This window comes from Medicago truncatula, chromosome 1 (assembly GCF_003473485.1).
Source record: "Medicago truncatula cultivar Jemalong A17 chromosome 1, MtrunA17r5.0-ANR, whole genome shotgun sequence".
Classification (NCBI taxonomy): domain Eukaryota; kingdom Viridiplantae; phylum Streptophyta; class Magnoliopsida; order Fabales; family Fabaceae; genus Medicago; species Medicago truncatula.
Genome location: NC_053042.1, coordinates 52,442,419 through 52,563,164, shown reverse-complemented (window position 1 = coordinate 52,563,164; position 120,746 = coordinate 52,442,419). Strand labels below are relative to the sequence as shown.

The following is a 120,746-nucleotide window of genomic DNA, read 5'->3' as shown; positions in this document are numbered from 1 at the left end:
ATTCAAAGCTTATGAAAGTGGAAGAAAATATTCAGCATCTCAATGGGATGTGTATGTTTCTTATCAGAGCCCATATCGGCTAGCGTTTACTTCAGAGCCCATATCGGAATTTGAAGCTTTGGGAGAATGGAGACGGTCACGCTCATCTATCATAGAGCATCCACATTTCTTCAACAATCGCAATGTCCAAAATATGTGAAATGTTGTAGCCCCACAACCGCAACCAGATTTGACAAAATGGGCAGGACCTCCTCTTGAAAAATTAAAATGTAACATCAATGTAGCTTTTATGAATAACAAAGTGGGTATCAGTATCTGTCTTAGCGACCATCATGAGAATTTTATTAAAGCTAAAACTACAAGGTATGCTCCTGTGTTATTAGTCAAGGAAGGTGAAGCAAATGGTTTATTGCAAGCTATCAAATGGACTTCAAAGTTGGGTTTGAATAATGTTATTTTTGAATTAGATGCAAAATTAGTGGTCGATTCTTTTAATAAACCTTAGTTTGGTTTCATTGTAATAGATTGTATGTCCAAACTCGTCAGCAGAGTTTTCTAGGAGATAAGCTAATGTAGTGTCCCATAAGCTAACTAGGGAGGCTACATATATGGCTAATCCTCAAGTGTCTATTCTCTAACTATGAAACTTAATTACTACCAAAAACTTATCTGCAATATTCCTAAACAGCTCCAAGTCTCTAATCCGGACAGCATTTGTAAGTTCAAAGTAAGGCCTCAACACTGTCTCCATTTCGTATTGCATAAAGACAATTCCAGTTCCGGTATTTCTGCCAACCGCAAACACACTATGATAGTCTACTTGTTACATTGAATTCGAAAACCCTGAGTTGCACTAGAGTTTTACGAGCAGCCTGCAGGATAAACTCTAATGCATCAGTATACTCCACTTGAATTGTCCGAATTTTTCTGAGGTAGAAGAAATAAGGACTGAACTGGTTTGAATAAGCTTCAAATAGTGGAGCCAAACTTCTCTGCTTGGTCATACAGGTTGTAGTGAAGATAGTTGCAAAGTAACAAATTAAGAAGGGTTTACTGACAGAACTCGTCATGGAGCAGGCACTGTGGCAATCCGGTGCATTGCAAAGAGGTTGCTCTGAACTTCAGCGAGATCGCCAGTAAGTTCATGGCTATACGAATAGATTTTTTTTTGTCCAGATGCAGTAACATCAACAGTTCTTCTGTTCACGTTCTTCAGCCAAGCAAAACTAGCCGAGGGACAAGCTTTGGCCCCATTTGGTAAATCATATCTACTGGCATTTCTTAATAATTTTGCAATGAGAAAAATGAATGCTTGTGATACACTCATTGCCAAGTAGTTTATAGTTCTTACATTTTTGTTCAATAATTATCAAAGTATTTTCGAAGTACCAACTTTATGTTCTTATTATTCGAGCTAAGATCACTAGTGACTAGCCCTATAGAAAAAGGGGTTGAAGTAAACTCAGTGAATGCAATTATCCTTAGTATTTAAGCATATATTATGTTGTAACAGAAATCAAAATGACTGCACATTTCAACAACATCATAGTACCTATGCTTCTCATTCCCCTCGTTTTATCTACATTCCAGATGACACCATAGATAGGAAATTCATATGTATGTCAGCTTCAATTAAGAATATTGGAATCTAATCAATGAAGTTTGTATTGAAGTAATGAGAAAACTGTTGAGTAAATACATGCATGTTCAAGTGCTAAACTAAGATGAGTTAATTGGGGTTCGGTAACGTCCTATTGTTCCCTAAGCAGCCTATAACATCCCATTGTTACCTAGCAAAAAAACCTTAAACAGATAAAAAAAAAAAAGTCGTGGTTGTCAAAAACATAAAGAGTAATTAAATGCAGCAAAGAAATGAGCACTGTCGATCAAATTAATTAACATGTAACTATAGTTCATCTGCAACTTTGATTTTTTGAATATGCTGCATAAGAGAAACAAATAAATAAGAGTATGAAATTGGAAATTAAGTGTTTTATTTCGTACATCAACATTTTTGGTGTCCAAAGATAACTAAATGATCATCACTGCCAACAAAGGATATGTATAACTTGGATAGTTTGCTATAAAACTATTGATTCCAAGTTGCTTGTTGAGTATAATTTTTGCCACTAATGTAGGCCACATGACCAAAATAAAAAGATATAATACAAATCTATGTCAGATAAATGATAAGAAGGCAAGACGTACTTACTAATACTTTCTACAACGAAATAATTGTGTGTACTATTGTAGTGTTGAGGACAAAGAAAAAGGATTTGATAGAATATTTTAGAAGAATAAAGGGGAAGATATCATTCAATCTGCAAACTTGAGAGAAGGAAGAAGAATTTTAATGTGGTGCAAAATAGTAACTAGAGAGCAGCAATTAGCAATTTCTTAAATATGTGTTTGAGAAATAGAATCTGAAATGTTTCGAAGCATATGAAAGTGGAAGAAGATACCAAGCATTTCAACGAGTGTGCGTGGATCAGGGTGCATTGTGAAATAGGCAGTTGATTATTAAGGCACATGAAGAAGAATGGTTGAGTTTAATGTGTGTGTATGTTCTGACCAGAGCCCACATCGGTTGGCTCTTAATTCTTAAATGAAAGTAGACCGCTCAAGCTATATATATATATATATATATTCATTGTGCTTTACTTGTAATATAATTTACGAATTAAGGAAAGGAAAATGTTAATTTATGCCGCAAGCATAAAGGTAATATATTAGTTTTATTTTAAAATAAAACTTCCTTTTATAGACATTTCTCTTTATCTATCTGCATATATTAACAAGTTCCTATTAAACTAATTTAATATACAGTTTTAGATATAGCAATGGGTATCTAAAAAATATATATTCGAGCTCGTATTTTCGTGGGTCTACTCATGCTTTATAGACACCTAAGTGCACATATACATACCTGTGCTTTAATTATGAAAAGACAATAAAAAAGTTATAACTAAAAAGTAGAAATCACAACTTGAGGTGTGGGTTGCTAAAAGAAACCTTTATGGGTTGCTTCTAGCAAAACTCTTTATTATATTATATAAATATTATATGTGGGTTGTGGAACTATGTAGTATAGTGTCTTTACATGCACCCATACTCATTTAAATTTACAGGTAACTACCCGAACCCAAACCCATACCTATTAAAGCGGGATTCTACATACCCATTATGGGTATTTTTTGCAAGTGCCCATCGAACATGGGTCCAATTGTCATCCCTATCATATTCACATGGATTGTGCGGCGTTCAGTTTGGTTGAACTAAATCTTTTGATATGCTAAGACATACTTTTTTTTTTTGGAAATGCGAGTGTCATGTATTCACTGTATTAGAAATGATTTAAATAGCTAGACCAAAGAAAAAAGATTTAAATAGGCCATGTTAATAAATAGTAAGCAATATCTTTGACTCTTGTATTAGAAAAATAGTTTGATGATATGACAAGAACCAGAATGAGTAACATTTTTGTCAAAGAACATACACATTCATTTACAATAGAATCGAACAACTCAATGCTAATCTTAGTTCTTCATACATCTTAACTGTTTTCAAGATTCACGTGACAACAATTTTACCTTTCGTGAACAACATTTAAATGAATTGACAATTATCTTTACTCTTTATTTATAGTTTGTAAAAATCATTTGATTCTTCTTAATCATTTCATAATGAGTAAAGGAATTCTTGTCATACGCTCATGGGCAAGTGTTTTACAGTTCTTATATTTTTGTTCAAAAACCATCAAGTAGCATCCAAGTATCAATTTTGTGTTCTTATTATATTCATGCTAACCTCAAGCAAGAGGGGATTGATGATGAAAATAGTAAAGTTACATCAACTACATGCTCAACATATTACCAAACCAAATATAAAACTTCTAATTGGCTTAACGCACATTACAATACTCTCCAAAGGAGTCAGAAGACCAACACTAATGCTATATGCATAATGCCAAAATTTACAAAGAAATTATGTTTATCCCTTCATTTTGCGGTTCAATTTATCACGGTTGCTAGAAGTCTTCTTGGATGGGAGATAGACTGAGCATGTCACATTATCTTGAAGATTTATCTTTCACCATGCCTAGTTTGAATTTGATACATGCATCTATTATGTAGGAAACAATGTCACTCATCAAAATTTTATTTTCAAAAGTGCACCTAGTAATTCCTTCTTTGGTTTACCCACTCTTCTCTTTTGGTTGGTTGCTATCTCATCTTTTGCTGTTTGCATGTTAAAAAACAATTTAGTAGAAAATTGATTGAAAAACATAAGTATTGAATTGGCACTAACACGATAAATTATCATTTTTCAACTGTCTTAGAAACGATGATAATACGTCTGAATGTCTTCAATATGTATTCTATGCACATTATGATACTAACGCGACTTAACAGAAAATAGATTGACAAATATTAAGTGTTCAATTGGCACTAACAAGATATATCGTTATTTTTCTTGTATGAGGCATACCGTCCTTTATTTGACACTAATTAATTAAGATGATATTGGCACACCCTACACATTGAGAGTTAAGACCTGAAATCTCAATATTAAATCCTTCATTGGTATATAATCCCACCTAAATTCCAATTCTAGCAAAAAAATCTCGAACAAATAAAGAAAATGGGTGTCGAAAATTTAACGAGTAATTAAATAATATCAAGTATCTTATTCACCACCAATGTAGGCCACATGATCAAAAGACATGATATGATACAAATCCATGTCAATACAATTTGGTAAGGAATTTAAATGAAAATGAAAGGATCGTGATAAGAAACCAAGTAGTACTTACTAATAATTCTTACAAAGATATGATTGTTTGTACAACTGCTGACAATGGAAAAAAAAAGTGATTTGATAGAATAATTTAGAAGAATAAAGAGGTAGATATCATGCATGCTGAGAAAGAGGGAGGCTTTGTTATGCAAACATGAGAAAGAAGAAGAATTTTAAGTATGATGTAAAATAAGAACATGAAAGCAACAATTAGCAAGTGAAGAAATAAGTTCTTTTATTTCTCCATTTGTCCTTTGTTAGCAACTTTCTACTAAAAAATACAGAAGTTTTTATTCAGAGAAATGATATTTATACAACCACTTTGTGACAACTTTTGAGAACTTTCTCTCTCATACTCACATTATCCTCTTATTCTCTCTCTTCATTTTTCTCTCTCCAATGTTTTTATCCAATGAAAAGAGAGAGAAAAAAGTTGTCACCAAAAGTTGTATGAAATGGTTGTTCAAATATCACTACTCTTTTATTTAACATGATAAATCTTGAGTTGATTATGTATGAAGAATGATATATTGACATCCAATTTTCAATAACTTGTTGGGACAACCTTTTTCCTCTATTCTTATTGGACAATGACAATAGAGAGAGAGAGAGAGAGAGAGAGAGAGAGAGAGAGAGAGAGAGAGGAAGAGAAAATAAAAATATAATGAGAGTATGAAAGAGAGTTGTCTCTATAAGTTGTTGAAAATTGGATGTCAAAATATCATTCTTCATTATGTATATTTGCTTTTTTATAAGAGCAATGATATTTGAACAACCATTTGATACAACCTATTTGACAACCTTCCTTTTCTCTCTTTTCATTGGTCAAAAACAATGGAGAGAGAAAAAGGAAGAAAGAGAGTAAAAATATGATGTGAGTATGAGAGAGAAGGTTGTCTAAAAGTTGTCATAAAGTGGTTGTACAAATATCATTTCTCTTTTTATAATAAGAGGGTTGGTTTTGAGGTGTTGGTATGACTTTAGGGTAACTTTGATTTTTAGATAAAAAGAAAGAGAAATGTTGACGAGTGTTCCTTGGGTACTCTTTAAGCATCAAAAGTGGTAAGATTTTATGAAAGTTTATGCATTTATTACATTGGAAATTGAAGTCTTTAATTTTTTGTGAAAAATAATTTATTTATTAGAAATGTTTAAATAGTGCTCCGGTGCACTCGTTAATAAGACCCAAAAAGAAATTATGTTTGAAAATTAAGTGTATTTTTGTTATGAGAAATGATATTTGTACAACCATTTTTTGACAACTTTCTCTCTCACACCCACATTATGTTTTGAGAAATGATATTTGTACAACTATTCGTGACAACTTTTTGGACAACTTTCTCCTCATACTCACATGATGTTCTTTTCCTCTCTCTTCATTTTTCTCTCTCCATTGTTTTTGACTAATAAGGAAGGAGAAAAACAAGGTTGTCATGAAAGTTGTCTTGAAATAGATGTACATATATCACTACTCCTTATGTTTTTACTTTTTTTTTTTTGTAAAATTATAGTTGTCAATCAAATTATTGTTCAAATAACACTCACTGCTCTTTTGTTATTTTTGATAGTCGAACAAAAAGTTGTTCCTTGGTTTAGTATGAGATTTTTTTTTTTTTTTCAGTTTATAAATCAATAAGACACAAGAAAGTTTTTCGGTACAATCCAATTTTAGCATATAAAGCGCACCATTAATGTGTGTTCCTCTCAAGTTCGTATGTTTGATTTTTCCGGTGTCCATTTATGTGGTTTATTCGATACCGAGTGTTTAAATAAGTGCACCCCACACACAATGAGATTAGATTGGTTCTTCGTATTGAGAAATTCTTGTGTAGGAACGAACCTAACATATCATTCTTACAAACAACAAATTAAAACATTGCACGTCATTGTTTTATTTTAAAATAATTTAAGAAATGAAAAATAACTGCTCCTCCTCTCTCTCAACTATTATTTGCAGTTAATATTCACCACCACCAATCATGGTTAAAAGAAAAAAAAAATGATGTGTCATGTTTTAATTTGTTATTTGTAAGAATGATAGTTAGGTTCGTTCCTACACAAGAATTTCTCCTTCGTATTATAGTCTGTTCCACTTTTGGCCTCCAATTTTCTCAATTATGCAATTTTATCCTTTTTTTTTAAGCAATTTTGTCCCTAATACTCTCTCTCTCTCTCTCTCTCTCTCTCTCTCTCTCTCTCTCACGTATCAACCGATCAAATCCCAATACAAAAGTTAAGACAAAAATTAAAAGGAACGAGCAAAGGAGTATATATAAGAAAGCCGCACAGTTCTAGCTGGATTAATGGGGAGTTCGCTCAGCTTCTCTTTTTTCTCTCAAATCCTATCTTTTTATTATTTTTATTTTTATTTTGAGATCTAATTTATAAACTCCATTGATGCATTTTTATATTGATTGTATAATTTTAAAATTGAATTTGTTGTTGCTTTAACTGGAAAAAAAAATGAAGAGACGAAGGATAAAGGCTCTCTCTCTTGAATATATTTTCTCTTTTGGGTGGAATTTAACTTGGGAAATGAGACTTTTTTCCCACCATGGGAAAGTCTTTTTTTTACCATTAGATTGAGTAGTACCACCATTGTTATTATAGTCTATCCACACTATATTTTCTGGTGAGATGGAGGATGATTAGCAATGTGAAAAGACTATTATACCCCTCTCTTCTCTCTTTCACGTCCTCCTCGTCTTCTTCTCATTCTTCAAACCCCAACTATCACTAACTACACAACCTCTGGGGAAATTGAAACAAAAGAAAATTGATTCACCACCATCTAATCCATCTTCTTCTTTCTATTCCTCTTTCCACCTCCACATCAAAACCTTCATCAGATTTCTGGAAAATTAAATTCTCCCTTCTCTGAGATTGATTTCTAGAAAGTCACAACAACATCAACAAATCTTCTCATTCAATTTCCATCTAAAATATGGATTCTTCTTGTTCGTTCACAACAACAGAGCTTCTCGTTCATAAATTCGCTCCTCCTCCTCCGACGTTGTTTCATCCTCCTCTGCCAGAGCAAGAAACCAAACCTCCTTTTACGGCACCGGCGAGAGAAAGAATAGCAGTCTACGTCATCATCTAACCAATTTTGCATCAGATCCAAACGAGCCTTGTTCAACGCCGGTTTATGAATTTTATTGAAAAATTTGAGGATCTTGATGAATCTGAAGAGATTGGATCTTTTTTCTTTTTTGTTCTTTTCTGAAATTGAAAAAGGAATGCGTGGAATATTTGTGTATGGTTTTTCTGAATTAAAAAATGGAGTAATAAATAAGATGACATGTTTATTGTTGTTTTGAAGAAAGAATAAGAGGTTCTAACGAGGGAAAGAAGAGAAGGAGTAAGGAAGAAGAAAGATGAATAGTGGGTGAAAGAGGCATGTGAGAGAAAGTGGTTGGGGAAGATAGTATGATAAAAATCTAGTGTTGAGAGACTATTGTAATAGTGTGTTCTTTGTATGATCCAATGATTAGAAAAGATTTTCCCATGGTGGAAAAGAAGTCTCCTTTCCCAAGTTAAATGTCACCTCTCTTTTGATAACATGACGGTTGAAGCCAAAAAAGAAGCGGAGTTGAAATATCAATATAATTGATTTTTTTATTGGTTAAATAAAAAGAAGACATTACTTATATATAAAAAAATCCATCACACAAGCCATATTTGTCAAAGCATCTGAACTGTAATTAACGTTAAGCTAGTATAATTGTGTACATTATTGCATCACCAAGTGCCTTAATTTATTAATATTCTTTAGATTGTGGCATCAAGGCCTTTGTTCTTTTCAATTGCATTCCACAACCATTAGGCAATGTTTAATAACAATGACATTTCAATACAGGAACAAGGAACATATCAATTAGAAAAGAAAAAAATATTGCTGACAAAACAGACTTAATTCATGTTAATTTTAAGCTATCTGCTTAGATTCAACATTTTGTTCAGAATCATAATAGCAGTGAAAATAAAAGGTAGTAGAGGAGTGAAGAGTACACACACATCCATTGTTTAAAACGAGGTATTAAAATAGTAATACTGTCACAAAGAACCAATACACCTCTTCCAAATTCATAGGAACTAGGAAGCAATAATTAGCAATGTCCAAAATATATATGTTTCTGCTTGCTTTAAGATATATAACATTATGCATTTCAATGAGATGGGTGGTTCAGGGAGGCATTGTGAATACATTCTTGATTGTTGAGGCACTTGAAGGATCTTTCTCTTCTTATGTGAATCTAGTATTTAGAATCACGTTGAAACTCTTTTCAAACTCATGATGAGAGTGACACTACTATCTGTAGCTTAAATGTTAATGAACAATGGAAGTGAAATAACCGTGTTTTCATAGTTTGAAGTTGGTTTCATTTTCTTTGTGTGTGCAACAGAGTAAAGACAGTCCATTTGGAGTAAAAGCTTTGAGACGGAGGAGTGACGGACACATGCTACAAGTACTTGGAATTGGACTCAATGAAAGGAAACTATGTGTGAGAGAGAAAATCGTAGAATGCTAACTACTCGTTTAGGCACAATAAGTTAACCTCTTTGATGCATTAACCGTGATTGTGAAATGTGTGTATGTTCTGACTAGAGCCCACATCGGCTAGCTCTTAGATGAAAGTGTACCGCTCAAGCTATAAATTAAAAAGACTTCTACTTCATCAAGTATTCATTGGCCTTTCTGTACAAAAGGAAGATGTTGACAAATGCATTAAGTTTGTGAAAAAATTTAAACAAGTTTTTTAAAATAAAACTTCTTATTATGGAAATTCTTTACATGAACTTCATGCATTTGCTAACAAATTCCTATTTAACTAGTTTAATATATGGCAAAGTCTATGGTACATCCAATAAATTTGGGTGTATCGGTATTCCAAGTCGTAAAATTAATAATAAATGAGTTGTTTTTTTGAAGAAAAATAATTATTTTCTATCATTAACAACTAAGATAATTAAATTTTATTTACCAAAAGCTTCGACGAAATAAAAATTAAATTTTTAAGAATTTTTATTACTCATAACAATGAATATTGATTATTTTTTATGACAAAATGTAAATTTTTTAATATGATCCTTATAAAGAATGAAATGATGGTTTTTTTTATGAAATGATGTTTTCTAAAATATAAATATTGACAAATACCTTTTTATTTCATTAAAGTGATTGTTAATTTATATATTTTGTAAAACAAGAGTACCGGTACACTCAAAATTGTGAGTGTATCATAGAAGTTCCCTTAATATATTGGTAATGAGACAACAGTCAAGTTTAAAACTTTACTGATCTTTATTTAACCTTGTGTACTCAAAAAAAAAAAAAAAAACAAATAGAAATTGTATTAATCAAATTGAGTAACATATTTGTCAAAGAACATACCTTAATTCACATTAGGATTGAACAACTCAATATTAACCTTTGTTCCTCAAATGAATTCGATATCAATATTTTAGGGATGTCCTACACATGCCCGTATTTTCTCTTCACCCGCTCAGGTAAGTGACGACACACCTTCCCTCAACTGCACATAATCCATCCGGAGTACTAACATATCTCTTCGAATCGTTGGACCATCCTATGCATGTCATACATGTCGAATATCATATCATCCGCTTCCAGACGATCAAGGATCAGTCGGTACGGCAGCGTTGTAGCGTAACCCTTCCTAGGAACGTACAGTAGCGAATGGCAAGTCTGGGGTATATTGTGGATTATAAATATATCCATTGAGTTTTGTCACATGTGTGAGCTCATGCCTGAAAAACAAACATAGTTATATACTAACATTTTATTAGAAGAAATATAAATTTAGATACACAAACATAATACATATTATTACCTGCAGTAAGGTCATGTATCCCCCCAATGATCTTTTCGCGACGTTAGTAATATCGTTAAGATTGCGATAAAGGAAAGCCAACACCTTGCCCACCCCATGATCACTGACCCATTATGCTCAAGTCCAGCATCGTCTCAAGGTATATCACCTCGATTTTCATGTTGCTCTTATTAGTGAACAACGTACATCCTAGCAGATCCAATAAGAAACTCCTCACGCACCACAACCGACAGTTATCTCCCTCCACCAATTCCTCCCTCGTAGTTGGATTTGCCAATTTAGCAGTTCTAGATAGGTGATCCGCATAAACTTGCCCAGACCAAACATAAGTGATATTAGCACCATACTCTTTTGAACACTCTTTGACAGCAACAACCTCTGTAACTCCCAGTAACACAGTTATAAGTTGAACTCCCTTCTTCTAGGAGATCTTTTATCATGACTCAGCATCCTCCCTTCAATGGGGATGTGTAGTAGACACAAATCATCCAATGTGACGGTCATCTCTCCTACTAGTAAATGGAAGCTATAGTCTCCTCATGCCACCTCTTAGACAACGCAATAACCATAACATGACTCACTATGGAACCTCGTCCTTAGTGATGGAAAAAGACATAAGCATGAATGAGACCCCAAAACCAATTCATTTTTTGTGTTGGACGTGTAAGAGTACACAGTCCAACCATTAGGTCCCAAATAACTTACATTTTTAAGATTTGAAATCTCTCAAATTTATTATAGTTAAATAAAACATAATTGGTAAAAAAAAACTTAAAAACCGACTTATTACTATTAATTAATTTAAAGGATCTAAGCAGTAAAAAAAAAAACTTAAAATGTCAATTTGTTACAATTAAATAAATTACATGAGCTCTGATATAATTTATTTAGCAAATATGTTCGAGCTGTCTGATTATTGAGCAACTATCAAGATGCAAAACTGTATGTTTTCTTACAGCAGGAAATCCGAATTCGGACACACCAATACAGGATAGGAATAGGGTGCACGGTACACCATAGAACAGACAATAACCCCAGGACCAACAACAACCGTGCGATCATCAAACTCATCTCTCGTTCATTCATTGATGTTAAACAAACAGTAATCACGTTACAAAATTCAACTGACACCGTTCTCATCCATCTTCATCGAAACTCGAAACTCGAAACCCTAACCAGCTCCTTCTCACTCGCTGCTTCTGCATCTTCAGATCCGTAATTACTTCTTTTCACTTTTTCTTTCTAATTCTTCATTTTGATTTCAATTTTCATTTACATGCTTCGCGCGACTCTAATTTATGAGTTTCAATTTTTATGCAAAATTTGTGATCATTAGTTCGATTTTGTTTACCCTTTTTGAAAGCCGAAGATTTGAGTAATAATTGCTGTATGTTAACTAGGATTGAGTTGTTTTGGTTTATAATTTCAAGGGTTTGGACAAATTGCTATTGTTATTTAGTACAAAATGTTGTCAAATAATTGCTATTAGTGCGCTGTAGCACTATTGCATAGTGGAGTTTTAACTACATGCTATTTTCAACTATAGGTGCGCTGTAGCACCTGTAGTAGAAAAAATGGTGGAAAATAATAGACTTAGGTAGCTTGGAAGACCTAGAAAAACTAGAATGAAAACTATCAAGAAAGATTTAGAGGTTAATGAATTAGATCCAGATATGGTTTATGATAGAATATTATGGTGTAATTTGATCCATGTAGCCAACCCCACTCAGTGAGTGTGATAAGAGGCTTGTTTGTTAGTTGGTTGGCTATTTTCTGCTATCCATGATTTACAACTGTGTTTGGGAGTTTGGAAGGGAAGGGAAGGGATTTGGAGGGAGGAGGGGAAAATAGAGAGAAATCTTCTTATACTTTATTTGAGAGTGTTTTTGTAGAGAATAATAAATGAATGCTTATGATTACTATATTTTTCATTTTGAGAGTAGAGTAGTATAACAACATAGATTGGATTTGAAGAACTTATGTAAGCCCTCCAAAATCCTCCCCCAATACAGTTTTTTAAATCCTTCATTTTGGGGAGATTTTGTATTATGAAGAAAAATAGCTGAAAAAACAGACCCATAGGTAGATGAAAACACACACGATTGTACAACGTCTGCTTTGAATGAGTAAAGAAGTGATGTAACTAATTGGTACATAATAAGAGACAATGTAATCACAAACACAAATGTAAGTACGAGTTAGGAGTAGTATAGAGAGTAGAGACATATTTTCCACCTTCCACCAAGCATATTGTTATGACTTGTCATTTAGTTGAATTTGTAAGAGTGATCAAATGTGTTTGGGAAATGCAAAAAATAAATACTTTCTAAATTCTAACTAACTTTTTGTCCATATTTGCAGCATCGACAAGAAACACACTGGGACCAGGGACACTTAATGATAGGATTTGCAACTTCTGCATAAGCTTTTTTTAATAGAATGGATCAAGTGCCTGAGGCTGATGTGTCTAAACCACCTCCTGTGAAAGTCCCATCTATGACACCTCCTTCTAAAGAGGATGATGGTCAAACTTCTGCTTCTATAGCCTCTGGACAAGATAATTCTGCCCGTGAAGCACCATCTAAGCTATCTCCCACAGGCATATCTTCTTGGGCCAAAAATTTAAAAATTTCTCAGCCATTTTCTGGCTCCCAAGATGACTCATCAAGTGGAAATGCTGGGAAATCAGCTTTTGCCCGCATTACAAGTAATTTGGGAATGCGATTGTCTCCAAAATCTCCTGTGGCAGATGACAATTCCAATGAACTAGCAGCACAATCTAATCTGTTTGGAACTATCACAAAAGGCCTCGTTGACTCTTCAAAGAATGCGGTGAAAGCTGTGCAGGTTAAAGCTCGACATGTTGTTTCTCAAAATAAACGCAGATACCAGGTGTTGTTATTGTTCAAATGGATTTACTTTGTGTATTTTATTTGGAAAGTTGATAGTGTCTTACTCTTACACATCTGAACAATTTATTGTTTCTTCTATGGATTTTTGCTCTAATCCTTGGTTCCCTGTTGCCTTTCCCTTTTTGTATACTAATTTAAATTAAAGCTTGTCTTTAGAGCCTATTTATGGATAACTTTTGTAGTGTAATACTTCAGGCTATGGTTTGCCCAACTTTATATCTCATTCTCGTCTCGTTAAAAGTTTTGCCAAACATATTTTATTAATTACAAGCTCTTGTAGAAAAAAGTAGTGTTATAACGAAGAAGAATAAAATAAAGTAGAAGTAAGTATTAGCTGCTGTTGAAATTTATGCGGAACTTTTGCCATCATTAGAATCCTTTTTATCTAACTAAGCTGTACTTTTTTCACCCGGCTCTTTAGATCATCCAATCTCATAGTTGGCAATGAATTTATAAATCCCTGAATTTTATAAACATTTGCCTGCTTCGTTTTTGTATTAAAAATGCCATGCTAGATTTGATGTTCTGATTGATGAACATTCTATCTGCAGCAGTTGAGTATAGCTCTTAGAGATTTAGGACATAATTATTGTAGCTCTTAGAGATTTAGGACATAGTTATTGTCATGACTTAGAGAGTATTGCTAACGACACTCATTTTAACACACTCCTAACACTCACTCGCTTATTGGGTGAAATACAGGGTCACACCACTTTGAGAATGGATCCCGCATAAATTGGTGGGACCCATGTGTATTTCACCCAATAAGAGGGTGAGTGTTAGAAAGAGTGTGTTAAAACGACTGTTGCTAGCATAATTCCGTGACTAATGAATTGCTATAGATATAGTTTTTTTCCTTCATATTTCTTCGTTTCACAGTCACATTTTCTCCCCTTAGGAATTTTTTAGCTAATATGTACTGTTTCCACTTTTATAACCTCTTTTTTCAGGAAGGTGGTTTTGATTTAGATATGACATATATCACAGAAAACATTATTGCAATGGGGTTCCCTGCTGGTGATATGAGCTCTGGTTTTTTTGGTTATGTTGAAGTGAGTTAGTAGATTTTCGAAGCACTTTGTTTTGCTGGTTGTTTTCATAAAAAACATTCGTGTTCTGACTTTCTAGTTTCTTTTTATGCAATGCAGGGATTTTATAGAAATCATATGGAAGAAGTGATTCAATTTTTTGAGACTCACCATAAGGTAGAAAGCATGCTCTGAGATGTCATGTTACAAGTGAATGCTGTTTATGGGCATAAAATCTCCCCCTTTGCTTGGCATATTCTGCCACAGATTCTGAATTTCTGATGTATACAGCAAATTTTTCTACTACTATTCATGTTTCAATTTCTTCATCCCTCCCTTTATGTTAGGTATATACTTAGTTATGAAAAACAAAAGGAAATGTTGAATTGCTGAACATGTTTTCTTGAGCTATTTTCATTGTGTTATATGAGAACCTGCTTCATATTTTTGTTATCCTACCACTGTGCTTGCATGTTTTGTAGTTTGGTGAAGGGGGTTGAATTGTATGGGAGGCATGCCTTAAACCTTGAAGCTTGACGGGTCTTTGCCATTGCCATTTTCTCGTCAAATTTTGCATTTGACTTGTTTTATTTATATGCAGAATAAATACAAAGTATATAATCTTTGTTTGGAGCGGCTGTATGATGCATCATTGTTTGAGGGGAAGGTGATGTCTAATTTCCCTAAGTCTTGGAGAGAACAATTGTGCTAGAACCATTTAACCCTGTTGTAAATTTCTTTGTAACCACTTTAAGAATCATTGATGTAAAATTCTTTTTTAATTAAAATGGATATATTACTTTAGTTTTTAACCTTCAATTTTATAAATCTTATTCAGATTATGTATTTTTAAATTAACTATCATTCATACCATCTGTCCGTAGTCTTGTTCAAGATGCTAGACAGCCTTTATTACTCCTGTCATGTTTCTGTTTAACTTGAATTTTATGTTCTTATCCCGTGTTATATTTCATCTGAAATATTAAATTCCTTCTTTAGGTGGCTAGCTTCCCATTTGATGACCATAATTGTCCACCAATTCAACTGATCATATCATTTTGTCAAAGTGCTTACTCATGGTTGAAAGAAGACATTGAGAATGTGGTGGTTGTCCACTGTAAGGCTGGAATGGCCAGGACGGGGTTGATGATTTCCAGTCTTCTACTATTCTTAAAGGTTAATAATTTCTAAGCAGTTTCTTGAAAATTTGAGGAGTGTGCTTGATAGTTTTCCTCTCTGTCTTGTTGTGTTGCTTAGTTGTTTTAGATTTTGATTAAATGTACTGCAGTTCTTCCCAACTGCTGAGGAGTCGATGGATTACTATAATCAGAAAAGATGTGTTGATGGAAAAGGACTTGTTCTGCCTAGTCAGATTGTAAGTTCAGCTTTGCAACGTGTTATTAGTACAAAATTGGATTATGGAGTTTTTACTTGCACACTATCTTATTGTCATATGTTTTACTTTTTTTTCCCCTTCTTTCTATAGAGGTATGTCAAGTATTTTGAGCGGATCTTGACTTACTTTAATGGTGAATGCCCACCTCCCCGCAGGTATGTACCAGTGAAAACATTGCTTTGATATTTATATGTTTTCATGTGCCTGACATCATATTTTGTGCAGGTGCATGCTTAGGGGATTCCGGCTTCACAGATGTCCTTACTGGATCAGGCCCTCTATAACCGTCTCAGATCATAGTGGTATGCCTTAAAATTCTTGTACTAAATATTTCCCTTTTGTTTTTGTCCATGACCAGTCTGTTAGTATGTTTATAATGTCATGTCATTGTTATTTTCAGTTCTACCGTCTAATTTGTTTTATTCCTTGTGTCTGCTAAAATTTACTTAAAATGTTTTTTTCTCTTTCTCTAGACAATTCATTTGTCCTCATTTCTATTGTGGTCTGTTTTATATGGTGTTAAGTTATATGGTTTGTACATAATATTTTTAACCCACTAGATATGATATAAAACTTGGTGTATTTGTCTTGCTCTGTTATGTTCACTGGTTATTAATAGGAGATAAAAGTTCTGAGTGATCTAGAGATTAATGAGTTGGATAGAAATATGGTATATTTGATAGAGCATTATGACGTCGTTTGATTCATGTCGCCGACCCCACTTAGTGGGATAAGACTTCGTTTTTTTTGTTGTAGAGTCCCGAGTGATAGGAAACAGGGAGAATTACATATATAACATTTGTGCTGGACTGTTATGTTACTGGTTATTAGTAATTTAGCGGTGATAAACTGATGCAAATTTTGTACATGATTATATCATGTTGATGTCAAGAATTGACTCACAGCTGACCCCTTTTGAAAGGGTGGAGTGTGAGATATTATTCCGTTATTGACTCTGCTCAATTTGCTATTGACTATGTTTTCTAATGTGTAGGTGTGCTGTTCTCAACCAAAAAGCATCCAAGGACCAAGGATCTTTTGGTGCGTTAATAATATGCCGTCAGTTTATCAAATATTGATTAAATTGTTGTGCCAAAGCTGTGCCTTTTTTTTTTCTTTCTGTTTTTCCTTTTTTAATGTGTGGGGATTTGTCTTTGATATGGTCTGTCTCATTATTTGCAGTCAGAAGATTTTTGGTTTGCTGCCCCAAAGAAGGGAGTGATGGTCTTTGCTTTGCCGGGAGAACCTGGTCTCACAGAGTTGGCAGGGGACTTCAAAATCCATTTTCATGATCGTCAAGGAGATTTTTACTGGTGATTAATTCTCTTCATCAATCTTCAATTGCTTCTGCTGTCTATCTTGCGTTGAACTGAAATATCTCTATTTTCTCTTTTAGTTGGTTGAACACAACTATGACAGAAAACAGGAAAATTTTAAATACCAGTGATCTTGATGGCTTTGACAAGGTAAGCTGTTGTGGTTCTTCAATGATACTCTCTTTAATACCTCAGTTATATCCCTGGGTGCTGGTGCTGTGGTGACTATCTAGCCTTGAATCCTTAGGGACTGTGTTCAAATCCTCTTGGGAATCGTTTGCATGGCCTAAGTGCCTCTCCTTCGCCCTATTAATAAAAATTTGTCTGCCACCCCGGTTAAAGTAGAAATTTGGTGATCTTATCGGCAATATTTAAGATTGAGAGAATGATCTGGCTTTTGTTGTATGCTGTCTTTCTATTTTTGTCATCCAAAATAACCTGGGTCTTCTTCTAATTAAAGTATTTTTCATTGGAATGGTTTCTAGCAGAGAAAATTGCCTTCTCCAGGGTTCCAGGTTGAGGTTGTGCTGGTGGATCATAATGGCGATGTTGTAACTTCCAAACATGAAGTCACAAAGAAATCAGATGAGAGTTCGAGTGCCAGTCCTGCCCCAGTTGAGGCGAGCACCCCCGCACCAAATGCAGACAAAGAGTCGGGGGATGGAGATCATGACAAAGATGATGTATTTTCTGATGGTGAGGCCGAGCATCCTGCTTCTTCAAGAAGCAAGCAAACAAAAGCACCTTCTGAAGCAGTTGACACAGTTGCAAGTAACACCAAAGAGTCTGAGGCAAACAAAATATCAAATCAAATAACAAATATAACGCATGCAACAGAACAAGTTTCTTTGGGTAGCAAGATCTCTATGCCAAGTCATAGTACTGGCGAGCCAAAAAGTGATACGGGTGGAAGAACAGCGTCCAGTCTTGATGTGCCCAGCTCAGAAAGTGAGTTTAAGGCCATGGCTGCAGATGCTTCTGTGTTTACATTCGGAGATGATGAAGATTACGAAAGTGATTGAGGTTCAACAGGGTTACATAATGCTATCTTTACACTTACAGATTTGTACATAATATTGCTTGCAACTTTGTATTCAACAATATCATGTTCATCCAATTGTTTGTTTGTTTGTTGTGATGATAAATCTGGTGACCGTCACTTACAATGCACTAATTGATAATAAGAATGTGCTGACTTTTCGGTATTGATTAGCCATGTAATGTTCCATTGTTTTAACTAACCATCAAACTAATACTTCAAACAAATGAAAGCAGGAAACTGTATATAGTTGATTTGTGGCAGTACTGCGGCAAATGATCACAAATTGAATGGATGATTATTCACTCATCTGAAAATTAGGTAGATCATTCATCATACCATTTCTTGCTCATTTTTTCAGGGCACCCTCAATTTCCCTTTTTGTATCGGATGGGATGGTTATTCACTGACTCATAGACCCATAATATCATGGTAACACTGTACAAAGATGGACCTATTTTATTATTCTGTCAAAATTTAAAAATAATTACATTGAAATTAAAATATTAAACATGTTTGCACTGGGACAGAGAATGAGATAGAAAGGTGATAGTATGATTCAAACAAATTTAAAAATAAATCTATTTCGTTATTAATGCTTTTTTATTGTTTGAACCCATACAAAATATGAATTCAAGTTATATTGTTTCTACAAGCACACTTCGAGTTATGGAGCAGTTCCAAAATGGCAGCATAATCTGTGGGGAAATAGAACTGAAAAATGTCTTCTGGAGTGCTCTTTTTGAACCATACATTTGTGTTTGAGCAATGTTATATGAACAACCATTTCTTGTGACAACCTTTTGGACAACTAAATTATACAAAGAAATTTAGATAGTGACACAAAAATCAAAGCAATAGAGAGAGGAAGTAAAATGATAATGTGAGTATGAGAGAGAAAGTTGTCACAAAAGTTGTCAAAAAGTGGTTGTTCAAATATCATTTCTCTTTTGTGTTTTTATACTAAAACCTGCGGTGGCTAACTCAACTTTATAAATCCGACTTGTGACATTAAACGTGTCTACCACTTATATACACATTTTTAAACCACGTCGCATTTATACATCGTTGGTCCCTAGAGTGATGCCGCCACAAATTTGGACTACACTTAAAGATTCCACATCTTTGTGTGGTTTATCTTCTTCAAGGGTGATTGTTTCTGATCAGGTTTTAATTCAAAAACATCGCTCATGAGTTGGAGATTTTGTAGCAGTGTGTTTGGAAGGAAAATTAGCATAGAGACATTGAGTCTTGGGTTTATAATGATGAGGAAGAGAGAGCGTCAACTATTAGTTAATCAGTTATTTGAAGAACCACTCTAAAGTTAGGGAAGATCCCTTCATTGAGGTGGTGTCCAAGGTCACGAAAGAATATACATAAGGGTTTTCAAGCTTATAATACACGCTTTAGAGGTAGGTTATCATATTGTTTCAAGAACTTTCTTTGAGTTACATTTCTTTTCTTGCTATTTCTTTTCCCGTTTGTTTGTTGCTTTTAATTTCTTGTTAACTTCTTTTTGTGGGTATGTCATTTGTCCCCCGATTTTTTTTTTTAGTTTTTATCGCTTGAGAAAGTTTTGGTTTGATACTCTATCTTTTTTTTGTGTTTGTTTCCTTTTATTTATATATTTTAAGGGTCATGCATTTGGTTCACCATTGGCACCTCATTTGCTGTAAAAATAATAATCATAACCTAATAAAAGTAAAAAGTAAAGCCTAAAAAGTTACTATGTGCACGCCATTGACTCAAAGGGAAATGTACCCTTAACAAAGGCGATATTGTCTATGTTGGTTGGGTTAAATAGTGGTAGCTAGTGGAACTGGTGCATCTTCAGTCTTTGCTTGCACACCTTTTCAGTGTTTGGTGCCTCCCTTTCCTTTACATCAGCGGAGTACTGAAGTCCAAATCTGAAGAAAAAATCAAAATTTCATTTGTTCTTTTGTTCTGAATATTTTAAAATTTTAACCTTGTAGTCATAATTTTACAAATAATTGTTCAGTCAAGCACTTATTTTTAACTGTGTTATTTTACAGAATTGTGCAAAATATTTTATTAAGAAAGAAAAGTTATGTCATATACTAATTGCTAATAATATCAAACTTATAGAACTGACATGAATAAATACTAATACATCAGCAGATCAGCTAAAGTATGCTTAAATGATCTGAAAATTTCACTCTCTATAAAACATGTGCAAAATAAGTACGTTAGCTTTTTTATATTTACGCAATAAGTGCGTTAGTTAAAGTGTGTACACCTTTATCTGAAAATGCACCCTCTATAAGCACCTTTAGCTGAAATTTCAAATGAGATGAATATGAATTAATCAAATCAAACTGCATTTTAAAACTAAATGATTGTGTTAATCATTAATTATTATTTTTATATAAAGACACTCACAAATTCACTAACATTAAGAAGGCAAGTTTATGTGCTCGTTAGTTATAGTATAATACACTTTTGATATACGCTCCTGTTTCTGTATTCTCTGCTTGCTTGTTAGAGACTAATGATTATAGTTTTAAGGTTAAAATATGTTTTTGGTCCTTGCAAATATAACGAATTTAGATTTTAGTTTCTGGTAATTTTTTTTTTTTTAAATCAATCCCTGCAAAAAATTTTGTTTTTTAAAAAGGTCCTTAGGCCCACTTTCTTGCTTATGTATCTTATTTTTGCATAGGTGTCACTTGCTGACTGTTTAATTGTGCACATGTGGCACTCACGTGTAACTGATTTCATTTTAATTATTTAAAATAAATTTTTAAAAAACAAAAAACATATTTTTGAAATAAAAATAAAAAATTGAAAAAAAAATGAAATTAATAAAAAAAACTGGAAATTAATTTTCGATATAAAAAAATTGAAAAAAAAATGAAATTAATAAAAAAAAAAGTTTATTTTTTTAAATAAAAAATATGGAACTTAATTTTCAAAATTAAAACAAAAAAAATAGAAAATAATTTTCAAAAATTAGAAAAACAAATTCAAAAAAAAAAAAAAAAAATTTTTCAGTTTTTTTTCAAACTTAAACAGGTTTCTTTATATTTTCCTGGAAATTAATTATTGTAAAATAAAAAAATAAAAAGTTAGATAACATTTTGCTTTCAAAATTAAAAAAATCGAAAAAAAAAATTCCCGAAAATTAGAAAGACAAAAAAGGTTTTTTCATTTTTTTCGAAATAAAAAATATTTTTAAAAAAAGGGAAATTAATTTTTGAAAATCAAAATTAATTTTTTTTTGAAAAATTTAAAGTAGTTATTTTTAAAATTTTGGAAAAATTAATTTCCGTATTTTTAAATGTTTTATTTTAATTTCAAAAATATATTTTTTATTTTAAAAAAAGTTTATTAAATAATTACCACGTGGCTGCCAAATGTACAAACTTACACAGTCAGTGAATGGCATGTAGTCATAAATGTGCCAAATCATCAATAAAGTGGGGCCAAGGACTATTTTAAAAAACAAAAAAATTTGCATGGATGAATTTAAATTTTTTTTTACCAAAGATCAAAACCTAAACTCACCATATTTGCAAGGATTAAAAACATATTTTAGCATAGTTTTAAATTATCAATATTCGATCTGCAGACAATGGCCAGGAATCATAAATATCAATATCAGACTGAGACGTGCTTATTCAAAAATAGAAAATATCAGACGTGCCAATTTCCATGTGCACATTCTCTTAAATATAAATATATATCATCATTTTTGTACACAAAAGAATAATGAACTCCTTTTTAGGAACAGATGCTGCTAAATCATTAAAAGGTTAACCAACCATTCAGTAATGGACGTACTTCTTCTTTAACCATAGAAGTGTGAGTCAAAAAAACTATAGAAGCGTTTTCTTTTAGGTGATGACATTTACAAAAAAAGTTACTATGTTTTATTTTTGGCAAAAAAATATAACCAAACTATTTTAACTATAACAAATTAACAAATTTGATGCCCTGAGAACAAGAAAATTGTTTTTCCTACATAAAATTTTGCTAAAAACATATGAAAATGACATCCAATACCCCAAGTGTAGTTAACTATAATTCGATGCATAATTTTCTCTTTTGGAACGAACGATAGTTAAGTACCGTTTAGGTATTTTGGTCATTTTCATGTATGTGATAGCAAATCATTTAGTGCAAACAACATTTTTCTTAGAACAAATTGGTCGATTGGGCAGGTGTTGCTTCCAGTAATTGCTGATAGCCCAACCCATGAAGCTGAAAAAATAGTGAAATTCGAATAAAGAAACAAATTAATACTTGAATGTTGTTGAGTAACTGTAATTTAATCTTAATGATAGTAAAATCATCTGAAGCATCTATTTTAATAGTCAACTTTTTTAAAGAAACTTTGTCAAAATAAAAATAAAAATCGTGAATATGTTAAAAAAATGAATGAATATCTACTGCTATGGAAGGGGTACCTATTTTTGGCATGACATTTGGGTTGGGGAAATTCCTTTGAAAATTAAATTTCCCCGCCTTTTTGATTTGTAACAAGGAGAGTTTGGTGGAGGAGATGAGGAGGGTTTTGGGGGCGGTTGATGGGAGGGATAAGTTGTGGCGCCGTCGTTTGTTGGCGTGGGAGGAGGAGAGTGTGAGGGAGTGCTTATTGTTACTTCATAACATTGTTTTACGGAACATGTCGAAGTACTTGGAGGTGGCTGTTAGACCCTACTCACGGTAGTGCGGGGGGGCCTATAGCTTTCTTACTGCATCGGCCGAATTGGTGGATAGGTCCCAAGTTGTTGACGTGTGGTATAAGAACAGCCCCTCTAAGGTGTCTGTGTTCGTTTGGCTCCGCAACAGACTTCCAACTAAGGATAATTTAGTGCGGCGGAGGATTCTTTCTCTTGAAGACGCGGCTTGTGTGTTTGGTTGTGGGAGTCAAGAAACGGCAAAGCACTTATTTTTGGGATATGATGTTTTCGCATCCCTCTGGTCTCTGGTTTGGCTCTGGTTGGGTATATCTCCGGTTTCCCCCGGTGATCTTCATCAACATTTCACCCAATTTATTAATATGCCTGGTTTGCCTAGATTTACGCATATGTTTTTCAGGATTATTTGGTTTTACCTTTGTGTGGATTCTTTGGAAGGAAAGGAACGCCCGTGTGTTTAAAAATACGACGTCGCCACCCTCCACGCTCATTGAAAGGGTTAAACTGACATCTTTTTCTTGGTTAAAGTCAGAACAAACAACTTTTACATACAACTATTATGACTGGTGGAATCATACGCTCCTCTGTATAGGCGTCCACTTGTAATCTTTTGTTTGTTTTGTTGCTTAGTTGGTGCTCTGTTTTGTTTAGCACTTTAGTGTTTGTAAATACTCTTGTGTAGTCTCCCTTTTGCACGTCTTGTGCGGGATAAACTACAGCTGTTAATATATATCATTTTTGTTTGTTAAATTTTTTTTATCTATTGTTATGGGTAACCAGGAATTAAGTTTAACGTAGACAAAGTTTAAATGTATAATTTAGTAAACACGCATCATATATAAGAAATGATAAGATATATCTAAAGTTAATATTGCATTATTGTGTGAGTGTAAAAAGAACTAACATTTATGTTTGAAGTTATACTCGTCATTGTTTCAAAGTGTTAAAATCATTAATTAATATGAGGTAAAATTTTCAGCAATCTCATATTTAATACTACCTCCGTCCCTAATTATAGGGCCCTTTTGAAAAAATAACAGGAATTAAGATAGTTGATATTTGTATTAAATATGTTTGTAATTAATATTGTTTTTACAATTTTATCCTTTAAGAGAGAAATGGTTTACGTTTTCAACATATTATTTATTATTGATTGAAGAAAAAGATGTATAATTAATAGGGGCATGTATGTAAAGAAAGAATTAATGTAGTTGGAAATAGCAAATGAGTCTTATAAAAAGGGACTAATTTTTTTTCTTCTCAAAAGGGTTTTATAATTATGGACGGAGGTAGTATAAACAATCATGTAATTTAAAACAAAAAAAAATCATATATGGTTATTGTTGACACCAGAACAATCAAGGCAAGTCGTTACACTCAATCTATCAATAAATAAGATTTTGGTTACCGGTCTAAACTAATTTTTAACATCATCCACATATATTGGACAACATCTAAAAACACGTTGAACTCGTAGTATTACAACTCATATTCCAATTTAGTCTTTTCTTGAAAAGAAAAATATGAAGTGTAATAGTAGAAACTTAAGTGTTTAAGGTCCAATATAGGTTTCTAATAAATTAATCCTTGTGCTTGTGTTATATTTTCCTTAGTTAAAAGCCCTTTAATCATAGAAACTTGTTTGTTTAAGACCCGATATATTGAGTAAAAAACTATTACATAATATTATATAAAGTTCACGCACACAAAATATGTGTGCATAACTTGTTACAAAATATACGTGCATAACTCTTTCATACAGTAGTATATATTTATTTTAATATACAATTTGTTAAAACACAGTCTCATAAATGCAATTTCACATTCTTTTTAACAAATACAAATCAGATTTTAAAACTAAAATATCATAATGTTTTGTAACTAAAAATAATAATACATCATATAAGATAAACCATTGAGTTTTTAATTGTTTGGATATTTTTTTTTTTAAATACAAAACTTTAGCACTAAAAATATTGGAAATTTTATTTTGAATAATTGGGTAAAGCTTTTTGAGTATAAATAAAAAAAAAAAAAGAAATGAATGAAATTGAAGATTGAAAGGTAGTCTCCTATAAGAGGGGTTATTTTCATGTGTCCAACTTGGTGTGCGTGCCGTTAGATTTTTATGCCATTCTGCCCGCCAACACCGAAAGCGCAAACAGCTCAAAATATATAAACAATTTAGAAAAGAAGACCATACTATATATATCAGAAATTATCTAAAAAAAGACTATCGGTGAAAAACGAGTTTTAAATATCAGACTTCTAATGGCTATTATGATATCATTTATTTTCATGTGTATTTTTAAAAGGGAAATGATAGATCCAGTGACAAAATTTATCAAAAAATTTTTAAAACAATGTATTTGTTAACATTTTTTCTTAATTATACATCATTATCTTCTTTGATTTTTTCTAAATAACAAATTTAATTGATTAAAACATTTTTTTGATAAATTCTTAATAAAAACTCTCTAGATAAATAACAATGCTCTTTTTAAAATGCGTCTATTTGTAAAAAGTGAAAAATCAAAGAGATAGAATAATAAATGTACGTATTAGATAATGTGCATGCATTGAAGAAATATATGCACTAATAAAGGACATTTTGGATCCTCTCGATCTATTGACTCTGGATCATCTTCTTATCTTATTTTTTTCTCTCTTTTGATATTCTCTTTGAAATGTAGGGTTGCAGATGGAGGAGAATAGAGAATGAGTAAAAAGAAAAAGAAAATCCGGATGCAATAAAAAATAGTCTATTTAATTTGTAATATTTTTTTACGAAATATAAATCAAACAAAATTGATGAATGTCAAAAAAAAAAAAAAAGTAGATTCTATTTGATTCAATTGAGTTGATATTTTAAAAAACTTGATAACTCATTTAAAAATCTAAAATATTAATTTTTTTCACTTTGATTTAGAATTTGAATGATCAATTTTAAATGATTTGAAACCTACACCAGAAGTAGACATATTATTAAAAAAACTAAATCAATTTAATTGATTTGAATTAAATATTTGTCAATACTTAGATCCCCTAAATACTACAAAAAATACTGATATATTTTTTTAAGGAAAAAAAGATTTATATTTATTATAAGGGTTTTGTTAACCAGTATTCTGGACACCAGTTAAATGAACAAATATAATAATATTTACATGAAAAGTTGTATAATGCATTAAAAGATTAAAAAATTTCTTTTTTTTATTTTCATTTTCTTCTTGTTAACATTTCCTTTATTATAATATTAATATTTGATATTCATATAAATATATAAAAAGACAAGCGTGACAGCCACTCAGCTGAAAATCATCACTCTCTTCTGCTACTACTACCTCTCCCTATATACTCTCTACTCTTTCTAGTTTCTATTACTTTTCTTTCTTTCTTTCTTTCTTTCTTTCTCTGTTTTCACTCTCTCTCTTCTTCATTTCTTCACATTTTCACACACACAGAGAAGACTGAACAAAGAGGAAAAGAGAGAGCGATGGATGTGAGACTCTTGAGTACTCTTTCCTTCTTTTTATAATGAACAAAGGACCACAATCCCTCTTCTTCACTGAAGAAGATGGCTATCCATCATCATCACCAACAACACACTTCTTCTCTTTTTGATGCTCTTTACTGTCATGAAGAAAAATGGGAAGACGATGATAATGATGATGAAGGAGAAGTTGTTGATGAAGAAGGAGAACAAAGTTATGTCACAACAACAAACAATGATATATTGGACTCTACTTCCCTTTTACCTCTGCTTTTATTAGAACAGAACTTGTTCAATAAAGATGAAGAACTCAACACTCTTTTCTCCAAAGAAAAGATTCAACAAGAAACTTATTATGACGATCTGAAAAATGTGATGAACTTTGACTCACTCACTCAACCTCGTCGTGAAGCTGTTGAATGGATGCTTAAAGTCAATGCTCATTATGGTTTCTCTGCTCTCACTGCAACACTTGCTGTTAATTATCTTGATAGGTTTCTTCTAAGCTTCCATTTTCAAAAGGAGAAGCCATGGATGATTCAGCTTGTTGCTGTTACTTGCATCTCTTTAGCTGCTAAAGTTGAAGAAACTCAAGTTCCTCTTCTCTTAGACCTTCAAGTATGTTATGTTCTAAACTCTAAACATTCTCTCAAGTTCTGTTTTTCCTTTTTCTTATGTTTGTTTTTGTTAAGGTGCAAGATACTAAATATGTGTTTGAGGCAAAGACTATTCAGAGAATGGAGCTTTTGATTCTGTCAACACTGAAATGGAAGATGCATCCAGTGACAACACACTCTTTTTTAGATCACATTATAAGAAGGCTTGGATTGAAAACTAATCTTCATTGGGAGTTTCTTAGGCGCTGTGAGAATCTTCTTCTATCTGTACTTTTAGGTAAGCACCAACATTTTTTCTAGTACTCTTTCAGTTGCACAACATTATTAGTATTATTGACTACTTATTCAAAAACTTTTATCTTTTGCACAAGTACAAAAAAGAATATAAAATAAATAATAAATAAAGACAAAATGTTGATTTTCTTATGATTTGTTATATGCATGTTTATTATAGATTCAAGATTTGTTGGTTGTGTTCCTTCTGTGTTGGCCACTGCTACAATGTTGCATGTTATAGACCAGATTGAACAGAGTGATGATAATGATGTGGATTACAAAAATCAGCTTCTTAATGTTCTCAAAATCAGCAAGGTCAGTAGTAGTAGCTGGATATATGTTCATGTCTTATGTTTTTGTTTAATTAATCAATAATAATTTATTTGTGTTTAATTTAATACAAGTACTTTAATTTAATAGAACTACTCAATGGGACCATATGTATATTGTGTATGAGCATCTTAGATTTGAAATGAATAAATAAATAAATGCTGACAATAACATTATTTAATGAACATGATAATAAGCACATGATTTTTGTTTACAGGAGAAAGTTGATGAATGTTATAATGCGATTCTTCATCTTACAAATACAAATAATTATGGTTATAATAAACGAAAGTATGAAGAAATCCCTGGTAGTCCAAGTGGCGTAATTGATGCTGTTTTTAGTTCTGATGGTTCTAACGATTCGTGGACAGTGGGAGCATCATCATATTCAACCTCAGAGCCTGTGTTTAAGAAGACCAAGAATCAAGGACAAAATATGAATTTGTCACCGATTAACAGGGTCATTGTCGGAATTCTTGCCACTGCAACCTCTCCTTAAAATCCTCTATGCATTATTTTCTATGTCCTTTTTAAAAAAAAAATAACCATATAAAAAATTACCCCCCAAAAAGATCTATATTTATTTACTATGGTTATGTTCATGTTGCTACTTTAGTAGTCTCTTTCTTTCTATCTCTTCATTTCCAACAATGTCCAGAATTCATTTTACATGAATCTCTTGAAGATGATGATGATAGAGGATAAAAGGAATGGTTAATTTCTGAGGAGAGGACAAAGTTGGCAATGAAGATTATTATTACTACGAGCAAAAAAGAACCCTATGATATCTGTTTCATTTGAAGGCACTGTTTTTTTATTTTATTGAATGGTTCTCTTCTAGACCATACCAAATTTGGACATATTTATATGATATTTCTATAATAAATTGGTAATAATTTTTGGTCATATATATGTGTATGTATATATGCTTTTTATTTGTTTGTTTGAAATATTTGGATGGATGGTGGTGGGAAACTGTTAACATAGAGATGTGCGACCCAACCAAATGGTCCACTCAAAATCTCTTTACCAAGTACTAGTAGTATTATTTTATTAATCTAGTAAGACATGAAGAAATAAAGAAATGTTTTTTGGGGTGATTAAGAAGAAGGATTTGTTTTGTTTGCATGTGAAAGGAGAAGTAGTTTGTCGGGCAGTGAGTTGTTGTTGATTGGGGGAATGAGTCTTGTCTTTTTATTTTGACCTCGTAACAAGGGAAAACACTTTGGTCTTATAGAAATGACTCTAATCCTATTCCTCTCCTTCCATAAACCTAACCACTGACCTATTCACTGAAAACACCAGCTATGTTTTACCTCTATCACTGAGCCACATTCATTACTCCTACACCATGCTTTGTACGGCATATATAGTATACTCCTAGTTAAAAAGTACCACTACTTAATTCTAGTATAATTGCAGCATATAGTTAGTTGGTCATTATCAGAAGATTAGAGTTGGACAACACTAATTAAATAAATACTACTAGTTACTATAGTGCGTTAAACCTTTTTAGTTGGAACCTTCAAAATTGAGTGGTTTGTTAGTAGGAGTACTATTGTGCAATGTACTTGTTAGTTGTTACCACTTTCTTTCGACAAAATGTTACTCCCTCCATTCAATGTACATTTTTAATCTTTATACTATATCAGTAGAAAAATGAGCATGATATGTGAATAATACACGTATAGTTAAATTAGATCGCTCGTTTTAAGACGGAGAAAGCAGTATGGTGGTACATATCGTCAACGATCAATGTACAACATATGAGCTTTATAGTGTAATTTGTATTTAGCAACTGTTATGTTAATGCAATTCGAATTTAACTGTTAAACTTAGCCACCATTTCATTGAAAGCATTTAAATATTAAGATCGATGTACTAAAATATGAGCATAATGTAAAGATGGAGGGAGTATATATAATTTAGTTTTGCTGGTTTCCAAGCATTTATTAGTTGAATTATAGTAAGTCTTAATGCACAACAACTTAGCGGTCAAGAGAAGGTGACAATTGAATAATCATGGTTAATAGTGTTGCTAATGACAAGTTGAGGACATATCGAAGAACAAGGAAAAACAATTTTACAAAAAATTCAAAGTAATAGTGGGATACATAACATCAACTTTTGAATGCTTATGCAATGCATCCAATATTGCTTTGGAGTACTTGTTAGTTGGATTAGACTAACTATGATTAATTGCACACTCTTTTTAAAGAAACAAGAAAGTTAGCATACCCCATGTGGAGATAACATTCCGTAGTCTTTCCCTTTCTCCAAATTGTGTATAGATTTGTTTTTCTTTTTGTTTTTCCTTCCTATCCCTTTTTCTTTTATGGTGCAAAGATTCATCATGATCATCATTCTAGTGGATTCACTATAGTGCATGCTTCACCTTTTGGTTGTTTAGTTTACTTTGCTTTTTTTTTTTGGTCTTTGTTCTTGTGTGAAAAAATAAAAAATAAAGTTCATTCTACTTTTTTCACGTGTATATACAATTTCTATAAAGATATTGTAATCTAAAACTCATTTTGTATGTGAGCAAAATGGATTAAGAGTTATCTTAGTTTGGTATTTTAGGATTAAAATAGTTTTTCTTGGAGAAGTTAGAAGTTATAAAGTATAAGAATGCCTTATTTGTTTGTTTTTATTAAGTGAAGTGCGGGTAGTAATACAATAAATGAAGAAAACAACAAAAGGAGTAAGTAGAATCAAAATGCTTTTGGTTTTGCGGTGTCTTTGACAAATTACCCATCTAATCATAAATTATGATATACTTGCATAAAGGCAAGGGATTTTATTATGGGGGACAAAATCTGATTTTGTAGGAAGATTGTCCTTGGTTCTATTAATATTTTTCTCCACTTTAAGTTTGGCACATTATATAGATAGTACCATATGGATTATGACTTCATGAGTTAGACAGAGAAAAACTCTAGAGAGAAAATTGTTTTTGCAAAAGGAAACAATTTATTAAGGAGGACCAAAGTTTATATGTAGATTAGTAATGTATGCCCCCACACCAATAATTGTAGAATAATATGATGCATTGGGGGCTTAGCTTGAAGATTTTAAATTTTCTTTTTGACCTAGTCCTGTCCACTATTTTAAATTAGTTTTAATGAATTTACATTAATATAATAAATTAAGACTAAAACCCCCAGTGTAATTTTCCTATGGTCTTTTTCTTGCTTACAGCTGTAAAGTCTAAAAGAACAATAAAAAGAGGACCATATATGTTTGTGGACCCCTGCCTCTCATTTCACTGTCTCTCTATTTCTCCATCTCTCTCATTTTTAGCATTAGAATTGACAAAGATTTATGTAGTAGAGTAGTAAATGGAAACAAGCTGCACAATAATCCATGGTTTCTTCTCATCATCACAACAAAACATACAATAAAAAAGCCTCTTCATAGCTACAGCCGTATCTACCACTGGAAAGGTGAAGCTGGTGACAATTGTGGATGCAAACCATCCCAAAATGCTAAAATCATCAAATTTATCTTCGAACGTCAATGATCTCTTATGTGTCTTACTAACGAGTATTCTAAGAATATTGTTTAAGAAATTCAATAGTAGAAACTTTATCTAAAAAATATAAATTTTTATTTTTATCTCATAAATCTTGATTCAACTAATAAAAATACTAAAATTGTTAGATCGAACGTTCATTAACATTCTTCATCTCTTATTGCTACGGACACTACTCAAGCAAAAGTAAAAATATCATAAAAACAAAAATCAAAAATCAAATCTAGCATATGTTTGGGAGAGGGGCATGTATGCCTTTTACCCGTGATTTATAGATCTACCAATTGTAGTTTCCAACTCAAGGAGCATTTGTCATAGCCATTAGCCAACGTCTAAACAAACACACTACTACTACATTGATTAGATGAATAATCACATTCGGATTAAAGGATTAAGATGTAGAGATATATTGAAGCGTCTAAAGATCAAAAACCATAATTACGATAGATTAGCAAAATATAATAATTTTGTTTTAATTCCAAACACAAAAATCATACTATTTCTTAACTAAGTATTTAGACTCGATTAAGTTTTTATTCCTTAGATTTTATTTTGGTTCCATCATCTTTCTCATTTCATCATCAACTCGCATTTTCGAAAGACGAGCGACACCACTCTAGAATCCCTACAAACCCGTCAATTAAGAAAAAAATTATTAACTTAGACATGTGTTTTTGAATAAAATTGATCTTGTCTCTAATATTGGTTTTAATTTTAAGCATGGACATAACATTTTTTTTCTAAAGAAATTGTTTTAGCCTTAAACTTTAAATTCACTTTTAAGGAAGTATATTAAACATAAAATAACTTTCAACTAAAATAAATTTTAAAATTATTTATTCAAAATTAATTTTTCGTCACTGTCAAATCAAATACATTTGCCTCAAAATGCAATTTTAACTTCCAAGTTTGGTTTTCACCTTACTTTTTATGTAGACCAATTTTAATATAAATCACTACAATTTAACTACTTAATTTTCACCATACTCAATTTTGGTAAATGAATTAATTTTCGTGGTGGTAGAACCAAACAGAAACAAAATTACTTGCGACACTAAATTTTTCTATTTGTGTATTGTGTTGGCCAAAATCTAAACATAAAATTGATGTCTTTTGGTTTTAGGTTAGTTTATGCGGAGACAAACCACAAAATTTTGCTTCTCGAGACAATGTTTAAACGCAGCATCACCCTTTCATTTTGTGAAACCAAACAACTTCTAGGTGTTAATATAATTAAGTTTCAAAACTTGTGTTTTTCAACCAAGGTAGATATGAAGCATGGAAGAATTATACCGTTCCAAGACAGACAATTAGGAAAGGCATAGTTAATCCACTCTATAATAAGGTAGTAATATGTCACATCACTTTTGCCTTTTATGTTCAAAATCAACTAAAAAGAATGAGGTCAAAATTTTTAAGTAATTAAATTCTTCAACAGTTTGAAGATAATTTAGAAATTCATGTCTTCACCTACTTCACACTTGAAATCCTTTCCCCCCATCTTTTTGTCATTAGTAATCGTTTCTTCATGAGTCAGCTTCCAAATCATTTGTGTTTAATTTCGCAGTATTAAAAATTAACCAAAATTATTTAATTTTATTTAAAATTATTTGAATATAAAATAATTTATTTTTTAATCTATTGATGATAATTGATTATGATTATTAACTCTTATCACCAAGTTAACATGTCACACAATTTAGGGCCCGTTTGTCTTTATGTAACATGAGATTATTTTAAGGCAATATGTAAATTTTTAATTGATTTTCATGGATGATGATTCCGTAAGGAAATATTTTGATAAATAGACTAGATTAATTGATATTTTCTAATTTAAATTACTGGCTCACTCATTCTTTAATTGCAAAATCATTTTTGTTTGGTCCAAAACTGAATCTAATTAAGACACTAATGGACCAAGTCGTTGCATTGTTTGAAGTTAATTAATCAAGTATCACGGATTACATTAGATAATTTACAAACTTCAACATCAATAGTGTAAGGAAAAAAAGGAACATGTTGTAAACCACCGTGGTGTTCTTATGGTTATTACTTAGAGGAGGTCAAATAAGCCATTTTATTTTATATATTTGATAACAAAAAGTTTGAAAAAGAAATAATGTTCCTTCCAATTGACATAATGATATTTTTTTCAAGTTGATGTAAGCTGCTTCAAACATAGAGACATATTTATACCCAACTACATTCAAAACTAAGTTGTTGATGTATGCATATTAAACTCTTTGAAGGAACTATCCAAGATTGATATGGTCCCAAATACCAATGGGTTTCAAGTAAATTGATGCAACACTGTTCTCAATGGCCCCAATGAATCAGAAATGAAGGCCCCAAAAACTGTCAAGTAGCATTTCCACAACTAATGCGTGAACCAAATTATTATTTATATGACAATGTTTTTTTCTATTTAATTTGTTACAGTTCATATTTTCTACTAACAATGGGCATCCAATGTGTTGCTACGAATCGGTCTTATTCTTAAATGGCCACCATCTACACAGGCAGGGACAAAAATGCCAACACTAGAAACACAATTAGATTTGGCTATGTTGTACGAGAAAACTCATGACAAACGTACATTTATAAATGTGTACAAACACTATCTTCCATTTAAAAATGAACACTATATGAACTTGGATCCAAAGTGCAAGATTTCTAACCACCATAAGTTTTGAACTAATTCTTATCTACATAGGCATGCTTCTTTAACAAATATTAGGGTAAAAAACTCATGAACTTTTGCTTAATTCATGAAATTTAAATCGGTCAATTTTGAGGGTGACCCATCTGATCAGTTGATTTTTTAGGTTGGATAGAGGGTGGCATTTCACATGGGAAAGTTGGATTCAATGATTAGATTAAGTGAAGAACATATTCTTAACATGCTCTCTCAACATTAGATTTTTCTTCACACTATCTTCCAACAATTTAAAAATTTTGAAAATTAATTTTCATAAATTAAAAAAATCGACTTTTTTTTTTAAATTCTGTAATTCATTTATTGAATGTTAGAATTACAGAAATTAAAAAAAATTCTAACATTCAATAAATGAATTACAGAAATTAAAAAAAAAAATATCTGAATTTTTTTATATTTCTGAAAATTAATTTTCAGAATTTTTAAATTGTTGGTAGTTAGTGTGAAGAAAAATCTAGTGTTGAGAGAACATGTTAAGAATATGTTATTCACTTAATATAATCATTGAATCCAACTTTCCTATGGTGTGAAAAGATTAACCTTTCCCATGTGAACACACATCTGGATTGAGCTCCTTAATTATATAGGATAAAAAATTGCATCAACTTGTCCGGCCAGTTTAGGCTTGGGCCATTTTGAAATACTTGGGTGCCATAGTTTTTTGGTGCCATTGGTGACATAGGTTCATTTTAGATGAAAGAGAATGATTAAAATAAATTATTTAGATGAGAGAGAATGAATTGTTAAGAGAGAGATAGATACAAAGTTACCTATGACATCAAAAAACTATGGCACCCAAGTGCTGCCCCATTTTTTATGCAAATGTTATGTTATGTTATTTTATTTTTTTTGCTTGGTAGAAACATGGGTCTAGCCTAAACTAGTGTGTTCAGTTAGGTTAGACACTGAAATATTGATACAATAGAAATATCAATCGATTGAGTGCATTTTGTTTCTTCACGAATTTGGTTCATTATTTTTGGTCATCATGAGCAACATTGATTTAAGAGCTATGTGAAACCACTTATATTATACAGACTATGGAAAAATCTAGAAATTTTAATAAGTTAGGTAAGGCCATATTAGGAAAAAAATAAGTTATTTTTATCAATGTAAATAATTATAACACTTGTTTATATAAAATTACTTTTTTTGGTTTCTTAATCAATGCTTTTAGGATATTCATTAGTATTATTCTTAATTTTATAGTTTGTTATTATAACGTTATAATGGACTAAATGGAGACGGTTATACCATATAAGTGGTGTCACATTGCATAAATGTGTAAGTATACAATAACAGTATGTGCCATATAGAGCGCTCTTTAGATTTGAAATGTAAAATCACGCATGTAGTTTCTATGCATTGTCTCTGCAAGGAAATTCAAGTTTTTAAATTAATCTAACAGTGAAATTACAGAAATTTATTTATTTGAAACAAAAGCAATTAGATTATACGGGCTCTGTCTAAACATGCTTGCAATTTATGGGTTGACCAATGTGCATGGGACTCAGCCATGATAGCATCCTCGATTTCATTGGTTCTCCATGTTCATGCAGCAGTTATACCTTCTAAAACTACCTCACCAAGTCCCCAAATTCCTTCTTCTGAAAGGTTAGTTAGTGTCACTGTATTCACCTTTTGTAACAGTTTGGGGGAGGAGGGTTCCACTTTTGTTTATGGATTAGGGTTCTTTTTAACTTCAGGTTTATGATTTTGGTTGTTTTTCTCAGCTTTTATCTCAATATCCAGCATATCCTCAAAATATTGATCTCATCGAAGACTTTCTTATTTATGGCAAACCAAATACCGCATGTTTTATGAGATTTTGGGGCTCTAGGACAAATATACAATCTGAACCCTAACTAATATGTATATTAAAAATTTGAATTCTCAAAATATGAAAATAATTTGTTTGAAAATGATATATTTTGTTCATGGATAGCAAATCGAAAAAATTCTTCAAATCCTATATAATATATCATTTTGGTGTCTCCATACAAAACACTACACTACTCTTTCAATGACAATTAAAAAAAGAAATTGATAAATGGTTAAGTTGGATTCCATCATTTTTTAGATTTATTGAATAATTGATTAATTTGGTCTTATATCATAGATCAAATACACCAATTATTTAATTAACGTAAAAAGCTATTTTTGGCTTATAATAGTGGTTAGAGAGAGTAACGGTTTTTATCTGATGCCAAGCATTTTTATTTTTTTTTTCATATTAAGATCTACGCCAAATGAACTTAACACAAGTTGTTTTATGATAGATGTTATTAACTACATCCGGTCTTAAATATAAATAAATAAATAATAATAATAGTTTATTAAGGGCCTCCGGTCTTCATATTAAGTTTATTAAAATCTCGGGTCTTAAATATTCAATAAATCTCAAGAAGAAAAAAAGTTCTTATTAAGAAATGTTAATAGTACCCTTTTAACACTTTAAATAATAACTTTTTAGGAAAAATTTTGAGCTCAAAACATTAAAAATTAAAAAATTTAATTTTTAAAAAAATATTTTTTTAAAGAGTATCATTAAAACACTCTTTAACAAGATCTTTTTGTATATCTTTGATCCAGGTAGTAACCTTGTTAAAATTTTAAAATATTATCATCCAATTTCTAATATTATATTTCTATATTTAGTTTTATAACGTGTGTTATAACAAGGACACACCTTAACATTTCTCAAATAAAATCAATTCATTCAAAAAAAATCCATTTTGTGACTGTATTTTTTTTTCTTTACCATAAAATTTTCTAGATGTTAATAGAGTAAAATATTTATGTTTACTATTAATATTACTTACACATGAATATGAGGTAAGCGGACAACAAGTTGCGCTGCTAGACTTTTTTGGATTGCAAAATCAATCCTCGTAAACATAATATTCATAGATTTAGGAGACATAACATTATTATGCATAACTCTTTAGACTCTATGTAGAAGGTCAACTGCCTTGTATTCAGACCTAGGAAACAAAAGTGTTAAAAACAAATTGTATAAAAACATGTATTTATAATTATTATCTTGTGTTGTTTATTGTACGACTGTTTGCATATAATTGGACCACTTAAACCCATCACTACTTCTACCTTTTTGTTTTGGTATTCAATGCCACATTTGTCCTACTCTTTCTCGCTTATAAGCGTTTTCTTTTCTATATAAGACATTACGTGTATTTGGTGGGGTATTGGTGTCCTATCAAGGCACCATGAACTTAAGCCATCCTACTAGTTAAACATGAGGTTTAAATATTACTACGGTACTAACTTCAAATCAAAGCAAGCACTTAACTCAATTTATTGATGCTCTATGCCGTTAATAACATGAGTAGCAACTATTTATGTTTTTTTTTTATTATAGTTAAAAAATAATAGGAAGGGAAAAAGAAAAAGAAAGAATAAAATCATAATACGAATATATGAGATAGGGTTTTTCAAAAGTTGTTCAATGATGTTGAAATATCATTTCTCTAATAATATCTACCGGCCATAAAATAATTGTATGCTTATTGGAGGATGAAAAAATAGATACCTATTAGTTATCGGTAACTATACAAAGATCTTGTCTCTTTTCGGCAACTAACAGATTCTACGATTAAAATAAAAAAAGTAGATAAAAGTTGGTCACATTATCTCAAATTCATGTGATTTTTGCTCTTTTCAATTTCTTTTTATTTATTTTCTAAATACATATATTAAAATACATCTTAGTAGACATATTTCAGCACTATTTTTACTTTACTACCATTTGAGTCATTAATAAATATATACTTTTATTAAAAATTATAGATAAATAACGTGTACATGTGATATTTATTTAAGAACTATTTTTAGTTTACTACTATTGTGGATGCTTTTAGAGTATATATTAACATGACCATTTCATTTTAGTTAAAACTTATGCTTCAATCAATATATTTGAATAGGGAAATGAAATTTATACAACTATTTTAAGATAACTTTTAATACAACTTTTTTCTTCTCTCTTCTTTTGGGACAAAAACAATAGAGAAAGAGTAAAAATATAAGAGTATGAAAGAGAGAGTTATCTAAAAAATTATCGTAAAATGATTGTACAAATATTATTTTTAATTGGAATAAAAATGAGTTATACTATAAATTGTAAAGTAAATACTACGTGTCAAGTCAAATACTACAAATTTTAACTTTATTTTCGAATCAAATCTAAAGACAAATTCATTTTGAAAAAAATGCCACTCAAATGTATTAAAAATTAATTTTATGTTTTTGAAATTACTATTTATTATATCCTAAGGGAAACCAAACACCCACTGATTAAATCACCTTCCCTCTCTTATAACAGGGAAAAATTTATTGTTAAGCAAGCAAGGTCCCTTTGGAGGTGTCTATAGTATCCTTTTACCAAGTCAGAAGAAAGGGACAAGTGAAGTTTTTGATTTTTTCTTTTTGATATATATGATATGATAGTTTTGATGTATTAAAGGGTTAGCATTAAAGCATAGTATTTTGTTGTGTCCCAAGTCTGTGAAACTTAGCTGCCATGCTGCAAGGCTTATCAGACAAAGATTTGGGTATCTTTTGACAGGTAAGAGTAAGAGTGACCCTAGCTATAGTAATATGATCATAAATGGATTTTCAAAGGATCTTAAATTTTAGTAAAACACTCTCAATAGTTGAGGAATAAATCACAATCATCCTAAAAATCACCTTATTTGTAATTATCACCTTAAGTTCCTGTTTGGGGTGTACAAAGCGACAAACAAGCATAGAACATGAACAAATAAATGAAACAAAAGAATGCATGTGTTTATGTTGTGTTGTGTTATGTACGCATATCGTGAAAAGTCAAATTCTACGGTAGTTAGTAACTAGACATAAGGTTGTTTCTATTCGGACAAATGAAGAAAACAATAAATCATAAATGCTACTACAGTAAGTTGCACAGATAACCAACCAATTCATCTTGTTTTGTGTATACTATAGTATTAGTACCGTGCAATGTTGTTCATCTTCGGGTCTCAAAACTCAACTGACCATGTTTATCTATCGATTGAATTAATCATGTTAAAAATAGCGCTAGTTGATAAGTAGTATATATTATATTAATCGATAAAAATTTATTGAAGAGCGTCGAAAGTGACAATGGGCTAAATATCCATGACTCACCCATATCACTGGTTTGATCCACATCAGATGCCGTTTTCCTATGTGATAGCACTTGTTAGGAAGTTTGGAGAGCGTCGAAATCGGCAATGGACTAAACATCCACAACCACCAAATGACTTACACACAACATATCCACCCAAAACATTAAAACAATAGATATATAAGTTTTTCTGTCTTATATATCCAATGTTTTCTCTATTTTTAGTAAGTGTGAGACTTTAATCACTCACACTTGAAATCCAACAATAATGGATACATTAACAGAATAAATTTATATTGTTTGACTTTGACCGAATTAGTGGTTAAAATAACCTATAAATATGGATTAAATGGTTTCATTGATATTTAAACAATGGTAAAACTTGAGAGAAAATATAATACTACAACGAATAAGAGTATATTATTGAATTATTTTTGTAAATATTACATTAGTATTCTAATCAGAGTAGTAATTTGAGACATATAAATATTGCAAAGAGAACGAGATGAAGTAAGTAAGTTATAAGTTACCAGTTTATCGAAAAATGGTGCTTCATAAGTTTATAAAAATAAGATAAGATATAGGCTATATTAAGAAAATGTCCTTTACCAAATAGGCATTTTTTATTAGTCACATATACACGTATAAAGTAGTTTATAAGTTACTAGTTCTACAAAGTAGTTTATTTTACTTGTCAAACATACCCTAATTTAAAGTCGTGTTACAGGAGCTTAGATTCCCTCTTAAAAAATGAACTTATAAGAAGAAGGTGTCCATACATATATACATCGATTAACTCATAAACATGGGTTAATTACTTGATATGTCAATACAACTTCAATATCACCCTCATACCTACTTATTTAAATCTTATGTTTCGCTCGGTTAATCATTTTCGCTTATTAATAACTATATATGAGTCATACTCACCAAATAGTTTTTGTAATTGCATATGTCATGTCATTTAAATTAACAAACTTATAAAATAATTTTGATGAAATAGTTCTTAAATTTGACCAACTCAAAAAGACAGATGCAAATGAGAAATTTTAATTTTAGGAATCCAATTTAAATTTTATTAATTGCATGCTTAAATCGACTTAGACTTATAATTTTATAAATTGAATTGTCGATACATCTCAATATAATCTTCTTCATCATTTAAAACATGTTTGAAATCACGTCAGTACCATAATTTTATTAAAATTCTGTAGTTTTTGTTAAAATCACAATGACACATTGTAATTTTATCAAACGCAACATCAATCCAACTATATATGCTTATACTGAAGTAGTTCTTGCTGGTTGGTATAGTATAAGGCAAAGAGCAAATTGACATATAACTAACCTAATATTTTGTGCATGCATATGGACTTTACTTTAGCATGTCTAGCAAAAAAAACTGGTTTACTCATCATTTAAGTCTTGAATGTTCTAAAAAAATCCAATCAATGTAATCATGAATAGCAGTTATTTATATGTTCAGAAAAGAAGAATGTGATTCAGATATTGGTCCAAGAAATTGGAGCTTAAAGCTTGTCACTTCATAAAATCGTCTGCTGGTCGTATCACATGGCAGATATCATCAAAACAATGTATAAGAACCCGTGACTCTTTTCATGGTACATTTTTAGCTCTTATGCATCACGTTATGTCAGTATATAAATCACAATAAATGGGTAAATGAGTGCACAAAATTGAAAGTAAAAGGATTTGATGATTTTGGTTCAATTTTTATTTTTCATTCCACCTTGGAATAACAAGATTTTATGATCGGTGAATGATGACCCCAAAAGTGACTGCAACAAAATATTAGAAACAGATAAGTTAATCCTGAACAGTACTAGATCACTCCCACTTCACTGCCAGAAATGTGTTACTAATATAGAATGTTCATTAGAATTTAGTACTCAACTTGTTTTATTTTTCTCTGTCATTTTGTATAATTAATCCTTTACTTCGGTTCAAAGCATGAATATGACCTTACTTGTCAATAATGAAGTTATCTAAGCAGAATCTCCTATTAATTAATAAGAGGTCTTAATTGCTCCAATTGACACAACTCTAAATTTAAAACTAACTTGTTTTGCATTGATTTCAATTTTCAACAAGCCATACTTTTCCATTACTTCAGCTCTCATTTCAATATTTATAATTCACAATGTATACCTATTGCCCATGCACCATAACCCAAGGCAATGCATTCAAAAGATTTCCAAGAGACCATGTTCTAAAGTAATTTTATACCCCATCTATCTTATAATAACTATCACATTTGTATAACAAATTTGTCTAAAAATAATTGTCATTTTAAATTTTTAACACATTAGTTTTTGTTTTTTTTTAATTATACCCTATATTCAATGGTTTAATTGTACTTTTAATTCCTCTATTGGTTTAGTTGTACTCATGAACATAGTCCCCACATTTTAAAATCGATTTTTCGGATTCTCAATTATCATTTTTGTTGCAATTGTGGTCTCGACCTAGATTGTTGACTCCTAAAGTAGTAATTTTTGGCCTTAAGATCACATAGACTAACAGAGGGATTCAACTAAAAAGTGTGAAACAAAGACAAACTATTTTGAAATATTAATAAAGTCGAAAACGAGTTTGAAAGCGGCTTATAAAGAAAGAGATCAACATGATAGTTTACTCCATTTTGGTCCCTAAAAAAGTAGAGTTCAAATTAGTCCAAAGAAAAATAGTCCTTTACAAAATGAAATTGGACTAATGCAATGCCTAAACCAATATCCTTCATCGAACCGGTTATCATTTCTAATAACAAAATGTCTTTAAAATGTTGATCTAAGGTTTAATCTTGAAAGGAAGAAGTAACCATAGTTTCTTAGGATTATTAAACAAACCAACATTTTAGAAATGACAAACATGTTATCGTTTTAAAAATGTCTGTAAACAAGTTAGCATGATCCTTATATAAAAACATGTTTTCTAAATCTTTTAAGTTCATCCATGTATACATTTTCGGATTGACAATGAGTTTGATCAATAACAAAGTGCAATCATGATTTAGTCAAAAATTATGTGCATGTTTAAATGAGAGGTGAGATCGAAAAATTACAAGGAGCCACCGTGATTTTGTGAAGCTATAAAGTTTAGCTTTTGCTAAAATCATAGTGGCTTGTCGTGATTTTATCAATATCACCCCTTATCCAAACATGCACGGCATTTTAGAACTACAACAAAATCAGTGTCAACATGACTTCATAAAAAATCCATGTGTATCCAAACATGCATGTAGATGAATATTATGGGTGATATAGAATTATCTTGGTTTTGGGTCACAACAAAATATGCAGATGACAAAAAGGAGTTATATCTTGATGTAGGTGTTTTTGTTGTTTGGACTTATTTCTCTGATACTTTATGTTGTTTGGTCAAGGCTTTTCTATCATTATTGCTATCCCTCCTCCTCTAAAAGATCTGACATCGCTGATCAAAGGATGAAGAGGGCGTGAACGGATTTATGATTAAGTTGAACTTTATATTGGGAGCATTGATAGTGGAATCTTAAAACAATAAGGTGCAAGCATCAATCAATGCATGCATCATAGTTGACAAGGACATAGTGTGGCTTGGTGTGGATATCAGAGCGTAACTTTAGGCATGCAAACGCATACCAAAAAGAAACGACATGCATGCACCAATTACAGCAACAATTGTTCAAGCAATCAGGCACCGTTAAGTGCTTGGATTCATGTGAATCATAGACAACGTACTGCAGCCTTTGTTGCCACTAGTAGTACTGAGCACCAAACCAGCCATAGACCCAAACGTGTAGTTGTTTGCGCAATACCTTTATTTATTTTATTTTTTTAATTCTGATTAAGGTGGGGTTTAGCATGGGAAAGGGGAATTGTTTTCCACCATGGGAAAGTTTTTTTTAACGGTTAGATTAAGGAGTAGCACATATTTTATGATGGTCTGTTCACACCATATATTTTCCACACATCATCTTCAACATGCAAATCTGCAATTCATCCAACATGAGACTGAACCCATAGTGTTGTTCTTAAAAAAATCCAGAAAACTAAAATTAAAGGACAATCCAAATTCAATCTTCATGTGTTGCAAACTCAAATTAGTAAACTGCAAAATCCCTAACAAGCAAAAATAGCTTTCTTCATCAACCCTTTTCTTCCCAATCTGAAATATATCAAATTCGTGATGATATGATGAGCTGAAATTTATAAGAAATTTACTCATTGATTGGTTGAATACAATGAATTTAATTATTGCATAATCGTAGAAATAAAAATAAAATATCAGTCATGAACTTGTTGTCAGGATGGTGAACAAGTAAGAATAAGGACACCCTTGATTTTCTTTTTCTTGATTTATTGGTTATTGTGTCATTTGAGATGTTGTTGATGATGATTATGATGATAGCACTCATGTTGTTCTTGTTGTGGTTTCATGTTGTTGTTCTTCATTGAAAGTGAGTGTAAAATTCCAAAACCGTGGGTTGAAGACAATGGTGAAAGGGAAAGAAAAAAGTAATCTAGTGTTCAGAGTGCATGATAATAATATGTTCTTTACTTAATCTAACTGTTAAAAAAAACTTTCTTATGGTGGAAAACAATTTTTCTTTCCCATGCTAAACCCCACCCTGATTAATTAAAGCTGTTTTTATAAAAGTATGGGTAAAATAATTGACATATACCATACTCTTATCTTTTTCAAAATGAAGGAGCATATGTTTGGTTTCGCGCTCAATTTCCAGTGTTTCCAGTACAGTTCTGCACTGGAATTTGTGAAGCAACATTTTGGCACATCAACATTGTTGCGGGGTGCCACCACCAAATCAAACATACGCGGATTGTTTGTTTGCATTGTTGTTCACAGCAGAATTTTGTGAAATTCGATGCAAAGATAGAGTTTACAAAATTCCGTAGGAAATTGCAATGCAAACATTGCCTTATTGGAGTGTTTATGCATATTTAATTTTTTTTTTTTGACCCAACATATTTAATGTTTCTAATAAGTGTAAGGTAAACATTTGCCACTAAAGTTAAAGTGCGATATTGTTACTATCTAGCTCCATAAGGACACCATTGCGGCTATTTATTTGGTTCAACAAGCAAAATAAAACTATATTCAAAGTAGTGCTGATAGATTGCTTCATCTCTCTACCTCCTGCTCTAGACATACATACATCAATGATGATCCACTCCTCCCATGGATTCTGAGACAGCACTGCTTCCTGCAGCAATTTCAAATTCTGTAAGTGAATGATTCAGTGAAAAGAATCAGATAGCACATACCCTTTAAAGACCAGCAATTTAAAAATAAAAATAAAAATGCAACAGGAAACAGGAAACTCAAGTTTGTGTACCTCAAAATCACACATACCCTAATACTTGATTAGAATGCATCTTATTGGTGATCCCTCAGCACCAGCCAACCGAAGAGGTAAGCAATGGACTGAATATAATCCTGGTGGGATATCATCAAGTTTCAGGCTTTCAACGAGAATGCTTTCCTGAAGTATTTGGAGTAGTTAGTTCATGTCATGTTGATTCTGGCACTTATTCAAGCAACAAAATAAGCATATTTTGACATTCAACCTTCAATTATCCAAAGGAACAAAAGACATCACTAGCAGGCTCGTTTAAAATTGCACATATTTACCAACAAATTCGAAAATATCTTTCAAGCTATTAAGTTTAATATTTTATCAGAATAACAGACACCAAATCAACCAAGCACTGAGATTTGATGTGGATCAAGACTGCAGCAATCAAAACATCAATGAACTGGTATCTCAGTTTCAACAACTATCAAAACAGTTCAAGTAGTATGCTGTCAACTTACCATTTTGACAATTGGATATGATAGTACAAGTGTGTGTTGAGCGTGACAAAGAGAGAGCTAGTATCTACAAAGTGTATGTTTGGTTGTGCGGAAACAAAAATTGATTTTATTCGTATTTATTTTGTAAAATAAACTATAGTTAAAAGTGAGTTGAATGTTAAGTGGTTTATGTTCGGATATATTCACATAAACGTGAGTTCAATAATAAATTTGAGTGTAAAAATCACATTTGGAGTCAAAAGCTACAAATCCTAACTGAGCTAGAATCAACTCTTGAGGCAAAATTAATTTCAATCAACGTCACCTAAAACATCTACATCAATTTTGTGTTGAGAATCACTTTTAGCTATCCCTATGATGTTCATGGTAACAAAAATCACAACCGATGAAAACCAAAGCTCCCAGTTGCGTATGGAACATTGGACTCACCAAAACAAATGACACCAACACTGAAAAGTGAAAATTACTAGGCAAGATTTACAAATAAAAATCCCAGGTTTATTGGAGTAACATATGTTGACCCTAAAGACCTTGAGAACTGAGATGCAATTTGTTTCAGCTCAAAAAGGGTAAAACAAAAAACAAAAAACGTCAGTTCTCAGCAATAAGAGACTCTTTCTTACCCTGTCTTTTAAAAACACAAGGTGAGATGGAATCAAGTAATCATAAGAAGCAACAGATAGGTAATCAATACCTACATGACATCACATAAATATATGTCAGCCAACAAAATTGAGCCAAAAAAATGTAAAGAATTGAAAGAGAAATAAATTGGGGTGTGATATCTCTCAACGAGACATACATTGAAGATGAGAAAAGTAGTACATCGCGGTCATAAAAGGGGAAGATCAAGGTGCAGAGTGATCTTATGAAACTACATCACTTGCCATTTTAATCTTGAATACCAATAAAAAATGAAATGGTGATACATCCAGTCACCTATTAAGATTTAGAATGACTCTTCTACAGTTTTACTGTATGAACTACTAGCAACTCTATGTTCCAAGTTGCAAATAAATAATGTAATAGAGAGAGGTATCATAAAGATGAGGTCAACCCAACTTCAGATCAGTAGTTATTCACACAAGTAAAAAAATTCTGCCTATGTTCGCCAAGAAAATAAAATTATGCCTATTCAACTCATTCAATTGAAGAGCACATAAAATCCAATATCTTTGTAGTCAGTAGTGGATAGGGCTGTGTGGCGGCCGACCGCCGAAGCACTATAGCGTAGCAGGTAGTAGTACAGCCGATAAGTCAAAGTATAGGAGAGCGGTACAGAAATTTATACCACAGTACACATGAAAATGCTAAAAAATAGATTAATACACAAAATTGAAGATATTTTTAACTAGGAATCGAAGTTTTAAACCCGGTATGAAGCAAATGAATTTTACAGTGAAATAACCAAAGAGTCCAACAAAAACCAGAGAGAACATCTAAAAAACGACGGCATATTTGGGATTTTACAAGAGATTCCCTATTGCGGTAACTACAGCCGTTATTAGTCCGCTGCAGCCTCTATTCATAAGTGCAACTAATCAGGATTTTGTGTAGCGCTTAGGTGCCACTATAGCGGCCGCTACGACTGTTATTGATTACAGAGCCAAATATTATATTCATCTAATAAATATTTCACTACATGTATGAAGCACCTAACGGAGTCGATGTCCAGAAAAACAACGTATAAAGTGAAGCAATTTACAAATGCAAAACTAGACATGGTCACAAATGTCTGAATAAATGTCATGGGTAAAAGTAGCTGAAATATAGAAAAACAATTTATGCCTACCAACAAGTTTGATATCAGTGTTCTCCACTAGCCATTTTGCTCCATCCACAGTGAATCCCACATAGCTTGAGTCAAATTCCTTCTGAAACATAAGCCGCCTAATAGTTCAACAAGCTTCAGTTTCTAATTAGGCTTCAAATGAGATACGAAATTAAAAGATTATGAAGAAAAGATCAAGATCTTATCGAGCATATAAGTGGACTGTCAAGGTCTGTTTGAACAGTGGTCAATAAAACCCATAAATTATAATTAAATGTTTCTTTTGCTTTACATCCACCCCAACTTTAATATGCTACTTATCATGAACAATATGACCATTGACACCAGTACAAAGAATAAGAGTATGAACTGAAATAAACAGAAGAGTCAAAAGTAGTTGAGAGAAACACATAATTGGTCTTTGGTAACTTCCTGGATGTCACTACTTGCACTTCATGGATGTTTACTTAAAATTTTATTAAATCTGTAACTATCAGCAGTGTAGTTTGAATTGGTCTAGTGCTAACAAAATGTTTTGATTCTCCCTATAACAGTGCCAGTTCAGTTAACTTGTGATATCGTACACATTACCTGTCGGTATTCAATGTTCGGAAGAGTACACGCTTTACACCTCTGGGAATATTTAAAGACTTCATAACTTCAGCTAGAAAAGAAAAATACATATTTTCATTTGATCAACAGTTAAGAACAAAAAAAAATAGCAGTAGTAAATCCAGCCCTCTAGTTTTTCCAAATCAAAATAACAATTGATTTTATTATTAGTAGAAAAGACACTAAAATTTGGGACTACGAGAAAGTTTGATTAAAATAAGCAAATTCTTTGAAAGTTTTCTATGGACTACGATATTTGATCCTCTCATACAATATAACATATTTAAGCACTTCTGGACTAAATTATAAGCACAAAAGTACATAAATGCATTGGACTCAAACATATGCAAAAGTTATCTATTCTATGCATGTTTAGTGTTACTATTCCAAAAACACCCCACATTAATTATTAACGTTGTGAGAAGATGATCATCATAATTAGGGGTAGGCTACTAAATTTGTTTTCTATTTTATATAAAATCAAGAAAGAGAAATGCATTTAACTGGTATCCTTAATAAGTGTGAAAGTATGTATTTCTGCTTATATTTGAGTCCAGATTGAGGAATTGTTTATGTATAAGTTATTTCTATTACCAAAGATAAAATAAAGTCAAACTATTTTCATATAAGCTATAAACTGTTTTCATAAGCTATTCTAAAGAGCTAATAGAAATAAGCTATGCTGGTAAGCTCTTCCAAACAGTCTCACAAGTGCTTATGTGTACGAAAACTAATCAAAACATGCCCTAAATATGAAATTAAACAAAAAAAATAAATAAAAAATTATCAGAAGCTATAATATACGCATACCAGTTATATTAGAATCTCTTGGAACATCAACTAATAGAGCAGGACCTGCAAAATTCATCACATAAACAAAGAAAAAAGCTTAATAACAATAACTAATCAAATAAAACACAAGTAAAAAGAATAGAAAAAAAAGAAGATGAAACCATTGAGGACGTGCAAGTCGAGAGAATCGACATCAAAACCGGCATCGAAGTAATGATCGAAGACATGTCCAGGGGCATCAACATGAGTACCAGTATGAGTCGGAAGCTTCATTTCAGAGTTATTAGCGATGGAACCATTCTTCATGCTTTTTGGAAGCCACAAGAATTGACCGATGCCATCGTTAGTCTCAAAAGCTGGCATGTCTGGTTGATACCTGTGAGTGATATCGAAGATTTTTCCATTGTCGTATACTTCCCGACGAGGAGGGATAAGGTTATCGTCGCCGTTAACCGCCGTCACGGAAATTGTAACCACCAAGGCTAATGCTACTACCGCTTGATACTTCATTTTTCGATTCTTTTTCTTTCTTGCTTGCTTATTTTTAATAATTGTTTGCTTATATGAGTACTCTGTCCACAAATTTAGTAGTGATTATAAAATAAGAATAGTGTGAATTTCCTACTTCATATTTCTTTTTTGCTTAAATATGAAATTGATCCCTGTAATTTGGGTCAGTTTTAAATTTCGTCTCTGTAAAATAAAAACTTTGAATTACATCCTGTAAAAAAAAAATTGTTTGAAAAAGGTCCCTGGCCTATGGCATGGTTTTTGCCACGTGGCAGTTGCTAACCGTGCAACTTATGCCACGTGGCATGCCACATAATATTAAATTTTTAAAAATAATTTTAAAATTTTAAAATATAAAAAAAAAAAATCTGAAAAAAAATTAAAATTATTTTTATCATATAATTTTTTTTTAAAAAAAAATTAATTATAAAATCTAAAATTTCTGAAAAAAAAATTCGAAAATAAATGAAATGATTTTTTTATTTTTTTTTTAAAATATGAAGAAAAAAATATAATTTTCAAATTAAAAAAAATTAATGATCGAAAATTTAATTTTAACTGTTTTTTTTCGATTTTTTTGAATTTATTTTCATATTTTTTTAATTTAAAAAAAATAATTTTCAAAACTTTAAAAATAATTTTAATTACGTGGCTGCCACGTGGCAAAACCCATGCCATATCATCAAAAATGTTGGGTCAGGGACCTTTTTCAAACAAATTTTTTTTTACAGGGATATTTTTCAAACTTTTTTTTTTACAGGGACGAAAATGATATTTAAGCCTTCTTTCTTTTGAGATAATTCAAGCATTTCTCGATTAAGACAAAAAAATAAGAAAGAAAATTAATTTTATAAAAATTATAGTTTCCTAAAAGGAAAAAAAAAAATGGATGACACTCACATCCCTTGTGCACCGTTGTGAAAGAGAAATAGAGAGCGGTGTGATGTTAAATTATATTGAATGAGTATAAGGTAACCAGAGATTTATATGTATCATTACATGTTAAATTAATTTTTATTATCATGAGAAAAGAGATTATATGCTTGCTGTTTCTCTAGGATGGGAAAGGAAAAGAGAAAGTTGATGATGTGTGTATGGGTTATGAAAAGAACATTATCCAAGTGAAGAGTTTTGAGTAGTGAAGTATTATTTATTCGAGGAATATCGTCGGGGATTGTTATGTCATTTAATTTGAGAATAATAAGTGAATATGGTGGAAGTTACTTTCATGTTTATTTATAGGATGAAAATACATACTAAGTTCTAGGGTTTTAGTTTGTCATCTTTGTAATGCTGCAATAATAAATTGATTGATATAGCTTGGTTGGTCGTATTCAAGACTAAGATCGGCGAAATTTTTTTTTTTCTGACCCACTTTTCAAAAAAAAATTCTAGTCTGACCCCCTTTTCAAAAAAAATTTTTAAAATGACCCACCCACTTTTGTTTTTTTTTTTTTTTTTTGTCTTTTGGTGGCGTTCCCGCCACCTGAAACGGCGGAACTGGGCTGCCGGTCTGACACATGTCACATCGTGACTGGTCAGCTTTTTTTTTATTTTTTTTTGTCATTCCCGCCATTTGGCGGGACCGATTTTTTTATTTTTTTTTTCGTTTTTGCTTTTTTTAATTTATTTGAGAAAAAATTTCAATTTTGCACCCAGGAGAATCGAACCAGGTGCATATGGGTCATTGCCATTCAGTGTTACCATTAAGCCAATGTACATTTGATGTTAATTTTTCGCATCCAATAATATATATACCATTTTTTAAATCAGTTTCACACACCACAAACCATCCAGTTTTTCATTTTTGTTTTTTTAATTGGATAATTTAGGATCTCCGACGAATATATATATAATTTATCGGTGAAAAATTATCCGACGAAATAATTTTTTTCATCGATAAATTATATATATATATATTATTATTATTATCCGACGAAATATATATTTTTCACCGATAAATTATCCGACGAAATGACATATATATTATTTCAAGATATATATATTCAAAATAAAATCTAGATTTTGTTCATTTTTTAAATCAGTTTCACACACCATGAGGCATGAATCATCCAATTTTTCATTTTTGTTCCCTCAAAAAAAAAAAAACAGTTTTTTTTTTTTAATATAAGTCTTATAAAATAAAAAAATATAGGGTCCCCATGAGCTTAGATTTTAAGGTAAATTTCTCTAGCTACTAGGCTATTTGACAAAAAAAAATATAGGAGATTTTATAATTTCATATTTTATTTTGAAAAATTACTCGAATATGAACAAAATCTAGATTTTATTTTGAATATATATATCTTGAAATAATATATATGTCATTTCGTCGGATAATTTATCGGTGAAAAATATATATTTCGTCGGATAATAATATATATATATATATATATATATTCGTCGGAGATCCTAAATTATCCAATTAAAAAAAAAAAAATGAAAAACTGGAAGGTTTGTGGTGTGTGAAACTGATTTAAAAAATGGTATATATATTATTGGATGCGAAAAATTAATATCAAATGTACATTGGCTTAGTGGTAACACTGAATGGCAATGACCCATATGCGCCTGGTTTGATTCCCCCTGGGTGTAAAATTGAAATTTTTTCTCAAATAAATTAAAAAAAGCAAAAACGAAAAAAAAAATCGGTCCCACCCATTTCAAATGGCGGGAATGACAAAAAAAAAAAAAAAAAAACTGACCAGTCACGATGTGACATGTGTCAGACCGGCAGGCAGTCCTGCCGTTTCAGGTGGCGGGAACGCCACTAAAAGACAAAAAAAACAAAAGTGGGTCATTTTGGAAAAAAATTTCAAAAGGGGTCAGACTGAATTTTTTTTTTGAAAAGTGGGTCAGAAAAAAAAAAAATTCAAGATCGGCAGGTGTTGTTGCGTGATAAAACAATTGAGTATACATGACGACAATGATGGGTTGTGTCGAGGAAGGAGGTGTGGTCAATGAAACTGATAGTGAAGACCGAGAACCATAATGATTTTCAGTTTTTCACGTGTTTGAAAATAATTGTACATCGATAAAAATATATCACTTAAATTCCATAAATTAAAATCATAAAATGTTTACATTTTGCTTCCTTAATCGATATCGACCAATTAATTGCATAGATAAAAAAATGATCAGTTAATTAATCATTAATTTTTGGTTTAATTGCACTTTTGACCCCTAACTAATTAAAATACAAAACAAACCACTATGTATTAGATCTTTGGCAATTTTGGCCCCCAAGGCCATTTTTGACTTAGTTTTCGCTGACGTGGCACCCACATTCCTTAAGTGAGGTGCCACGTCAGCGAAAACTAAGTTAAAAGTAGTTTTGGGGGCCAGAGATCCAATACATAGGGGCTGTTTTGTATTTTAATTAATTAGGGGACCAAAATCACAACTTTTGAAACGATAGGAGTCAAAAATCTACTAATTTTGATTTATTTATTTTTAATCACAACAACTCTGTATACTTCTCTCAGAGCAGTAACCTCGCCAGCAAACTCTCCCCGCAGGCTGTGTCATTACCTCTCTCTCTGCGCTGCGACAGTAAGCTCTTCTTCTCCATTGCAATTCATTTGATTTGATAGTTCAGTAGAAAAATGTTATACATAATTGGTTTAGGATTGGGCAACGAGCAAGATATCACTCTCAAAGGTTTACAAGCTATTCATAAATGCGACAAAGTTTACATGGAAGCTTACACTTCCCTCCTCTCCTTCGGCCTCTCTTCAAAAGGCCTCTCCAACTTAGAAAAACTATATGGTAAACCCATTACACTTGCCGATAGAGAAATGGTTGAAGAAAAAGTTGATGTTATTCTATCTCAAGCTCATCTTTCTCATGTTGCTTTCCTTGTTGTTGTGTATGTATGTATGCTATATCACCCTCCTTTAATTGTTTTGCTTCAGTTTCTTATTTCTGTATATTCTTCCCAGGGCTACTACTCACACTGTTCTTGTTGTTCGAGCAAAGAAAATGGGAATTGAAGTCAAAATAGTGCACAATGCATCTGTTTTGAATGCAATTGGGATTTGTGGTTTGCAGCTATATCGTTATGGGGAGACTGTTTCAATACCTTTTTTTACTCAGACATGGAAACCTGATAGCTTCTATCAAAAGATTCAACAAAATCGAATTTTGGGACTTCACACACTTTCTGCTATTCTTAATTATCAACTAATGCTTAATAGATTTAAATTTTATCACAAGAAAATGCATTGAATCTGGAATAATAATTACATCTTCAAGGCAACAGTCTGATCATGTAGTGCTAAAACACAGTAGAATGCTATGCACTATAGCCACTATTTAACAACACTGACACTTAATTTATTCCTCTCCGTTATAGCGATTTGTTAAAATTCTACAATGCTGTGCGCTATAGATCAGGGGAATCTTGGTTCTTTGGAGAGGGTACTAATGGTCATTCTCTTTCCTACAATGCTGTTCAGTATACTAGTTGAAGATTTGTTTCTTTTTATTTGTGCATATTAATTAAGGACTTAGGCTTCCAATGCAAAAAAGGAGAAACTTGTCCTCTTTGATCAAAATACCTGTTGTATTGTGAGAATAAACATTTTTGGTTATAATACATCATGTTATCAGATAGATGGTCAGGTTGGTAGAAATAAGAGAGTTGCTTAGTTTGTTTTCAGTCAATAATATTCTTCGGTTGTTGCAGCACAATAACACAAACTTTATATGTATCACCTTCTACGGTAATAGAAGAAATACAATAAGAGGTCAGTATTTCCATATTCACTTGTCTTATTTAAAACTCATTGATTTTATATGCCATACCCACATGTTATTTTTTGACAAATCATGGCCATATTATTATTCTGTCCATTAATTGATTTTTTAACCATGCATGATCCCTTTCTCTACCTTCCTGATTTTGCCTTTGTCTTAAAACGCCATACTCTTTGAAGTTTCAAACATCGCTCTACTTGTTCACCGATACAAGATCGATAAGATTTCTGAAAATAAGTATTTAAGTGTTACTTTCTTTGGTTAACGTGTGATCAAGTATCGCTTGGCTTAACTTAATAAGCTAATCACACACTGACCATATATCTTAGTTAATGTTACTCCTTCCTTTCTAATACAACTGACTTATCCTTACTTATTAACCTTCTCTATCGATTTAATACATACGCACTTGTTAAGTTGTTTTCCATTCATAGAGTAAATGTATGAGAAAGTAAAAAGACATGATACAATCGTTCTCTTTGCATCATATATTCTCACTCAGAGTCTGCATTGATTTTTTTTTTTTCAAGTACATATTTGTTTGTTCCTTTCATTCAGTGCAAACCACAAAAGGTCGAGGAGAAAATTCACAACTTCTTGCTTGCTCAAAAACTAGCAAAATCAAGACAACTTCACTATGAATTATGCAGCATTAGAAAAGAGATCTTATTTTCCTTATGCTACATGGCACTGTATGATATCCTCATTTTGAAGTGATAATTGATAAAACAAGTAATTAATACCTTATAAAATTGATGTTACTCGTGTATGTCTTTAATTGGTTCAGTTTGGACTTTTTTAGTATTAGTTTTCTTAGTAACACCCCAACTCTATGTCACCCAAGCATTGTGACATTGTGATTGGCCAATGTCACCCAACTCTATGTCACCCAAGTGCTACCCATTTTGTTGTGTGCAGGAAATGGATTATGCTTTTCCTGATTGTACTAATATATTCATGTATACATAATTGAAATTTGATATGGATTTTTCCTTTTCTGTCAGAAATTTACCGTAATAAGCACATCTTTAGTTTTTTTTTTTAAAAAAAACTACGATATTGAACAATGGAAGTTCCTCCAGAAAGAAAGAAAAAGGGGAACCAATGCGTTTTCTTACAATATTATCTATTTGATGAGAAGACAATTTTCACTGTGATAATTGTTTCATATATTTTTTTCTCACACGAATCATATCGATCAAATCAATAATATCATCTCACACTGCCTTGCAGCCTACTCTGAAGATACTGAGTGTGTTGGGTTTGCTCGGATTGGAAGTGAAGATCAGAAGGTAGTAGCCGGAACAATGAAGCAGTTACAGTTGATTGATTTTGGAGCACCTTTGCATTGCCTAGTCATAAAAGGCAAGACCCATCCTTTGGAGGAAGAAATGCTGGATTTCTACAGATGCAGGATGTAGTTACAACATCAAGACACATGACCATTAAAGTCAGCAAAGTGGTTTTTGTTGAAGGAGCCCCAAAATCATCCATTCTGTTGTCATTGGGCTCCTTTTTGGAATATTCAGCAGCATCAGCGACGAGAGTTGCTGCAAGCCCTTTTAGTGGAGAAGATGAAATTAACTTTTTACTGTTTATGGAAAATATATGCATACGGGTTTGTAATTTAATCTCTTGCAGATCACTATGATTTTTTTCTGATTGAATAACAATACTGACAAAATTAACACTTGAAATCTAGCAGTTACTTAATTGAAAAAAGAAAAATATCAAAAGAATTTCCTGCAAAGATGCATCCAACACTCCTGTCTACCGTTCATAACTGTTTAACATTTTTCGATAATTTATATTTTAAATAAGTTTTTAGTTGTTCAGTTTTTCCCTCTAAATTTTTTTTATTCAGTTTTCCTTTTATAATTTTTTAAAGTTTTTTTTTTGTTAAACAGCCACAAGATAAGATATATTAACAAAATTTATTCACTGCATGCAATGAATAGAAAGACAAAACAAAGAGTTGACAAGATAAAAAGAATGCACTAAAACAATTAAACATGATGCTACATGGATTGACTTATTTTTGAGTTGAAAATAAATAAATTTTTACGTTAATTCCTTGAAACCTCAAAATAGCCACTGTAGTTTAGCCCTGGCTTCTAACTATTTGGTGTTTCAAAATAGTTCGCAAGAGTTTTTTTACTAGCGTGCAACTTTTTAACCAGCAAAGTAGTGAACCCATTTTGGCTTGAAATTCACAGTGGCAGAGCAACACTGTAATTGGCATCATGATAAGTTGTTTAAACAAAATATACATATATTTTTGTATAATGTTGATCCAACTGGTGAGTAAAATTAAAATGGACCAACTTTATATGAAGTCGTGAAGTTTATTTGGCTTTACTAACACCGCAAAGAGATTCCATAGCGAAAAGAAAAAGGAGAGACAAATCCAAGAAGAGTGTGTATAACAAAGAAAAACGAAAAATGTACATAGGATTAAAGGCATGAAGAATAAGTGATTATCTTGGATTATTTTCTACTTGCCTTTCGAGCTTGATTCCTCAATCTATTGTTCCATTCATGAAAATGGAACTCATGGAATTCATAATTTTGTAAATGTTTTTGCTATTGCCAATCTATTGGAAACATTTCTTTATTCTTTGGTTTGTGTGATTTGAAAGTTTGAAAGGGAACTACATGTAGTAACTAGTTTATCTCTTTACCTTGGTGTATAAAGTTTTGTAGTGAAAGTTTTCCTATTTCAATCAGATTTAAATAATATTGTAATGTATAAAGTTTTGATAAAGTCTAATATTGTTCCTATAGTAGTAAATGTATTCATATTTCAATGTCATTTAAATAATATTATAAAAAGGATAAAATTGTAAATGCAATAATTTAAAAGAAGAGCATAGTTGGAAGAAGAATTATTGCGTCAATAGCTTAAAAGAACAGCATAGTTGGAAGAAGAATTATTCCCTTATATACAGTATAAATGTTTGTATAACGCTTACAAGAGAGAATTATTGCGTCAATAGCTTAAGGGAATTTATGCGCACAGGTCTACAAGTTCAAATAGTGCACAAGGACATGGGAAGCAAACGTGGTCCCAGCAATAATATCACAACAATAAGCCCGTAAAAGAGAGTTAAAACTATCATTCAAGATATTAATATTGGTTTGGTTTGCATCAAAAAGCTCCTTGTCGATACCTTTGGCTATCTTCGGGCTACGTTGCATCGTGCGGCCATTTCACCCTTTTACCGCTGTTTCAAAATTTGATATGACAAGGATCAGGATGATGCAAATGAACGACGAGACTCAAAGAATTGGGGGTTGATAACATAAATATGATCATACCGTGCAACTCAGTGGACTTCATCATCCGATCAGAATACATCGTATTGGTGATGCCTCAGAACCAACCAACCTGAGAGGCAAGCAATTGAGGGAATATAATCCTGCTGGGACGCCATCTAGCTTAAGGCCTTCCACAAGTATGATTTCCTGATGCATTTGAACTTTGTTAGTGCATTGCTCATCGATGAGTTTTCAAACAAGGAAATAAATGGACACGTTCTAGCAACCTCTCTCTTTCTTCTAAAACTGAAAGTATCACTCCGATTAACTATATATTATTTGTCAAATGGTGACAACAGCCTCCAAGAATAGAATGCATACATATGCACCACTACTATTGATTGGTTCATCAACAGATGAACCCAAATGAGCGAATTAAGGCTGGATAAACCTTATCAGCTATAAAATTCTAGTAAGAACGATGAATAGAGAAATTTAGCAGTGCTGATAGTTATATCTAAGTTTTCATAAACTTCATAAATTATCAAGACACTAGGTCTGTGGTCACGGGTGGACATGAATAGTACATCAGTTTAACGACTCAAGGTATGAAGTGATCAAATAAATAGTTATTTCTCTGAACAAGACATCAAATGATAGAGGAGAGGACATTTAATTGATACTGCCATCACTCATTTTGAAAACACCAAATGAAATTTATTGCCATAAGGAGTAACAAAATCTGCACTTGAGCATTGAACCCACCATTATCAATATTAAAAGTTTGAAAGTTCAAGAAAAGAGAATAGTCCCATACTTTCGACATTAACTAGTATATTTCATCCAACAAGATCCTATTTGCATATTCTATTTTATTTATAGTTTTTTCAACTCAAAAAGTACGAACAATTAATTGCATAACGAAGGAGTAAAATATGCATAAACTACCAACAGAGGACAAAACTTTCTTACCCTGCTTTCCAAAAAAACAAGATGAGACTCTACCGAGTTAACATAAGCCGCGGCAGATAAGTAATCAACTCCTACCAATTACAACACCGGAAATTGCATTAGCGCAAAAATGGCTTCCACTAGGAAAAGACAGAAGCAGAAATATGACTAAGGTTTCCGCTGAAGTTGTTCCATTGTACAAGATATTAAAACGTAAATTTTAAATAGGTATTGACAAGTGGCAGAGCTTGGCTGATCTTAATGAGGGGCTAAATAGTTAAGGAACATATATAATAATAATAGTAGAAATATTTTGCACACAATGCAGGAATGGTTTGCCGGTGGATATGGGTTTGAATCACACCTTAACAAATTGTGGAAAAAAATATAATGAAAATACAAAAAAAATAAAACAAATGTGTCTGTGATAATCATGCATTGCCACAAGCGGCACTAAAAATATTTGACATTTGATATTATATGTGAAAAGCATAAAACAGTTGAGTAATACCAACTGTGGAAGGGCCCAGAGAGAATCACATTGCTTCTGTGGAAGATCTGTAGGAAGTATTGTGAGATGACAGAGAGTGATCTTTGTCTGCGCTGCAAAATTAGTTTTGGAAACTGTTTGCATGCTTTTTTTAGGGACTGCAGCCAAGTTTTGCAGATTTGGAGGCTTTTCAGGCAAATTGATATTGATTCAAACCTCATTGGAACCGACACTAGGGAATGGCTCTGGTGTAATCTAAATGACTTTTCGAATTCTAGTTTTTCTAGTAGCTGGACCATGTATTTTGCTGTTATTTTGGACAAGTTTTGGTGTGCTAGGAATGAATTAGTTTTGAAAGACAAAGCCCACTCTCTCCTCCAAGTCATGATTCAGACCCAATATCTAATCGAGGATACTAGGAATTCTAGAGATGAATCAATTATTCTTATTTTTGCTAGGAAGCCTCAAAGGTCAACAAAGGAAATAACCAAGTAGGCTAAGCCAAATGAAGGCTGCATTAAATGTCCTGTGTTACACCCGTTCTGTTTTGGTAGCGAGAATTCTTTAAATAGCCAAGAATATAGATGCCGTTCACTTCAACTATGGGCCGGTTTGGATTGGCTTATTTTTTAGCTTATGAAAAATAGCTTATGCAAATAAATAAGCTTTTATGTTAATTCATAAGTTCTCACTAACAAAAAATGTATCTTCATAAGCTGTTTTTTCATAAACTACCTTGACAAGCTTATGAATAATACATTAAAGCTCATTTATTTGCATAAGCTCAAAAATAAGCCAATCCAAATGGGCCCTATGTCCCATGAGCAAATGGGCCTGCAAACAGTTCAGCAAAACATGTTCTATCTTTAGATGATAATTGTTGTATTTTTTATGCAATGTCTTTCTTTGTTTGGAACTTCCACTTGGAAGATGTGTACTCGGCTTAGTCTTTCATGGACCTAATTTTTAATTTCGTAGAGAGGGCTTTGCCCCTTCCTTTTCATCCAAAAAAATGAGCCGGAAAAAATTACAAGATAGACCAAGTCAACGCAGAAGAAATGGTCAGAATTTGGAGTGCGCAATGCGGTGTATATAAGTTAATGACCCCACATTATTAGGTGGAGAAGACTGATTTGAAAGAGAAATATGACTGAATAAAATTAAGAATGCAAACTATGGGTGGATACCAATTATTTGAGTAAATAAAGACACGGGAGAAGAAAAAAAAATAGGAAGCAACCCGAATCATACACAGTGATTTCTATCTTACCAACAAGTTTGATGTCAGTGTTCTCCACCAGCCATTTTGCACCATCCTCCATAAATCCAACATAGCTTGTGTCAAATTCCTTCTTAAACATAAGCCGCCTAACATTTCAACAAAAAAATTGCCTATAAGTCATTTGTAACTTCTAATAAACAAATACATATCACTAAGCTAAAGGTTGAAATTACAAGGTTATAGTAATATATACTGACATATGAATCATTGAGGTTTAAATAGCAAAATCAAATCAAACACCTCAAGTTTATGTTGTAGTAAAATGAAGGAGAAGAACTACCTATAAACCTTTTCACTTAAATAGTAACTCTTTTAATTAATAACCTTCCCCTGCCTCTCATCACCTCCAATCTTCCCCATCCAAACACACCTTAAAGTTTGGTAAATTGCATTCACAAAACTGCAAAAACTAGAGAGCAACTTCGGAATCTCCTATTTTTTTGCTTCTAAATTTATGTCATGTGACGTTCATTTTCGCCCATAAAGTTCCCTCGTTAGAGCCATGGATCTTTTCTGATCCTTTTATGCATTAAATATTAACTATAAAAAAAAAATTATCATCTTACAAAATTTGTTTTGAAATCAATAGCTATAATCTCATTTCCAAGCTCCAGATGAGAATAATATATCATTGGTACTTAGCAAATTGTGTTCTTAAGTATAACCTCTGCCTACCGCCCACCCCTTGTCCATCGCCCAATGGTTTATCCTCTTAAACCTCAAAGATAAAATGAAGAAGCAACTATTGCTTATGTGCCGGCTAACAGTCCATGTTCAAATTGCAATGACTCAGAAGGTGCAACCCAAAAATTGAAACTCGGTGATAAACAGTTGCCAAAAGATAGAAGTATATGAATGTAATACAAAACACATTATGTGCATATGCAAGAACAATGAAGCTGCCTTGAAAAAATATCTTAAAACTAGCTTCTTTTCTGGAAGAAAAAAAAAAAAAAAACAAAAAGAAGATGCTTCCGCATGAGTCGTGACACATGTAACTTATACAACTTACCTGTCAGTATTTAATGTTCTGAAGAGCACACGGTTTACACCTTTAGGGATATTCAAGGACTTCATAACTTCAGCTGAAAAAAGATGTATTTTTAAATATTTTAATTAAATATTACCACTGGTAATGGGGATAAGTTTGCATTTTCATAACAGAACTTCAAAATGAAAAGGCTCAGAAAACAGTTTGTAAATGGGAAAGCAGAGTATTCACGAAATTTCATGCTTGAGAGCAGCACTTCAAACTTCTAAGAAATTTTAAAATTTTCTATCACATTTATTATTTGGGAGTATTTAGGTGTTTGGTAAAAAGTAGTGGATAGCCGATAAGATAGCTAATAGCGAATGAACTTATAACAGATGGCTGATACGCTAGGGATTGAATTTGTAGTGTTATGTAAAATTAGCAGTTGAACTAAGTATGAAATGACGCAAAAAGATTGGCTAATTAATATTTTTTTTTAAAAAAAAAACTCAATTAAGATAACAAGAGTAAAATTGAAGAAAAGAAAAATGATAAGTTATAAGCTCAAATGCTACTTGAAGTAGGTTATCAAAAAAAGCTATAAGCTCATGAGAAAAAAATTGTTACCAAACAGGTCCATTTTGGTCATATGAGCTTATAAGTTATATGTCATCCAGTATAAGCTCAGAAACTGGTCTTGGCAAACAGAGCCTTAACATTCACACGGGTGAGAGATTGAGAAACTAAACTATGCAGCAATTCAGCAAATTAAATTATTTAAATAAGAGCATCAGTTGCACATACCAGTAATGTTGGTGTCCCGTGGAACATCAACCAAAAGGGTAAGACCTGTGAACAGAACAATTGGTGTATCAGTTGTCATTTGTCAACATCTAACTGACTTATAATCAACGATCAATGTATTCCAAATATGAAAATGAAATAGGAAAACAAAATAATAACGAATACTACTAATAATAATTAAAATTATTGTTGAGGATCGGTTTATTTGAGCATATCTCTCAGAATAAGCACTTGTGAGACTCTTTGACTCATGAAAACAACAACTTATAACATGTTCATAAGTTGTTTTGAGCTTATTATAAAAATAGCCTATACATAAGCACTTGTTATGATAAGGAAGTTGTTTATCCAAACAGGACCATAATACTACTATGATTGTTGCAAAGAGTATTGAAATGAAGAAGGATGTTATACCATTGAGGAGACGCAAATCAAGGGAATCAACATCAAATCCAGCATCAAAGTAATTATCATAGAAATGACCGGGTGCATCAACATGAGTGCCAGTATGAGCACCAATCTGCATAGCGGAGCCGTTAGCGCGTGAGCCATTCTTCATGCTAACAGCAAGCCACAAGAAGTTTGCTAAACCTTCCTTCGACTCCCAAACCGGCAACTCAGGGGTGTACTTGTGGGAAATATCGAATATTCGTCCGGCATCGTAGACTTCACGTCGTGGAGGAACGAGAAGAGTTTCATCGCCGGTGAGGCCACAGTCGCCGGAGTCAAGGCCGGGGACGGAGGGATAAGCGGTGGAGGCTGCGGCGACGGAAATTATACAGAAAAACGCGAATAGAGATAGAGACTTCATCATGGTATGGTGGTGTTGTTTGTTTTTACTTACTACACCCACCCTCGCGCTTTTATTCTTTTCCTTTTCACTGAAATGATATTTGACCACGCAATTGTTTTGTTTTTGTTTTTGTTTTTGTTTTTTAGGTGATAATTTGATTTGGGTAGTTTTTGTTGACTGAGACTTTGAGAGGCATACGGTGCGTTTCTTCATTCATTAACTCCGAGGAGACGACAAACAAACACAACACGTTGTTGAGTGACATCAAAACTCTCGTGGATTTGCTACCAAGAAAATCTCTTGTAGCTTAAATTTATTAGGAAAATGTTTGGTGCATGTGATATATTGCTTTTATTTGATAGACTGAAATCGATACTTCTGATATCATTTGAAAGTTTCAAAGTGCTAGATTAATCAAGATAATGCTCTATTAGATTATTGGATGAGTAAAAAAAAAAAAAAAAAAAACGAAAAAAAAGGTTATGTGGGACTTGAGCAAGACATGGTGGGAAAAGCGTATGACCTTATTGAATGGGAGTTTTTCACAAAAATGGTAAAATCTTATTTTGAAATGTGTCGTTTGCGGTGTCAAAGCTTCTCTCCCCGACGTGGACTCCGCTAAGAGGATCCTTTATTGCCTTACTCGTTTATAATTTGTACAAAGTGTTCTCGGGTTTATTAATCAAAGCTCAGGAAGAAATGGCTTTGCATGGTATAAGCATAGGAAGAGGCGCTCCAACCATCAGTCATCTTTTCTATTCTCTCCATGATGCACATGCGGTGAATAAAATCCTAGATCTATACCAGTTAGCTTCAGACCAACCGATTAATCTGGACAATTCAGAAATTTCCTTTAGCCGAAATGTTACTGAAGAGAAAATTATGTTATAAGGTTGAGTTAAAAAATAAAATAAAAAACTCATGTCTTTTACAGCTGAAAATTGTTGTTTACACATAATATAGGGCTAAGAAACACCACTAAAACCCCAAAATATCCTTTCTGCAGTTAACTGTCGAGGAAAAATAAAACCGCCTGCAATTAACTGCCGAGGAAAACCTCGGTTCTTAACTACCGAGGAAAAGATTTTTTTTTCTGACCCTGTTTCCCAAAACAATTCCGACCCCTATAAGAATTAATGACATAAATAACCAACTTTCACATTTTTTAATTTTTTTTATCCTGTAGTGGGCCATTACCGCCAATTGAAATGGCGGGAATGGCAGATTTTGACACGTGTCAAGACTAACCGTTTTTTGTTTTGTCATGTAGTGTATTCAGAAAATTGAGAAAATTTCACATTTTTTAATTTTTTTTTTTTGTCCTGTAGTGGGCCATTACCACCAATTGAAATGGCGGGAATGGCAGATTTTGACACGTGTCAAGGCGCATATGGGACATTGTCATTCTGTGTTGCCACTAAACCAATGTACATTTGATGTTAATTTTCGCATCCAATAATATATATACCATTTTTAAAACCAGTTTCACACACCATGAGTAGAGCTGTCAAAAATAGGTTGGGATCATGGGCCGGCCCATGGGCCTATATTTTTGGGCCGGGCCTATAAAACTAACCAAAAATGCACTCGGGCTTTTTCGGCCCAAGCCCATTTGGGCCATACAAAAGTTGGGCCGGCCCATTGGCCCATATTTCATTTTATTTTTGTTAAAAAACAACATATTTTTTAAAAAAATTATCAACTAATTTAAAATTTATTTAAAAAAAATATTTAAATAAATAAACTTAATAAATATGAATGAATTTAGCTTACAGTTTGTAAGTTATTAATTTGATTTAATTGAAAGAATAATCTAGAGTTTAATTATTATTCAATGTTAATGTAAAAATTATTTATATTTTTATATCCATCCAATCATATTTTAGCAAAAAAATAATGGTGAGTAACTAATACATAAGAAAATACATAAAAAAAAGTGAATAAATTTTTAAAATAAAACATAAACGGGCCAGGCCGGGCTGGCCCATGGCCCACCCGGGTCGGGCCGGGCCGGATCGGGCTCTAGAATTCACGGCCCAATCAAAAACGGGTCGGGCCGGGTTTCGGGCCTCGCGGGCCCGGGCCGGCCCATTTGACACCTCTAACCATGAGACATGAACCATCCAGTTTTTTCATTTTGTTTTTTTATTGGATAATTTAGGATATCCGATGAATATATATATATATATATATAATTTATCGGTGAAAAATTATCCGACAAAATAATTTTTTTCACCGATATATATATATATATATATTATTATCCGACGAAATCTATATTTTTCACCGATAAATTATCCGACGAAATGATATATATATATATTATTTCAAGATATATACATTCAAAATAAAATCTAGATTTTGTTCATATTCGAGTAATTTTTCAAAATAAAATCTATAATCCAATTAAAATTATAAAATCTCCTATATTTATTTAATAAGTGAGGTGTCCGTGCCCACATATTATGCATTATCCCTTACCAAATGAAATAAGCTCATGGGGACCCTATATTTTTTTTTTTATAAGACTTATATTAAAAAAACAAAAATGATTTTTTTTTTTGAGGGAACAAAAATGAAAAATTGGATGGTTCATGTCTCATGGTGTGTGAAACTGATTTTAAAAATGGTATATATATTATTGGATGCGAAAATTAACATCAAATGTACAATGCCTTAGTGGCAACAGAGAATGGCAATGTCTCATACGCGCCTGATTCGACTCCCTCTGGGAGCAAAATTGGGTCAGAAAAAAAAAATGAGGAAAACAAATACCCATAATTATCATCATCATCATACATACCGAGGAAAATTGGGTATATCTGTCAATCAGTTTTTGTCCATCTTTGCTTCTTCAAATTTAGACTTTAGGTATGTTTTTTCATTAGTCTTGTTGTTATTTCAAATTTTCTTCATAAACCCATCAAACTAGGAGGGATGATAATGATACTTTTGGTTGTAAATGATAGGCACAGAGGCTTTTCATTTTTGTTCTCTGAAGGAGAAAGTCATGAATTGCATGATACACAAATAGTGGATTCTCATTCTTTTCCAGAACACTTCATTGGTTTGAAAGAAGAAGTAGGACTTGCTCCTACTGCAATCGTCCAATCGCGAAAAAACTTAATTTGAAACAATTAATTCCTAAAAAAAACTTAATTTAAAACAAAACTCTGCAATGTCCAATCGCGAAAACCCTTAATTTGAAACAATTAATTCCTAAAAAAAACTTAATTTGAAACAAAACTTCACTTAAATCTCAAAGCTACATGTACGATGATGATGATGTTAATTTGGGTTTTCATTTTCCTCGCTAGTTAACAGCCGAGGTTTTCCTATGCAGTTAACTGCAGCAGGTTTTATTTTTCCTCGGCAGTTAACTGCAGAGTGGGTATTTTACTGGTGTTTCTTAGTCCTATAACATGTGTGAACTGCAATTTTCTTTATAGCTAAAGAGGTTCTCGTTAATGCAGTGGTAAAAAAAAATATGGAAATGTTAACGAGTGTCATCAGGCCACTCTTTAAAGGCTGTAAGTAGAGCTGTCAAAACGGGCCGGCCCGTATGGGCCGTCCCGTTTAGCCCGAATAAATATAGGGCTTGGGCCTAAAATATTGAGCCCGAATTTTAATAGGGCTTTTTAGCCCGACCCTTAAAAGCCCGGTACCCGTTAGGGCTAGCCCGAATGGGCCGCGGGTAGCCCGTTAGCCCGCATAACAAAAAAAAATTCTATAAATTATATATATTTTTCAAATAATTATTTACTTAGTTGATTATCAAAGTAAAAAACAAAAGTGAAAATTCAATGAATTAACACAAATATAAATGTAATATAAAATTATATTTATTCATTTCGTTATTTATAGTTTTAAAGATCGAATATATAAATATCTATAACCATAACATATCTAATTTATTTAAAATCATTTTTCTCGTCGTTTTAGTTTACGACGTTTGTAGGAAAATGTTTACAATTTACTTTTGTGCTAGACATTATTTAAACATATTAAAAATATTATTTATAAAAAAATTATAGTAGTGTTTTATAGTATTTTTTTTAAATAAAAAAAATATAATTTTTAATACGGGCCGGCCCGTTTAGCCCGTGTAGGGCCGGGCTCGGGTAGTATATTTCAAGCCCGTTTTGTCAACCGGACTTTTTGGCCCGGCCCGCCCGTTTTGACAGCTCTAGCTGTAAGTAGCAAGTATTTATAAAAATGCGTGTAATCAATGCATTGGAGATTGAAATATTTTACTTTTAAAAGAATAATTACTTATTTTAACAGGCTTAAAGAGTGATCTGAAGGCTCTCGTTTACAGGACCTAAAAAATTAAAAGGAGATCAGAATATGCATGCCCCTTAAAAAAAAAGTGCGGGAAGATGTGATGTTCAAAAACAAATATTATACTAATAGTATGTTTAAGGAGATGAAACATCATTCTCTCAACAAAAACAAACAAAAGGAGATGAAACATCATTTTGTCTCTATTTCTTATTGTACAAAAGAAGAAAAAGAAAAAAGGGTCTACATGCAAAAGAAGTAAATTTTACCTTATAAAAATATATTTTTACACTCAGTTTGACTAGATAAGTTTTAAGTTATTCTTATTATATTTGATCTTTAACCAGTGTTTTAGAGGTGATTGTTATAGTGTTTCATTCAAAATGTTACATTTCCATCAAGATCCAAAGATTTAAAGATCCGAAGATTTAAACTTATTTAATGTTACATTTTCTAAGAGTTAGGATCTTCTCAATTTCCTATCATCTTTAAAGGCTTTGAATATTTTGGGGAGTATAAAAAGATTTAAACTTAGGGAAATGTTAACGAGTGTCCACTCTTTAAGACCTATAAGTAATAAATATTTTTATCTAATTGTTGTAAATTATAGGGTTGATTTTCTTTTTTATTTGTATCTAATTGTTAATTGTTGATACTACTCAGGGTCTCATTGGAGAGCATGTGTCTACATTCAACGACTTCAAGACGTTCAACATCAACAATATAATTTTTAGTGAAGACAATGTTTTGTATTTGATATAGAATCAAGATGTTAGAGTTTAGATACCTTAGGTTAATTGAATATTTTTAATGAATTGATATGTCGAAAAACTAATCTCAATAAATTGATTTAGCCTTTATCTAAATTTATTTTATGAATTTTTGTCTTGCACAAATGATATATTACACATGAGCTCTTATTTGATAAATCCTAATTGATGCTTTTAAACACATCTCTGGACATGTTAAACATCATCCTAAAGGTTGCATACAATTGGTTCACATCATCAAATTTGGACAAAAAAAAAATCTAATTTGGACAAACCTTTTCTTATAAGAAGACATCTTAACTTCATCATGTTTTACTATGACGGATTTTCACTTAACATAGTTTCTTCAATAGAATGTATCAAAAGCTTCAATCAACCATTGATCAATAATCATGCCATCATGGTTTATTTTTATTTTTTTGACAATATAGGACATTATCATTTAAGTGTCAATTCATCTCATTTATTTGACAATTAATATATGACTTTTTTTCTCCTTTGATTTGTCAATTAGATAGTTACTATTAAATAATTTTTTCAGGGACTATTAAAAATATTGTTAATTTTGCTTATCTACACTGCATTATAAATAACATCCATTTGCAAGCAATTCCACACACAATTTCAATAAAAAATTGTATTCTTTTCAATCTTTTGTCTCAATGCCGTGGTTTTTTTCTTTTTGTTTTCTTTTTTTCTTTCTAAGTTTCACGTATTTGATATTATTAACAAGCCAAGATGAATTATATTAACACGAAAGTTTCTTATATTTGTATACTTAATAATTTTATATAGTTCACATATATATATATTTTTTTACTTTTATTAAGGATAATAATAATAAAGCAATTTAAAAGTAATTAATATGTCATTTAATTTAAATTAGAATGATTTCATAAAGGTTAAAATGTCTCATTTATTTAGAATGAAAAGATCTCATTTGATGGATAAGAAGGAAAAAGAAAACAAATTAAATAATAGCGTTAATTATAACCCTTAATTAAAGGAAACAACTAAACCAACCAAAAAAAGATAGAAACAAACAAATATTGAAGTATATTATATCATATAAATAAAAGATATTTAAAATTCAAAACATTCAATTTTTCTATCCGTATAAAAAAAATGAATTATTTGAATCTTTTAAAAAATTTTATTAATATTTTACCTTCATTTATTTTGAGGTACTATTTAAATTACAAACAAAAAAATTTGTCATTAATTTTGAAATATGATATTTTTATAATTTATAATAATTAGATTTTATGTGTTATTTTAATTGGGTTGATCCTATAAATATTAAATTGTGTTGTTTAATAGGCCAGACATTTTTTTTAAAGAGGTCAACCAAAAAATTAAAATGTTCTTTGAATAATATCCTTGATATAATTGTAGCCATTAATTAAACGAAATAAAAAATTTAAATTATATTGCAAAGTAATCAAGTCGCATACGACCTAACATTTTAACGAGTTAAATTTTTTTCCCCATTTTCTGTTCTCTATGTTTCCTCCATTTCCGTAGTTTTAAAAATACAACAAATAAAAAAATCTGTTTTTTGTTAAGTGAATCCTCGCCTGGCTTAGCTCCTCCCACTACAAGAATGTATGGAATTTGTGTGGAACAGTTTCACATGCAAAGCGCAAAAAAGCCCACGCAAAGTGCACTTGGTGCGGAATTAATGTTCACGTAAAAAACGCCATTGCAAATGGTTACGGCGGAATTTGGCCGCTGCAAAACCCATAGTTTTTTTTGTCTCTATGTCCTCTCTTCCATTTTATTTATTGATGAGGTGGTTTTGAGTCAATTTTTTTTTTTTTATTTGAGACAACTCTTCTTCATCTCTGTCAGTCTATTTCAATCTAAATAAATTATTTTCATATACTTAGTTGCGTTGTTTGCCGTCTTATGTGCTGTTTATTTGATTCCTATTGCAAGATCGTTCATTCAATAAATGATCTAGGCATCAACATTACATATCTGAAGGCATGAGTATTTCAGTCACTTTAATTTTATCATATTATTTATAGGTATTTTGTCATTGTTGTTATTCACTTGGATGCGAGTTTTTTTTGCAAATTCATCATTTATGTTTATAGAACATTGAACGATGTTCACATAAAAAAACATTGAACGATGTTCTAAAAACAAACAAATGAATATCGTTTTGTTTTTGTGAAAGAAAAAAAAAACAAATATGTGTGACATTAAATAATTTTTTTTTTTTATGGTGGCAGGGGTCTGAACCCTGTACCATGCATATATTATGCATTGTCTATATCAAGTTGAACTAAACTCAGGACAAATTCAATTTTTTTTATACACTACAAAACATTTATAATTTTTCTAATCCTTCAAAAAAAAATTATAATTTTCCCAATGGAGAGGATAATTTGCGAAAGGAAATGAAGAGAATTTTTACTCCTCTTTAGCGTTGATCGTTACCAACAATATAAGTGAAGCACAAGAATTAAAGTACTGTTTTTAATTTCTGATAATTACCTTTTTATCCTCCAATCATTTCAATATATATTACCATTTTATTTATGAATTGTTTTTTTTTAAGGAAGATTTTTTTTTTAAAAGTTAGTTATAAACAACTACAATGACAAAACTTTAAGAAAATACCTTTTTATCCTTCAATCATTTACACTAGTAATTAAACTCAAATACCTTTAGAAAATGATTCTAATATTTCTATGATACATATTCACATGGTAGCACCTTCCCAAATTTGAAAGTGTTTGAGCTTGATAGTTCCACACACAATGTTTTGGGCATCCCCATCTCCAAAGTGTAAACCATCGAGATTAGAGGTTTAATAATCCCAGCAGGCACAAAGAAAGTATAAGATGAGGCAGCTTCTTTTTCCACCTGATCTCAATGTGTGTTCGGAAAAATACTTCTCAAAATAAATACATTTTTTTCTTGACACATGAATGGACCTTAAGATGATGTAGCTAGTGGCGAAGAATCCATAGATTGTACCTTTCTGTTAGCAACAATCATGTAAAAAGAAGATTGTAAAATTACTCATAACTCTAAAATGCAATTAGAACACGTACTTTGAAAAAAAGAAAAAAAGAATGACGATGTGACGTCTTTGACAATTGACAGTGGTCCCCCTGAATGCCACTACACACTATCTACCCCACATAGTTGCCGACGTCTTCGGTGCGCAACTGTTAAACTTCAAGGATGTCAAAAACTCTCATATATGTTAGATCAAGATCTATGTGAGATTAATTCCATAAACCTTCTTTGAAAAATGTTGAAGAGGTTGCAACATTGAGGTTGTTGGCATCTAAGATGTGTTAGGATTGGAGGGAGACAATGTGAGATTGTGGAGGGAAGTGGAGGAGGAGAAATGAGTGGGGGGGAAGTTATCTAGTGTGGATTGTCCATCATAAATATTAACATCAATAAACCTATTTGAATGCATAAAGATTGTCCATCATAAAGCACCTGTGATGGTGGTCCATGCTATAACTTCCCTCTTAGAATAGTTAGTTATGCTGTCTAATGGAATATCTACAATTATTTTAGTATAATTGATCTTCAAAGAACAAAGGATACTTAGGATTTAGGAACACTTATACAAATTAAAAAGTATGATTCCATACCCACTGGTCATTTAAAATAAACTAATCTTAATAAGACAATTTTTCCATCAAATTTTAGAGAGAGTTGTCTAAAAAAAATCATTTTCCATAAAATTGAGCTACTCACTACTCTCACTGCTGGCAGCTACTAAGGTAAACTCGAACCTTTTTCTATTGGGTACAAGTGAACCAAAACCATTACTCAATTACTATATTATTGAATATATAATAGCTTATGTTACTTGATAAGGTTTATTTTTTGTCTATCATGATGTATATGTATTAGATTAGATAATTACAATCATATCATATTACATGAAAAGTTGTTGGTTTGTTTGGTACTGTGATAAAAAAAAAAAAGTGAGGCGGACAGGTTTCACACACATGTCCTGAGTGCAATGCACCTGTAATCAAACAATGTTAGTCAACTAGGTTGTCCTCATTCTTTTTCTGGTTTTAAAGCTCAATGTCTCCCACCACATATTAGAAGGAAATTTTCTTCCTTCTTCAATTTCTACTTGAGATGTGTTGTTTAGAGTTTAGACCCACAAAAGTCGAATACCACCGTGTAGAAAAAACATTTTGGTTCTATTTGCACCAGCATTTGTCGCCACTCATTTTACACCATGTACTTAGTTTTTTTTTTTTTATTACTTATTAGTTGTTGAAAATATCAGTAATAGTATCTGAGTTAGGGGCGTTTCTTCCTTAAAATACCAGCAAAACAACAACCATTAACCGACAATAATGCAAAACAGCTAATGAACCATCAACAAAACAACCTATTTTAGTCTCTCAGACACACAAAACCAAATCATATCAAACACATCAAGGCTTCAATATGCCAAACCTCTTATTTCTTTGCATAACTATCACCATTTGTCTTTCAACTTTCGACACCAATTTCCTTGTACAATCCCTCACTTCACCCTCAGACATTGAAGCTCTCAAAGCCTTCAAAGCTTCAATCAAACCCTCATCCATCACACCATGGTCATGTGTAGCATCATGGAACTTCACCATTGATCCATGCTCACACCCTCGTCGCACTTACTTCTTATGTGGTTTCACCTGCACCACAGATTCCACACACATCAACCAAATCACACTAGACCCTGCAAGCTACTCAGGCTCACTCACGCCACTCATCTCTAAACTCACCCAACTCATCACACTAGACCTCTCTGATAACAACTTCTTTGGCTCAATTCCTTCTTCAATCTCTTCCCTTTCCAACCTCAAAACCTTAACTCTCCGATCCAATTCCTTCTCTGGTCCAATCCCTCCATCCATAATCTCACTCAAATCACTTGAATCTCTTGATCTTTCACACAATTCCCTAACTGGGTCTCTCCCAAACTCATTGAATTCTCTCATAAATCTTCACAGAATCGATTTGAGCTTCAATAAACTCGCCGGTTCGATCCCAAAACTACCACCCAATTTACTAGAACTGGCAATCAAGGCAAATTCTTTATCCGGGCCTCTTCAAAAAACAACCTTTGAAGGATCTAACCAATTAGAAGTTGTGGAGCTCAGCGAGAATGCTCTCACCGGAACAATTGAAACATGGTTCTTGCTTTTGTCATCACTGCAACAAGTGAATTTAGCAAACAACAGTTTCACGGGGATTCAGATCTCAAAACCCGCACGTGGTGTAGAAAGCAATCTCGTGGCATTGAACTTAGGATTTAACAGAATCCAAGGTTACGCGCCCGCGAATCTCGCTGCATATCCATTGCTGTCGTTTTTGTCGATTCGTCACAACTCGCTACGTGGCAATATACCATTGGAGTATGGACAGATAAAGAGTATGAAGAGGTTGTTCTTGGATGGAAACTTCTTTGACGGCAAGCCGCCGCCGGCGTTGTTGGCTGCCGGAGCTACGGTTTCCGGTAGCTTGGGGGATAATTGTCTGCAGGTATGTCCAGTTTCTTCACAGATGTGCGCGCCGGCACAGAAACCCAGCTCCGTTTGCAAACGAGGTTATCGTGGAAGAACATAGACCACCGTGGTTTGTGTGGTTAACGTAACAGTTGAAATATAAATAGATTTCAGTTTTCTGTTATTTTTAATGGCTTTGTATAACTACAGTAATACTATTGGTAGTTACTAGTAAATAAATAAATATAAATATTGGGTTAATTTGAAGTTCGACTTGTAACAAAAAAAAGAAAAGAAGTTCGACTAGAGATTATAAAGCCATTTATGATAATGTAATGTAATTATGAGGAAATAAATAAATGTTTTTAATGTCATAAAATAATGTAATTTTTTTGTAAAAAGAGTGAAACTTTTGTTATTATAGACATCAAATAAGTAAACTGTAAAATTATCTGTTAGAAGATGCAATTATGTGGCATGATTTTTCCTTTTAGGGATTTGGCATGAAGTCTTTGTATATGTGAGAAAAAAAAAAGGCATTTTTTGACAAAAATAAACAGTATTTATTCATTTAAATTGTTAGAGTACTGATACAATAAAAATTCAAAGTCTATAAAAACAAAAGGAATGAAAATATAAATAAACTCATAACATGTTAACGATATAAAACGACAAAATATACAACTATAAATATGATTATATTCAAGTCTTTAAATTACTCATCTCTTTGAATTTGTAACTTTTATGACACCAAAGATAAAATAAATTACATTATTAGCTACTCCCTAATCAGAATAATACATACAAAATTTCTTTGTCCATTTTTGACAAAAAAAATCTTTCTCCTTAAATATATAAGATAATTTACAATTTTTTACATGCATTTATTATTCATTTTTCAAATATATCCATTATCAATGCTATGATATACATTGAATACATTTATACTGATGATAATTTAGTAATAATCACACATATTTTATTTTTTCAACAACTTTTTTTAATAAATTTGATTTTTTTAAAATGTTTATATATTTATATTAATAAGGGATGGAGGGGAGTTTGTACCAAAAAAAAAAAAAACAAGAGAGGATGGAGGGAGTATGTATTTGTGGCGTAACTTTTACACATACACACATCTAACATTTTTTAGTTTTGGGTAGATTTCTTCAATCATATGCAAGATATGCGAAACACCAAATGTAAATCATTCTCTCGACTAAAATTCTAATTTTGATTTGTCGCATTATGAGATATTAGATTAGCTCAGTTTGCTGAATTAATACCCTTTAATTTATATTTTATATTGATATATTTTTTTTATCAAAAGGAAAGGAAAGACAAAAAAAATAAAATGAAAACGATAACCAGACTCCCGTGCATTGAACATCGATGACATAAATCTTAATAGAATGCCAAAGACTATTCCCAATAATAAAGTCTTAACCATTTAAGACTCAATATCTAAATATTCATTTAAGTACTCAAAATTGAAGATCTCCATTATAGATGTTTTAAAAGCATACATCACAAGTCTTCCTTCATTTTGATTCGTTAGTATTATTATTTTACAATCAACCCTTTATTTTTTATGAAATAATAATTGATAATTTAGAGTTCGATAAAAGTTAAATAAAATCTAATAAAAAATGAGTAAATAGTCAATTACCCCCTCTGAAATTGTAAGTTTCGTCAATTTCCTCCCTGAAATTAACAAAACATCAATTACCCCCCTGAAATTGCACAACGTTAATCAATTTACCCCCTCCGTAAAAATTCTTCTGTCAGTGAACATGAAGTTTTGCAAATATCCCCTTGAAGTTTTGCACTTATGTGCAAAATGCCCCCCAAACTTAAAAATTTATATGTTTTTTTCTTATCTTGATTCAAAAGATATTGAAGACAAACAATTAACAGTTAACTTTAATATTTAAGCTTAAAATAAGAATATATCCTCTAAAAATAACGCATAATTAATAACTTCATATTACTTTAGCAAAATGCATGTTTAGTTCAATTTTTAAGATAGAATAATTTTATTCAAACATATCTTAAGAAACTGTTAACTGCTTGTCTATAATATCTTTGAGTTAAGGATAAGAAAAAAATATATAAATTTTCAAGTTTGGGGGGCATTTTGCACATAAGTGCAAAACTTCAAGGGGATATTTGCAAAACTTCATGTTCACTGACAGAAGAATTTTTACGGATGGGGTAAATTGATTAACGTTGTGCAATTTCAGGGGGGTAATTGATGTTTTGTTAATTTCAAGGGGAAAATTGACGAAACTTACAATTTCAGAGGGGATAATTGACTATTTACTTAATAAAAAATTATTCCATTCAAAAAATTTGAATGACTTAACTCGTAAATTTTGATCATTTTTTATTTTTTTTTCCCTTACATACATACAAACCACATTTTCTTTTACAGAAAGACGAACCATATGGTTTTATTTATCTTTTAAAAATAAAAATTAAAATGAAAAACGATAAAATAAAAATAAAAATTGAGACTCTTAAACTGGTAGAACCCTAATTCACACCAGCAGCAGAAAAGCCTCTCGTCCTCCTTCCCTGCGACCTGCGTCGCCCTCGTTTCTCTGTTCACAGGTATGTTATGTTCTTTTCTTTCTTCCCTTCTAATTTCCTTTTGGGTTTCACTTCTTGTTTTGTTGCTTCTGATTTATGCTTTTGAAGTTTGAATTCAGCTTGTGTTTGTTTTGTAATAGGATTCCGCTTTCTTCATACTCTCTAAGTTTTATCTTATCGCAATGGGGAAGACAAATACAAGGTTAATCACTTTTCACTTCCGAAAATCAATGTTACTTCCTATCTTACGGCCTGCCATTTATGCAAATCTGATGTGGAGTTTCTAATGTGTGCAGGTCAGATTCAACGGATTCAAAATCGGATCGCAAGTTCGATAAGAAGCTTCAATTTTATACCAGTAAGTTTTTCGTCTTGAATTACAACATTATAATTTCTGCTCACTGCTTTTCCTAATGACACATACTGCGAATAGTTGTAATAAAATAAGGGTCAAATGCATCTAAATGTCCTTTAAGTTTTTTCGTTTTTCTCAAAGTCGTTTTAAGTTTCAAAAGTCCCAAACAAGTCCTTTAAGTTTCAAAAGTCCTCATTTTAGTTTTTGAATCGTTTCAAACAAGTCCTTTTAGAGGATGATGGTGATGATTTAGATGATAGCAACAAAGAGCATTATCCACCATTTATCATGCCTACAAAGATGACTAATTTTAAGTAGGTGTTAGGAGCCATATTTGATACCAAAGATGAGTTCAATGAAGCAATTACCAACTATGCTATCTACAATAAGACTTGTTTGAAACGATTCAAAAACTAAAAGGACTTGTTTGGGACTTTTGAAACTTAAAGGACGACTTTGAGAAAAATGAAAAACTTAAAGGACCTTTAGATGCATTTGACCTAAAATAAGCAAAAAATTTGAATTTATTATTGAGAAAATAAATTAAAACTCAATTGCTGAGGTGCTAGTTTTATATAAGGAGTTCTATGTGTTTATGTTTTACTCACATGTGTATGAAGTTTAACTCCTTCCAACTTCTGCTATTTTTGCAGAGGTGAAAACTGCTGTTGCTTCCTTGACTGCCACAAAGTCTATTTCTAAGGTAAGAATCTCATTGTTAGTGACTATGGTTGATTAATGGCTAATTAACTTCATTATGCTGCGTATTAGAAATCATTGATTGTGAATTGATGTTAAAATTTTATCTTGTTCTGGTACTTTCTTGTTCATCACTTGAGTTTGTTATGGTTTCCAACAGCTTCAGACTGGGATATGGCATTTTGTCAATATTAATACTTTCCTGTTTCCTCTGCTTGTCATATCTAGATGTTCATGTATTTTATTGCTGGCAGAAATATTATGATCTAAGGAGTTTTTTTCATAAGCATATCTATGCTTACCGTCTATTAGGAAAGTTTTGGGAATTAACGAGTTGGACCAAATATGGTTTATGATAGAACATTACACATAATTTGATCCATGTAGCTGATCCCACTTAGCGGGAAAATGCTTGATTATTGTCATTTGTTGTTTTATGTTTATGCTACAGTGTTTAAACGCTAAATCTTGATGAAAGATTGTGTATGTGAATGATGCATTAGTATAATTTTGTGGCAGTTCCCATTTTTACTCACTTGGTAGAATTGATACTGACTGCAATTGCAAAGTAGTACACGTTTTTTTTCTCTTGCTCTTGAAAAGAAAACAGTTTCATACTCATAGTAAACTTGCAGTGATATCCGGCCTGAAGCTTAACAGTACCTTGGATGTTTTAGAGCCAATTTTGTTAAAAATTTCAAGAGGCACTCATGAAAGTAATATTAAAAGAATCTTGCAATAAGTTGAAATTGGATCATGCATCTCAATTTTTCAAAAGTTCTCTCATTTAATTTGTCCATAAACACTTACAAACATCTTAGGAGTAAGGACCTTTTAATAAGTTAAGAACTAATCCAAACCAGAGCATACTAATTATCTCGAATATTTTGTATACAAGTCTTTATTGAGAATGTCCTGATTGCACAAGGTTCTTTTTGATATGTTTGACATTCATATTTTATGTGCAAACCATGAGTGTTATTGATTTTCTGAAGATGTTATATTCTGTCAGAATCAGAGAAAACATCAAAGGCGACAGAAAAAATTGAAAGCATATAACCTCTCTTCGCTCTTGGATACACTTCCGGAGTTCAATGCACCACAGAAACCATGCAATGAGGATAACTTCAAGGTCAATTGTAAAACTAGACAGAAATTAGTGTGAGTATTTTTCTATCACATTCAATAATCATATTGCCTCTATACATTTGATATGTAAAATAGTATTTGTGACCCTTAGTAATTATTCATCAGATTGAAGGAAGGACAACGATTGTGTGAGCTTTTCAAGAATGATTCATTCCAAGTGAATCCCTTGGCTGCCATTCATCAACACTTAAGGAGCACACATCCAGAACCAGTACTAGAGAAACAACAACCCAAGAAAAAAGCGAATGTAAATGGGTCTAAAAAGAGGAAGAAGAAATCAAAAGCTGGGGCTGGACTGAAGTCTATGGATATATAATGCCTTTTGTATGGATGCTATTATGGTCCCTTGTTTTAAAGTTCTTCATAGAAGTGTACCTTTTTTTTTTGGAGTTGATAAGTGCACTACTTCTGTGAAGCATTACATGTAGGACTTAATGTCCATCTTAAATTTATCAAGCATAGTCTACAGTGATAATGTCCATGGTAGTTTGTCTCTGTTTTTATATCAGTATCCATTGGGTAAGTTGACCATCTGCTGAGCATGGCAACCGTATGAAACTAACCACATATGTAATCAACTTTTGATGAATATTCGACGGTTCTTCATAAGAAAAATGAAAGCTAGAATTATGACTAATGATTAACATCAATTGCATCTACATATGTAGGTTAATATTTGATTATTGTATACAAGGTTTAGATTGTTTGGATTCATGGTGGAATCTGGCATCCCAATTCCATTAAGATGTCAAAATTGTGAAGCAAGCTGCATGTTTGGTAAAAAGAAAGCACCACTAGGTCCTCCACGAAAAACCTCCACCAACACCCACAAAAAAACCTCCCGGAAGCCACCACGAACCAAACCGCTCCACCGTGAGATGTGCTGCTAAACCTGTCAAAACGCCACCAGCGACGGCGGCACCACCACCCACCCCAGCAAGCCGGAAGAACAGATCCGAGAAGACACAACCACCAAAACCAATGAACAGATCCGAAAAGACACACCGGATCTGACGTCGGCAAGAAAGTTGATCTATAAAGCAACCGCCGGAAAAGGATGAAGGACGTCGGTGGAGCAGCAGGAGAAACACGTCGCCGGAGCTGAGGTGGTGTGGAGGCCGCGCCTCATCGCACCACCGTCATATGGTCTACATCTTGAGAAAGTGTTGTTGGATTTGAAGGAGAAGGAACCGCGATCTGTTTTAGAGAGAGGGCACAGGTTTTAGTTTAGAGAGCGAAAGGTTCTTTGATTGCATATCTTATAAGTATTTACATGTATCTTGCAAAAAATAAACATTGACTTGGATTCATCCAATTAAGGCTTCCAAAAATTTTAACATGATTAATGATGCCAATTCTCTTCACCAAGAATAATATTACAAGAAAATTGTGATAAAATGTTGCTTGAAAAAATGAAACTCCATTTGAAACTACAGAATTTACATCAAACACAACCAGCCTAATTTAATCAGTTCTCTGAGGCTGACTGGAAGATGAAAACTGCTGTCAAGACACCCACCAGTCCTGTTACGGCCAAGGCAACTGTAGGCAGTGGACTTGTGAGTCCAAAGTTCTACAAAATCAAAGTACAAGAATATTGTTGTTATTCTTTTGCAATTCTGCTTATAACAACTACCTAACCTGAGTGATAAGAGAGGTTAAGATGAGTAAGGAGTATCAAAGTCAAAACATAATAAAGTTCGTTACGGTTTCAGCGCGTTGAAACTTGCACTCACTTGGAAGTTTCTAATTTACTTTTTTAGATGCATCATAGATTCAGAAAGTTATATGAACCTATATATCACTACACCAACTCAATAGCTTAAAAGATCATGAACAGACACATAGCTTAATTTTACAACTAGATACCATACACACTATAAAGTAAAGGAGAAAGGAAGATTACCATATTGCAGCTAAAATATCAAAGCAAACATTTGAGTTTTGACAAATAGGGGTGATAGAAAGAAAAACATATAAGCCAATTATCAATCATTTGATGGAAATTATAATTTGTTTCATGACTTAAAAGATTGAAGACAAGTGATTGCAGTCTAAGTCATGCATAAAGTAACTCAAAGTTTACGTTATGGTGTGCAAATATACCTCTAGGAGTCCTTTTCCTGAAGTAATTTCAACAGTAATGGCTACTGCAAAACCAACCATGGCTACCCGGCCAAGCCATACATCCAAACCATTCCCATCCTTGGTGTTTTGCTCACATCTTATCGAAACTGGCATTGCTTTGCATGCTAACTTCCTTTTATGATTGCTCCGGATCACTATAGACAAGTCAAACAATACTTAGCTTCCTAACTAGAATCTTATTTCAACAATACTTTAGTTCCACCTTCCCCGAAGCCTAACTAGCATCATAGCTTTTCTTGCAAAGCCTAACTGGCATCATAGATTAACTTCATAGACTTAGGGGTTAAAGTACAAATCTCAAGCATACAAACGATACAACAAAAACAAAAGCCGCGTCTTATTGTATAAGATTAAAGTATAAACCAAACGATGCTACAGTATTATATCCAAATGTGAATAAACCCAAATTAAAATGAGTGTCATTTAGGATTGTTGCCAAGAACTAAGCAGGCAATGATATTGAATAGCGGAAGAGAAAAAAATAACAGCCGAAAACGAAGAACTCAATAACCAAGTTGTTGGGGCTCCAGTGGCAAGGAGCTCCTTCCAATGACGTATCCGGGGAATATCGGGTTCGATTTCCAGGGGGAACAACGCTTGACTAGTGCGCATGCCTCTACGCATGAGCCGGATTAGTCACCTACCAAAGGTGGATGGGTCGAAAACCGGTGCGAAAGCCAAAAAAAAAAAAAAAAACAAAGAACTCAGTGATATTGTAAGATTATGACAAAAACAAAAAAAACAGTATCAATATTTTCAGATAGTATGAGCATTAGCACTACCATTTCTGACACTTGCTTCAAATTAGCTCGGTCTATCTAAATTAAGAAGCTTTAGCTTATAACACAAATACTAATCTTTTCGTCTATATGAATATGCAGATTTTGCAATAGAATGAGATAAAATTATAGATCATTTATTTTTTATATAAGATATTAAGTGGAGGGCTTGTATTAATTGTAGCTAAAATCAAGTCTAGTATCCAAAAGTAATGCTAATTACCCTCATACTACAAATTGAAATTCTAAAAGCCAATATAATATCGGTAGTCTACACTACATATCAAGTAGAACATATGATAAAGAATTAATAAGTAACTCCTTTCAAAAAAATTAATAATAATAAGAGATGACAAGAATTAGAAATGTTACTTAGTGGGGAACCAGTTGCAAAGGATGCTCTAGCAGGAACCAAAGTTGGTTTAGGAAATTGAGCAGATGTTGCAGGGTTGTTTCTTGCTGTGAAAACACGTGCATCTGCAACACAGGTAATATAGTTAAATTGAGTGCTACAATAGAAATGGAACAGAGGGTTGAGACTTGAGAATAACGGGTTACCTCGAAGAGAGACAGGAAGAGAAGCAGAGGGTTGAGCTTGAGCAAGTGCCATGGTTGATGAAGTAAGTTATTGTAACAGTCAAATTGCAATCCTTATTCCTTATTATCTCTACCTATTCTTTTGAGCAACGGATGATGAAACATGGCCATTCATATCTCTGACTCATCAACGCTAACGTGGCTTCTTGATTGTTTTTCTCAAGCAAAATATCTTTTATTGTTGGGTGCTTCTACTGTTACGGATGACAATTAGACCTAGATCCGATGGGCACCCACAAAAAATACTCGCAATGGATAGGATAAAATCCGCTTTCATGGATATGAGCGTGAGTCTAGGTAATTACTCACAAACTTAAAAGGGTACGAGCACGGGTATGGACACCATATAACTCAGCCCTGCAACCCACGTATATGTTTTTATATAATATAATAAATAATTTATATATTAATTAATTAATTAATTTATCTAACTATTTAAGCTTAAACCTAAACCTAAAAATTGCTTATTGCAGTAACCTAAACCTAACCTCTTATTACGTTGAATCTCTGCCGCCAGCCTGCCTTTCGTTGCTTTTTGTTATCCATCTCTTATGCTTCCAGGTAACTATTTCTTGAATCTCATATTTCTAAAGGGATGTTAATTGGACCCAGGCCTGATGGGTACCTGCAAAATACTACCATTCATACTTTTTTTTTATTTGGTTAAATACTACCATTCATACTATTTTATGAGTTGATTTGAAATTTTCTGGATCATAGTTGTATTTCAGTTGTGGTGCTTTTTTATTGTCTTTTCAGAGTTAAACTGCGGGTAATGGGTGCGGGTATGGGCACTTAGGTGCCCAAAGGGTATAGGGAAGGGCACTAAAGTTATTGCCCACGAGGGTATGGGCCCGGATACGGGTATTTTTTACAAACGCGGGTATGGGAATGGGTACTATAGTACCCTGCCCATTGGGTACCCATTGTCATCCCTATTTACGGTACACTCGTAAAATGAGGTGTACCGGTACTCTTCCATCCCAAATCTATAAATTAATGATCAATTTTATGAAATAAATAGTTATTTGTCGACATTTATATTTTAGAAAATATCATTTCATAAGAAAAACACATCATTCATTGTTTATAAGAATAATAGTAATTTTTTTACATATTATCGTATAAAATAATCAAAGTTCTCTATTATGAGCGATAAAAATTCAATTTTATTTCGTTGACGCTTTTGGTGAATAATAGTTTATGGTTATACTTATAAATGATATAAAAGAAAATACTTTTTCTTCAAAAAATAACTCGTTTAACTATAAATTTTAAGGGTTTAGTGTACTGATACACTCAAATATGTTGCGTGTACCATAAAATTGGCCTTTATTGTTACTACCACGTTAGAAAAACCTATTTTCTATTCTCAAACAAAAAAAAATCTATTTTCTTTGAAGATATCAATCTTTTTTGTTGGTCAAATATATGAGGTTCGAATCATGACTAAAAAAATTCGAATCTCAAACACTTCATTTATTCATCTCACATGAATCTCTAATAGGATATTTGAAAAAAATGAATTCATATCTCCAAAGAAAATATAATTTTTTCAATCCCCACTCTTTGAAGTGAAATGGTAATATTAAACCTTTTTAAGTGAGTAACTCCAATGATAAAGTGAGAGGTTTATACTTAAAAGTCACAGATCAAGCTCACTCTTTGAAGAAAAATGGTAAGAAGTGCTACAATTATTAAGAAAGTTAAAAAAAAAAAAAATTATGTAAAAATGAGGTTTTTTTAGACATTTGAAGAATTGACCACCCAACTTTTAATGCAATAATATTTATTCCTCTGATCATAATTATAACAAAAAAAATTCAATCTGTAAATTCAATAAATTACGGATGTATCTAGTATATAATATAGATAAAATAAATCAATTATTTATAATATGGTTAATTAAGTTTTTAGTCCCTATAAATATTCACAGTTTTGTTTTCTAGTCCCTACAAAATAAAATCACACTTTTTAGTGCATGTGACATTTTCCTTAAGCATTTTAGGGACAAAAAATGTTGATGGAAAATTTTTATAAAGACTAAAAATATTAACGGAAAATTTTGTAAAGACTAAAAAATGTGAATTATTTTTAAAATGACTAAAAATAAAACTGCAGATATTTATAGAGATCAAAAACTTAATTAACCTTTATAATAAAGACGGATGGGAGTAAATATTTTTTTTAGTGGAAAATAATGCTTATATTTATTATTTAACAAGTCACTTGGGTCATTTGTTACTATGATCCAATCAATCCTTCAATACAGGAATAAAAAAAAATCGACTTCATTATTTTACTGATGTCCCTAACTTTTTAACTTATGTTAATATCATCACTTCGATAATATTAAAGCTTTATTTTTATTTCTTTTTACCTTCATTTCCGAAACCAAATCTATCGGTTAGCATTATCACTTTTACCACACCAAGTTACCTACTAACTACTAGCTAGAAGCAGTATGTACTGTGTATCTACCTTCCTGAGTGACGGCAAGTACAAGGAATACGGGGCACATAAAAGACGACAAAAAAAAAAGAAAAAAGAGTTCTTCAAAAAATAATATAAAAAAACAAATCAAAATGTTAGATTTCTTTATATTCTTGCCATGAATGAAATTTAACTAACTAATTAATTAATTAATTAATCATTCTCTTCTTCTTCTTCTTCTTCAGTTATCATCATAGTTTTGCGAAGAACTTCCACTGTTACTGTTGCATACAGTTGGTGGAAGAAATGGCTACGTTTTCAATCGGAACACACTTATCTATGTTCCAACATTCACGGAATTCTAGACTTTCATCCCACACAATTCAATTTTCGCCGCCACAATCTCAATCCTTCTTTACTTCTTCATCTTCTCCTTCTTGTAGAACCAGATTTGGAGTTCCCAATCCCAAGTTACTCCGTAGCAATGTATTGGTACGCGCTAAAGACAAACCTAGAGATTCTAACTCACAAACTTCCCAGCAACAGTTCCAGGTTCTTCTTTCTAACCATTATCAAGTTTTTAGGATACCCTTTTAATTGCATGGGTATGCCTTAAAGGGTATCTCAGTAATCTAGTAAAGTTTCTAACTTTGCGCTTAATTAATTGAAATTAGCTTATTACTCTACTAGTAAGAGTGCAAGATCAAGGGGTTAATTTTGGTGATTTAGTTATTAAATGTGTGCTTTAGTACTAAGTTACAGAATTTGCTACTGAAATGCTAAGGTGTTCATTTTGGTAACAGGATTTGACATCAGAATCTGGAACTTGTGATCCTCTATGTTCAGTTGATGAAACAAGTTCACAAGATTTTGAGGACAACTACCAACCCAAGACTGATTTGCTCAAAGCCGTTGCGGTATTTGCAGCAGCTGCAACTGGGACAGTAGCAATTAACCATTCTTGGGTAGCCGCTAATCAGGTTCATTAATACCTTAGTTCACTTCTGGTTGTTTCACAATAAATATAGTTTATGCCTTTGCAAAAACATCTCTAAATGTGCTTTATTCTGAAAGTTGGTAGTTCTATGTCATGTCTCGCTGCAGGATCTTGCTATGGCATTGCTATTTGTAATAGGATATGCTGGCATCATATTTGAAGAATCATTAGCATTCAACAAAAGTGGAGTAGGACTATTGATGGCTGTAAGCTTATGGGTGATACGGAGTATTGGGGTAAATATATAACTTTTTATATGTTAATTCTTGATTGGCTAGAGCTTTATGGTAGCGTAATTTTTATGTTAGTGTTTGGCAAATGGGTTAGAATTTAGAACTTAGAACAGTAAAGAAAAAAACCTGTTTGACAGATTATGCATAGTAGAGTAAAACAGGATAAAAGGTCGAAAAAATGGTATATTTTGGTTCGCCGAAAAGTGTGGAGCCAAAGAAAACAGAAAAATATACTGCCAGTGCTCATTGTCATGCTTTTGATATTTAAGCTACAATACTTTTTGTCTGAAAATGCATAGAAGACTGCATAGGGACATACACCTGATTCATCTATTCTGATGTGCACAGTAGAATATATCCCATTATTTGGGATTCAGTTCTTAAAGTGCACCAGCGAGATTACTCGTCTCACATACTGTCAAAATCAAGTATATGGAACTATGTATATACACCGGCACTTCACTATTTCTTTTTGTTGAGGTTTGTTTATTTAGTCATTTTTGCAAAAGATAACTAACCATTAATGAGGATTAGAATAACACAATTTCTATGTATCTGATATCACTGCATTCAAAATGTTGACCTTTCCATACCCCATGGCAGCATTCAGTTTGAATCAGTGTTATGAATAGTGAATTGTGGAAATAGCGGAACACCAAAATCCACTATATGTAATGGTGCAAGCCGCTTAGCGGTTGAAAAAAGGCACATTGCATACAAATTGAAAAGGGAGAGGAGCCAAAACATAACTTAATATATTGTAAGGTTTACATATTACAATGAGTATAGCATTCATACTAATTGATTCTTCAGTTTTTCTATTATAAAAGTAGATCATGTTTGGCACACATGCAGATTTTTCAATTTTACTATTTTATAATTAAAAGCCTAAAGATTTCTTTTTTCCTCCATTGCCGCTACATCAGATAGCACAAATTGGAAGCGACTATGACTGCCATAGTAGCGAAACTAGGATAGTGTCACTGTTTTCTTTCCCTATCGCTGCTACTTGACAACACTGTTTGAATCACTATTTCAAGTGTGAACGGACGCTAACTATACGGGTATCATATTTCTGAGATTGGGGTTGATTTCAAAATCAAACCGGTAACAGAACATGTAGTTTTTTTTGTCTTCTTTTATCCGATATAAGCTTGATGCGACAATAAAGAGTTTAGAGTTGCCTTTGCCTCCATCTTTTGTTTGCTTTTATTTTAAAAAAAAAAAAAAAAAAAAAAAAAAAAACCTTTTTATGGTTATCAAAGTATTGCTACTTGCACTTGAAACAGATCAACTTTCTTTGGCATAACAATACACAATTATTAAGACTTGTGACATTTTATTAGATTTCTTGAGTTAATTAAAGTGAGTTTATTTGGTCCAAACTAAACAACAGTTTACCTTGAAGATTTTGTGTTTTTAATCCGCTGGTTATTTTTTTTGTTTCAAAAATTGGTTGCTACCAATGCGCATAATATGTGGTTATAAAATACCACAATGTTTTGGAAGATAAGTTTCTCCTGATCTTGCATTTATTGTCTCCCTAGTAGTGGTATCCCATAACACACCACTTAATAAATTATAATAGTTCACCAACTGATCTGTTAGTTACTAATAATTAAAAGATATTGCTTGGTTTCAATTATATCCTCGTTGTATATTCTCTCATTATGCCCAATTGCATGTGTACATTCAAATTCAGTGTTTCTCCCTCAATCATTTGTATGTAGGCTCCATCAACTGAAATAGCTGTTTCAGAGCTATCACACGCGTCTGCCGAAGTCAGTGAAATAGTGTTCTTCTTGCTCGGTGCAATGACCATTGTTGAGATAGTTGATGCTCATCAAGGATTTAAGATAGTTACCGACAATATCAAAACCCGAAACCCGCGCCTTCTCCTTTGGGTGGTAAGTGCTTTCACCGTTTTTACTATGCATTTTTTACCATACTGAGAATGCTTCTTGGCAAACTCCTTGCATATTGATTTTTTTTGGATTTTGATTACAATAGTAATCAAATTTGGATTGTATACAAAATATAAGGGGCTCAGGTTCAAGAGCTCCTTCTTACAACAAGGTGTAGTACCACTTTGGCTGTGCATAAATGACATCTAACTTTTCGATGTTGATGCTTAAAAAAGTCAATTTTTTAAAAGAATGAAATAGATTATTATTTCTCAATAACGGAATTTGACAAATTAAAATTGCATATGCAGGTTGGATTTATTACATTTTTTCTCAGTTCAGTTCTGGACAACCTTACATCCACCATAGTCATGGTTTCTCTGTTGCGGAAATTAGTACCTCCATCAGAGTATCGAAAGTATGTGTCTCCTTGTGTTACTAACTTTCGGTGTAATGTTCTATCCACATGTTGAAATATTCAACATGACCATATTTTCTAAAATAGCACAATAATGATGGATTGGGGACATTCATGCATCACATACGCTTTCAGTCATTGGTCCTTTATAGCTTGATAACACCATTCCTTAGCCTGAGTAATTTTATACCTGCTATTAGTGCTTATAATTAGTGGATGATGTGAAATGTTAGCTTTTTCATATAAGTTGAAATCAGCATTAGTGATGGTTTTCTTGATATTGGTTGAGGGCATAAACATTCAGAGTGTGTGGATGAATCTTCTCAGTTTGCAGATTCTTATGTTCTGTGACGTCCAATTATTTGGAGTTTTAACTACACCCTATGAAATCCTCAAGAAGTTGCTTTGGATTCTGTTGACAGGATCCTTGGAGCTGTTGTTGTAATAGCTGCAAATGCGGGTGGTGCATGGACTCCTATAGGCGATGTTACCACAACTATGCTGTGGATACATGGCCAAATAACTACAGTGGAAACAATGAAGGTTATCTCTTGGAAAATTGCTCCATTGCGATACGTCTATTTGGATTGTGAAATATTTTTGCCTGAGACTACACAGTAATTTATAGTGGTATAAATGTATAATAAATTCAGCACTAGCGACACCCGGAATATTCTTTTGATATAGTGATGAAAAATACATAAGTTAAAGCCGTAAATTACGATTTCCTTTGTCAAAATGAAAAATGTATCCATAATTGCATTTTCTTTATTTTCAGGGTTTGTTTTTGCCTTCAGCCATTTCTCTAGCTGTTCCACTCGCTCTAATGTCCTTGACTAGGTACTATTGTACTTCAAAAGTCAACCAATAATGCTGATTTGAATAGTCTAATTTAGCTTTATATACTATACCTTCATAATTTACAAAATTATGCTGGATTTTCTTCTGTTCAGTGAAGCTAATGGCAAGGGACAGGATTCCTCCGATGTTTTGGCATCTGAACAGATGGCTCCTAGAGGAAAGCTTGTTTTCTCGGTGGGTTTAGGAGCTTTGATTTTTGTCCCAGTGTTCAAGGCCGTCACAGGTTTGCCTCCGTACATGGGGATGTTGCTTGGACTTGGGGTGCTTTGGATCCTTACTGATGCTATCCATTATGGTGAATCTGAAAAGAGGAAGAAGCTTAAAGTGCCGCAAGCTCTATCAAGGATAGACACTCAAGGAGCACTATTTTTCCTAGGAATTCTATTATCTGTTAGCAGGTAATAAGGAAATCTATTATCTGTCTCAGCATTCTTTTCAATGAATATTATATATCTTTCCCTGACATGACATAATTCCATGGCTACTCATGTTGACTATTTGTTTTTGCAATCGAAACGGTGATGTTTTTCCAGCTTGGAGGCAGCAGGTATTCTTCGGGAAATAGCAAATTACCTTGATGCTCATGTCCAAAATAGTGAACTGATTGCAAGTGCTATTGGAGTCATATCTGCGATAATAGACAATGTTCCATTGGTTGCTGCAACAATGGGAATGTACGACGTCACTTCTTTCCCTCAAGATTCTGAGTTCTGGCAATTGGTTGCATTTTGTGCTGGTACTGGCGGATCCATGTTAGTTATTGGCTCAGCTGCTGGAGTTGCATTTATGGGGATGGAAAAGGTGGACTTCTTTTGGTACTTTAAAAAGGTAATTCCTACTTTTCACTAGATATAATTGATGTGATAGAATAAATTGTTTGTTTATATTTCATAACCAATGTCTTTATTCCCTTTGTGCAGGTTAGTGGCTTTGCTTTTGCAGGTTATGCTGCTGGTATTGCCGCGTATTTAGCCGTTCATAACCTCAACATCTCCCTCCCTACAACTCTAGCCGAGGTTCCTTTTCTTTCTGGTTCTTGAAATTGAGAATTCAGACTTCATTTGGTCAATTGTCACCAAAAGCAGGGTTGTCTCAAAATCATGTATACAAGTCAGTTCGTAGTGCAAGTTGCCATAGGTTATGATTTTTGTCATGACAAGAGGTTTTATATGTACCTATGTATGTATAGGGAGCATATCAGCTATGGTTTTAGGAGGTGAGATAAGCTCATCTTGGCCATCCATGCAATGTAAGATTTAGTGGTTAAGATTAATTCATCTCATTGGATTTGTCCGGGATATTGTTCCTATAATGCACCTCATGTCATGTGGGAATGCTCTGAGATGTTAGCATCACTAGGATTCAACATTTGAAACACAACCCAGCAAATGACCTATTTGCATACATAGAACCTTTAAATGTGATGCATGGGATATGGGGTATAAACTATGTCTATAGAATTAGACGTGCTCGAACAAATATTCATTATTTCATATAAAATGACAAGTTCTATATTGACTTGAAAAGCTCGGTCTAAGTAGTGCATTACTTTACAGATTCAAGCATCTCACTCCAAGGGTTAAGGAATGAACACTCGCAAGAGAGATTTTCTCTACAAGTCATTATTGCACGCTTTCCAACTTTTCTTCGCAAGACTAATAATATTCATGAATGAATTATAGTTTGATATTATAATTTATTATTATATGATGATGCATAAAGTTATAGTAAAAATAAGTTAACCAATTTTTTTTAAGAAAATTAAATAGTAAAGTAATATTTAACAAAAATTATGAGTACTTGTCATTTAGTCATTTAATATTAAAAAAATAGAAAAATAAGTTGGGTAATCCATTATCCAATCCAACCCAAAAATTAGCGGGTTTGCCCAAACCCATCCAGTGGTATAATGGGTGGTTATTTTACACCACCTAAGCCGGAGTACCATATATAGTTTAGGTTTTAGGTCTGGCCAAATCCAACTCAAATCGACCCACGTACCTTCATCATCATTTTTTTGTTCTTTCTATTTTTTTTTACCAGCAAAACAATATTTAGATATTAGTCATCTTTTTCTTAGATCAAGATCCTTTCTATTTCTCAAAGAAATAAGGAGTTTAGTGGTTTCATGTTTAACAAGACTTATATTTGTGAAAAGAGAAATGATGTTTGAACAACTATTTTGTGATAATTGTTTTTCTCATGCTCACATTGTATTCTTACTTTTCCTTTCTATTGATTTGATTTTTGTGCAAATACCTATATTTCTTTGGATATTTTGGTTGTCCACAAATTATCTTAAAAAATAGTTGGTCAAATATTACTGCTCAAAAAAGGTGTTTTGAAAGGATCTGACTTTCTAAAATAGAAGTGAAAACTTTAACGGTATATATTATAACACTCTTAATTTATATGCATGGGTAGATTCTGAAAGACACAAATAAAATTAAAACTTTGAAGTTGTTAACGAGAAGTGTAGATAGAAGTTGTTAATATCTAAGAGCATTTTAATAGTAAGTTTGTAAAAAATTCAAACGTGGTTCCATAATAAGTGACTCCCATAATGTATAATAAATTTAAGGTGTCTTCGTAAGTGCATTAGGATACTAGTTAAAGAAACCAAAAATAACAAGTTTTGTATCGTACATAATAACAATTTTTAAACTTCATTTTCAAAACAGAATTTTTATATTAGTTTCTTTTTTTTTTTTTCTATAAAAAAGAAAACCAAAAGCTTCTCAATTCTACCATCGAATTTCGATTCAGCATATTATTAAGCGAAATTCTTTAGCTAATTTAGACTTCAGAGTGTGAGCTTGGTGACACTGAATTTCTATGAACCTTGTCATACATAATCAACAACTTTTGCTTGTTGATGTTATAGAAGTTTCTAATCCTCGCTCTATTTCTTTGTAGTTTCTTTCTTTGGGCTTCGATCCTCTTTTTTCCAATAAAAAATTAAAAGCATAATTAAATTTTAAAAAACACGAATGATTCTTTGAAACTTCCAACATATTATTCCCTTTATTTCCAAATAAAAATGAACAAGCAGGAATTGCACTAAACCAGTAAATCACAATCACACTATTCATTCCAAAGTTACATTATTCTTTTCCTCGTCCCCCTAAACTCACCTACTCACTTGTTCAATGATGATGCATCAAAACCGGGCACATATGCCCAATCCAAAAATAAAATACAACAGAAAAGACAACACAAACATTTAATTTTACAACTTGAGGAAAACGAATTCTTCAACAGCAGGAATGTCTCCAATCCTTTGCAAAGATTCTTTGCGTGGTTGCTCATCAACTCCGATTGCCATCACAGCTTGCTTGCGTGGAGCAATCCTTCCAACACTCATGAAGCTGACATTCACATTCTCTTCACCCAAGATGCTTCCCACCTTTCCAATCATACCTGGTTGATCTACTTGCCTGCAAAGTATAATGCTACCTTCTAAACTCACATCAACTTCAAAAGATCCAACCTTTGTAAGATGGGGGACACCATCTTTCACGCGACCCTCCACTGTGACCTCCCCTGAATCTGATATGGCACTAGCAAATCGAGATTCCACGTTAGCAATCTGGACTTGAATGAATTCAAGTGGATTCTCAGGTGAACCATCAAGAATAACTCTCTCCTCAGTAATTCTTAGCCCTCTTTGTTTAGCGGTGAAGTCAGCATTAACTAAGTTCACGAAAACACTGGATATGGGCTCAATCAGACCCTTTGTTATCATAGCACGAAGAAGACGAGTGTCAAGATCATCAGGGGCCCTAGCGGAAGCGTAAGTCACTTTCACTGTCTTTACACCGCTTCCTCCTGCTACCAGTTGGACAGCCAGCCTACCCAGTTTCTCAGCAAGATCAACAAATGGTTTAAGCTCTGTTAACACCTGCAAGTCACAAAGGAATGAAACAGGTGTTAAACTTGAGTCTTCCAGTCGCCAAATTTATCACTAACTCCAATCCATGAATCATTTTGTATTAGGATAAGCTCTAGATAAAGCCAGATTCAAAATTGGAGGGATAAGGCCAAGCAATAAAAACTCATTAAGATCCATGTATTAGATTTCTCAAATCAAACTTTCGCCTTCGCTTGAGTAGTATTTAATTTGAACCAGTTAGGAACATAGCAGTTGAAATTTAACAATTTAAGACAACCATTTTGTTCCAAGATCGTTTTCAAATCAATATATGAATATGGTTACACAATAAGTCAAAGAATTTAGAAGGATTTTTTGGAAACCAAATTGCTTGGATATAGATAAGGAAGAGAAGCAGTAGCAATATCAAGAGGCAAGGTTATTTTTATCATGAAATAAAAGGATGAATATGATAGTTTTGTTCCTGGTACCTCTGAGGAAACCATTGGTGCATTGACTGCAGTAGAAGCAAGCTCCCCTTTCAAAGCCCCAACAACAGCTTCTGCTATTTCAATAGCCACACCTTCCTGGTCATCATTTTTAAAGGTTATTAGACACTGGTGGCAAAAGGGGAACAAAGCTATAACTCATAGTCATAGGCAATTGCTTAGGTAACTTACCTGAGCTTCCATGGTACTGGCACCAAGATGAGGTGTTGCAGTAACTAGCTCATGCATAACCAACTTGCTGTCTTTGGAGGGTGGTTCCACCGTGAAAACATCAAGAGCCGCCTGAAACAGAGACACAAACTATCAGTATTTCAACCCAATTAATTACTAATTTAAGTAAACTAAAAGTGGCTCAGTGCTTCAAACCTGAGCTACAATTCCAGAATCCAATGCTCTAACAAGTGCATCCTCGTCAATGACTCCACCACGAGCAACATTAACAATTCTAACTCCTTTCTTCATCTTGGCAAAAGTCTCATCATTGAGCATCTTATTAGTAGCAGGCGTAAGCGGCATGTGCAAAGAGATGAAATCAGCGGTGGCAATGGCCTCCTCAAAGCTCACAAGCTCGACACCAATAGCATGAGCACGATCAGCAGGAGCATAAGGATCATGAGCAATAACCTTCATACCAAGCCCCTTAGCACGCCTAGCAACCTCAGTTCCAACCTTCCCAAATCCCATTACAGCAAGTGTCTTCCCAACTAGGGAAACTCCAACATACTTACTTCTCTCCCATTTCCCTGTATTAACCATGTATCAACACTAATTCAATTAACCATATAATAACTTATGAAGCACAGACACAAAAGCTTTGACAAAGATAATAATTTGAGAAAATAACATAATTCAATATAGTCACATATGTTGTTGTTGGTGGCAGACACTCACATAGGACACGCCTTCAATCAGAAGTGACAATGTTACAAAGCAAATAACAGAAGCCACAACATTAACGCCCATTACAGATTATACCGAAAACAAAACAAAAAATCAAAACTTTACCCCATATAAATCAATAGATCTCAACATTTATACAAAAAGAGTTCACCACACACAAATTGGTATATGAGGAAAAGAAGTTTCCTCCTTTTAGCAGAAAATTTCACCATTACGTCAGCTAGTAGTTGACAACATAAAGAATAAAAACATGTGAATTGATACAAAACAAAAAGTACCCAAATAACTAACACTAAAAAACACGAAACAAAATCAACAGGATCTAAAAAAATATAAAAAACAAGGTGTTCGATAAAATGCTGCTATGAAAAAAAAGAAGTTTACCAGCTTTGATAGAAGCATCAGCCTGAGCAACATTTCTAGCCATGCCAGCCAAGAGCGCGATCCCGTGTTCAGCGGCGGCAACAGTGTTAGCAGTGGGAGCATTAACAACCAAGCAACCATGTTCAGTAGCGGCGGCCAGATCCACGTTATCAATACCAACACCAGCTCTACCAACAACCTTGAGTCTTCCACCGGAAGATTCAAACACTTCGCGTGAGACTTTGGTACCACTGCGAACGATGAGAGCATCACAGAGAGAGATCTTGGTGCAAAGCTCCTCAGGAGTGAGATTGTAAGAGCAGTCAACGTTGGCGAAATCTTTGAGAAGAGTGAGACCAGCTTCGCCGAGCTTTTCAGCGACGAGGACGGTGGGTTTAGCGTCGAGGGAAGAAGAGACGAAGACGACGAGTGAACGGCGGGGGTTGTGAGGGCGGAGGGAGACGGAGAAGGCGGAGGAGAGAGGGAGTTTGGAGGAGAGAGCAAGGGAGGATTGTGAAGGGAGTCGGAGGGTTTGGGAAGTAGCGTTAGCGGCGGCCATGTTAATGTTTGAAAGGTGTTTGATGAGATGAGTGAGTGAGTGAGTGAGTGAGTGAGTGGGAAGTGGTTAAAATCAAACACAACTCATCAAGTGAAGTTTTGGGTCCTTATAAATGAATGCTTGATGACTGTCACAAGACAGGGTTTATGATGAATGAATCAATGAATGAGGTTTCTCTTCCTCTTTAAGTTCACACACTGTCACACAGTAAAATGGAATAAAACTTTTTTACCAAAAGAAAAAGAAAAACTTTTTAACAAATCATGGACATCAATCAAATTAAATTATAAAGATTTTAGATTTAACTTTAAAAATGAGTAGATAATAGAAAGTTAAATACATCTTATGCAAATTTAAGCCAAATACATTTTTATTTTTACTTAAATAAAAAATTAGAGAATATATGTTCCTTCTCTAAGTATATGCCGGTTGATAGTATTGGAAAGTTTTTTTTTTTTCTTTTAAAATTATGTGATATGCTTTTCATGGTGATAATAATTTTTCCTTTTAAAATCATGATAAAACTTTTTTACGTTGATAATAATGTTATTTTCATGGTGAATGAATGAAAAAAAAAGGTGAGATAACATTTTAATTAGATCCACTTGTAAAAAAAAAAACATTTTAATTAGATCTAGGCACACAATATGGGGGAAAATAAAGATAGAAGGATAAAAATGGACACAACAATACATTCAATGACCCCTCAAAAAAAAATACATTCAATGATTTATGCCTGTAAACACCTTTCAGACACAAGAAGAGCTAGAGAGAAATTAATTGAATGGACTTCTATATAAAAAAAAAAAAGAATAGGAAAAATTGTTCCTTTTTCTGTTTGAGTAAATACGATGTTTCTTCAGTGTTACAATGTCTCGAATATCCTATAAAGAAAACGAGTAAAAAAAAAACTATAAATGAAAATGGCTCAGATCCAATTTTTGAATAATACAGTTGTTGTTTTATAATTTATTTCAAGTTCAATGAACACATATTCTGTTGGTGTAAATTAGTATTTTTCTTTGAATTTTTTTATGTGAAACGATTAATTTTAGAATAACTTTAAGAGTGTAGATATGCTGATAAAACAGTCAATTTTAATTAAATATCAATATAGAAACCGTTTATAGTGAAAATGATATCCTTCGAATGCATTCATTTTATGTATGCTTGAACTAGTATGGAAAATGAATTTGATTTCATTACAAGCATTATTCTTTTAAAGCATTATTTTATTTTTAATATTGTAGGAGAGGAGCGCAGCCTACTTGACATTCGGGGGTTGGTAGGAAATCTATGTTCCTTGTTGGTTATGATTTTGCCAAACACATAAAAGACAAGTGGCCAAAAAAGTCGAATGACTGTCTTCATAAGCAATCATATATTAATAATAATATAAGATAAAAAATAAGATTATTAAGAAATCACCTTCACTTCTTTATCTAAAACAAAATTAAAATCACCTTCACACCAGACGCATCAAGTAAAGGATCCGTGGTTGGTGGCCAAAGGAGTAGAAGTAGATCAATTCAGTGTGAGTTTTGATATCTGCCTCTGCAAATTTTATTTGGTTTGGTTTCAACTTGTATGGTATCGATCACAAATGAAAAATAGTTGGATCTTTTCACCGATCATCAGATTAAGTTATGCAAACCAAAAAATAAAAAATCATTAGATTAACTTTTTTGACAAGTAGATTAACTTGTAAATATAAAAAGTTTGTCAAACATTCATATGTCTTTAATAAAAAATCAGCTTTAATAATAATCTTGCCCTAAAATAAAAAACAAATAATATTAAATGCATTTTTTTTATCTTATTTTGCATATTTTTAAACTTTTAGTCCATCTTTTTTTAAAATCAGCTATTTGGTCACTCTACTTAAAAAATCGGCAAATTTTATTGATCCATCATCAATTTAAGTGACGCGGCATATTCATTAATGATGTGGTGTTAAGTTGATAATAGCAAGTTGAAAAAAAAATCATGTCATTATTATTTCTATTAATGTTATTATTTATTTTATTTATAAATATTAAAAATCAAATAAAAAAAAACCATCATTCATCATCAACATAAACATTAGGGGGTGTTTCTTTTATGGTTGTAAAAGTTATTTCGAGGAACAGTGGCGGATCCAGGACCCTGAGTCAGGGGGTGCAACTCTAAGAGGATTTACACTGCTTAACATTTCATTCATCCAAAAATAAACCATTGTATCTCGCTTTTTTATGCTACTTAGACTTGAATCAACCAACCGCATTAGTTCGATCTTTGCGGCGAGTGCTGCTGTCGAGGTAGAGTAGACTGATGGTCCTGTAGTCATTTGGCCGACTATTGAAAGAAAAAGCTTGCATCTGCTCTCCCTATTCGTTAATCTAATAGGTCCGATCTCTCCAAACTTTATTTGGTCCAAAATTTGCACAAATACATTAACTATTGTTAACCTATTTTAAATTATATTTTGGAACGAAAAATAACTCATTATAAACAATGAATTTCATTAATCCGACCATTGATTTATCTCATAATATATTAAAGATCAAACACATAAAATTTAATATAAATATGAAATTCATCGTTATATAATCTAACCATTTTAAAAAATAGTTAGAATAAGATAGTAAATTGTCAACGTATTTATCAAAAAAGGATAAATAATTTAGTTTTTTTTCTTAAAGAATGATGAATAATTTAGTGAAGCGACAAAATTTATTTATTTATTTTTTTTTTGAAAGAAAATTTATTAATTTTATTGGTATATGTAAATGACTCTAAGACGACAACTAAAAAGAAATCGGGGGAGTTCACTAATAATGTGCATATTTCCTATTTAATATACATTATTCGGTCGGTAATTATTATAAGAAAAAGAAAACTATTTTTTAGATTTAATGAATAATTGAAGTATTTAATCAAATACATCAATTATTCTATGAATCTAAAAAATAATGTTTTGCTTATAATAATGATAATTTTGTAGATAATTATAAGTATTTAGTCAAACATATGAAATGTAGATAATTTTGTAACATTTCCAACGCTTCAAACAACATCTCAATTGGACATACGGAATACTAGATACAACAAAAACAAGACAGTCATATAATCACCTACAAAAATAACACTTGGAACCAAAATCAATGTGGTTCATTTTATTCCATTATTAAATTAACTCTTATAGAAGGTGAGGATATTAGGTTCTCATGGGGGGTAGTGGCCTAATAGACCAAGTATTATTGACTTTAATGCTGGCAACGCTTAAGCCATGTTTTGTCTCCACTCTGAATGTTTCACAACTTAATGGTAGAATGGAGGACACATTCTTTATATTGTGGGGAAAGGTGTTGGCATGGGAGATGTGTTTCAACGTGATAAGACACTTGATAATGATATTCTTACAAGTAAAAAGGAGGTTTATGATCCATGTTTGACCTTTTTACATTAAAGTATAGTTCATGAGTGAGATCAAGAGTTCAAGGTTTTGATGTTAGGGGTGAAGGTGGTTCCAGTGGTACGTACGTCATGATCAGGTTGTGGATCATATGGAGGGACAACAACTAAGTTATGATCAGATGTAGGTTTTGGTAGTGCTAAATCATGTACAATTATAATATCATTGGGCAAAGAGTGGTAGGGAAAAATGTGTTCATGAAATCAAACATCTCTTGAGGTTGCTATATTTTGATTCTTCAAATCATAAAGTTGACATCCTTTTACTCTTAAAGGATACCCTAGAAAAATGCAGGAAACCACTCTTGGTGAAAACTTATTCCTCTGTGCCGGAATAGTGTAGACAAATCCCAAACATTCAAAAAAAATCGAGAGAGGAATAGTCAGGCTCTTTGTTAAAAAGAAATTTAAAAGGAGATGAATTATTTAAGGGAGTCTTATTCATCAAGAATGTCGAGGTGCCGATGCATTCTCCCAATCATACGGGGACCTTGGACTGAAATAACAGAGCTCTTCCTACACTAAGCAAGGTTTATGTTTCCTTGGACTGATGTGCAACCCCTACCTTCTGCAAAAATGTAGTGAGTTGGAATTGTTTTGCATTGTCAATTCGGATGGCTTTGATGAATTTATCTAATTGCGTTTGATAAATTGAAACAAAGCTTGTATCAATTGGTTAGCTTCAGATTTATGGCTCTCATAAGATGAACCCATCTTCAATCAGTGAAGAAAAAAATCTTTAGCAATATTCATATTTGAGAAAGAAAATTGCAAGGAAATTAGAGAAGAAATTGCATATATGTTTATTGCAGACAGTATGACATAGTGAGCGGAAAATACAACGGTTGGTAATATATAAAGAGTGACAGCAGCAGACACATGATGATCTCAAAACGTTTACATTAGTGGCCCAATCTGCCCATCAAGTTCAAGATATTCAAAACCAGAAAATGATGTTACAGGGACAGGGGCACACCGACAGGCAAACTAAGTTGAATCTTGATATGAAATTCATATATACTCGTGAGTAAATGATTGACCGCTTGATTCCCACCCTATGAATATCATTTCTTACGCGCCCTATGCAATTTTGATTATAGAATTCGAACGGAATAAAAACCTCAAAACCTTCAAAAACATGTTGAAATATTTCGAATTTTAGAATCCGAATAGGGCGCGAGGAACTCATGTGATGAAAAAAGTAATGACCTAAATAATAAATAAGTGGTTCTTCTTGACAACAAATATAAACAGTCTTTTTTACAATAATAAATACAAACATAATTAAACAATATTATTTTTTATAATAGAATTAAGGCTTAAATATGTATTTCATCCTTGCAATTAGGAGTCGCTTAAAAATTAGTCCATGTATTTGCTAATCCTTGCAAACTAGTCTTGCAATCATTAATCATTTAAAATTTCGTCCTTTGACCAACTTAATCACTGCCACGTCACTAATTCGATGACGTGGCAATCACTACCACACATGAAATTCCAATTTTGCCCTTAAGAAGATGACAAAATGTTGAAGAAAGAATGGGAAACCTAGGGGTGTAAAATTGGAATTTCATGTATGACAGTGATTGTCACGTCATCAAATTAGTGACATGGCAGTGATTAAGTGGGGAGAGGAAAGGAATTTTAAATGATTAAACAATGCAACAGTAAATTGACAGGATATATTTAAGCCTAGAATTTTAAGCCTAAATTAACATGATTAGCGATTACAGAGATCAATTTTTAAACGACCCCTAATTGCCCTAGTTGCAAGGATATATTTAAGCCTAGAATTAAACAAAATGAGTAAGATACGCCTCAGCCAGCATGTGACCCAATTTAACCTGAGATTCTGTGTTCAAGTGAAGATTATCTTCATTCAGAGGCAATCCCTTTGCATCAATGCAAATCACATTCGGAATATTAATCCCTTTCTGCGCTTCTCTCACTTTTTCAATGTATTCAAACCCTGATGCTAGAGCAACCTAATAACAACATTATCATAGTCCATTCAATTACTAATTTCGTCACATTATTTTGTTTCGTCTTCTTCCAATACAAATTAATAAGAAACTCGCTAATAATACAAACATTTTTGTCCGATTGAAGAAATATGTTGTTATGTTTGACATAACATATGATTAGGTTCAATTAATTTTCTCCAGAAAAAAACATAACATAGTAATTTACGAAACCTGGATTATTGGAAGAGAAGGTAAATTGAGATCTTGACGAACATTATGGATGAGATTCTCCATGTTGACTCTGTAAACCTCTGCGTCATGTTCACTCGACGTGTCACTCTCTCCTTGAAACCAAAGCAACGCTTTGATCTCTGTATTTTCATCTCCCTTTACGCTTTCTTTTGTTCTCTTCACCATGTTTTCGTACAGTTCTTCCCCACGCGCCCACTCCTTTATCGCGGTGCCACCAACGGCACATGGGACTAGTCCCAATTCTCCGGCCACGCGGCGCCGTAATGAGTTGGCGAATGACATTCCAGAATCAAGGCCGCAGACTTTCTTGGTGTCGATGTCGGTGTGGAGAGGTTCCTGTGCTGGTTCCCATTTGAGGTTGGCGCTGAAGCGTAAGATGGAAGGATCGGGACTGCACTCCGGCGGAACAACACCGTTCCAGCGCTTGTTTGGAGTGTGATTAGGATGCTTGATGACACCGCCACGACCTGACATGTTGCTTTGACCTGAGAGGATGAAGATCTGTCTTTTGGTTTTAGGTGGATTCTCGTTTGGATCCATGGCTTCTTCAGTCTTCACCTTCTAGTTCTAAACTCTAACTGATGATGATAAAAGGAGTTTTTGCAAGTTTGAGAGCTTTAAAAGCCGCGTTTAGGTACGCCAACTGCCACCATAAAATTGGTGTACGGAGTACACCATCTATCAATTTATTCATTCACGTTCTTCTGTTTTTTTAGTATTCATCTTTTGATTAATCACACGTGAATCACAAGCTTTTTTTTATAAGTTATTTTGGTTTTCATTCTGCATTTTGTTAATTAAAATGGTATTTATTTCCATAATATTATAATATTAGTCTTTCAATGTATTTACTTATTTTATATCAATTTTTATATAAAAATAGATATTATGAGCATTGATAGATAAATTATTTTTATTAACTAAGTACCCAATCAATAACTATTTTGAAATAGATACATTGAGAGATTATTGTGACTAGTTACACGCGAAGCTAGCAATATTTTCATGAGGTGGCCGCATATAAAGATTTTTTTTAAAACTAATCTAATCTAGTAGGTAAAAAAATCACAATAACTATTACTTATATAAAATGTTCTTCATAAAATATACACTTGATTCAACATGAGATAGCATCTTTTTCATGAGAATACTCTAATCAATAAGGAAATAATTGAAACCAAGAAGCTTGAAAACGACGAGGATGATCATCATTTGATAAAGGATACGTTCTAAGAATAGGTTGGCATGGGCCATGTTTAAGATAGGCACGGCGAATTTTATCTCTTTGATTGATAGGAAAGTCCTAAATCATAGGTCGCAATCTTGGATCTACTTCAATTTGAGAACAACTCATTTCTTCATGACGAAGTCTTTGGCGTTTTGGCTATTGTTCTTGTTCTTTAGGTGAAATATTGAGATTGGATGCTTCAATTGGAGAGGAACTACTTGCAGCATTTGTAACAATTCTTTTAAAGAAGTTGTCAATAGTCTCCATTTTACTCATACCTAAGATAATAAATTAAATAAACATAAGAATTTGTGTTGTTTAAATCAAATGTTGTCACAAAAAAAGAAAAGAACCAGAATTAAAAAGTAAAACGTAAAACTATACGGTATAATTAACCTAATTTGTTTTTCCTAACCCAAAACCAATTTTTGATGAAATTGCTAAACTAAAACATAAAAGGTACAAAAACCTAAATATATAAATATAGTCACCGCACGGCTGTTTGTTTGTGGCTCTTCTCTTGTTCTTATTCACCGTTGTAATTGTGTTGTGTTGTGTTTTTGAAAAATGAAAAGTAAAAAAAAAAGCAATTTTATTTTACTAGTATAGTGACCCGTGCCAGCACGGGGAAATAATTTTTTTTTTTTTTTGATAATATGTATAGATTTTATATTATATTATCTTAAAGTTATAATTGTGGTTATAATTTAAATTCGATATGAAAAAAATATCATTTTAATTTTGTATATATTTTGAAATATCTAAACATTGCATATAACGATAAAAGTATTTGAATTATTATACTTGTATTAATTATTTGTAGTATAAGATGCACTCATTGTTAAACTTAGCATATGTAATATTTTTGCAAAAATACGCCGACGTACTGTATAATAATATTTGTTGACAAAATGTATTTTATTAATCATAAAAACTAAAAAAAAAAAATTATATAATAGTCGGTGTCACATGCATACACGTAGTCGGTAAATGCAAGCGTTTAATTTTTTACGGGTGTGTATAAATATAGTTTGGGCTACAGAAACACGATTGTTATTTGTTTTTAATTTTTACAAAACAAATGGTCTAATGTAAATATTGTATATTAGGTTAACAATGATGTAAAAAAAAAAGGTTTCGCGGATTGTTAAACCTGAAAAGTGCATGAATTAATAATCAATGGCAAGAGGATCTGCTTATATAGAAATTGCATGTCTATAATGACCAGTACGCCTTACAAAGAAATTAAAAATAAAACGACTTCCAAACAATAGGCAGCTTTAGTTTTCTAAATTATAGCAACAACAATTCTAAAACATAACCAATGTTCAGACTTTTTGAAAAACTTCATGATACACAACATTTGTGGTCTCCTTACAAACATTATTATCTTCATCCAGGATGAGCAACTTCAGACCTTTTCTTCAAGTTACTCGAGAGATAGTGACATAAAGTTGTCCATGTGTGAACACAGGCTTAGGAAGATAAACCCCCACTCGAGATAAAGATTGACTCTCGCTTTTATTTATTGTCATTGCAAAACAAAGCGTCAATGGAAATTGCCTGCGCCTGAATTTGAAGGGTAGTCCTGGATCACTCGGAATAAGATTCATCTTGGGAATGAATACCCTGGTACCTTCCCTTTTTCCTGTAATTATAATAGCAGTTATCGTGCTCTTCCCTAGATGTGTAACTGTCAGCCTCGTACCATTACACAGTCCAATGACCTGATCGATGTTTCTCATCAGCATAATTGGACATCCCACCCTCAGTTTCAACTGGTGATTTGGAATTCCATAGCTCTTAATACCATTAAGAAATTCCGTTGTGAACCACTCGCTCTGGACATCAGACTTTTTGCCCGATCGACAAACTGAATCAGAGCTTAAATACTCTTTCTCTTCACCTGGAATCATCAACATCATATATTCGTTAACATGCTCAACCGAATCAAGCGTTGGTGCGAGTATTCCCTTTTCTTGGAAAAAGAGCAGGTCACCAATGTTATCATTCAAATCGGGATATACAAAGTGTATTAGTGACATCAAAGAATTTGTTGTGTCGGATATGAGCAAATCTTCGGGAATTTCTACCTTCATTTCACCATTCTCATTCGAAGCGTCGTTGCCGTCTCCAATTGAGAGTATCCACTTGCCAAAATTAGCAGTTTCTTTCTGCTCTGTAGGTCCCGAAGATGCACCCAATCTGATATTAACAGTAAGCCTCAACACATTACAATAAGCCCATATATTTGATGAATTGATTGAGGCATCAACAATATCCTGCCTCGTTCCTTTTCGGACAACATACAATATTTGTCTGAAATCACCACCTAAAACTACCGTCATTCCTCCAAAAGGTCTAAACTCGTTTAAGGGATCATTCTTGGATATGATATCATGCATTGATTGGTCAACTGCTTCAAAACACCATCGGTGCATCATTGGAGCCTCATCACAAATTATCAACTTTGAAGCACGCACCAGGTCTGCCCTAGGGACTGTTTGCGTCGAGTGCACGGTTCTTCCACCTGGTAATAGAAGAGTTGCTATATCGCTGGATGCAACATTCAATACAATTAACCTCTTCGATCTAACAACAACTAACAATGTTTTCCATATAAAGATTTTTCCAGTACCACTGTAACCATATATGAAAAAGAAACCATCGTCGTCAGAATCAACAGACTCCATGATCTTGTCATGCACACTTCTTTGTTCATCAGCCAGCATCAGTAACATATCAGTGTGTCTTTTCCCGTTTATCTTTGTTGTAATTTAGCTCATCAACGATAAGCTTGTTTGTGAACGTTGGCATGTCTGCTGCGTTTGCCATGGGCATAGATTTGAAGTCAGTAAGCAACCGTCCATTTTCCTGAAGCAGCGTTTCAATTTCAATCAAACACATGTTCTTCAAGTCATCGTCACCGATACGCTGATCTGCATATTAAATGTAAAGTCACGAAATTAATATTAACACCTTTGCATGCATATGGGTGCACGTTGAAGAGAAACAAAAAATATTAGCTTTATATGAGAATCCTTTATATTTAAACATATCAGCCTAAAAAATGTGGAAAATGCTGAATGGTATCGTAGAGTTAGTAACTCTTAGTTTGTTCTTTACTATATCCTAAAAAAAGTACATCTTAACTACTTAAACTACTCTAATCAGCCTTTACTATATCCTAAAAAACACACCTCTCGAAAACAACCTTGTCATCAAGGTTGGAATGTGCTAGATTTCTTAATGTGTAATAGTCTTCAAATGTATCGCCCTTATCCCTATTTTTTATTAGTGAACGTGAAATCCCTCTCTCCGTGTAAAACTTTAAATTCAACCAAATCATTTGATTGTCATTGTTTTTGCTATAAATACAATAATGGATGGTTAATTGGTAATATAATTTCTATTAAAAATATTATACCATAAAATTTATATTTATGGGTTAATTTAGTGATTGGGGGTAGATTTGAATTTTAAGTCAAGACAAATTTTAGATTCGTATAAAAACTGAGACCCAATTAGTTGCTAAGAAAAAAAAAACCTTTAAGTTCAAAAAAATTAATTTGAAAATTTAATCTCTATCTCAATGTCCTCTTTTTTACTTATTATTTTTAATGAAGTAATTAAACATTTTTTATTATTATCAAGACATAATTGTATCTTTAATTATTGTGAATGATCAAAGTTTAGCTGTAGAATCCATTAACAACACTAAGACGAGTTAAGGGAAAACGGAAAACTTGCTTTATATTCTCAAATGATTTAAAGAACTCTGTGAGTTTCTTCTTTAAGATAGCCCTGATTGGAGCATTTCAAAATTTCAACAAATCATTTATAATTAAGACAATTAAAGTATGTGTTTAATTTTTGAAAGAACAAAATAATTTTTTTTTATGCTTATTTAAAGGTTATTTAAAGGTTTACTATCAATTTTTTATATCGTATTCACGCGGAAGTCACGATCCTTTACTATAAGCATACCCAAGTCTTTGGAATCAAATGTCGTGAAACAAAGAAAAAAATAGATAGCCTATTTAGAACGTTTGTACCAAATTAATTTCATTCAAAATATTACAACGTTTATTTCAAATATTACAATGTGATCACTTATTTAAAATGTTTGTATCAAATTAATTACATTCAAAAATATTGTTGATCCTTATAGATATTTGTCTTAATTAAAAAATAATAATGTCTAGAATTTTCATGATTTATAAACATGAAAAAATAAACTCCTTAATTATTTGGTCAAAGGTTTATTTCATTGCATTCTTAAATTTTTCTCGAAAAAAAGAGTTCTATCTACTCTTTTGTGAAAATGACTAAATGAGCTGTAACTATATTACTCAATTAATATATTTTTTTTATTAATTACCATTTACATTACAACATATACGGTGTTGTGATGGATAAATTAAATATGTTAATCAATATTATTACTTCCCTCAACAACAAAAAAATATTGTTATTGATTATCGTCCAATAAACAACTGGTCATAGCTTTCTTTGTCAACTACATAATGAAAAATAATTTTTTAAAGAAATTATTGAAATAAAACCATAACAAATTATAAACGAATATACAAAAAATGATAAACTCAATTAATCTATTAGGACATGATATTGCTGGTGAAACTTGGGTGTTGCCATTTGATAGTGTGTGTGCATGATGTTTATTTTTTTATTTCGCCTAAACTGACTTTAAATATGCAGAAAATGATAAACTCAATTATGAACTAATAGTAAAAAGCATTAAAATGATAAGTAATTTATTAACTAATTTCATCAATATAATACTCCTTTGTTCCATTTTTCAGTCCGATTACATATAAATCATACCAAAAAACTACACAATCCTTCTTTGTATAAGAGACATAAAATAGTGACTCATCATAGTAAAAATTTTATCTAGATTCTTTTCTAAGAACGACTAATTTCTTTGGAATCTCAAAGTTTGTCATAATGTCATCTTTTTTTCCCTAGGCCCTCGTGTGAAGAATATGTTGTCTACCATCATATAATCGGTTTCATCTATAAAATAATATCTCCATATTCTTATTTTTTTGTGCTTGTTCGTGATTTCTTGATTCAATACCCTGTATGCATAGGAACCACAAAAGTAAAAAAAAAAAAAAAAACTATAGTATTCATTTATAAACCATCCATAAATTTAAATAGAATAATAACGAAAACAAAAAAGCATAAGGAAAAAATAAAATAAGTCACATGAAAAATAAAATAAAGGAGAGATGAATAATTTTTTTTATAGGAGAGATGAAGAAACTACTTTTTATGTGAACATTTGATTCATCAAAATCGCAGCATAAAGGAAATATTACTCTTGGAACATTGATATCAATGAAGAAAAATATGAAGAAAAAAGAATAAAAAAAACTAAACAATCTTTGTCTGAACATTTGATTCATCAAAGTCACCACATAAAAGAAATATAAATCTTGGAGCATTGATATCAAAGTTAAAAAAGAAGAAGAAGAACAAAGAATAAAAAACGGGGGATAAGAGTTGTGAATTGTGATGTGAAATTATGTCAATCCATATTTCTAATTTATAGACTTGTTTCACACTGTAATTTGGTATAATAACCATTATTTTTTTAACATTCCTAAAAAAACAATTGTTCTATGCAGGGTATTCATTTACAAAATTATTTGGTCATGAATCAATTCTAATGTCCATAAATTGTTTTAATAGCTATTAAAAGCGTATCATAAAAAGTCTCCTATTCTAAGTTTTTTTTTAGGAAATCTCCTATGCTAAGTTAGAGGTGATTTTGACATATATATGTAACATAATCATTTAAAATAGAGGTCATTTTTTTTTCTTCTGATTATGTGTTTTTTTATTATTATTATAATATATGTAATGATCCAAGCATAAACAATTAAAATTTTGGTCAGTGATAATAGTGAATTTTTATTATTAATAAAAATAATTTTTATTAATAGTTTGTTTTCATTATTGTTTTCAGATTATAGTAATATTTAAGTTTGATCCAATTTTTTAATAATAGTACAACATATGAACTTCTTTATTTTTTTAACGAAAATACAACATATGCTATTTTTTAAGAACGAAAATACAAAATACAATGAAATATATCATTTGGTTTTGTTACTTTTAATTTCAAACACAAAATAATTTGGATATAAATAGATTCGTGTGTATATATGTGTGAAAAGAAAAAATTCAATTAAAATAATTGTTAAGATATATTATATATTTAATATTCCATGAATAGCAACACATCAAATTAGAATAATTTTATAAAACTCAAATACAAATAAAATTAATAGCATTAAATGTCAAATTCATGAGAATGCTTGGTTTACTTCATAGTGCCACATGTCATGAGCAAGCTTGAAAGATTTATAATGCCTTAGCATTATTTGGTGTTTTTTTTTTAATAAACACTATAATGCGTTATTATTAATAAAAAACAAATTTGAATAATTCAATCAATTGTTTTATTTTAATCTTTGAATTCAAATGTTTTAATTCAAACTATCTTTTTTGAAAGAAGTTTAATTTAAACTATTTGATTATTAAAAAAAATTATTTGATTCAAATTTGTACTTTTTGAATTCGAAATGTTTGATTTCTAATATAAATTCAAGTAATAGAATTTGATATTGTAAACGAAAATAAAAAGTAAGAAATGTCTAACATTATTTGATGTTTTTTTTTTTGAATAAACACTATTATGCGTTATTATTAATAAAAAACAAATTTGAATAATTCTACCAATTGTTTTATTTTAATCTATGAATTCAAATATTTTAATTCAAACTATCTTTTTTGAAATAATTTTAATTTAAACTATTTGATTATTAAAAAAAAATTATTTGATTCAAATTTGTACTTTTTAAATTCAAAATGTTTGATTTCTAATATAAATTAAAGTAATAGAATTTGATATTGTAAAACTTCCTTTTATACATGAACATTAAATACAAATATGTGAGGATGATTGTGGTGAGAGCATTTTGTGAGGATCAATATGGTGAGAGCATTTGTAAAAAAGAAAGGGACATGTGGCAACACCAAAACAATAGTAATTCATTTCCATAAAAGTCTATGAAATGGGTCCTAAATTTATATTATATAGATTAATTGTGTGGTGGGCGTGAGTGTGGGCCTACCTACAATTGAATAATTTTATTTGTTAAATAAAACAAATATTGTTATTATTTATTTATTATTTATCTATTTTGGGTGTTATTCTTTCGGTTCCTATACGACATGATTAAATAATTTGAAGTTCGACCGAAACTGAATAAAGATAGAAAAAATTATTTCACTTAAAATAAAACTTGGGGTAGCTAAATATAAAAATATACCTACTAGCTAAAAAAATAATTTTTTTTTTGGTAGCCATGGCTACCTCCCCTTGTACTAGCAACCGCCCCTAGTTACACACATAAAAACCAAAATGACAATCACCCCAATACAGAATTGAAGAATGTTTGGACCTAAATTTATGTGTATTTTTATTTTTATTTTTTATAAAGGCTAAGAAAACAATAAGAGGCAGGACAGGGCCTAAACCCTATACAAAGAGAGAACATAGAAAGTAAGCCAAAACTACTCCTAAGATGCAAAGAAACTTCTAGCATCTAATTAAGCTTTGCTTTTAATCAAAAGAAACCTAAGCTGCTAAACAAGGAAATGCAGCCATGATCACCAACAAATCTAACACTACAAAAGAGAAAGATCAAATATCTAAACAATCAAAAATATCCCACTAAGAAGAATTGTCAACCATCCAAACAATTACAGATATTTGGGATTGGTTTTGATGACACCCTTTTCAGAACGAATTTGTATGTTATCATTTAATGTGTTTTGAACCCCTGTATCATTTGGCTTATTGGCATATTGCTTCTTATTATTCTTCTTCTGCATTCTTGACATAAAAGGAGGGAATAAACTTCCCTCCTCAATATCTTTTTCAAGGTGCTGCTCTTGCTCATCACGCATATTTGTCTCCTCATCAGGAGCATGATCAGAATCCAAACCATCATCCCAGAATTTGCTCAAAAGTTTTTCACTTTCCTTGCAAGCTTCAGAAGTGTTTTCAAAGTTAGCAGGTTGAGATATCCTGCCTTTGTCAGGTCGAAGATTCTCATCATAAGTGGTAATGGGAGTGATAATAGTAGCATCATAAGTAGCTATTTTAGATGAGGCAGCTTGCTTGCTTAGGTTTGGATCCCCTACACAGATATCCTCATTTGATGTACCAGATGTGATGAGAGGTGCTCCAAAGGAAGCTTGCTTATTTGGTTGACCATTCTTATTAAGTGTAGGATCCAAAGCAAAACTAACTGACACAGTAGCAGCACTAGAGTATAACAGCCTCCCAGTTGTGTTGTACTGTTGAGAAGATGTTGTAGCTGATGTAGGAATGATACTTGTCCCATTATCAGGCTCCAACAGAGTGTTGTTTGTGTCCACTTGTGCAGACTTAAAGGAGCCATTTTTCTCAACAACATGGTCCTATGAGTGTGCAAAGTGAATCAAACAAACTATCTCCTTGGAAACCTTATCAATAATTGTTGCACTTTCAGACAAAGTGTCATTGGAATTGTGATTAGGATCCTTATATGCTAGTTGTGTCTCCCCTGAAGGAAGTTCACATTCTTCATGTAAAGTATCAAAAGAGTTGTGAAGAGATCATGTTGAAAAGTTACCACTCTTTTGGATTGTTGCAGTCTCAGGCACATCCACATTATCTCCTTCCTTATTAAGCCCCTCCTTATCAGAATTGTCTAAAAATATCCATTCAATGTTTCTATCCAACATATCAGCAGGGTCAGAAGCGTGAGAAAGAGCACGAACATCTTTATGTTTAGAGTGATCTCCATGTGACATAAAGCCCCTCCTTATCAGAATTAATTTTTTTAATTAGTTTACTGCTATTATCGACTAGTCTCTTAAATTTAAAGTGGTATAGGATCTAACAACTATTTTACGGGTAGCACTTGGGTGCCATTGGTATCTTTGTGTCTATCTTACAGAACTACTGTTTTATAATATTTCCCTTGTCAAAATTTAGAGGGGCCACCTTAAATAAAATCTAAGAAGTTATAATTATAATAGGCCACTAAATTAGAAATATTTTTTTATCATGATTAAAATATAATCTTTTTTTGTCAAGTAGTTTAATATTTAAAATTTACATTTAAAATAAACAACTTGAGTGTTTGAAGTTCGAACTTGACCTCTACATATTACTATACATTGTTTAGGGGGCAGAATAGAATCATCTTTAGTCATTATTTTTCTTCATATCTTATTATTTAGGTATCGACATTTTTTATGTAATGACGCTATTTATTTTCATAAGTACACTCCTTTTCTTAAACATACATATAACACTTTTTATACTTTTAAAGAGTTGACAACACAAGTTCCAATATAATATCTACTATATTTGATTCTTTAACCAATGTTTCAGAGACACCGATTAACTTTTTTTTTTTTTTCCTTTCAAAAGCAAAATAACATTTCATTGATAGACTTAATACCCACAAGCAGAAGATGTGCATTCATGAGAGTATACAATTAGTCTAACTCCTTTTTTTAATGATGAAAAAGAGGTTACCCCCAAGGAAAACAACAACATAAACTAGCTAACTCTCATAGAGAAAACGCACCATTTCTAACTCTGATAGGGAGGGAATGATGAGATCTTAAAATGCTCTTCTTTGATAAGAAGAATTACTTCAATAATGAAATAAAAATAAAAAAACAAATTAGTTATGGTTTAAAGTGTTATATTTGTAGGCGATGACACTCCTGTCTTATTTTGACTATATCTTAAGCTTTTGATGTTCGATTGACATGATATTATTTCGTTGGAAATCTTGGAGAATTACCCACAATTTGTATTTTCAAACTTGAGTGTAAATTCTGCTTCTTTGATTATGGAAAATGAGCTTGAAGTTAGTGACATGATTATAATAAGTTATGCGAAGAGAAGTGGCGGATTAAAGAAGCATAATGGAGGTTCAAATAACACTTCGATGGTGAGAAAAGGTGAGCTTTAATGCTGAAGTGGCACTCCTTTGATTATCAAGTTTCTTGAAATGATCACTCAATTTAAGATGAAAAACTCTTTTATAATCGCAACTCCAGATCAAAAAGATTTAGACACACTCATATAAAATAAAAATAATTAAAAGAGAATGATATCAATTGATGTGACTAAATTAGTTTTGTTTTAATTTTTTTTAATTTATGTAAGTGTGCCTATATCTTTTTGATTTGGGACACCATCCGTTTTTGTCTTATCCACATTTTCTTTTATTTATTCTTGTTTCAATTCTACTCTTTATTTCTCTGTTGTTTTAATCTTTGCAACTTTACAATTCCGATCTTAATTTTCATATAGTAATAATTTGTCAATGATATATGCTCAAAAATGTTAACCATGCATTTGGGTAGTCATAAGTAAGAATATGAGATGCCCTGTCATTCGTGTTTACAACTGATCAAAAGTCTTAATAGTCAGCAAAACCAGCCACGCCTCATACATGCGCCAAGTGCTCACAGTCTTCACCGAAAGCAACTTATAGAGACAAAGATTCCTTTCATCCGTCAAAGGTACAATGCAATATAATATCTCTTTCTAATAAACAAACAAATCTTTCCAATAATCTTTACCTTTGTCCATACTAATTTCAAGTCAACAAAAGTTGGAAAAAGCTAAACACCTTGACCATAACAAGGTTCAAGTTACATCAATATCATTATATGAAAACAATTAATTAATAACAAATGTAGCCATCTTCTCTAAAATTTGTAGTGCTTCTTTCATGGACGGTCTCTTTTGTGGGACAAGAGAAACACAATTTAACCCCAACTTAAAACACGTGAGCACCACATTTTCTCTACCTTCAATCTCATGCTTAATTGCCACATCAACCATTCTCAAAACCCGGTTTTTCTCCTCTTCAACCGAACCGGGAATAGACCATTGGTCTAACTCCAGGTCCGAGAAAACCCTCCCACTTAAAATCTCCAACAAAATAACTCCAAATGAATACACATCCGATTTGGGGTTTGATTTTATGTTTTGAAACGATTCTGGTGCTTGGTATGGCACTTGACCCCCACAAGTAGATGATGATGGCCCCATTGTTCCATAGGGGCTAGGAGTTGAACCAATGGAAATGTCTTGTTGTTGTGGGGTTCTCTGGTTCACTAAATGTCTAAATGAACCATTCCCTCTATGGTTGATATCATTCAAGAGAAGCAAGTCAATTCCAAAATCACTTATGATGGGTTCCATTTCTGAATTTAATAAGACGTTGCTTGGTTTAACATTGCCATGCACGTGTTTCTTCTCGTGAAGATAAGCTAGTCCTCTTGCAACTCCTTTTGCTATCTTCAAACGCACCTCCAAGGATAAGTTCATAGGGGACGACCCTCCTCTTCCTAAACATCATTAACATATGCGATTATTAATTTTCATGAACCTAAACAAATTAGTTAAAAGAAACCTCAATTTAGTTCATTTTATTTTGGTCGAGATAGAACTATCCAAATTTTGAGCTTGAAATATTATTAGATCGTTCAATTTCGACCAAACAGCCATCAACATTCATAACTACATGAATCCGTGGATAGCTAACCTCATCAAAGATAAACACCTATACCTCTTCTACTTGATTCCTAACAAATATGAAAGTAAATCTATTTGAATTGACATATTTGACTTTATCAATACATAAAACACTTTTTATACAATATAGCTCATGAAAAACAACTTATGAGTTGTAAGTGTTTATGCTATAAACTTTTAATATGTTAAGTTAGTCCCTAATTTCATAATCAGCATTTTATCATTGAACAAATCTGTGCAAAATGCAGAGGAAAATATTGTGAACTTACTGTAACCAATACTTGAGAGGCTGCCATTAGGAACATAATCAGAAATAACAAGCTTTTCATCTTCACCCCAACAGAACCCACGAATCTTAACCAAATTAGGATGCTTAACCTTAGCAATAGCTCTCACTTGATTCTCAAACTCCTTCATTCTTTCAACACCACACTCACCAATCCTTCTAACAGCAAAAACTCTTCCATCCTGTAAAACTGCTTTATACACAATACTTGCACGGCTTGTTCCAAGTATATAAGCTGAAGCCTTCAACAATGTCTCCAAATCCAGCTTCGTCTCACCGTCCACCGTTACCAACGTGCCTTCATTCGGAAGCTTCCCGTTGTCCACAATGATACTTTTAATGTCGCGTTCACTCTCATCCGAGCTTGGATCTTCTGATATCTCGTCTTGTTTAATCGTTAAACAACACGGAGAACATTGAAGTCGTGAATGTGTTTGTGTTTTCACATCTTCTTGGTCTTGTTGCACAACACTTTCTAACACTTTCTTCTCATGAATTACAGTGTTTTGTTTTGTATATCTTTTCTTTCTTTGTTGATATACACAAAGAATGATAAGAGCTAAAATTCCCATGCCTGCTATGTCACCTACAACAATGGCTGCTATTGTAGTAGGTTTTAGACCATTCTGAGAAGAATCACTAGTTGATGTTGTGTTTGTTCCTGGTGTTGAATTAACTGTTCTTGGCATTGCTGCAATTGCTGGTGAAGATGTGTTGTTGATGTTCTCTGGAGGAGTAGAGATACTTGAGGGAATTATACAAAGATTCTTCAAAGGTTTTCCACACAGATCAGAGTTTCCAGAGAGTGATTCTGCTTTTTGATTGAGCAAAGCCATTGATTCAGGTACTGTTCCTGTTAGATTGTTGAATGAGAGATCAATTGTAGAATTTTCAGGAATGTGCTTAGCAAATGTTTTTGGAATTGGTCCTGAGATTTTATTATAAGAGAGATTCAAGTATTGGAGATTTTGGCCTTGAAAGTTATTTGGAAGAGAACCATTGAACAAATTTGAGGACAGATCTAGAATCTGAACAGAGTTGAACCCATTTGGAATTTCACCAGAAAAATAGTTACTTTTCAAAGAAACAACGGTTAGATTCTGTAGAGAAGTGAGGTTTTTTGGGACTGACCCAACAAAGGCATTGTCAGAAAGGTTTAGACTTTGAAGGTTTGTGGATAAACCAATCAACTCAGGTAGCTTACCTGAGATTTTATTGTTGGAGAGTGAAAGGAATTGTAGTTGAGAAGAGTTGAAGATAGAGTTAGGTAATGAACCATTGAGGAAATTGTCTGAGAGATCAATGTGATGAAGGTTTTGGATTAGGCCTAAATCTTCTGCAATGGAACCAAGAAGTTGGTTATTTGGAAGGATTAAGCTAGTTACTCTTAAGAAATCAGGTGTATCAGGAGATCCTAATTCACTGCATGCAACTCCATGCCATGAACATGGAGTTGCATCATCATAGTTCCATGTTTCAAAGACTGATAAAGGGTCACTGAGGATGGAGTATCTGAATTTAAGCAAGAAAATTCCATCAGAGTTAAGTGCATATGAATATTGAAGCAGTAGAAGAAAAAGAAAAGATGAAACTCTCAAGAGTGTGTTTAGTCTCATGATGTTTTCCTTAATTAGATGATACATTTGCAACTACATGTTCATATGGTGTAGAAAAGAACACTTGAGACAGAGAAGACAAAGAAGAAAAAGGATATGGTTACTTACTACAATATATTTGTTCTGTTCACCAAATCTTAGGGTATGAAAAATGAATAAAGGGTATGAAGAAAAGAAAGGTAGCAGAAAGCAAAGACAAATGTTATACTTTGTGCAGTTGATAAAGATGAAATGAACCTAACTGACATTAAGATAATAAAAGTAGGATATATGGTATTGTTGTGCCAACTATCTATGTCAAGTTAAAAACAAACAAAGATTTATTTCCAGAAATAATGGAAAAATGGAACAGAAAAAGGAATCTAATTGGTACTACAAGACACCCAAGTGAGTTGGAGCCCATAGTTTGTAAGCATCCTTCACTTTCACACCCCGTGAATTGGAGTACTTTGTTTGTGTTTGGGTAGGAAAAAAAATGAAATTTTTAATAAGAGCGAGATATAGATATAAGCCTAGGTCTTTATAGTAAGAGCGAGATGCTCTTACTATACTCTTGTTGTTTTTTTATTATAAAAAAAATTGGAGCGAGAGGAGAAGCCGAGATAGAAAACACCTTAGGCAAGATTCTAACTCGAGACTCTCTGAATCGATTTGTCTTTTTATCATTAGTACAAACTCTTATATTGTTAAATTTGTAATATAAAGTCTTTTATTATGATTATTTCATTTCTTTTTATAAATTTTTCTGACATATGGTTTACGGTCTGTTATTGACCGTAGGAAATGCACCAATTTTTAGGAATTAAAATTATATTTAAACTTGCAACTTGCAAGTGCGATTTGCAGATACCACGACAATCACTTTATTTATTAACAGGGTGTATGATTGTTTTTAGCCCATGTTCTGTCCTAACCACGAGTGATGTGTGAAAAATATTAGACGCATCGCATTTGATATCAAACTAAAATTATTTTTATTTGATGTAAATTTTTATAACATATCATGATGATTTACTATAGCACCAATATCATATCAGCCTATGGTTGCAGTTGCAGAGCAGTACACATGGTCCACAGTGTGTCAAGAAAAAATCAATATTTTTTTAGCTGTTGAGGAGCTATGAGGTAGATAGAGTAAATGGATGAATGTGAAGAAAAAGATGGTGGAAAGAAAAGTGGAAGGGATGATAATATTTTTTTTAAGATTTGGTTTTCGATCCAAGAACCGACTAATCTAAGATAATAATCATCTATCTTACATGAGTGTGTTGAGATGGTAATGTAAAATATACGACTTGTGAGATTAGCACACTTTTTTTTTTTTTTTTTTTAAGGAGAGATTAGCACACTTTTTAACCACACATGTGAATATGTGATACATTTTGATTTAATGCAACACTTCTTATTCACACTTTTTATTTTGACAAACTTCTTACTCACACTTGTTACCATAACATTATATATTTCCCTTTTAAGTGTTAGTTGATCCATTCATAAATATGTTCCTCTTCATGCAAAAGTTTTTGATTCAAAAAGTCTTTGATACAGTCACAATGGGAGCCTAAACCACAGGGCATCATCACACACTAGTCTTAGAGAAATCATATTTTGAAATTATTTCTTCACCCAAAACCTTGAATTGAGGGTTTTGAAGGGAAGATGGTTTTTGAGAACTTAAAATATATTTTCAAAATCATTTATTTATTTATTTCTCAAATTTTCTATTGATGTAACTTGCAAAAGCACAAGAGAGATGTAGAAGAAAAACGGAATTCGAGAACCCTTTAGATTTCTAAGGATTAATCCACGGCAAAAGTTATGGTGCATAAGTTATTTCCTTATGCACCGTGCATAAACACATCACAACCATTAGATTTCTTTTATTTTGAACAAAAATGGTTTTGGCTCACTTTAGGGGTGTAGGAAGCAATTATGTTGGGATTTATGCACGGTGCATAAGGATTTCCTTATGCACCATAACCACTCCCGAACGTCAGAGTGCTTATAGGTACGACCCCACCTCCGATCAATTTTCTTGGTCTATTTTGATCAGAATGCAAATGATTTTTGAGCGGGATATAAAATAATGAGTTTACTGTTTAGTTGTTTAACACTGGTAATACTATTGATTGATAGATTAGTTTTCTTCTCATCATTTAATAGAAAAACCGCTAGCAAACTAGAGTTAAGGTGATTCAGTGACAAACACTATACAATTTACGGGAAATTAAAATGGTCACTGTGAAGTTCCTTTGGAAAGGATAGAAAATGGACAATAAACTCCAAGCATATGGGGCTCTGTTTAAAAATAAATAAAAAATCAATTTCCGTTTGCCTAGTTTTGTTTCTAATAATGGGTTTGGTACCATCTACGTTTTGTTCCTGTCACGACCAAAGACAAATTGTTTGTAGGGTTGGAAAATGTGGTTGAAACGAATAGTTGTCAATAGTGTAATAAAAACAAATAAAATTGTAACTATTGATCAGCATCAAAGTCACAGTTTAATTTCCATTCGGACACATGTGTTTTCTGAATTGATCCCGTACAATTTAATTATATTGGGGTCACGGGTGTAAACTATATAATAAAAATGTCATATATTGGGTGGTGTTTCTGTGACTCGTTATTGCCAATTCAACCGCACCATCAATTTTCTAACAAATGGACAAATGCTTCAGAAGACATTTTCATGGATTACTATCCTAACTCCAAGTCCAATCTTAAAAGTTATCGTTTATTCTTCATCATATGAATGTAGAATTTTCTTAGCACCACAGTTTTCAAGTAGGAATAAGTATATTTCAACGGGAGGCATAAAATCCAAATTCCAAAGTCCACTTTTTTAAATATCTGTCACGAGGTTACATACTTGTTTTAACATATATAACACACACTTAAATTTACGTACATATTATAAAGATACTACTATATATTTCCGACCGACCAAAGGTGGACGACTAATCCAGCTCGTGCGTAGAGGCATGTCCACTGACCAAACGTTGTTCCTCTTGAAAATCGAATCCAGTATTTCCGGGATACATTCTTGGAAGGAGTTCCTTGTCAGTCCAAACAACTTGGTTAAGATACTACTATATATATTATATATATGTATGTCTTATTATGAGTATATATAAAATATATGCGTGTGGATTTCATAAAGGGACAAAACTTTCACATGAGACTATACCTTTTTCTTAGATGAACACCGTCCAAGACTAGGAGTATTATAAAAGTTAATTCATATTTATTTTTTTGAAAGGGAGAGTTTATTAATATTTGGGATTGAGTTTAATTATGCAAATTCTCAAGACTCAGTAATTTCAATATAATGAGTTGAGTCGACAAAAGTCCCACTTGCAGAAACAGTTCCATCTGAGAAAACAATGTGGGAAACGTTTACAAAAACATAGAATATTTCTACAGCTGTTGATTCAGTTCAGGATCACCAAACCAGTGGATTAGAGTTAGAGATGAAAATACCTCAGACTCAGAATATTTATTAGGAGTCTATAGTATGATCTGTTTATGTTCTGACAACACTTACCTTGTTTAACAAATATGCCTTCACGCGTAAAATAAATAAATAAATATGCAATTAGGTGCCTATACCGTTAAAAAAGTAGTTTGGAGTGGGTTAGTGGTGGTGACCAATTGCACTATTTATAAACATCAACATTTTTTTCGGAGCAAAAACATCATCATTATTCACACACACGTCTTATATATATTTAGTCGGCAACTTCTACGGTACACTCACAAAATGAGGTATACCGGTACTCCTCATTCTTAACTATTTGTCAATATTTATATTTTATAGAATAACATTTCATAAGAAAAAATATCATTTAATTGTTTATAAGAATCATAGTAACTTTTTTTACATATTATCGTAAAAAATAATGAATGTTATCAATTATAAGTGATAAAAATTTTAAAAAGTAAAATTATTTCGTTGACTATAATTATAAATGATAAAAAAATAATATCTTTTTTTTTCAAAAAACAGCTCATTTAACTATGAATTTAAAGAGTTAGTGTACTAATACACTCAAATATAGTGGGTGTACCATAGAATTTGCCTATTTAGTCACATAAAAAAGTCAGTTTTTATTTTTTTTAAGAAACTAAAAGAAATATATTATAAAATCAGTCCCTCAAGCACAAGATGTGCCAAAGAAAATTGAAAAAGTTAATTACAATACAAAAAGGCTATGAGAGCCATAAAACAAAAATCATAAACAGACTTTACAACACAGTCTGTAAACAAGGTAAATGATTAATTCTCCAATAAGAATAATAAAAAACGAACAAGATGTAGTTAGCTTTCAACCACCAAAACGTTTGAAGTTTGACTCTTTCAAGTAAAACCTCCAAAAGAACAATTTGGTTTTGGAAAATCTTCCTGTTGCGATCTTTCCATATATTAAAAAGTCAGTTTTTATATATAGACACATACGTATACTCATTTATTTTTGGGTTAATAGTGTTTTTCACCCTTGTAATATAGATCATTTTCGGCCTTGTAAAATTTTCGGTTTGATTTGCATCATTGTAAAACTTTTTTTTTATTTTCAGAAAACACCCTTCCCCCATCAATCTCAGCAAATTCGCTTACGTGGTGCTGATTTGACATTTTTTTTTCATTTTTTATTATTTTTAATTGCCCACGTGCAAAAAAATATTTTCGCATCAGATTTTATTTTTAAAATATTTGAAAATAAATTTTAAAAAATAAAAAAAACAATAAAAATATTCAGTTTTTTTCCAAAAATCGAAAAATAATTTTAAAAAAGTTCCGAAAAAATCTTAAGATTTTTTCCGAAATATTAAAAAACAGAAAAATCGAAAAAAAAAATAGATTTTTTTCAAAAATTAGAAAAAAAAAACTATTAAGATTTTTTTCGATTAAAAAGATTTTAAAAAATTCTGGAATTTAATTTTCAAAATACAAAAAAATTAAATTTTCAAATTAAAAAAAAGGTCAGATTTTTTACAAAAATTCTGGAAAAAAATTTAATTTTTAAAAATCTGGATACAAATTTATAGGGTTTTAAAAAAGTCGTGGTAATTCCATTTTTCTTAAAATTAAGCCTTTCCTTAAAGGAGGTAGAAATCATAAATCTTATATTTATGGAATAAAATGATTTTTTTTCCCAATATTTTATTAAAATTTTGGAATAAAAAATCTGAATTTTTTCTATATTTGTATACAGATTTTTAAAAAAATTTCAAAAAAAAATCTGACCTCTTTTGTAATTTTGAAAATTAAATTCCAGAATTTTTTAAAATATTTTTAATTTAAAAAAAAAAATCTGATTATATTTTCTGATTTTTGAAAAGAAAGATCTAATTTTATTTTCGATTTTTAAATTTTTTGGAAACAAATATGACTATTTTTCTGTTTTTTATATTTCGTAAAAAATCTTAATATTTTTTTTGAATTTTTTCAAAATTATTTTTCGATTTTTAAATTTTTTGGAAAAAACTGAATATTTTTATAATTTTTTTATTTTTTAAAATTTATTTTCAAATATTTTCAAAATAAAATCTGATGTGGATATATTTTTTACACGTGGCCAATTAAAAAAAATAAAAAATAGAAAGAAAAAAAAAAGCCAAATCAGCGCCACGTAAGCGAATTTGCTAAGTTGGATGGGAGAGGGGTGTTTTCTCGAAGAAAAAAAAAGTTTTACAATGATGCAAATCAAATCGAAAATAGCCTATATTAGAGGGGTGAAAAGCACTATTAACCCTTTATTTTTTAAGAGAATTATTCTAGCAAGTTATAACTAAAAATGGTTATATATATTCGTAGGTGTAGTTTGTTAACAGACTGTTTTCAAAAGAGAAGTGAGTGTATGTTAAGAGTTCTTATAAATATTTGTTAGAATACACCACTATTTTTAAAAGGAGCATGTTAACAGGTGATAACTAAATATCGTCACATACATTTGAAGATGTATGTTTTTAAATATTCATTTATAGAAATTAGCGAGTGTATTCTAACATAAGTAAATGAAATCTATACAATTTCATAAAGACATAAGTAAATGATATGCATAAAGATAATTGATAAATTTCGAATAAAACGATAGTTTGATTGATTGTATGTCTAAATGATCTTTACAATAAGTATTTATAGCACTTAGTCTCATTGGCCATGAACATGGCCTACATAGCTCCGACTATCTTTAATCGACTAAACTCACAAGTAGACATTGTGTGTGTTTCTCCCATAGTTAGTTGTATGTTATGTTCCATGTTTTGACCTTGCTTTCCCATTTCGTGGCATTCTTTGTATGGGTAATAGTCATTTTTCTTTCATCGGACTAAAAACATGAAACACAAGTCTTCAAGGTGGGATTATCAATTTCACGTGTCTTTGACTATTTTTTATGTCTACAACATTCGGAAGACTCTTTGGGCCATAGAAAGATTCAACTCACTCG

General features: G+C 32.1%; 12 protein-coding genes across 16 annotated transcripts; 6 read left to right on the top strand and 6 right to left on the bottom strand.

Annotated features, from left to right (window-relative positions):
- Positions 1–11,710: 11,710 nt before the first annotated feature.
- On the top strand, positions 11,711–18,520 carry LOC25485431 (phosphatidylinositol 3,4,5-trisphosphate 3-phosphatase and protein-tyrosine-phosphatase PTEN2A). Its single transcript, XM_013614634.3, has 13 exons — positions 11,711–11,867; positions 13,014–13,544; positions 14,515–14,616; positions 14,713–14,769; positions 15,194–15,259; positions 15,592–15,768; positions 15,881–15,967; positions 16,079–16,143; positions 16,214–16,290; positions 16,983–17,029; positions 17,171–17,301; positions 17,385–17,454; positions 17,793–18,520. The coding sequence occupies exons 2-13, from the start codon at positions 13,092–13,094 to the stop codon at positions 18,324–18,326; spliced, it is 1,866 nt and encodes a 621-aa protein (XP_013470088.1). The 5' UTR covers positions 11,711–11,867; positions 13,014–13,091; the 3' UTR covers positions 18,327–18,520.
- Positions 18,521–26,329: 7,809 nt separating this feature from the next.
- LOC25485430 (cyclin-D3-1) lies at positions 26,330–28,626 on the top strand. Its single transcript, XM_013614633.3, has 4 exons — positions 26,330–27,115; positions 27,190–27,391; positions 27,569–27,705; positions 27,938–28,626. The coding sequence occupies exons 1-4, from the start codon at positions 26,582–26,584 to the stop codon at positions 28,217–28,219; spliced, it is 1,155 nt and encodes a 384-aa protein (XP_013470087.1). The 5' UTR covers positions 26,330–26,581; the 3' UTR covers positions 28,220–28,626.
- Positions 28,627–44,068: 15,442 nt separating this feature from the next.
- Positions 44,069–48,713, bottom strand: LOC25485429 (cyclase-like protein 2). Of its 3 annotated transcripts, none has more exons than XM_024771375.2 (7): positions 48,286–48,712; positions 48,143–48,187; positions 47,312–47,384; positions 46,742–46,839; positions 45,573–45,643; positions 44,471–44,617; positions 44,069–44,338 (listed from the first exon to the last, which is right to left on the bottom strand). In XM_024771375.2, exons 1-6 carry the CDS (start codon positions 48,632–48,634, stop codon positions 44,489–44,491), a joined length of 765 nt encoding a protein of 254 aa, XP_024627143.1. In that variant the 5' UTR covers positions 48,635–48,712; the 3' UTR covers positions 44,069–44,338; positions 44,471–44,488. The 3 variants fall into 3 exon arrangements, with proteins under 3 accessions (XP_024627143.1, XP_013470086.1, XP_039685945.1); XM_013614632.3 differs by having other exon boundaries at positions 44,488–44,617; XM_039830011.1 differs by lacking the exon at positions 44,069–44,338 and having other exon boundaries at positions 44,577–44,702; positions 48,286–48,713.
- Positions 48,714–52,239: 3,526 nt separating this feature from the next.
- Positions 52,240–54,813, top strand: LOC25485428 (probable diphthine methyl ester synthase). The gene is made up of 3 exons (XM_013614630.3): positions 52,240–52,502; positions 52,576–52,676; positions 54,626–54,813. Exons 1-3 carry the CDS (start codon positions 52,240–52,242, stop codon positions 54,811–54,813), a joined length of 552 nt encoding a protein of 183 aa, XP_013470084.2.
- A 1,452-nt stretch (positions 54,814–56,265) lies between these two features.
- Positions 56,266–62,142, bottom strand: LOC25485427 (cyclase-like protein 2). The gene is made up of 7 exons (XM_013614629.3): positions 61,565–62,142; positions 61,151–61,195; positions 60,386–60,458; positions 59,362–59,459; positions 57,623–57,693; positions 56,711–56,857; positions 56,266–56,616 (listed from the first exon to the last, which is right to left on the bottom strand). The coding sequence occupies exons 1-6, from the start codon at positions 61,962–61,964 to the stop codon at positions 56,732–56,734; spliced, it is 813 nt and encodes a 270-aa protein (XP_013470083.3). The 5' UTR covers positions 61,965–62,142; the 3' UTR covers positions 56,266–56,616; positions 56,711–56,731.
- An 8,902-nt stretch (positions 62,143–71,044) lies between these two features.
- On the top strand, positions 71,045–72,854 carry LOC25485425 (probable inactive leucine-rich repeat receptor kinase XIAO). Its single transcript, XM_013614626.3, has one exon. The coding sequence runs from the start codon at positions 71,438–71,440 to the stop codon at positions 72,599–72,601; it is 1,164 nt and encodes a 387-aa protein (XP_013470080.1). The 5' UTR covers positions 71,045–71,437; the 3' UTR covers positions 72,602–72,854.
- A 2,081-nt stretch (positions 72,855–74,935) lies between these two features.
- LOC25485424 (uncharacterized) lies at positions 74,936–77,912 on the top strand. Its single transcript, XM_013614625.3, has 6 exons — positions 74,936–75,093; positions 75,213–75,274; positions 75,369–75,430; positions 76,081–76,130; positions 77,139–77,287; positions 77,381–77,912. Exons 2-6 carry the CDS (start codon positions 75,255–75,257, stop codon positions 77,589–77,591), a joined length of 492 nt encoding a protein of 163 aa, XP_013470079.1. The 5' UTR covers positions 74,936–75,093; positions 75,213–75,254; the 3' UTR covers positions 77,592–77,912.
- Positions 77,913–77,915: 3 nt separating this feature from the next.
- Positions 77,916–80,955, bottom strand: LOC25485423 (stress enhanced protein 1, chloroplastic). Of its 2 annotated transcripts, none has more exons than XM_013614623.3 (4): positions 80,761–80,929; positions 80,575–80,679; positions 79,382–79,557; positions 77,916–78,472 (listed from the first exon to the last, which is right to left on the bottom strand). In XM_013614623.3, the coding sequence occupies exons 1-4, from the start codon at positions 80,810–80,812 to the stop codon at positions 78,401–78,403; spliced, it is 405 nt and encodes a 134-aa protein (XP_013470077.1). In that variant the 5' UTR covers positions 80,813–80,929; the 3' UTR covers positions 77,916–78,400. The 2 variants fall into 2 exon arrangements, with proteins under 2 accessions (XP_013470077.1, XP_013470075.1); XM_013614621.3 differs by lacking the exon at positions 77,916–78,472 and adding an exon at positions 78,572–78,848 and having other exon boundaries at positions 80,761–80,955.
- Positions 80,956–83,381: 2,426 nt separating this feature from the next.
- On the top strand, positions 83,382–89,171 carry LOC25485422 (sodium/proton antiporter 1). The gene is made up of 10 exons (XM_013614620.3): positions 83,382–83,784; positions 84,036–84,212; positions 84,337–84,465; positions 86,193–86,369; positions 86,678–86,784; positions 87,207–87,327; positions 87,563–87,624; positions 87,738–88,043; positions 88,179–88,473; positions 88,566–89,171. The coding sequence occupies exons 1-10, from the start codon at positions 83,539–83,541 to the stop codon at positions 88,683–88,685; spliced, it is 1,740 nt and encodes a 579-aa protein (XP_013470074.1). The 5' UTR covers positions 83,382–83,538; the 3' UTR covers positions 88,686–89,171.
- A 1,468-nt stretch (positions 89,172–90,639) lies between these two features.
- Positions 90,640–94,035, bottom strand: LOC25485421 (D-3-phosphoglycerate dehydrogenase 1, chloroplastic). The gene is made up of 5 exons (XM_013614619.3): positions 93,310–94,035; positions 92,392–92,768; positions 92,197–92,307; positions 92,008–92,103; positions 90,640–91,546 (listed from the first exon to the last, which is right to left on the bottom strand). Exons 1-5 carry the CDS (start codon positions 93,845–93,847, stop codon positions 90,875–90,877), a joined length of 1,794 nt encoding a protein of 597 aa, XP_013470073.1. The 5' UTR covers positions 93,848–94,035; the 3' UTR covers positions 90,640–90,874.
- Positions 94,036–98,126: 4,091 nt separating this feature from the next.
- On the bottom strand, positions 98,127–100,186 carry LOC25485420 (probable carbohydrate esterase At4g34215). Of its 2 annotated transcripts, none has more exons than XM_013614617.3 (2): positions 99,538–100,186; positions 98,127–99,285 (listed from the first exon to the last, which is right to left on the bottom strand). In XM_013614617.3, exons 1-2 carry the CDS (start codon positions 100,054–100,056, stop codon positions 99,094–99,096), a joined length of 711 nt encoding a protein of 236 aa, XP_013470071.1. In that variant the 5' UTR covers positions 100,057–100,186; the 3' UTR covers positions 98,127–99,093. The 2 variants fall into 2 exon arrangements, with proteins under 2 accessions (XP_013470071.1, XP_013470072.1); XM_013614618.3 differs by having other exon boundaries at positions 99,496–100,181.
- Positions 100,187–111,342: 11,156 nt separating this feature from the next.
- On the bottom strand, positions 111,343–114,772 carry LOC25485418 (receptor protein kinase-like protein At4g34220). The gene is made up of 2 exons (XM_013614615.3): positions 112,664–114,772; positions 111,343–112,207 (listed from the first exon to the last, which is right to left on the bottom strand). The coding sequence occupies exons 1-2, from the start codon at positions 114,321–114,323 to the stop codon at positions 111,534–111,536; spliced, it is 2,334 nt and encodes a 777-aa protein (XP_013470069.2). The 5' UTR covers positions 114,324–114,772; the 3' UTR covers positions 111,343–111,533.
- Positions 114,773–120,746: the final 5,974 nt, after the last annotated feature.

Coding starts and splice junctions, on each gene's coding strand:
- LOC25485428 (XM_013614630.3), top strand. CDS start 52,240: ATGTTATACATAATTGGTTTAGGATTGGGCAACGAGCAAGATATCACT. Junction 52,503..52,575: donor GTTGCTTTCCTTGTTGTTGT/GTATGTATGTAT, acceptor TATTCTTCCCAG/GGCTACTACTCACACTGTTC. Junction 52,677..54,625: donor GAATGCAATTGGGATTTGTG/GTTTGCAGCTAT, acceptor ACTGCCTTGCAG/CCTACTCTGAAGATACTGAG.
- LOC25485431 (XM_013614634.3), top strand. CDS start 13,092: ATGGATCAAGTGCCTGAGGCTGATGTGTCTAAACCACCTCCTGTGAAA. Junction 15,260..15,591: donor CATCATTGTTTGAGGGGAAG/GTGATGTCTAAT, acceptor TTCCTTCTTTAG/GTGGCTAGCTTCCCATTTGA. Junction 17,302..17,384: donor CGTCAAGGAGATTTTTACTG/GTGATTAATTCT, acceptor TTTCTCTTTTAG/TTGGTTGAACACAACTATGA.
- LOC25485422 (XM_013614620.3), top strand. CDS start 83,539: ATGGCTACGTTTTCAATCGGAACACACTTATCTATGTTCCAACATTCA. Junction 86,785..87,206: donor CCTCCATCAGAGTATCGAAA/GTATGTGTCTCC, acceptor TTCTGTTGACAG/GATCCTTGGAGCTGTTGTTG. Junction 87,328..87,562: donor CTACAGTGGAAACAATGAAG/GTTATCTCTTGG, acceptor CTTTATTTTCAG/GGTTTGTTTTTGCCTTCAGC.
- LOC25485425 (XM_013614626.3), top strand. CDS start 71,438: ATGCCAAACCTCTTATTTCTTTGCATAACTATCACCATTTGTCTTTCA.
- LOC25485424 (XM_013614625.3), top strand. CDS start 75,255: ATGGGGAAGACAAATACAAG. Junction 75,431..76,080: donor GAAGCTTCAATTTTATACCA/GTAAGTTTTTCG, acceptor CTATTTTTGCAG/AGGTGAAAACTGCTGTTGCT. Junction 76,131..77,138: donor CCACAAAGTCTATTTCTAAG/GTAAGAATCTCA, acceptor ATATTCTGTCAG/AATCAGAGAAAACATCAAAG.
- LOC25485427 (XM_013614629.3), bottom strand. CDS start 61,964: ATGATGAAGTCTCTATCTCTATTCGCGTTTTTCTGTATAATTTCCGTC. Junction 60,459..61,150: donor ACGGGACACCAACATTACTG/GTATGTGCAACT, acceptor ATCTTTTTTCAG/CTGAAGTTATGAAGTCCTTG. Junction 59,460..60,385: donor AGAACATTAAATACTGACAG/GTAAGTTGTATA, acceptor TTGAAATGTTAG/GCGGCTTATGTTTAAGAAGG.
- LOC25485430 (XM_013614633.3), top strand. CDS start 26,582: ATGGCTATCCATCATCATCACCAACAACACACTTCTTCTCTTTTTGAT. Junction 27,116..27,189: donor CTCTTCTCTTAGACCTTCAA/GTATGTTATGTT, acceptor GTTTTTGTTAAG/GTGCAAGATACTAAATATGT. Junction 27,392..27,568: donor TCTTCTATCTGTACTTTTAG/GTAAGCACCAAC, acceptor TGTTTATTATAG/ATTCAAGATTTGTTGGTTGT.
- LOC25485429 (XM_024771375.2), bottom strand. CDS start 48,634: ATGAAGTATCAAGCGGTAGTAGCATTAGCCTTGGTGGTTACAATTTCC. Junction 48,188..48,285: donor CGACTTGCACGTCCTCAATG/GTTTCATCTTCT, acceptor TGAATTTTGCAG/GTCCTGCTCTATTAGTTGAT. Junction 46,840..47,311: donor CGAACATTGAATACCGACAG/GTAATGTGTACG, acceptor TTGAACTATTAG/GCGGCTTATGTTTCAGAAGG.
- LOC25485421 (XM_013614619.3), bottom strand. CDS start 93,847: ATGGCCGCCGCTAACGCTACTTCCCAAACCCTCCGACTCCCTTCACAA. Junction 92,308..92,391: donor ATTCTGGAATTGTAGCTCAG/GTTTGAAGCACT, acceptor TCTCTGTTTCAG/GCGGCTCTTGATGTTTTCAC. Junction 92,104..92,196: donor CCAGTACCATGGAAGCTCAG/GTAAGTTACCTA, acceptor AATGATGACCAG/GAAGGTGTGGCTATTGAAAT.
- LOC25485423 (XM_013614621.3), bottom strand. CDS start 80,812: ATGGCACTTGCTCAAGCTCAACCCTCTGCTTCTCTTCCTGTCTCTCTT. Junction 79,558..80,574: donor TGCAACTGGTTCCCCACTAA/GTAACATTTCTA, acceptor ACTTGTCTATAG/TGATCCGGAGCAATCATAAA. Junction 78,849..79,381: donor CAGGAAAAGGACTCCTAGAG/GTATATTTGCAC, acceptor TTGATTTTGTAG/AACTTTGGACTCACAAGTCC.
- LOC25485420 (XM_013614618.3), bottom strand. CDS start 100,056: ATGGATCCAAACGAGAATCCACCTAAAACCAAAAGACAGATCTTCATC. Junction 99,286..99,495: donor CTTCTCTTCCAATAATCCAG/GTTTCGTAAATT, acceptor TGTTGTTATTAG/GTTGCTCTAGCATCAGGGTT.
- LOC25485418 (XM_013614615.3), bottom strand. CDS start 114,323: ATGTATCATCTAATTAAGGAAAACATCATGAGACTAAACACACTCTTG. Junction 112,208..112,663: donor CCTCTCAAGTATTGGTTACA/GTAAGTTCACAA, acceptor AATGATGTTTAG/GAAGAGGAGGGTCGTCCCCT.